The sequence below is a fragment of the Amblyomma maculatum genome, unplaced genomic scaffold (assembly GCF_055883805.1).
Source record: "Amblyomma maculatum isolate TAMU_Amacu unplaced genomic scaffold, ASM5588380v1 scaffold_13, whole genome shotgun sequence".
NCBI lineage: Eukaryota > Metazoa > Arthropoda > Arachnida > Ixodida > Ixodidae > Amblyomma > Amblyomma maculatum.
The window spans coordinates 35,397,145-35,541,323 of NW_028146738.1; the positions used below are offsets into that span (position 1 = coordinate 35,397,145).

The 144,179-nt window shown below is 45.7% G+C and overlaps 1 protein-coding gene across 1 annotated transcript; it reads left to right on the plus strand.

Annotated features, from left to right (window-relative positions):
* Positions 1–20,418: 20,418 nt before the first annotated feature.
* LOC146172557 (nose resistant to fluoxetine protein 6-like) lies at positions 20,419–106,236 on the plus strand. The gene is made up of 15 exons (XM_084585802.1): positions 20,419–20,611; positions 41,600–41,811; positions 47,916–48,027; positions 52,726–52,810; positions 60,213–60,295; positions 61,688–61,867; positions 62,560–62,653; positions 64,769–64,855; positions 68,857–69,025; positions 74,521–74,603; positions 74,680–74,802; positions 76,826–76,946; positions 78,454–78,643; positions 92,047–92,189; positions 105,885–106,236. Exons 1-15 carry the CDS (start codon positions 20,419–20,421, stop codon positions 106,194–106,196), a joined length of 2,187 nt encoding a protein of 728 aa, XP_084441928.1. The 3' UTR covers positions 106,197–106,236.
* The last annotated feature ends 37,943 nt before the right edge of the window (positions 106,237–144,179 follow it).

Sequence of the window (144,179 nt, forward strand, 5' to 3'; positions counted from 1 at the left end):
CACAAGAAAGATTAGGAATTCTGCATAGAGTTGATCAACGTGAAATGATATTGAGGCATGACAACATTTTAACAGAAACCTCCATTTACTTCTGCTATATAGAAAGAAACTATATATATGGGACCTATTCATAAAGGGTTATTTGGCATGGGAATTAAGGTATAGGATTTGTAGGATATAAGGTTGGTAGGATATGGAGACTGTACGAGGTAGTTGGCGTTCCTGTTTTCTGGAGAAGAATGCTGGCCCAGGCGGAAAAATGTTCGGATGCATAAAACAACGCAGTCAAAAAGAAAATAAGAATGATTGAATGAATGAATGAATTAGTTAATTAATGAATTAATGAAGCCTTTCTTTGAATAAAGAGATGGCTCTCGGCTGCTGTTTGGGTAACTAGAGAGTTAGGAGGGATGGAAGTGTAGCTTCTTCACGGTTCTTCAAGTTGTTTCTCGTTGCTTGCCATGCTGCCGATCTGCGCCAATAGCTCGCCAAATGTAACAGGTTTTTTGAGTTGAACCATTGTGTTGTCAGTCATGATTGTCGGCAATGGTGGCGTGGATATCTCAGAAGCATGCGCGAAGAACGTAAGGTGTGGATTATCTTTTCCCCGAGTGCGGCTGGGTTATCGCGCAGGAACAGCTCTGCCAGCAATGGTGCAATTTTCGTTTTTCCCAGCAGGCTTCGTATAATTCCCCACAGCTTTTTGAGGCCGGGTTCGCGGCCGAGCGTCGCTCAAAAGCTGCGTATGCATCTGTTTCGCGATGTTGTTGGTACTACTTGATGAGTCGAAATTGGCGCTTAAGGCTCATGAGATCACGGTGGCTTCCCATTTCATGCCACTCTAATATGGTAACGACTATACTATGCGAACCTTTTTTGTCTTGATTGAATGAGAAAACCTCCGAGGAACAATAACAAACAGTTCATGCCTCAAACATCTGGGCTGCATAATGCGCATTATGAGCTCCCTGAAACCCAGCAGTTCCCCACTATAACAATATAAAAATGCAGGGAGGCACACACAAGCATCGAGAAGCGGTAGCCAACTAGGTGGTTCTTCTAGGGCAGAATACACACCCCACATCTAAGCACACTGTTATCGGAACGGAGACTTCGATGGTCGTGATGGTTCAGCATGACGATCCATCATTTGTCTTTTTCATCAACCAGATAGCCCTCTCTTCGTAAGTTAATCATAAGGCACATCTCTGTTATTTTGAATGGGCAGAAAACGAATATTAAATTTCAATGTCCTTTATCGTCCGCTGCAATATGTCGCAGAATAAGCACGATCACAGCACTCAATAAAGCAGTGGTTGCTGGTGTGGTGTGTTGCGTGTTACACAGATGGAAATTCACCGGCCATGGCACAAACATCTGCTTCGCGTGAAGCCATGCCTTAAAAGAGGGCGGTGATGTGCGCAGTTGAAAAAGAATGGTGACGACTTGTGGGTATCGCAGTTATAAAAGTCTTTTTCTGGCGTAACTTCCCTTTTTCACACTTTCAATCCATTTGTCAAGTGCCATCGCCCTCTAAACACGCTTAATATTTTTCACCTTTTTGCTATGGATAACCAATACCCTCCAATAATATAAAACGTCGATATTTTACACGTATATCTCCGAAGATATTAATTACGGGCGCAATGCTTGGTGGTCTTAGAGTGTCTGTTCTTCTTTCTACATAACGCAGTTTCTGGCGCAATACCGCATGCGACAGTGCATGTTTTAGCTTGACATGCTGCCAGAGGAGCAGCGAAAGAAATATTTAATTTCCAATTACGCCTTTTGTATATGCAAATCCTCAAATAAATATCACTGCTGATATACAGCTATGGAGTTCGGGGGCAGCGAAGTGTTTCAATTCTTCTCGAGCATATTTGTCATGTTCCTGGAGAAAATCAATGTATTCCTTGCACATTAGCGTTACTGGCTCATCAGTTGCAGATATGTACCGGCAACACAAACTCGGACAAGCTGCAGCGATTGTCTATTGTAATTAACACATACGTTTACGGGAGCCCATGCAGAGGTCGATAACAAAAAATATGCTTTAAGTATTGTTCATTTATATAAATTTGCAAAATGCTGGGTTGTTTTTAACGCTTGATCCAATTGAATTAAGGACATCGCACCTGTATACCAAAATTTCCCTTTCTTAGCATACACAAACAAATCCTGATGTTATAGGAGAAGATCCAACCCCTGTATCATGCTACGCAGGGCTTATATTTCTGTCCATGGGAAAATATCCCTCTGATATTTATATCGCCTAAAATATATCCCACATGCTATATACAGGAGGTACAGGAGCCTGTTAAAGAGAACACAGGACCTATATGCATATCCTGTGCGTCCTCCTACTAGTCCTATATGCTTATTTATAGGTCGTTGATGTCTAAATTTAACTCCTATATTCTCCTATAATATATTATAGAAGACCTATAAACATGGCATATAGGTTTCTTCAATAGCGATACACTCCGCTGTAGCATCATGTAGCCTGCGAAAATTTTATAGCCTTTTGTAGCGCCATCTCAGTCTGCGATAGTGCGTCCCAGCCGGCTGTGTAGATTATGTCGAGCATAACAGCCATAGATGTATATTGCTGCGTATTTTAAGTAGGCTATAATTGCACTGCAGTAATTGTAGATTCCATGTATCGTAATTTAGTAATTGTCATTAAACTTAAATTTGCGCTGCAGTTTTAAGTAATATGTCACCGAATATCTTTTGTGCAGCATAACAGCACTCAGCTATATTTAATTCATAAATTATCGTTCTTAATTATTGTCATACAAAATTTAGCTTTATGTTGTAGCATCACGCCATATATTGCTGGATAGCTTATGTTGAAAATAATTCCCCTGGACTAATTCTAAGCTTCATATATGTAGCTTTAATTAGGGAACTGTGCACAAATATATTAGTTTATGCTATAGTATTAAGTCATATATCTTTGGAAAGAATACACTGAGCCCATTGTACAACACTAATTGTAGCATTTAGTTGATAACCGTTAGCATTCTGATTAGCAATCACCTTTTGGCTACATCATCATATATCGCTGGAAAGGTCGCTAGGAGTAGAATTTAAATATTATATGGCTGTAATACCTAACTAAATGCATCTTTATTCGCGGCTGACAGCTCAAACCGCAGGCCCACACACTGTGATCGCGCACGCTGCCAAGCGCATGCCGACCGCGCCGGGCCAGGCTCTTGGAATCAAATTAACAAACCGTGCTGACGCCAAAAGCATTATTTGCTGAAATAACAACAACGGCATCTAGAAATAAAATATCCGGGGAAAATATGGTTGTCTCACTCACCAGCAAAGGTACGAATGAATGCTCGCTCACTCTACGCTAGGGATTTACTCCGAGGACGGACAGGTCGAGCTGGCGGAATGCGTTTCTGCCAGGCTTCGTCTGGCTGGCGAGTGCAGAGTCCAGGCGATGCCTTCGAACACGCCGAGTTTCCCATGTCCGAAGTGCAGTCTTCTCCCAGCGTGCGCAGTCATGAAGAGGTCAGTGGAGTTCATGCTGCCTTGACACTGATGCCTTTTCTTGATACTTATTATGATAACCACAGCGCAGACCTCGTGTGATAGACGACTTTAATGAGAACGATTCCAATATGTCCCCAAAACACTAAACCACGCAAAAACCACGTAACTTCGAGCGTTAGCCTAGCCAACGCTCATTTAATCCTGCAAAAACACTCAAGAGAAGCAAAATAGTACCTATTTACAGCATGTAAGGTGACGTAAATGTCCCTTGTCGTTTTTTGAATTAAAAGATAGTATACCTCCATTAAAATAGCATGCATGAAAAGTGTGCTTAGCGCTTTTCTTTGAACCAAGATTTTCTGACTGGCAGCACCCTGTAGAACCAAAAACGCAATGAAATGCTCATTCGCGCTTGTCTATCGCTCAGACGGGGCTTTATGGGGACCAGCTGAAATTCCGCACCACAATGTGAGGGGCGCCGTCATCAAACGAAAGTGGAAAAATTGGCAGAGGGCTCACAGTCTACAAAAAGGCGTGACAGGATGATATCAGTGTTGATGACAAGCCGATGTTCCCACTCATGCATGATTTCGCACTCTCTTTGTTAACACTACTCGTTTCAAACGCCGCCATCAAACCAGAATCCAGGCAGCTATGCCAGTCTGACCCAATAAAAGAATCCTATCAAATAGAAAATTTGAAGAACTTATTGCAAACGCTCCTTCATGTAAAGTTTGGCCACACCAGGAATGGAGGCTAATTCTAAATGTTATAGACCCTGTCAATGATGATGATGATGATGATGATGAAAACTTTACTAAGGACTACAACAGGCAGATCGGGCCCCTAGTCCGAGACACGTGCTGTTCGCGAAAGCCATTGTCCGTGCTCTTTCTACGACGCCTCCTCGAGGCCCGAGCTGGAGAATGCCACCTCCCAGCCATATAATAGCTGAGGCCGAAGCTGGAGAATGCCACCTCCCAGGCTATATAATAGCTGATTTATATCAATACGGCTTTTTTCCCGACTATCCCATATCATATAGTGTAAAATTGCCTTCTTGCCAAAATATGTGATCCGCGCCAAAAAAGAGTCGACCGCAATGGCGTGAAGCGCAGCTTGGTTAATAGAAGACATAGCTTGTAGTCTTCAAAATGACACTCTTCTAATTTATTCAGGCACCTGGCAGGCCTCAGGAATGCTTGTCTTTCAAGGCGCAAAGGCAGTGATATCTACGAATATGTGGTCAACGGAGATGGGGAGCCTAAATCAGTAGGAAAGACATGGAAGTATTCCGGGGAAGAAAGGCTAGAGTTGTATCCTGTGCGCTCCCGTTTCCTTCAACTCCCTGGTAAACTGTCACTCATATCACCTCCTTCCATGCAGCTGACATTCTACAGGGATTCAAAACCTTGCAGGCTAGGGGCGTGATTCAGACACGCATATAGTTTTCATAAGCCGCCCGGGAACCTGTCACACAGTATTTCGGTGCGGATAGCATTGCGTCTAGTGGTATCGTCAAGGCTTCCATAGCCTGCGTTTCCCCATTACGAACAGAAGGCCCGCCCGCCCATTACCTGCATCTGGTGCACAACTGAGATTGCGAATATCCCCTCAACAGGAACCGCATCATCCACGAAGGAGGCTCCTTCTTTTTTTAAATGGGACTCGTTCCTTCCTTTGCTCCTCGCCATGCACCCGGCGTATCACCATGCTAAACCCAGTCAAGCATTTCATACCTGTTAGGCCCACCACCTTCTTTGGGCCAAGTGCTTCCACCTCGCAATCAGATCGTAATGTCTACGACATTACTCTCAGGATAGAAGATTTGGCTTGGTTGTGAAGCAAAAGCTTCATTTACCAAGCAGGAGCCAGTCATGGGCGAGCCAGGTGCGGCGCGAGGAGCCAGCTCCGCGCTCTTTGTTCTTCAGACGTGCAGCGCGCAGCATGTATAGTCGGTGGAGCTCACTTCTTGTTTGTGTTTTTCTTTTTGCAAACTAGCTTTTTCAGCTGCTGCTTCGCTTTTTCTTCGACTTCACACACATGCTGCTTCTCTTTCACGCACCTGGTAAACCGTTAATGCATCATCATCATCATCAGCCTGATTATACCCACTGCAGGGCGAAGGCCTCTCCCATATTTCTCCACTTAACCCGGTTCTGTGCTAGCTGCGTCCACTTGACACCTGAGAACTTCTTAATCTCATCCGCCCACCCAACTTTCTGCCGCCCCCTGCTACACTTTCCTTCCCTTGGAATCCAGTTTGTTACCCTCAGCGACCATCGGTTATCCTCTCTTCGCACTACATGTCCTGCCCATGTCCATTTCTTCTTCTTAATTTCCACTAGAATGTCTGCAACTTGAGTTATTTCTCTGACCCACACTGCACGCTTTCTATCTCTTAATGTTACCCCTACCATTTTTCGTTCCATAGCCCTCTGGGTTGTCCTCAACTTAAGTAGAACTCTCTTGGTTAGCCTCCACGTTTCAGCCCCATAGGTGATTACAGGCAAGATGCAACTGTTGTATACTTTCCTCTTGAGCGATACCGGTAAGCTGCTAGTCATAATCTGCGAGTGCTTGCCAAATGCGCTCCATCCCAATCTTATTCTTCTTGTTATTTCCTTTTCATGGTCCGGATCTGCGGTTACTACCTGTCCTAAGTAGACATATTCGCCTACTACTTCCAGTATTTCGCTACCTACTGTAAACTGCTGTTCCTTCCCGAGGCTGTTGAACATTACCTTAGTCTTCTGCATATTGATTTTCAAGAGAGAGAAAGAGAGAGAACAACTTTTATTTAAAATGCCTGCAGAATCGGTTAGGCTCCCTCCAAGCAGGGAGGACAAGCTTTTACCGTGACGCGGCCACTACGTCAGTCTCGTGCGTTGTGCTCCTTGAGGTCTTGTTACGTCCCTCGCTACTTCCGCGGGTTCGAGAGGGCCGCCGCCCCCTTCTTGAGGGTGCTGCCCCCCCTCTCCTCGGTTTCGCTCGGTCGCTGCCTCTCTAGAGCTGCCGAGACCTGCTGGACGGCCTTGAGTTGTGTCTCTTGATCACAGCTCCTCGTTGCAGCCTCTAGCTGCGGCGGGATCGTCGTCTTCTCGCTGGCTTCGCGCGGATTTACGCTACAGTCCCAAAGGATGTGAGCCGCGGTGGCTCTCTCCTTCGCGCACAGTCTACACATGTCGCTCGCGTGCACACTCGGACACATGTGCTTAGCTAGCACCGGGGTGAGCAGGGACCCCGTCTGTAACTGTCTGTATAACACTGCCTCCTTCCGAGTAAGCCCCGGGTGAGGTGGTGGCATAGTCTGTCTGTTCAGTCTGTACCATTTCACTATTTCGTTGAAGGTGGTCATCTTGTCCTTGGCACTGCGCCGCGACCAAGACTCCGAGTAGGCCGTGCTTGCAGCCGCGCGGTTGGTTAGTCCTCGCGCGGCCGAGTTGGCCGTCTCGTTGTGGTTCACGTTTCCACGTTCCTACACGTCACTGCCCATGTGGGCCGGAAACCACTTGATCACCACAGGACTTTTGCGTCCGATGTCTTCGGCCTTGCGCAGTATGCGCGCGGCCTCACTACATACCCTACCCTTGGCGTAGTTCTTCACTGCCGTTCTAGAGTCACACAACACTGTAGTGCATCCGGGGTCGGAAACGGCCAAGGCGATGGCCACCTCCTGCGCCCGGTGCGCTTCTCGAGTCCGGACGCTCACCGCGGTCTTCGTTGCCCCGACAACCACCCCCGCGTATGCGTTGGTGTTCCCTCGATACTCCGCCGCGTCCACGTAGGCGGCGCCTTCTTCTCTGGCGTGGAGGTCTACGAGAGCCCCGGCCCTCGCCAACCTCCGCTCCCTGTTGTGCTCGGGGTTCACGTTCTTCGGGATCGGGAAGACCCTGAGCTTTCTGTTGATGCTATCTGGTATAGGTACGTCTTTCTGCTGCTTGCCTTCCCTCGGTTCGAGGCCAAGGTCCCGCAGTATCTGTCTTCCGATTCTCGTTTCAGAGAGACGCTCGAGTTGCGCCGTTCTCTGTGTTTCGGCTATTTCGTCCGGCGTGTTGTGGACTCCCAGCGCCATGAATTTTTCGGTGCTCGTGCCCCCGAGGAGACCGAGTTCCGCCTTATACGCCTTGCGTATGGTGGCGTCTATCTTGTTACGTTCACTCAACCTCCAGTTGTGGAAGGCGGCCACGTACGTTATGTGGCTAACTGCGAAGGATTGAACGAGCCTAGTCAGGCTCTCCTCCTTCATCCCCGCTTTTCTGTTGGACACCCTCTTGATGAGTCTCATTGCCGCAGCCGCTTTGCCCGCGAGCTTGTTGACCGTTTCACCGTTGGCTCGGTTTCGCTGGATGAGCAGCCCGAGTACTCGAATCTTCTCGACCTCCGGTATTACTTGTCCTCCCGCCGTCTTGACCGTGATCTTGGGACGCTCGTACTTGACTTCCATATTCTTTCTTTTCCTGCCCGATCCTTTCGGGGGAATCACCAGCAGTTCTGACTTGGCCGGAGAGCAAACGAGTCCAGACCCGTCCAGCTGCTCCTCGATGGCGTTGACCGCTTCTTGCAGCATTGTCTCGATGTGTCTGTCGCTTCCTCCCGGTAACCATAGCGTAACGTCGTCGGCGTAGATGGTGTGCCGGACTCCCGCTACTCTTTCTAGCCGGGTGGCCACCCCGATCATCACGAGGTTGAAAAGTAGCGGGGAGATTACCGACCCCTGCGGAGTTCCGACGCTGCCCAGCTTCTTCTCTTCGAGCTGCAGGTCTCCCGCACAGATTTCGGTGGTCCGTTCCGTCAGGAAGTCTTTGATGTACTGGTATGTACTCCTGCCCATGTTTAGCCTGGATACTTGGGCCAGGATAGCCGAGTGCCTCACTTTATCAAAGGCGCTCTGCAAGTCCAGCCCGAGTACGGCTCTGTTGTCCTTGGTGCCCGTCGTATTGTCGATGATGTCGTTCTTCAGTAAGATCATGGCGTCTTGCGTCCCGAGTTTGTTCCGAAACCCGATGATGGAATTTGGGTAAGACTCCGATTCTAACAGGTAACGCTGCCACCTGTTCATGAGAACGTGCTCGAGGACCTTTCCCACGCACGAAGTGATAGAGATCGGCCTGAGGTTCTCTATGTTGGGCGGCCTGCCAGGCTTGGGGATGAGGATCGTCTTGGCTGCTTTCCATTGCTTGGGTAGCCTTCCTTTTTGCCAGCACTTGTTGTAGAAGTTAGTGAGCGTTTCGATGGCCGCTTCGTTGAGGTTCTTGAGCGCTCTGTTGGTCACTCGATCGGGACCCGCGGCAGACCTTCCATTGAGATCCTGCAGGGCAACTCTGACTTCCCAGGTCTGGATATCGCGATCTAGCGTCTCGTTCTCTTTGCCTTGGTAATCTGGGTGTCTTTCCGTGGGGGTGGTCGGCAGGTACTTGGCGTCCAAGCGCCGCTTGACCTCGTCTTCCCCGTGTTTGCAGATTGCCTTGTGTAGGATCTTGGCCAGGTTGTTGTGTTGGTGACCCTTGGTCTTGGTTTCGTCGAGGAGGTGCCGCAGCATGTTCCACGTCTTGCCCTTGTGCATCTGTCCGTCGGCTTCGTTGCAGGCCTCGTTCCACTGTTGGGTGCATAGCACCCTGCAGTGGACCTCGATCTGCCTGTTGAGCTCGGCGATCTTCTTCCTTAGATTTCGGTTGGTTCGTCGCTTCTGCCACCTCGCCTTTATGGACTGCTTGGCTTCTATCAGGTGGGCCAGCCGACTGTCCATCTTGTCTATTCGTTCGTCCGTCTCTAGCTCTTTGGTGGCTCCTTCCGTTATCTCAACGACGTTGGCGGCCCATTGCTCGATGTCCGTAATGTCCACTTGCACCGCGGATAGCGCCTTTCGAAAGGCGTCCCAGTCCGTAATGCGATGCTTCCTTATGCCGGTGTTGCCTTGGCCTTCGAACGGTACGACGACCTCCACGATGTAGTGATCGCTGCCCAGCTCTTGGCCCGTGTTTCTCCATTTCGCTTCTCTTGATCCTCCGTCAGTTTTGACGAAGGTAAGGTCCGGAGTTGTGTCTCTCGTAACAGATGTGCCGATCCTGGTGGGAAAGGCCGGATCCGTGATTAGGTTCAGTTCGACGTCGGTAGCGTCTTGCATCAGCTCTCTCCCCTTGACCGTCGTTCTGTGGTAGCCTCAGTCTTGGCTCGGAGCGTTAAAGTCTCCGCACACTACGAGCGTATTGCTCCCCGCGACTGAAGTTGCCTTGTGGAGCAGTACCTTGAATTTCTGTTGTCCGTGGGACGGATTGCTGTAGACGTTCACCAGGAAAGTGCTCTCCTTCCTCTTCTTGCCCGTGATTACTTCCACCGTGCAGTGTTCGATGGCGCTTCTGCCGATCATTTCGTGTTCCACGAAGGTGATCCCTTTCCTAACGAAGGTGCAGACCCCTCTGCCCTTGCCCTTGGACGTGTCCCTTTTGCTCGGCGGGCTGTCGTGCGATCGGTAGCCCGGCAGTCGCGGCGTCTCTTCGCTGTGTGTTTCTTGAATCATTATGACGTCTGGTTTCCTCGTTAGTTGCTGCAAGTGTTGCTGCAGCACCGCTCTCTTGCCGGTAAAGCCGTTGCAGTTCCAGTGCCAGACCAAGAGGTCTCTCACTGGTGGTGTGGATGTTGCTGTACGTGCTGTCCCGTCCATGATTGCTGCAGTTTGGCGATGATCTGTGCTTCCAAACCTTGTATTTATGCCTGTATCTGCGTCTGCAGCTGTGCTTGCGTTCGCGCCATCATGTTCTGGATCGTGCTCTGTATGTTCGTTGTCATCTGCTGAACCGTTTGCGTGAGCGCAGTAAGGCTTTCGTTGGTCACCTTGCTGATCGCCTCGAGACGGTCGAGTCTGTCGTCCTGTTTTTCGATTCTCTCCATTGTCTTTCGTTCCTTGGCGCCCTCTATGGCTCTCCTCTTGGGAGCCGGTCCCGCCGCTTTCGTGGCTCTCGGGTCCACCTCGACCTCTGGTTCGTCCTCGGTTATCTCTTCTTGTTTCTTCTCTTGTGCGGGCTTCGGCAGCAGCTGCTGCTTTTGCTGCATCGCAATTAATGTCGTTAGCTTCGCGTTGATTTCCTTGATGGTTGCGTCCTGTTTGGCGATTCTCTGCTTTAGCGTCTCGTTCTCGTCTCTTAGGGCTTTTATTACCACCCCGTTCTCTTCTTGAAACTTCTTCGTGGCGTTTTGCGCCGGTGGTTGTCTCTTCTCTGCCATGTTTGCCTTGACTGTTTCGGCCCAGGCGACTCTTTCCCCCGATTGCGACGGTCTGTGGCGGCTGGCGCTCCTGCCTCCCTTGCTGTTGTCCCTCTTGCGGCTGCTGTCGCGCTGCCTCGAATCTCCGCGGGGTCTCTCGGCAGACGGCTCTCGCAGCGGCGGAAAGCTTTTCGGATCCAGTTGTTGCTGCCTGGCTTTCATCTTGCGTTCCCATTGCCGTTTTTTGAGCACATACGGCATCTTGTACTTGTTCTTGCATTCCCTCTCGCCCGTTGGATGCTGTCCCCCGCAGAGCCTGCACTTGGGCTTGCATTCGCGTTTGTGATCCTCGCTGGGGTTCGCGATTCCGCAGCCGAAGCATACTCTGGTGTTAGGATGCGGGCATACGTCTCATCTATGGCCGATCTTGCCGCATTGCCTGCACACGTCAAAGTGCTTGCGGTAAAGCCCGCACCTGACTAATATCGAGCCATACTTGACGTAGTTCGGTACTTTTTCTCCTGCGAAGAGTACTATCACCGTGGTTGTATTGCCGATTCTGTGCGCCTCCATCGCTAGGGGGTTGCACGGGTTCACGATGTTTTCGGCTATCTCCTCCGGGGTGTCGTCTACGGCTATGCCTCGGATGACTCCCTTGACCGTGCCGTCCGGCGCCGTTCGGTAGGCGCTGACTTCGTATGTCCTGTATCCTATGTTAAGGGTTTTGACCTTAGAGTACAGCGTGGCACGCCTCTCGTCCGGGGTGCTGACCACGATGATGTTTTGCTGCGCGTTCGTGCAGATGGTGTCTGCTTTGGCTTTTTCCTTTGTTACTCGAGCCGCCGTCATGACGGCCGACATAATTATTGAAACCTCAGTTCTCGCTACGTTGAGACCTCCCCATGGTCTCATGACTATCTTAGTGTCTTCCTTCGGCATGTCCATCGGCATCCTCGCCGCTTTCGTTACCGAGGCTGCAACTCTCTTAGCAAAGCTGGCCCTAGTCTTGGGTCTAGACTGGCGAGTAATGGCGGTGGACTCACCGTTTTCCTTGCCGGCCATGATCTGCTTGACGCGCTTGCCGGAGGCCGACCTCTTGCGGTGTAATGTCCTCGCCTTGAACTTCAATGCACGTACGCCCGCCGAGACTGCCGATGCTCGGTGCTGACGTCATGTTGTCTTCCATCGACGTGGCCACTTCCATTTCGGACGCCATCTTGGTCGTACTCGTCGCCGGGTTAGGCCTAGCGGCCGGGCCCGTCGCCACCGGTGGCCGTACTCGTGGTAGGCCGACGTTAGGCTTAGAGAAAAGTCCGCACCGCACCAGAGAAAAGTCCTCGTAAATCGGGAATATCACGTATCGCTTCGTCAAAACTGGTACCGGTCGATGCCCCGCACCTTCGCGCACACTTTGGTACCAAATATATCGCGGTAACTGTAAATGAACACTGCGTTAATTGGCATAATAGAAGGGGCCGATGAGAAGCACGTCCCCTCCCGTCGGCGACCGCCTTGATTTTCAAGCCTACCTTTCTACTTTTTCTGTCTAGATCATCAATTATTATTTGCAGTTCATCCCCCGAGTTGCTTAGCAAGGCAATGTCATCAGCAAATCGCAGATTACTGAGGTATTCTCCATCTACCCTTACCCCTAATTGCTCCCATTCCAAGTCTCTGAATACTTCCTCTAAACAAGCTGTGAATAGCACTGGGGAGATTGTGTCTCCTTGCCTAACACCTTTCTTTATGGGAATTTTGTTGCTTTCTTTATGTAGAACTATGGTTGCTGTGCAGCCACTATATATATCTTCCAGCACTTTCACGTACTGCTCGTCTACCCCCTGATTTCGCAATGCCTGCATCACCGCCGAGGTTTCAACTGAGTCAAATGCTTTTTCGTAATCAATGAATGCTATGTATAAGGGCTGGTTATATTCCGAGCATTTTTCTATCACCTGATTGATGATATGGATATGATCGATAGTAGAGTATCGTTTCCGGAACCCTGCTTGATCCTTTGCTTGATTGCAGTCTAAGGTTGTCCTGATTCTATTAGCGATTACCTTAGTAAATACTTTATACGTAACAGACAGTAAGCTGATTGGTCTGTAATTTTTAAGGTCCTTAGAGTCCCCTTTCTTGTGAATGAGGATAATGTTTGCATTCATCCATGCTTCCGGTACCGCCGATGACACCAGGCACTGCGTATACAGGGTGGCCAGTTTTTCTAGCACGATATCCCCCCCGTCCTTCAGCAAATCTGTAGTTATCTGATCCTCTCCAGCTGATTTCCCCCTTTTCATAGTTTCTAGTGCTTTCTTGACCTCGTCCTTCGTCACTGGTGGAACGTCTGACTGTTTTTCCCTACTGCCAATTTCATTACGGTCCTGACTACTTTGGCTACTGTAGAGATCTGTATAGAACTCCTCGGCTACTTTGACTATCCTGTCCATATTAGTAATGACGTTGCCCGCCTTGTCCCTTATCGCATACATCTGGTTTTTGCCTATGCCCAATCTCTTCTTTACCGCTTTAAGGCTTCCCCCGTTCTTTACAGCATGCTCAATTTTCTCCATGTTATACTTCCTTATATCGGCCACCTTGCGCTTATTGATTAGCTTTGAATTCTCGGCCAATTCGATCTGGTCTGTTGGATTGGAAGCTTTCATACTTTGCCGTTTCTTAATCAAATCTTTCGTCTCCTTAGACAGCTTACCGGTATCCTTTCTAACTATCCTACCGCGTACTTCTACCGCGCACTCAGTAATAATATCTCTGAAATTATTGTTCCTTGCCTCTAGGGTAATGTCGCCATCCTCAGTTAGAGCTGAATACCTATTCTGTAGCGAGATCCTGAACTCTTCTGCCCTCCCCCTCACCGCTAATTCGTTGATGGGTTTCTTTCTTACTAATCTATTGCGTTCCTTCTTCAGATTTAGGCTAATTCGGGACCTCACCATCCTGTGGTCACTACATCGAACTTTCCCGATTACCTCTACATCCTGCACAATGGCGGGGGTTGAACACGTTATGAAGTCGATTTCATTTTTAGTCTTTCCGCTAGGACTTTTCCATGTCCATTTCCGGTTCTTCCGTTTGCTGAAGAAGGTATTCATGATTCGTAAGTTATTGCGCTCTGCAAACACAACTGGTAACTCCCCCCTGATATTCCTAGAACCAATGCCATAGTCGCCTACTGCCTTGTCTCCTGCCTGATTTTTCCCCACCTTGGCATTGAAGTCGCCCATTAGTACAGTATACTGCGTCTTTACTTTTCGCATTGCCGATTCTACATCTTCATAGAAGCTTTCAACTGCCTGGTCATCATAGCTACATGTAGGTGCATAGGCCTGTACAACCTTCAGTTTATAGCGCTTATTAGGCCTAATTACGATGCCTGCAACCATCTCATTAATACTATAGAATTCATCTATATTACCCGCTATATACTTATTGACAAGGAAACCTACTCCTAGTTGTCGCCTCTCTGGTAAACCTCGATAACACAGTACATGCCCATCCTTCAGTGCAGTATATGCCTCATTCGGCCTCCTAACCTCACTAAGCCCTATGACATCCCAGTTCATGCCCTCTAGTTCCTCTAACAGCACTGCTAAACTAGCTTCAGTAGCTAGGGTTCTAGCATTAAACGTTGCCAGGGTCAGTTTTCAATGGCGGCCTGTCCAGCGGAGCCAGGCTTTCTTAGCACCCCCTGCTGCGTCACAGGTCTGACCGCCGCCGTGGTCAGTTGTTCCGCAGCCGCTGGTGACTGAGGGCCGGGGTTTTATGGAGCTTATCATAGGAGGTTGCGGCCAATTACTGCACCTGGATGGCCAACTCCTGTTCTGGTGAGGGAGTGCGTTGCCGGAGGTGTTCACCGGCATCAGGTCGCACCCCAAACCTATATATGCAATTCAATCGACACGCGGATTTTTTTTTTGTCATCCGGTGGAGAATTGCGCGGCACCGGGATTTGAGCCCCGGCCCTCTTGCATGCGAGGCGGATGTTCTACCGCTACGCCACCGCTGCACCCTCCGCTGCAAATATCTCCGCAAATATACAATGCCTTACGCAATGACACACTTATTTCTAGTACCATGCCTACCTTCTCACGCTCCTGGCAAACCGTTAATGCACATACCTTTATATATCTACAATGCCTCACGCAATGCCACACTTATTTCCAGTACCATGCCTACCTTCTCCCTCCACCGCCACCTTTGGCTATCTCGTTTGCCTCCTGGAACTTCTTGTACCACTTTGACCGCTGAATCAAGAACTGATCAAGGGTTTAGGGAGAGCCTCCGTTCACCAGATCAGCGAACTTTTTGACAGGGGTAGTTGTCTTCCTTCTGCCAGCGAGATTATCACTGGCATGGTTTCAATGCGAGCAATCATAGTAAGCCATTGAAATAAAAATAAGCCACAAGAGAATGAACCAGTTTAAGCCATGCGCTGGGCAGGTATGGTTTACTCTTATTTTCTCTATTTCTTTTTTTTTCTTTCGGTTGCACACTTCTCTCCCCTTGTAATTTTTTTTACTTTTAATCATTTCCCCAAAAGCCCATGGCAACCACTCCACTGCAGCTGTGTTGCTTATCAGGTCACATTAAAATGCTTGTCCCCTTTCAGGAAATGCCTGCTAGCATCGAACCTGTTTTAGATGCTGACTCGTCATTTAACTCCCGTTGTTGTTTTCCCTGCTGCTGCTGCTGCTGCTGCTGCTGCTGCTGTTACTTTTTCAGGTGGCGGGTCCGCCGGCTCCAGGTTCATTGCAATTCATACATAAGGAAACATTCTTGCTCTCTTTCCGGTATTCTTCTCCACCAATCCCTTCCCATGTATTTCTCCTTCGGAAGCTAAAGCGCATTTAAACCTTGCCAGTGATGATTACTCTGCCTAGAGGAAGACAAGTCCCCTTGTCGAAACTTTAGCTTGTCTTGCGAAATGCGAACACTCGTAAACACTTCCTCAGTTGTGTTTCATGCTGAGTCACTCTCTTCCGTTCGTCCTACCTTTCCACCACGTAAGCCACCGTCACCCTAGAAAAGACTGCTGATATATCTTTGCTGCCAGCTGTACTGTTCCAAAGGAAAAATGATGGTCCCCTAATAAGGAAGCCAAAAGAAACTTTGCAGCACATGAGAAAATCACCCAGGCTTATTATGTTTGCAATTTTCGTAGTTTCGTTCTATGTGTCACAGGTGTCGTGTGTCGCATTGCCCTTTGCTGCGGCCGGATTAACGTGGTGCAGACAGGTAAACGCCTGAAAGGTTGCGCAAACATGGTGCGTCGCTAAGGTAAGGTCATTGTTCGATCCTGCCCCTCTACTGCGAAAAATGCAAAGATTGCGAGGGCGGGTGTGTGCCCAATATGGGTGCGACAGTTATCATCGGGCGCGCGAGACAAAGAGTGCATACAGATATACTGGAGGCATTGAACACAATCGCAGGAGGTTATGACTTGTGTTTCAATTCTTCATCGGGTTTCTTGCTGAAAAAAGAACGCAGCTCCCTCGGTATCTGATAGCCGATTTTGTAGCGCTTTCATGCAGTTTTCCCTTTTAGCATGTGCAGAGTAGTTCTAGTTGTTCTTGCTTTCTTCCATTCACTTATAGCACAGCTATGTCATGATGCGCTCTTGTCCGTGCCGCTCTTATTGGTGTGTCCCGTGTTTTATGTGTGCCGTTTTAATATGGGGGGGGGGGGACATTACGAACTGGCACAACTTTATACTTTAGCGGCAATACATACATATTAAATCCCATTGATCTGGCCAAGTCGCCGACAAAGTAATCTTAACTTCTTGAACATAGCTCAACATAAAATGGCGTCTTTATTTTATATATAAAAATCAAACGATGCTATTTTAGCATCTTTAATGCTGAAAGACGTCTTAAAAATATTTTAATTGCGTACTTCAGGTAGTGAAATTTTAGAGCCAAACAGCTAATTAAAAAACTGAAAAGTGAGGTCAGTGTTGACGTTGACTACCTCCACTTCCTAAGTACAATACTACACCTAGAATAAAAAACAATCTTCATTAGGTACCTCTAGTTAATCTCCCGTTTCATCATTCAGTTTTAATATGTACGTGCATGTCTTTGCGCGGGACAAGCGGGACTGGTCCTGTGAAAGCCAGTTTCTACTAAAATAGGACAAATGAACACCTGTTTAGTTCAAGACGCTACAGTTTAGGCTCAAAATCGGCAGCTTTAGTCAAGTTCACCAGGATTCGCGCTGGGATCGAATTGCAGCCATAGCAGCTTGCGCGAAGGCAAGCTTATCCCCTACAGCAGGTGCGCCCTTCATCATGAAGTGAACCCCTATTTGCGTTGAAGCTACGTCAGGTCGATACCTGTCATGTAAAGAAAATAAGTAATCGATTGCCATTTTAATTCCTCTGTCACAATTGTAAGTGGTTACAGCGGTAAATAACAGCCCCAGAAAAGTAAATGATAATACAGAAAAGTAATCGATTAGAATTGCGTTACTTTTCATTGAACCTTAGGGCCATCACACAAACTTGCTTAAACTGCGATAAACTGGGGAGGCTCTCTTGAACTTTTTTTACACGCCTTAAAATTTTAACGGCAGCTATTTCAGAAAATTGTCATCCCGGATTTCGCACCTTTCAGTGTGACGATATCATCCGCTATACTAAAAACTCATGTGCTAGTGATCCCAAAATAGAATGGAGCACAGACCTGTGGGAGCATCACTCTCAATAATCCAACCTGCTGATGAAGCGAATACCAAAGTGCCAAGCTGAATATGCGGGTGTACCACACCCACCCATGCTATGCACATGCGCATCAGTTTGCAGGGCGCGCTGCGAAAGGGAATTTTATTCGTTCGTGTACTTCGTTTTAATTTTGAGGCACTAGTATACAAATAAGCCACAAATGATAGGATTGTGTTATAAGACACGAATGTGTTATAGGCAGGTAGTAACCGCAGATCCGAACCATATAGAGGAAATAACAAGAAGAATAAGATTGGGATGTAGGGCATTTGGCAAGTACTCACAAATTATGACTAGCACCTTACCGGTATCACTAATGAGGAAAGCACATAACAGTTGCATCTTACCTGTACTCACCTATGGGGCTGAAACGTGGAGGCTAACCAAGAGAGTTTTACTTAAGTTGAGGACAACGCAGAGGGCTATGGAACGAAAAATGGTAGGGGTAACATTAAGAGATAGGAAGCGTGCAGGGTGGGTCAGAGAAATAACGCAACTTACCGACATTCTAGTGGAAATTAAGAAGACGAAATGGGCATGGGCAGGACATGTTGTGCGAAGAGAGGATAACCAATGGTCGCTGAGGGTAACAAACTGGATTACAATGAAAGGAAAGCTTAGCTGGGGGCGGCTGAAAGTTAGGTGGGCGGATGAGGTTAAGAAGTTCGCAGGGGTCAATTGGATGCAGCTAGCACAGAACCGGGTTAAGTGGAGAAATATGGGAGAGGCCTTCGCCCTGCAGTGGGTATAGTCAGGCTGATGATAATGATGATGCTGATTATAAGACACGAACACCTTCCTTACTAGCTCCTAATTGCGCAGTGCTTCCACAGCAGTTTCTACATCATCTAAAACCCGTCGCAGTGTCTCAGTGATTAGGGCGTTCGATTACTGAACACAAGGACGCGCGATCCAATCTCGGAAACGGCGGCCACTTTTCATTGCAGGTGACAAGGTGCCTGTTAGTGGGCGATACCAGTGCAAATTAAAACCGAAGTCGTTCTGAATTTCCGGAGTCCTCCACTTCGACGTTTCTTGGACCTATGTCGAAACGTTGGCTCGGCTTGCGAACTTGTGCTACCACTTACCCCTTGTTCAGTTCCTTTTCATATCGCATAGTGCGTGTTGCTTTTGGGCGTTAAACCCTGCAAACCAAACCAAACAACTTCTGTAAAGCGCCGTGCTTATTCTTTGCCACTGTCAAAACCCACTTGAGGTAAGGCCGTTAAAAAGTAAACAAAAATTGTGTACGCATTTTGTTTCCAACACAAGAGGCGGTTTCTGGTGCGGAAACATTACAGGGCCGGTTTAATGCATCGGCCAAACGCGGTTAAAGCTACTGGGGTGGTCCTACTGTAGACATTCATTTGCCCTTAGAGGTCATGCAACAGATGTCAGCAGAAGCTACTCTAAGCACATAAACTGCGGAAAACGCTACAAGCTAGACAGTCATGGACACCATCGCGTAGCTGAAAAACTTGACGCAGTGGCATAGTCACAGACACTTCGCCCTGTATGCCTTTCCGCATAGAAGTGTGTGTGTGTGTGTGTGTGTTTGTGTGTGGGTGGGTGGGTGGGTGTGTGTGTCTTACCTCGCGTGTGCTGTTAACTGCGCTGCTCTTATACAGATATGCAATACCAACTAGCCCGTCACATCACTCTTTTAATTGATAACTTGTAATAAATAAGTGGGGAAGAAGAACTAAATTAATCGAAGTGTTACCATTTAAAAAACATTTATTTTTCAAGCTTACTCAAAGCTGTAATTATTTACAAGTAATCAATTCCGTAAAACTATTATGCCTATACAGTAACTTTCTGCTAATGTCGGTAGGGATGAGGTATCATCCTCCCTTCTAACAGCTTTCGTCCACTATAACTTGCCTTCGTCAAGAGACTTATATAACATGATCTTGCATGCGATATAAGCATCGTATGCATCCTGCAATTACAGTAGTCTGTTTAACACTCAATCACCTTCGCTACTGCGTGCTTTCCGTAGTACGTGTTTCACATTTCAGACAGGCACTGCTTAAAAGCGTTTGCTCGGTGCTAACAGGATAACTTGCTCTTCTACTGCAGTGAACGCGCAGCTGGCTTACAGGAATGCGGGCAATTGCAAAATCTTATGAAACTCCTCCGCACGTCCTGTTTTCCTCTCATGAAAGGTATTGCAAGTTCAACGAGCTCACCGCGAATTCATAGCTGCCCGCCTGCTCTACACGGAATGGCCCAGCAAGAGTATAAAGAAACAGAAATGAGCTGGAATAATTTATTTATTAATGTGGAAGACTGTGCAAGAGCCTATTTTAGATAAACCCACTTTCCTAATATATGCGTCTGGCCTGCTGGTGATGTCAGGATTTCTTCGCCTGGCGAAGGCAAGGGTGATCCTTCTATATAGGTACTCCCTTTTGACTATAGGTGTATGGTGCAAGGCGACTGTGAATCTTTGAGTGCTCTTGGTGCAGTCCTGACGGCTTTGGTCTCCGACTAAAAAAATGAGGTACAGAAAATTTGCGATTCTCTGCCTAATATTTCACGGTGCACTCCTTGCCTTGGTACTTAGGGGCTATGCGCAAACGACGCCACCATTGTCTAGACTTGCTTACATCGTCACTGCGAAAACTGGTGTCACCGCCATGAATCAAAGCAGCAGTGATGAAATGTCTGCTTTAGAAACCGATTCAATATATCGTGAAACGACGCCTCTGTTGCCTCGATTCTTCTCCAACAAGCCACAGAACATTTTCCGCAGCGTACTTACACCTACAGTAGACGCAGGGAAGGCGACAGAAGCTGCTGTTGGTGTGACGGGCGAAGTCGAGGGGGATAGAGTTATGAAAAGTCCTCCGAGATCGACCAAGCCACCAAACTGGCAATCAGTGAGCGGCGAAACCACCAGGGAAGTAGCAACGAGCCGAACGAATTCTACCAAAGAGGCCCCTACAACAACGCAAATGGGGGCATCGAACTCTCGACAGGCCAAGATCACCCTAGACCATCTCCGGGCCTCGATAAAGCAGTTCATGATGAATTATGGCAGTGGATTCATGCACAAGTTACTACAAGCTGATATATCACCTGACTGCGGCATTGGATTACTCAAGTTTGCACGCGCCCTCCGGGAGCTTGAGCCATGGGCTTTAAGGCGTAAGTCTGAACAAACTGGTTGCTTCCTCAAATTTGAAATTCGCCGTTGCGTAGATATATACATTAGTAATTGTAGCAAGTGCTACTTCCAGAAGTCGGTAATATGTCCAATGTTAGATTAGCTTTGAATGATAATATATTGAATGCTATATAAAGTATTGAATGCTACACCGAATATTGAATGCTAGGTCAGGCAGCTCCTTAATTTAGGCACTTCTTACATTGGTTTTTATATGGCTTGTATAACAGGCAGTTTTGGAGGTTTTACTTGTTATTAATATCATAAAGTCTAACTGGTCATTCTTTGGCTTCTCGTGCATAATAAGACATCTTAACACCTGTAAAGCAATTGTTTTATATCCTGCTCAAATTTGCGCCTCCGCCACAAACCTTTAGAAAATAACAGTTAGGTAAAGATCTGCGTATTATAACCGTGGCACTGCGATTTACTTTTTATTGCTTATATATATATATATATATATATATATATATATATTAGCGATAAAAAGTAAATCGCAATGCCAAGGTATATATATATATATATATATATATATATATATATATATATATATATATATATATATATATATATATATATATATATATATATATTGTGCAAGGCAAACGTTTAATTTTTTTTTTATGTTTCTGTTGTTGGCATTGACAGAAATTAGTCTTATGGTGATTGTGGGGATAAAGAGCAAAAAATGCAAAGCGGAAGCTAAAACATATATACATATAATATATATATATATATATATATATATATATATATATATAACTTAAAGGTTTAAATTAGTCGGCACCATATGGACACCCCTCGGACGCGGCGGTGATCCATCCATTCAATATTCTCGGTTGGAAATTGATAGAAGCAATGTATTTAAATAATATCGATCCTCACGAAGGCCCTATATAACGGCTGTTTTCTTTTTTTTATACCTGGAGACATAATACTGGTTACCAGTATAAGCGCGGTATGAAATTGTTGAATATTTGTTGTTGTCTTTTCTCTATTGCTCAGCCTGCAAAGCAGCATAGATGGTGGTTTCATCATTTATAGCATTTGAGTAAATGGAAATTGTGATCAAGGGTATTACTTGAATTGGGAGGTTGCTCTGAAGATCATTTTTCGCTCGTCGTACGTAATGCACTGTAAATATCACTCTATCCGAACATCGTACCTGGAAACGCTAGTAGTATTTCTAGTGAAAACACACCCCACTGACTTTTTATGGGAGGCTTGACTTCTCGGTGCGGGTGCTGATCAAACGTTAAAAGGAGGAATTTACTACGCGTCGCAAGGTTAGACCAATCCCATTGCCAAATGTAGCGCTCTTGATGTCGCCACTTTAATCAACGTTACTAAGATAAAATAACGGTGCACCAGGGGCAGACGGCACCTCAGCCATCACACGCGACTTCGTCCTCCTACCCTGAGTTCCTCTCCACTTCATCCATCTAGTCTGTAAGAATAATGGTACTGCTTCCAACTCACCTTGAAGGCGACACTTGCAAACCGAGGTAAGGCATCGTCTGTCTACTACATCCTCTGCATCTAGGATATGTCCTGGGCGTTTTAAATAAGGCTGATGCTAAAATTTCTCAATCCGGTAAAGTCGCCCAAGCGGTGGAGGGTGCATAGCGGTAAGCGCCATTACCTGCGGGACTACAACACTGCTACCTGAAAGGTAATGCCAATCTTAAACAATATCGCCGTTTTGTGAATGCCAAATGCCGCAACCTCCTATGATAAGCTCCATAAAACCCCGGCCCTCAGTCACCAGCGGCTGCGGAACAACTGACCACGGCGGCGGTCAGACCTGTGACGCAGCAGGGGGTGCTAAGAAAGCCTGGCTCCGCTGGACAGGCCGCCATTGGAAACTGACCCTGGCAACGTTTAATGCTAGAACCCTAGCTAGTGAAGCTAGTTTAGCAGTGCTGTTAGAGGAACTAGAGGGCATGAATTGGGATGTCATAGGGCTTAGTGAGGTTAGGGGGCCGAATGAGGCATATACTGTACTGAAGGATGGGCATGTACTGTGTTATCGAGGCTTACCAGAGAGGCGACAACTAGGAGTAGGTTTCCTTGTCAATAAGTATATAGCGGGTAATATAGATGAATTCTATAGTATTAATGAGAGGGTTGCAGGCATCGTAATTAGGCTTAATAAGCGGTATAAACTGAAGGTTGTACAGGCCTATGCACCTACATGTAGTTATGATGACCAGGCAGTTGAAAGCTTCTATGAAGATGTAGAATCGGCAATGCGAAAAGTAAAGACGCAGTATACTGTACTAATGGGCGATTTCAATGCCAAGGTAGGGAAAAAATAGGCAGGAGACAAGGCAGTAGGTGACTATGGCATTGGTTCTAGGAATAGCAGGGGGGAGTTACTAGTTGAGTTTGCAGAGCGCAATAACTTACGAATCATGAATATCTTCTTCAGCAAACGGAAGAACCGGAAATGGACATGGAAAAGTCCTAACGGAGAAACTAAAAATGAAATCGACTTCATAATGTGTTCAACCCCCGCCATTATGCAAGATGTAGAGGTAATCGGGAAATTGCGATGCAGTGACCACAGGATGGTGAGGTCCCGAATTAGCCTAAATCTGAAGAAGGAACGCAACAGATTAGTAAGAAAGAAACCCATCAACGAATTAGCGGTGAGGGGGAGGGCAGAAGAGTTCAGGATTTGGCTACAGAATAGGTTTTCAGCTCTAACTGAGGATGGCGACATTACCCTAGAGGCAAGGAACAATAATTTCAGAGATATTATTACTGAGTGCGCGGTAGAAGTAGGGGGTAGGATAGTTAGAGAGGATACCGGTAAGCTGTCTAAGGAGACGAAAGATTTGATTAAGAAACGCCAGAGTGTGAAAGCTTCCAATGCAACAGATGAGATCGAATTGGCCGAGATATCAAAGCTAATCAATAAGCGCAAGGTGGCCGATATAAGGAAGTATAACATGGAGAAAATTGAGCATGCTGTAAAGAACGGGGGAAGCCTTAAAGCGGTAAAGAAGAAATTGGGCATAGGCAAAAACCAGATGTATGCGATAAGGGATAAGGCGGGCAACGTCATCACTAATATGGAAAAGATAGTGAAAGTAGCCGAGGAGTTCTATACAGATCTCTACAGTATTCAAAGTAGTCAGGACCGTAATGAGATTGGCGGTAGGGAAAAACAGTCAGACGTTCCACCAGTGACGAAGGATGAGGTCAAGAAAGCAATAGAAACTATGAAAAGGGGGAAATCAGCTGGAGAGGATCAGATAACTACAGATTTGCTGAAGGACGGGGGGGATATCGTGCTAGAAAAACTGGCCACCCTGTATACGCAGTGCCTGGTGTCATCGACGGTACCCGAACCATGGAAGAATGCAAACATTATCCTCATTCACAAGAAAGGCAACTCTAAGGACTTAGAAATTACAGACCAATCAGCTTACTGTCTGTTACGTATAAGGTATTTACTAAGGTAATCGCTAATAGAATCAGGACAACCTTAGACTGCAATCAAGCAAAAGATCAAGCAGGGTTTCGGAAACGGTACTCTACTATCGATCATATCCATACCATCAATCAGGTGATAGAAAAATGCTCGGAATATAACCAGCCCTTATACATAGCATTCATTGATTACGAAAAAGCATTCGACTCAGTTGAAACCTCGGCGGTGATGCAGGCATTGCGAAATCAGGGGGTAGACGAGCCGTACGTGAAAGTGCTGGAAGATATATATAGTGGCTGCACAGCAACCATAGTTCTGCATAAAGAAAGTAACAAAATTCCCATAAAGAAAGGTGTTAGGCAAGGAGACACAATCTCCCCAGTACTATTCACAGCTTGTTTAGAGGAAGTATTCAGAGACTTGGAATGGGAGCAGTTAGTGATAATTGTAGATGGAGAACACCTCAGTAATCTGCGATTTGCTGATGACATTGCCTTGCTAAGCAACTCGGGGGATGAACTGCAAATAATGATTGATGACCTAGACAGGAAAAGTAGAAAGGTAGGCTTGAAAATCAATATGCAGAAGACTAAGGTAATGTTCAACAGCCTCGGGAAGGAACAGCAGTTTACATTAGGTAGCGAAATACTGGAAGTAGTAGGCGAATATGTCTACTTAGGACAGATAGTAACCGCAGGTCCGGACCACGAAAAGGAAATAACAAGAAGAATACGATTGGGATGGAGCGCATTTGGCAAGCACTCGCAGATTATGACTAGCAGCTTACCGGTATCGCTCAAGAGGAAAGTATACAACAGTTGCATCTTGCCTGTACTCACCTATGGGGCTGAAACGTGGAGGCTAACCAAGAGAGTTCTACTTAAGTTGAGGACAACCCAGAGGGCTATGGAACGAAAAATGGTAGGGGTAACATTAAGAGATAGAAAGTGTGCAGAGTGCGTCAGAGAAATAACTCAAGTTACCGACATTCTAGTAGAAATTAAGAAGAAATGGACATGGGCAGGGCATGTAGTGCGAAGAGAGGATAACCGATGGTCGCTGAGGGTAACAAACTGGATTCCAAGGGAAGGAAAGCGTAGCAGGGGGCGGCAGAAAGTTAGGTGGGCGGATGAGAGTAAGAAGTTCGCAGGGGTCAAGTGGATGCAGCTAGCACAGAACCGGGTTAAGTGGAGAAATATGGGAGAGGCCTTTGCCCTGCAGTGGGTATAATCAGGCTGATGATGATGATGATGAAATGTCATCACATTATCAAGCAGTTGAATCCCTTGTCTAACGCGGCTGAAACCTTTTCCTGACGAGGGCTTGCGCAACCGAGCCTGTTTGATTTCAACCATCGCATCGTCTGCCATTATCTCAGACCTTGATCCTACTACCTTGGCGCCACATGCTGCGTACATTTAACTTTCTGTCCTCTGTCTGACTTAAGCATTTTTCAGGTAAGAAAATGCTAGCCTGTGGTAGAACCCTGGCACCTCTATATGGCTTTGCCTGGCAGCCGTTGCTTCCTCGGTGCACCTTGGCCGACCTAATTATAACGCTCCATATCAGCGTAATCAGTCCGATTCGCCAGTTTTTCATGAAAACTCAATTGCTTTATAGCCCCCATATCCTTCATCACTGCCGAATCCGATGACAGCCCACGAAATGGTCCCTATTTCAACTTATCTTTGCCATGCTGGCCTTTCTGGCTGTTTCCTGCCTATCTAGGCCATTTAAGCTTTACCTAGCTCAGTGTCAAATCACCGCCACAAGTCTTCTTCTCCATGGACGTTGCATCTTCCTTCCTAGACCCTAAGGGGTCTGAGACAGACACTATAGCATTCCAGGGTCTGTAGATGATGCTACAGTAGCAACACTACAAATTGTCGTTCAGCGCTGCACGTCTAGCTGAAATTGTTCACCTTTCTCGTCGATGACCTTCTCGTTTTTGCAATGAATGATACAGGCACGAAGGTCTGACCTACGCTGTAACCTCTTTCAGTAGTCTGTTCCCATCTCTCGCCTGAAGAAGGCCACGATCCTGTTCCCCTTCTTGCCTTTCTTGTCTCTTTTCGATACATTGACGATTTTGATGGGTACCCTTTGGCTCGTACTACCCATGTGGAAGATCTCATAGTCTCAGTAGATGCCGCTCTGCTTGACAGCCTATCTTATCCCGTGTCCGTATGGCATAATATCTAAAACATTCCGCAAGCACTGCGGAATCTACGGTGCAGAAATGCGAAAGCCGGAGCATTGCTGCTGCACATGGTACATCACGTCTGCTGTTACTAATTACAGCGTCCTTTTCATCGCTACTGTCATCCTCACGGCAATCAACTATATGATGCGCATTTCACTATATCAGGCATGGCGCAGTAGGATTAAGCGCTCTACTGGGGATTAAAAGGATGGAGGTTTGATTGTCAGTGGAGGTAGGATTTGTTCCTGATGACGTCATCAGGATGATTGACAAGTGAGAAAACAGCGCATTGACGCATAGATCCTATGCAAAGATCCCGCGCAAATTTTGCGCACAACTCTCGCGCACGGGATTTCGATCCATGAGCCTGGAAAGGCTTTCGCCTTAAAAAGAAGTACATGGCGTTTAACGTCCGAAATCAAGTAAGGCTATGAGGGACGCTGTAGGGGATGGTTCTAAAAATTTTGAGCAAATGCGGTACCTTTTTCTCATTTTTGTAGACCGGTAAATCTCCGTTCTGTGTCGGTGTCTTTCGTCTTTTTGTGCTCTTGGTAGCTTTCTGGTTTTCAATACATTTTTTTATTATTCAATGCGAAAACACTCGTATATACTGCGAATTCGACTATCTCTGTCGAGAAGAAAACAGGAACGCCTCAGCCGGAATCTGAAAACCTACGCATGAGTATGGTAGTGAGCCAAGCTGAGCTTAATTTTGGGACGGTAGCAAGAGATTGTTACCGTCACACAGCCAGAAAAACGAAAGTAGTTTCACCCAGAAGGTAGGTTTAATGAGCGATCGTACGTGGGCAAGGCAGCCGGGAGCTTCAGAGGGGAAGATGAAAAACGCAGTGGGGGGGGGGGAACTAGTGTCGCTAAGGCCAGCTCAAACGTCCGGAAATGCAGTCTGGCCGCTTGACGGTGCCACAAGATTGATTAGGGAAGCTGCATTACTCCCCCTCTTTGAAAGGGGCCGACCTCGGCGCTACGCGTTGCCGATCCGAGCAACAAGGAACATCGGTAGTGCCAGGTGGCTGGGGGAAACAGATACGAACAGCGGCTAACGCGCGTGATAAGGCTTGATTAGAGCAACGTGTACCACTTCGGTTGTTGGCCGTCGAAAGGCACGAACAATTCTCTGGGGAAGAAATTCATACTGTACTTCGCTGAGTTGGCGGACTATCTCATACGGGCCAAAGTATCAACGAAGCAGCTTTTTAGACTGGCCTCGGCATCCAGAACGAATTCATCAGTATACATGACTGTGGGGTTACCGCTATCAGGAAGCATCATTGCGTCGAGCAGTCATGGCTTCGCGGTCGTGGACTAAACGAAACGGAGTGAAGTGCGTCGTTTCATGCAACGCAGTATTATACGCGAAGGTGACATAGGGAAGTATTGCGTCCCAGTTTCGATGGCTCTCGTCGACATACATTGAAATCATATCAACGATTGTATTATTAAGTCGGTCGGTGAGTCCATTTGTTTGCGAGTGATAAGCGGTTGTTCCCCGGTGACTTGTGCCACTGAGTCGCATAACCTGATGTGTAAGCGCCGAGGTAAAAGCTGTTGCCCTGTCAGTTATAACGACTGTGTGTGCATCGTGACGAAGTATAATGCTCTGCATAAAAATGGTCGCAATTTCAGCAGCGGTTCTACGGGGAAAAGCTTTCGTTTCACAGTATCGGCTGAGATAGTCGGTAGCGACTAAAATGTACCGGTTACCGAGCGAGAACATCGGAAACGGGCTGATTAAATCCATGCCAACTTGTTGGAACGGACTTGTGGCGGCTCAATAGGCTGCAGTTGTACGTCCGGCTTAGCCAGCGGCGTCTTTCGACGTTGGCCCTCCTGGCAAGTTTTGACTTAGTGCTTGACCCCTGCACTGAGCATAGGCCAATAATAGTGAAATAAATAATATTGAATTCGTAATCGGATTAAATATTTTTGCCGTATGCATGCCAACGTACGGGAAAAACACAGGTGACCAGAAGAAGGGTCGTCGTGGGACGCTTGCAAGACTTCGTCGCGAAACGCTTTAGGTACCACGAGAGGGTTAACAGCTTCAATCGGCCTTCAAGCTTGAATCAGTTCGGCTTCAATCAGTTCAGCTTCAATCGGCCTTAACAGCTTCAATCAGTTCTTCTTGTACAGGATGCCGTCTCGTAAACAGAACAGACAGACCGTAGTTCAATGCCGTGCCTTTGTTATTGGGCCAAAGTGTCCGTGGAGATAGCGCCAAGAAAAAGAATCGTCTTTTTGAAGAGGTGCGCGGAACAGTATGCATCACTGTGCTTCTTGCCTGATTTATAAATGATGGTGACATCAAATTCTTGAAGTCGAAGGCTCCGGCATGCTAGGCGCTTTTAGGGATCTTTGAGGCTCGCCAACCAACAGAATGAGTGGTGATCGCTCACTACACTGAAAGGCTGGCCATACAAGTAATGGCGAAAATTTGCCACTGCCCACACAATAGCTAGATACAGCGGAAGAAGACATGATGCTTTTCGTGGCCATCAAGTTCTACGGAACTGACAGTTGGAGCAAGGTGGCTGAACTGGTGCCGGGCCGGTCAAACAACCAGTGCCGGGAGCACTACCTCAGCTTCTTTTCGTACGAAGTCGTCGTGGGGCCGTTCGCTCCGTGGGAGGACCATATGGCGGCGGTCGACAAGCACGGCCTAAAATGCTGGTCCCAGGTGGCCAAGGAGATGCCATGGAGGACGGCCAACTCCGTCATGGCTCGCTACAAGCGGCTGGTGCAGCTCATCGGCAAGGCCGAACTGACGGCGGCCGATGTGAAAAAGTACCACGTGGAACCTCCAGCGGTGGTGGCCCTGGGCCGGCGCGGGCAGACGTCAGCGATGGAGCGCCGAATGGATGTTTATCGGCGCGTCTGCCGCCTGCTCACCCCGTCACCGCAGAAGGAGGCAGCGTTGAAAATTGTTCAGGGCGAGGGTCATACCGTGGACCGGGAGGCCTGCATCCAGCTCTACCAGCGGATGCGTTATCAGTTCGAGAACGGCCGCCCCTCCGCGTTCGTTCCCACCCAGTGCAAGGCACTGAACAAGGCCATTGCCCAGTACGCCCAGTCTGAGAACTGGCCAGTCATGCCCAACATTGACGGCTACGAGCGCCAGGAATGGCAGGCCGTGACCAACGTCCTTCATGACTTGCATAGCCTGAAGAGGGCCCCCGCGGACCCAGATGTAGAGGAGGCCGGCACAGTTCCCGCACTTGAGGAGCATTTACGCGGGACCGCCCTCGTCGGGCCTGTAGACTTCCAGGCAGGGAGCAGCCGCCTACCTCCACTAATGCCACCAAATGAGACAACCTTGGCAACGTTTGGACGAATCGTGGATCGTTTTGAGGACGGAGAGCTGGGAAACTGTTGGTATTTCATGCAAGACTACACCTCCTATCCCGAACTGTCCGCTTTTAATATTGTATTGTAATTTGCATTGTAATATAATTGTAATTTAATAGTGTTTAATATTGTATTATTTACTTGTAATGATTTTTTTCCTCTTTTGTTTTAGCGATTTGTTGCGTTCTGTTCATGTTTCACATTTTTCAATGCTTTTATGTACTTTCCCACTCCCCTCTGTAATGCTTTGCCCTGAGGGTATAATCAATAAATAAATAAAAAATAAATACTCCTTTTCGGTAGTCGAGTTGTTCACCACGGACCGGGATAAGGTGTGGCTTGCGTATTCGATTACGCATTCAACCCCATCATGCCATTATACGATGCCCGCTCCAAGGCTGGCATTACTTTCATTTGTAAGCAATTCTGTGTCGTCTTGCTCGAGACCAAGTATAGGCGCACTTTGTAGATGAATTTGTAGCTACTCAAAGAACTGTTGTTGCTCTTGGTCCCAGCAGAACGGTTCGTTCTCTTTTGTGAGGCGAGTTAGGGGCTCAGCTATCCGCGAGTTCTTCACTAAATGCCGATAGTAGGCACAAAGACGCAGAAACGATGTACGCCGATGTCGGTTGGAATCGGTAAAGCAGCTACGGCGGCTATCATGCCGAGCTCTGGGCTGACGCCCTTGGCATTCACAATGTAGACCTAAAACTTCAGTACTTAGAAACTGAAATGGCTCTTTTCTGGATTAAGGAACAGACCAGCTGAACGAACGGCTTCGAAAATGGCGCCTCAGGTGTTCCCCGGAAATGTCGTAGACTATAACAATGTCATTCAGGTATACCAAGCAGGACTGCCATTCCAGGTCAGAAAGCACAGTGTCCATCATCCACTGGAAGGTCACAGGATCAGATCATAGGCCGAAAGGGAGCACCCTGAATTCGTACAAACCATTCGGGGTAATAAAGGCGGTCTTCTCCCGGTCACGTTCGTCCACCTCTATCTACAAATAACCACTGCTTAAAACGAGCGATGAGAAGTATTTGGCGTGGCGCAGATGATCTAGGGAGTCCTCAAAGCGCGGTAGAGGGTAAACGTCTTTTTTTGTAACTGTTTAAACGCCAGTAATCAACGCAGAACCGTATGGTCCCATCTTTCTTCGCCACTAGGACAACAGGCGACGGCCATAGGCTCGTTGACGGCTGGATACGTCATCGTGGAGCATTCCCTGATCTTGCTGGTAAATTGCATCCCTCTCCTTTCAACAGACTCAAGGCGACTGACATAATGTTCTCTGGTTTTCGTCGACTATTTTTCGATGCTTCGTGAGCGGTTTCTGTCTCACCCTGGAGGTCGTTGCAAAATAGTCCCAAAAAGAGCTGATAATGACCTCTAGCAGCGTATTTTGATTACGCAGGAGGTCCAGGTTGCGTCGGATTTAGGTGGAGTAGTCGACATTTTCAAATGACTTTGCGATTTCGGACCACGCGTACTGTCGCGCGCATTCCGCGAGTTCTTCAAAATACGCAATCGTTGTGTTGCTCGCCAAACATTCCGGTTCACAGCAGAAGTTCATCATAAAAAGTTTCGTTCGCCTGTCCTTCAGTTCAACTTGCGGCCCAGAAGCAGCGACATGTTGGTTTCGGCGACGCCACGAATTCCGGGGCTGCTATCGCACTCTACAGTAACATGCTGGCTCTTGACGCATCACAACGTGATCGTCACAAACTCGCAGCTTTAGCATGTGTTTCTGGGGTTCGGCACCAAGACTGCGGTGGGCAGCAAACGCACAGCGCCATACGCCCAGAGGAAATCCAAACAGAGTATCAAGTGTTTGGAGCACTCGGGGAGCTCAGCTATGCGTTTGGGGAAAGTTAAGCCTCGGATCTGCATTCGCAAGGTACAGACACGAATCGGTGTCGAAACATGGCCGCCAGTTGTCCGGATCTTCGGCCCAGTCCGAGGCATCAAAACCTTTCTGAGGGCCGTGGCTAGCCGGCGGCTCACTGCCGAAAAATCAGCGCCAGTGTCCACGAGTGCATTCACGTTACGGTTGCCGTCAATTACTGTAATTTCGGCGTAAATCAATTTTTCGCCGCTCGCCTTCGGTCGGCACGTCGCGGTAAATCGTCGAGTGGATGCTCTTGATTCTGTACAGCTGTGTCGGCCGTACCCCCGGAGGACGCCGTCTTTAGTTTCCTGCTGTGGGGACGTGCCTCTGCAGTGGCCAGAGGTCGACGGGCGGTTGGGTGAAAAGAATCTTCTTGGAGACAGGGATGGGGACTGCAATCGTTGTGCGGTCAGGGGCTGCACGTTAGCGGCCAGGTAGTGGTCAATCTCCTGCGGTCGCTTCCCGTAGCGCGGTCGACGTGCGTCGGGAGAAAAACCTATGAGATCCATTTGGCGGTAGGGGCAATCGCGCCGAACATGGCGGGGCCTTCCGCTGTGAAAGCACGATGGCCGGTTGTATAGCGTTCGCCACACGGGTGCTTTACGGATGGCGGTCCTGAATTCATGTTTTAGGACGGGTACAGCTGGGACTTGGTACTGCACAGGAATTAAAGTAGCAACAGGAGGAAAGGCTTGTGGCACTGGCGCAGGTTTTCGTAGCACATCGTTGTAAGTCATTATCTAGGGCTCCGGTTGCGAGATTACTGGCGATGGCTGCACCAGTCGTCGGATTTCATACCGAACCATGTCCGCTACTGCAGCAACGCTTGCCTGTGGAGCTTCGAAGTGCAGTTTCTGAAGCTCTTCACGCACAATGATCCACAAAAACTCTCGAAATTCCGCAGCGGGCAGAGGCGTAAGCGTGCAGTAATGAGTGGTTGGTACAGAAGCCAGTTACCGTACTACACGCCCCGCTCTTGCAAGGAACGGTCCGTACCCGCTGCCTCGTTTGTAGATTCCGCCACAGTTTTTGGAGTGTTGCGGACAAGTCCGGCAAACAACTGCTCGTTTACACCCCGCAATAAGTGGCGCACCTCCTTGGCCTCGGGCATAGCTGGATCAGCCCGGTTGAAGAGTCGCGTCATGTCTTCATTAAACGTGGCAACATTTTCATTCGGCCGTTGCGATCTGGAGTGCAGGGCAAGCTCAGCTTTCTCTTTCCGCTCGTATGTACAAAATGTCGCCAACAACTCTGGGCGAAAAGATTCCCATGGGGTAAAAGAAGCATCGTGATTCTCGTATCATGTTTTGGCCGAATCCAGCAATGAAAAATAGACGTTTTGTAGCTTGCACTCGCCGTCCCACTGGTAGTAAAACACACCAGTCTTCAATATCCTTGAACCAAATGTCACCATCAAACAGCCAGTATAACCAAAGTAGAATCATCTAGAAGGTAGGTTTAATGAGCGAACGTGTACGTGCAGGGCAAGGCAGCCGTGAGCTCGAGACGGGAGGACGAGGAACGCCGGGTTGCCTAGGATGGCTAAGGCCAGCTAACCCATCCAGTAATGCAGTCTGGCCACTTTATGGTGCCATAGGATTGATTAGGAATGCGGCAATATGAATGACAATACATAATATTGGAGACAAGGTATATCTAGCACATGCCATGGCCCACTCAAAACGTTACCTGAGAATTTGCCGAATTTGCCCGTTGACAGCTTTAGTTAGCATCTGATGAGAATCGGCATGCTGCATGCCTAAACATTGGTTAACACTTTCTCGACACTGCCTTGCCAACTACAAAAATTGACTTGGCAATATATACTCAGGATACCAAAAGGCCAGAACAAAAAACGAGGACAAACTAACAGAAAATAAGAGACCGGCGTTTTCCCGTCGTGTTATGTTCCTTTGCCCCTGTTTTTTATGCTGATCTTGTTATGTGATGGACCCTTATTGACTTTCGCTATTATGAGAATTGACGCGGTCTACCCCCAAAATAGATTGTTGAATACTGCAATTTTTGATGGCCCACCTGAAAACGCAGGTCGAAAGATCCTTACATGTGCATGGATATTCGCGACATTGAAGCGTACACACCATACCATATTGGTTGATGGAGTCAAACCATCTCTTTTTCTCCGCATCCGTTTTACTGCTGGATACAATTGTATCTCCCGGTCTTTTCACTTCAACGCATCAAACACGATATCATCCCACCATCTGTAACTGTAGCTGCGCTTGGCTACACAACCTTTCCAGATCATGCCCTTACGCCTATCATTCCTCTAATAACTCCCCCTCCCCCCCCCCCCCCTCTTTTTTCGCCAGTCGCTGCAAAGCCGGGCTGCGGCAAGAGTTAGATCTCACCAACTTTCCCCATGACATCATTCTTCCCCTCGGTGATTTCATCTCCTTGAGATAGCTCTCTTTCAACCCTCGCCAATTATGAACGCTATTCCCAGATAAATAACTTTTGTCGGCACTGGCTAGCGCACCGAAGTTTTTCAACTCTCATTTTGTTTTGTGTTCTTCAAGAATCCAATCTCACGGCTCTTTGTCTGCCACTGCTCTTCTGCTAGTTATTCCCAAAAAGCTACACTTATCAGACATTGGTGCTTCCCATGTTAACGGTCTGGTTTGAGACCATTGGTTTTGTCCTGTACTGCGCAGCATAGTCCGGTATAATATTGTCGGTTGTGAACGTCACCGGAAGAAGCTTGTAGCACTTGTTGGTATTTGGCAACCTATCTACGTCCACCTGAAAAAATGTTTCGTGTCGGGCTTGGCGCACTTACTACAATATCAATGTCTGGGTTAGGCTATAAATCACACATCAATAGCCACTGAGTTGCACTAGGGACGTTGCTGATTTTGTCCTGAAGAACTGTAGTTCATTGTAGCGCTCTTTGAAAATTGCATAAAGGCCATGGCTGTTATGCTACGTGCACATTTTATGACCTGCTCCATTCCAGTTACGTCCGCGATGCCGTTGACCAAGCTGCCTATGCGTGCCAAATGGCTCCTATGTGGCTAACGCCCTTGAAACTTCAGTGAAGTCAGTTTATGATTCCTAGCATCACCAAGCATTGTTCAATTCTGAGTCCATCGTTCTTACATGGTCTCGTTTTCTTATCTGGCCCAGAACATCTATATCGCCTTACAGTGACTATTGCCGTATGATGCGCTAAGTTAGGATCATCTACAAAACTGCTTCACTTGCGTCCTCACTCTCCTCCACTCGGCTTCTCTATGACTTTGTTCGCATTGTGCAAGCTGAAGGGATGCCATGTGGCCTATTTGTCGCTAGCATAATGACGACCTAGTGCCGATACTTTGGTTTATTTATTTCTTGTGCACCTCAAATTTCGAATTCCGCAATTTTTCCAAGCATTTGACCCCTGTAGAGCCGAGCATTAGGCCGAGGGAAAGCTTGTACCCATTGAAAACCGGTGAGTACCCGGCGGCAACAGGGATCGAACCCATGCCTCCTGAATGCGAGGCGGATGCTCTACCACAAGGCCACCACTTGTAATACGCTCTTATGCAATACCCTCCTTTGGAGGGCCTTTAGAGGTAACCTGAATAAATAAATAAAATGCCCCAAATAGGGGTATTACATGAGGGGAAATAAAAGGCATTATCAAATATCAATACAACAAAGACACTTGGGTTTAAAGAACAATCTTTTAGATTAGCTTTTTAAAATGAATATTACAGGTGTGGAATGCGACTTGGGCAGGCAGGCCATTCTAGTAGAATATTTTTGCAGGCGAGTTGGTTCATTGTCCCGTTTTGTCGCGCATTTTAGATTTTTAGGCCATTCCAGTCGGTTGCTGTTTGAACAAAAAAGAATGTTGGTGCGCGGTAGCACGCGCGTGAGGTGGATAAACTGTTTTTGGCGTGGGTGCGAAGGGAGATGTGATAAGCTGGTTTAATATTTGCGAGGGTTGAGTGATACAGTTTATGAAAGAGGCTAAATCTGTAGATTTGGCGCCGAGTCTCGAGGTCGGGTAGGTTAGTTTTAGATTTTAGGGCAGTGACACTAGAACGACAAAAGCAATCTGAAGGGATGAATCTAGCAGCGTGGTTCTGAACTGATTCAAGTGTTTCAAATAAATAAGAAATGTGAGGGTCCAAAACAGCGCATGAATATTCGAGCTTAGGACAATCTATTGTTATGTAGGCGAGAAACTTGACAGAAGAAGAAGCTAATAGTATAAACTACGTCGTAAGTAACAAAGTACACGGTTAGTTTCGTTAGCGATCGCTGTAATATGGGCGGTCCAAGAAAGGTGATGTGATACGTTAATTACAAGGTACTTTTTTTTTTCGAAACGTTTGCCACAAGGCATAAGTTGAGAAAGGGGGAATGGGATGCAGGAGATAGAAAGTGAAAAGAAGGAGTGAAGTCCAGTTGCGCTTATGTATTCGCAGAGGTTGGCAGTGTAGCGATTGTCCATTGTCCACTTCTCATAATCACAATCGTGATTCCACCGCAGGCCCACCTTCATGAGTATCCGTTGTCTAATGTGAGTCGTTGATGGACACGTCCACAACAAGTGACGCACATCGCAGACGTCAGGTGCAGTGTCACAGTGAGGGCACCTGTAAGCCACTGGCAGATCTTTATCCCGCCATCGATGTTGTATAGATGGGGTCAGAGCCGCCCCTGCCCGAATCCGACACACTGTTACCTCCTCCTGCCGAGTAAGACTACGGAGGAGAGGGTGCGAACACGGAGGAATGAGAGCACCTGTTGGCTGGCGCAGAACTTTAGAATCGGAAACGTGGGACAGGAACGGATCTGGAGGAAGAGGGGAAGGTGGTGGATTGCCTGATGTGTTTATGTGCTTCATAGCATCCGCTTGAATATTATGTGGATCGCGAGCATGGCAGTGAATCCAGTGTAGATGCACAGGACATGGGTACTTCGAACAGAGCAAATGAATGGACTGTGTTATTTCTAATGTGCGTCGAATGGCCTTAAGCTGTTTAAGGGCAGTGAGAGAGTCTGTGTAAAGATGAACTGCATTGAATGTAGGAATTGGCGGAAGGGAATATATGGCATTGTAACTGGCTTGAAGTTCCAGTGCCAGAGGGGTGCACGTATCTGCGGTATATGTCACGTGTGTGTTGAGATGCTGATGAGAGGGACTATACACAGAAGTAACTCCTCGCCCTGCAGTACGTGATGCATCGGTATATAATATGCACCCTTCAGGCAGATGTGCGAATGATACCGACTGGGAAGCAATGGGGCGATTGTCCGTGAGCTGGCAGTACGACCATGGAGGTAGTGTCTTTAAACGATGGAGTTGTAAAGACTGTTTGCGAGCTCTGTTTGCCATCCACTGATCAATGAGTTCACTGAGCGTATTTAGCTGGGCGTACTCCTGAAGTACTGGTATGGGTGTTAGGCGGGGAAGACATTTTATTGCACGCATAGCCACACGATTGATGGCCTCAAGGGAGTCCCACTGTCAGCGGGTGAGACGTTGAAAATGTGCCTGGTAGATTATACGCGGCTGGAGGACAGAGCGAACAAGCTGGCGGGCCGTGTGAGCACGCGCGCCGCCAGAGTGCATAGATATGCGACGAATCAGATCTAGAGTAGCGTGAGCGGTCTTACGGATGGCTGTCAGCCATGGGGTGCCAGTCCTAGAGGAATGAAGAAGACCAAGAATGCGAACGGTTTGTGCCTGAGGAATCGGGGCATTATCTATCATAAAATTTATAGTAGGAGCTTTTCGTAAGCCAGCTTTATTTCTAATGCGAATGAAACAGGATTTTGTATGCGAAAGAGTTAGACCCAAATGTGGGAGGCGAAATGTCAATACATCCAGCGCATGCTGGAGGGCCGCCTGATGGACAGACGTTTCTAAGTGACAGCACCATAAGGTTATATCATCGGCATACGCAAGCACGCGTATAGAAGGGATGGCCTCTAGGGCTCGAACAAGTGGAATGAAGGCCACATTAAATAATGTAGGGGCGAGAACGGAGCCCCGGGGCACTCCTATGTTTGGGCTTTCCATGGACAAAGGGCTTTCCAAGGGGCTTTCCATGGAAACGCACACTGAACGTTCTATTTGTTAGAAAGGCGTGAATGGAGAGAGGAAACCTGTGAGGGAGACTAAGAGTTTGTAGGGAGGCAAGAATGGCTGAGTGAAGGATGTTATCATATGCCTTTGTTAAATCTGTAGCGATCACAGTTCTAACAAGATGACTGTGCGGAGAGTGGTGAAGCACGTCAGCAGTCAAAGTAGCAAGACCGTCCTCCGTTCCTATTTGCTGGCGGAAGCCACTTTGGGATTCTGGATAACAATCACGGGATTCCAACCACAACGATAAGCGAGTGGCTAGAATATTTTCGTAAAGCTTGCTTATTGTTGGCGTCAGGTAAATTGGACGAAGGGCCGAGGGAGATACTGGAGGATGACCTGACTTCGGTATTGGAACAACAATAGAATGCTTCCACTCGTCTGGTATGACACCAGAATGCCACACGTCATTGAATGCATCACTACTTAAGGTACTTATATGAGGACATAGAAGAAAGAATGGCGCCTCAGATTACATCGTTCGGCGTTGGATAAAATGTCGATGATGAAAAGAAATTGACGACGTAATATTGATATTTTAAGGAACCTAACCTCGTTTTACATCAATATTGTATACGTAAAGAGTCAGTTTGGAGAGCAAAAACATCGACGTTATTTTTAATAGGCCGATAAATAACAGAGTCATCGGCAAATAGGCGAATGGTAAATGAAATGGCTGAAATGATGTCATTTATATGTTAGAAAGACTAGAGGACCGAGGACGGTGCCCTGAGGTACGCCTGAAAGCTCGGCAGACCAGGAAGAAACCATATTGTTAGCATGAACAAATTACTGTCGGTTAGTCACGAAATCCCAAATACATTAATAAACGTGGTATACAAGATTAAGGCGGGACAGTTTTAAAAATAACCTTTTGTGTGGAACTTTGTCGAAGATTGTTTTGAAGTGTAAAAGTATTGCGCCTACTGGAATGCTACTATCGAGACTAGAACTAAGATCATTTATGAATAATGCTGTGTCTCACAAGAGCGCCCTTTTCGAAATCCAGGTTGGTTCGGATGGAAAAGTTACAAAAAATTAGACATTTTACCACATTTGAGTGAATTATATGCTCCATTAGCTTTGAGCAAACGCAAGTAAGAGATCTAGGGCGGTAGTTACTGGATGACTGTGAAGGACCTTTTTTTTTTCGAGACTGGAATCAGCTTGCTTACCCTAATTTTGCGGGACCGAACCAGATGTAAGCGACTGCTGGAATATTAGCGACAAAATAATAATTGAGACTTGATTGGTGTTAATAAGTATTTTTTTTAATTAATTCCGTCCACCCCAGCAGATGAAGTAAGTTTCAATGATTCAATAATTTTAACAATACAAGATTGTTGAGAAATTATGGGAGGCATTAAAGGATGATCATGGCAAGGTCGTTGTAGGCTCATGAGTGAACCCAGAACAAAAAGTAGATTTCAACACCCGGGCAGCACCTTGGTCTGAAACAATATTTCCATCCAGGTCGAGCAGTGACAAGGGCATGGAATGTGTAGAATTAATAACTTTCCAATTTTTGTTTAGGCTTTTACGTCGCATGAACTGCAGGGTGAAGGAATAGAATGCTCGCTTTGTATTTTTGTCAAGGAAGAAATTGCTTTCTCTGCATCGTGATACATTTTTCAAGTCCTTGCACTACAATAATCATTCGCCACAGGAAATAATCGTGTGGTTTTTTTTTTTATGCGGTTGGCTTAAAGTGTCATTGAACCATAGGGATTATACGTTCTTGGTAACAGTGACTGTTGGTAAGTGATAATTAGTAAGTTTATGTATTTTATTTCTAAAAAGTGTCCAATTAGTGTCTATAGAGCGCTCATGAAAAGCAATTAAAAACCAGTCACAAAACTTAGTGCTTCGTTAATCCTGATATAATCGGCTCTGTCATACACGGTCAATATTTCTTTACCTTTCCTGGGCGGGGAATATGGCACTGGTATGTAGCACGAATCGTTACATGATCGCTGAGCATGGGGAGCTGGGAAACTGACAAGACGTTATCGGAGTGTGACGTGAGGATGATGTCAAGAATTATAGCAGAATTGGAAGTTTGCCTGGTGGGGAAATCAACCATTTGCTATAAACCATATGTTAAGCAAGAATTCTCAAATTCACTCTCGGAGCTATATTGTGATGCTGTTACCTTTGAGTCAATCCAGGTTATGTTGGGGAAGTTGAAGTCACCAAGTATTAATATCAGAGAATGGGGTTGTAACCTAGTTAGATTATTAAGTGCTTCGTGGAAATCTGCGAATGATGAGGTTTCGGCATCAGGTGGCCGATATAAGGCTGCAACCGACACGGGAGAGGAATGTCGCACCACAAGATTTAAAATAGCCTCAAATGGGCAAGGTGTGCCAAGTGTGGTGCACTGCGGACAGCTATGCGCGGGGATCAGAACACCACCACCACGTTTGCGAATACGTTCGCGCCGGAATATGGCAAAGTTATTAGAGCGAGGAGGTAGTTCAGAATTGGAAAGTGATGAATTCAACCAAGTTTCAGTTAATAAAACAATATTACTATCGGTGGTGTCAATAAGGCTGAATTGTAGTGTGTATTGTATTTTTTATTTTTCTGTGTGTGATTGTTACCTGGTATGCCCCTCCTGCTTGGGCCATAAGGCCTGCAGTATTTTGAAATAAATAAATATATAAATAAATAAATAAGTGAATCGCGGTTTGGGATGACGTATCTAATATTGGCATAAAGTAACAAAAGACATTTATGATGTAATTTCTGTCGCCTATTAGGAGATAGCTACGTTGGGCGTTTAATAACATACTGGGTAGTGCGATCAAAAATATTATGTCTAAACTTCCATTTACCGGGTTGAGTTTTGCCGAATGCAATGAGTTGTTTACGTGCGAGCCGAGTGTAAGGCGAAAAGCTTCGAAAATGCTTAAGTTAGTTGCTTTTAGGTTCCTGGCTCAAAACAGCACGTGCTCCCGATCATTAAAATTTCACAATGATCGGTCTTTTTGCTAGGTGAGGTGGCGCCTAATCCAGCGCGCTCACTCTCTCTGGGCTGCAAGTCGATTCCTAGTTCCATACTGCAGTGTAGTGCTGCAGTGATTTTTCGCAGCCTGTGCCTATGTTTAATTCACCGTCTCGTCGTGGCCAAAAAATAAAAGGTTGCAGCGGCGTGCTCTGTCCTCCTCGTCGTCAACTCTTTGCGATAGAGCATTTATATTGCTAGCACTCTGTTCGATGAGCATCTATACTTCTTTAATAGCTGATTTCACATGAGTAGAGCGGCGCAATCGGTTTCAAATTTACTGAGGCGTTCCTAATGTCTTCGAATGTCTTTTCATTTTGTGCTAGTTTTTCACGTAGTGATTTAACTTCACTCAATAAGGATGCGTGCCCATTTCAAATTTCACCAAGGGTGGCTAGTATGCCAGAGGGCACCTGAGCATGAGTTGAACGGGTGTTAGGACCTGGGTTCTCGTCGACGTCACCAGATATTTAAGCAAGCTCAAGCATAAACAGGCGTATTCATAGGCAACAGAAGCACAGCCAAAGCGGCGTAAGAAGTACACGGTGCGAACAAGGAGTACCTATTCGTTACCTGGACAAAACGCTGCAGTGGTGGTTGAAACTTGCGCATCGTCGCTGCGTTGCCGACCCCACTGAAGACGGCGCCGATGTCAGCGCGCCTTTTGACGAGCAGTAGCGATATGCTGGTCATTGAATGGTTTGACGATGACTTTGAACTCTCTTAGAACTTTGGTCAGACAGCCGTGCAAGACAGAGAGGAACTGTTGCCGCTGTTTCAGTTCTTTCTCGCCGATGTGCCGGCCCTGACGATCTTGCAATGTAAATATCTGTAAAGACATCATCCACGTAAAATACGCTGATAACAGTGTCGTACAATATTCGACACTTACTTTGGAACTAAAAGTAATGCTCCAGACAGCTGCACTAATTATATATCTCCGCAAATGATTCTACGCAGTGCTTGACGCCACGGCCAAGTATCCAACAGGAATTTTTCAGGGAACAATTGCAGACCTGGGCGCCTACGACGAGTGCATCGAGACCGTGGTAAGGGACAAGCAAGGCATCGAGAAAGTACGGGGCCAGTACTGCGATGTACACGTGTTGCCTGGTGAAGAGGTGGACCCCTTGTCCATCCTGTTGCCGGCCTTTTTGTTCACTCTCAAAAAGGTAAGCCCATGATTGCATATTGTAGCTTCGATGGCTCTGAAAATGGGCACCTCCATCACCTATTCGGAGAATCTTAAGCAGGCCTTTTTGAACGGACTCAGTTCTCATTATACTCTAGTCACTTGCGGCGTGGACAGTCTGGCGTTGGAAAGTATAACGGAACCAGGGATGCTTGACAACATGCAAGTGCGTTCGGAGAATTGTTGATTTCTTTCCTTCAATGCAATGCATCCAATGCGGCCGAAAATAGCCTTGATGAAAGTTTTAGACTATTCGCTCTAAAGTTTCCTTGCTGATTCCTTAACAAACAATAATCATTTCAAATCAGTCACGTACATGAGGAATAAAAGCTGACTAACCTTCTCCTAACTTTGCATGTGATTACCACCAAAAACTTTTCAGCCGCTTTCAGCTACCATACGTAAAGGCGTTTAGCAGAGCTCAGCACTGCTGAAAAAACGAAGAAAATGAATGTTTCGGCGCTATACTTCTAGGCATCAGCATTCCTTAGCAGCGATAGCTCTATGGCGGTTACTTTTCGGCGCTTAGCGCATTGATCCTTGGATTCACTGGAACGTCAAAGCACGATTCAGGCGGAAAAAATGCGTCTCAACGCCCCAATAGGCAACCAAAACGAAGGGTAGCTATAATATGCATTTTGTTACCCTGTAATTCACAAGAAACACCTGTTTTGCAGAGAGAACTACGAGAACCCATGCTGCTTACTGCAACAAAAGGTAAACTTTTCAGAAGCAGCTGATTTTTTTCAGATAGACCGAATCAAGTGTATGTCCAGTAATCCCGTAGGTTGTGTGGCTGTAACCCTGCCACTCATAAAAAAAATGAATTTCCTAAAAATCTCCATACAGGCAGTCAAAAGTGTAAATTACACGTAGGGGCATGAAGAAGCAGCATTCCCACTAATATCGGAGCGGCTAAAGGAAGAATCTGAGATGTGGCTCAGCTCTTTGCCTCGTGTGCGATGGCGTGTTAAAAACGGTGGATTTCTTTCCAGTGTTTGAATGAGTATTTTGTCACATGTCGTTGCGTCCCCTTTTTTCCTGAGATATTAGATCAGTATTTTGGGCCGGCACCTCAGTTTTTAACGCTATAGAGTTAACTGCTCTCTTGTGCAGAAAACCTGGCATCAGTGGTCAAAGTGAAGAATGACAAGCATCTCTTTGGAAGATGTCACTTCACACAAGACATGACGATCCGCCAACCTACTCTTGATAGTTTGGCGGGATATGAGAGGCCACCAGACCACATCACATGACCAAGCTCTCAAGAGCTGCCAACTGGAGCAGGTCATTTGAGAGGAGAGGGTGTAAGGTCAATCGAACCCTGAGATGCGTAGACTGAGTTTGTTCGAAATAAAATGAACAAGATCGTATGCCGCGAGGGAAATAAGGAGTTTTCATTTCAAAAGATAAGGCTGCCCTTTCGGACCCGGATCTTTACACTGCATGTTTTTTAGACGCCTCTTTTCAACCGTACGCAGTGCTTACCGCTGCATATGGTTACTTTGAAAAGCTCGCGTATAATGCCGACACCTTTATGGACATTCCCTTCATTTTTATTTGTTAATTTATGACGACTAAGCTAAATCAGGAATAACGTCTCTCTCCACCTGACCATCAACGCCTTTCCGACGAGTTCCACAGCGATGTCGAACACCTGTCCGCACCGACTGCAGCGCTTTTCGCGCGTTCTCACTATTTTTGTCGCCACTACATGTCCTACCGCCGGCACAGCTCACATTGATCGTCTGGCCTCTACGAACTCAGTGCTGCTACACACTTTGTACAACAGGGTTGAAGGTCACATCTTCATGAATATTTTTTGAAAACAGACGAGCTCACCACAAGAAGCCTTTAGGAGTAGTCGCTGAACTAGTAGCCGCTTAGTTTTTGTGATATGTGAATATGTATGTGAATATGGATATGTCAATTGAATATCTGAATTGAAGCTAGCGCTTTTCTGCGCTCAGATACTTTCTGAAGAATCGCCAACCACTCGTTATGTGACAGGCTATCAATAAGACCCTCGTCGTCACCTGCAGTGAACGTATCCTTGGCCGTATTCAGATATGTGGCGCAAAAAACACAAACACAAGAGAAGATACACAACACACGCGCACACTACCAACTGTAATTAGAATTTCAAAAACACTTCCTCTTCACCACGCCTCCTCTTCTACACTCAGGCACATTTCTTCTTCCTCTATGCCCGGGCAGGACGAGGCCAGAGGAAACTCTGGTGGAGGTCCGAAGCGATTCTGACGTGCAAATCGATCGTCCGATCCGGGTATAGCGGCGAAAGACCAATCGAACCATCTAGTAGCTGGTTCCCTCCGAAGTTTCCCTCAGGATAGCTGGCGCTCGATGGGAGAGCAGTCACACCTGGTAAAGCGAATGATTAGAGGCATTGGGGTCGAAACGTCCTCAACCTATTCTCAAACTTGCAATGGGTGTACGGGAGGCCTTCTGGGTTGAGGCCTCCCGTATCACGTATCACGTGCTTCGAGGCGTCATGGGAAGGAAGAAGAGGCTGGAGGGAAGAGGAAGAAACAGAAGCTACAGTGGTGTGTGCTGGGGTTCGTTGCGGACTCATAGCGCTTAGACTACCAATAAACACCCTCGTTACGTACTGTGTGCGTAGCAATATATATATATATATTGTTTGCCCTAGTATTGTTTCGTTCTGTAAAGTTGATTGATTAGTAAAGATTAAATACCTTACTTTGCAATTATTGGCTTGAGAGAAAAAGTAAGAATGCAGAGGTGTAGACCTCCTCAAAAATTGGCTAGCTACGTTGTTTCCATGAAACGTAAGGTGATACTTTTTCTAGCTGAAAACGACGCCTGGCGCAACAAAACAAATTCTCGTGACTATGGTATCCCTTTAAAGCCTCGAAACGCATACGAGATAACAAGACCCACTTTTCTGGTCCATGCTCTCTATGATAAAGCTGGTTGTAAGCATTTAGCGAATCATTTAAAATAGCACCTGGTCACCTGACAACACTTTTTGAAGGCCTATAAACGGGACGGCGTAAGTCGTAGCATGATATATACATATATTGTTACGTGGCGGCAAGCGATGACAACAGGAGTACAGAGGACAGTGAGAAGATTCTCGATGGTCGTGAGATGACGTTTAATGAATCTATGTGCGGGCCTAGCGCGCGCGCGCCTGCCCACGCCACTGCCCTCTTCTTCCTCCGTCTGTACATTGACCCGGGGCTACGGAGCGATTTTCCCGATCGTAGACGAGGAAGTTTACCGATGATGATTCCATAGATTGATGATGTACGTGTCTAGATGCTTGAAGAAGAGGAAGAAGTAAGAATAGAACGGCTTCTTGGTACAATGTCTTATGTGTAGGGGATCCACCTCTCCTGGAGCTGTCAACCATCCGTCACCAGAGTCCATGGGACTGATGGCTAGAGGTCACGTCGGGCAGCTTGGGCGAGGGTTGCGTGTTCGTGTCCATCGGTTCCTTCAGGTCTTTGGAGTCCTTCGTCTCGGTTCTGATTGGTCTGTCTGTTCTTATCTTCAGGTCCAGGCTGGGGGCTGGGCGATGGTAGCTGGTCAGGTCTGGGCTTGAAGGGCTGGGGCGAAGCTGTTCGGCAATGTCCCTGGGCCCTCGGTTGATGGTCTGGGCTTACAGATGGCGCCGATGCTCCAAGGCGAGGGTGGGGATGACGTACGCCGCACCTCTAGCCAAATGTTACGTAGCGGCAAGCGATGACAACAGGAGAACAGAGGACAGAGAGAAGATGCTCGATGGTCGTCAGATGGCGTTTAATGAATCTATGTGCGGGCCTAGCGCGCGTGCTCCTGCCCACGTCACTGCCCTCTTCCTCCTTCGTCCGTAACAATACATACAACACGTTAACTGGCCCAGGCTGTTCGCTCGACCAACTTTGATTTTGATTTACAAAATCGCGGGCAATTATCTTGCTAAGAACTTTATTTCTACTTGTATTTGGCGAAAAAATGTTTTCCACCGTGGCTGCCGTCTTACATGTGCAAGCTGTGGCAGGATCTAGACTCAGAACATTTGTAATGTATGTTTTTGGTGTATAACAATCAAAATATTTTCGTGCATATAAAATGCACTGCGCCTTTATTTTTCATCAAGCTAAACCCACTTTGCCCTATTTTGGTTTAAAAATAAACTTAGAAGAATGTACAAAAAGTTGAATTCTCGATATCTTTATCAAATGTTATGTTTTCATAGAACCTAGTTCAGCTATTTGGCAAGTTTTTCACAAGGCACAGAAAGCAATAAAAATATTCCTAAGAGCAGTGAAATTAAGAAATATGCCAACAAAATCTAAATTCGAAAAATATCTTTTTTTGAAGCATTTTCGCCGTCAGTTTCATAAGAAAGCGGGCTTGTATATCATATGAAAGGCACTAACTTGCTCAGTACCCTTCTAGGCCAGTTATTTCTGGAAATCTATTGAGGGTATCTCTTTTAAACTAGAAAATAATTTCGCAGCTTGAGTCCTTGCAGGCAACCATGGCTTTGGTCTGCGCTTGCTCTTCATTGCAGCACAATGTCACCCGACTGCAAATATACACAGGACCAGCGTTCTAGTGCATGATTACAATGGTGTGCTATGACAGCCATTTTTCCGGCATTAGTAGAAAGCTGTCACAAACCTTCGCCTTTACGGTAAACAGTGGCGCGGGATCCCCTTTACGGTTACCCGTCGTTCCTTTATAAGGATTAAGAACACATTTAAAAGTTAGGCCGGTCAACCTGTGAAGTACGTGTGTCGGTGTGTGATTGAGGAATAAGTTCAAACATGTCACTTTGTTTTACAAACAATTGAATATTTATACATAGTAGTCCAAATTACACGGAATTATAATAGAGTATAATAATAAAAGAAAAATTAAACGCTATGACACGATAGTGATAAAAGACTACTCGGTAAATGACAAGGAATACCGGACAATGAACAAAACACTGCGATAAAAAGAAGACTATAAATATAACAACGTAAGTATTCCAGATATAATAAGTATGGGGAAGGGTTACATAGCACACAAAGCGAAAAATAATACTAAGTCAGGTAAAGGTTAAAAAGGCGAAAAGAATGTTCAATTAAAGAACAGTCTGTGGAAAAAAGGGATTCTCACGGCTTTCTTGTTAGTTCAGGCGTCGAAGGCTAAGTTTCTCGGTAGCGGCTGCCGTGCAGATGAGGAGAAAGATGCGTCGATCGCAGGCCCAGTGAAACACAAGACGCTTTCCCAGAGCGGCCGCGAGAGAGGCCCGGAAGACTGAATCTTCCCAGAGAGCACTGGCGCGGGCATGCTGCGGTATGTCAATTTATGCTCTTGGCCGGCTGCGCAGTGTCCGCGTCAAAGACGCGTGGTCGCTGCCCCGCCGTCATGTCGAAGCCTGCTCAGAGGAGCGACCAGGTCCCGTGAGTTTCGCTCTATATCTGAGGCAGAAGATCCCGCAACTTCCACGCGTATAGGTGATGCAGCTTGCGACAAAAGCATATGGAACACAAGAATAAATATCACGTCACTTCGCTACCTACTGATATGCTGGGCCTTTCTCTCTTAAAGAATAAGTTTTTGTGCTAAAAGCTTATTCCGCCTGATATCTGAACGGAAGAGTTTGGGAAACACTCATGCTTAGCCGTTCCCTATCATAGGCGTAGCTAGTAATCTTCAGAAATTGCCTCGTGGACAGTGCTTGATATTTTCCAGGAAATCCCCTGATCAATAAAAATTCTAATGCGGTATTCTCTACCCTTTCACGTTAAGTAGTCGGCAAATGAGAATGAGAGATTGAAGACAGCTAGATTCAGTTCGCCTTGATGATTACGTAGAGTCTCAGCTACCACCTGTTCTACTTAGTGTAGGTGGTAGGAGAGGTCATCATCATTTATATTGTTCTTTAGGGTAGGTTGAGCTCGTTACCCCGCTCAGGACACCAACAAATATGCTTATTTTCTAAATGTTTGTGGAAACTATACCATTTATTGATAAATGTGTACCACTACTCATTAATATGTTAATTTTGCATTTTGCAGCTTCATTCGCCATATCCTTATGTGTCTTCTGCATTGGTTGCAGGCAGCAAGCTACCTGAACCATACAAGAAGCGGCGCCATGCCAGGTATCCGCTTTGGAGTGTGTACCATGGACGCGTGTGACGAAAGAGACATAGGAAACATCGCCCGCAGCAGTGAGTTGGAGCTCTGCATTAAACTGGGAAACGCTATCAGATAACCTTTGCACAAAAAATATTCAATTTATTTTGCTGACGTCCTGACATGACAGCTCCTACTAGATTTGGCGGCGTCAGTGCTCTCTCACGGTTGGTGATGGCGTAGCGGTAGAACATCCGCCTCGCATGCAAGAGGACCGGGATTCAAATCCAGGGGGTGCGCAATTCTCTACCGGATTTAAAAAAAAAATCCCCGTGTCGATGGAATCGCATAAGCAGGCTTGGAGTGCTACCTGATGCCGGTGAACACCTCCAGCAACGCAGTCTCTCACCAGAACAGTTGTTGGCCGCCCTGGTGCAGTAATTGGCCACAACCTCCTATGATAAGCTCCATAAAACCCCGGCCCTCAGTCACCAGCGGCTGCGGAACAACTGACCACGGCGGCGGTCAGATCTGTGACGCAGCAAGGGGTGCTGAAAATTGCTGGCTACGCTGGACAGGCCGCCATTGGAAACTGACCCTGGCAACGTTTAACGCTAGAACCCTAGCTAGTGAAGCTAGTTTAGGAGTGCTGTTAGAGGAACTAGAGGGTACGAAATGGGATATCTTAGGCTTAGTGAGGTTAGGAGGCCGAATGAGGCATATACTGTACACAAGGATGGCCATGTACTGTGTTATCGAGGTTTACCAGAGAGGCGACAACTAGGAGCAGGTTTCCTTGTCAATAAGTATATAGCAGGTAATATAGAGTAATTCTATAGTATTAATGAGAGGGTGGCAGGCATCGTAATTAGGCTTAATAAGAGGTATAAACTGAAGGTTGTACAGGCCTATGCACCTACTTGTAGTTATGATGACCAGGCAGTTGAAAGCTTCTATGAAGATGTAGAATCGGCAATGCGAAAAGTAAAGACGCAGTATACTGTACTAATGGGCGACTTCAATGCCAAGGTAGGGAGAAAACACGCAGGAGACAAGGCAGTAGGTGACTATGGCATTGGTTCTAGGAATAGCAGGGGGGAGTTACTAGTTGAGTTTGCAGAGCGCAATAACTTACGAATCATGAATACCTTCTTCAGCAAACGGAAGAACCGGAAATGGACATGGAAAAGTGCTAACGGAGAGACTAAAAATGAAATCGACCTCATAATGTGTTCAACCCCCGCCATTGTGCAGGATGTAGAGGTAATCGGGAAAGTGCGATGCAGTGACCACAGGATGGTGAGGTCCCGAATTTGGCTAAATCTGAAGACGGAACACAACAGATTAGTAAGAAAGAAACCCATCAACGAATTAGCGGTGAGGGGGAGGGCAGAAGAGTTCAGGATCTCGGTACAGAATAGGTTTTCAGCTCTAACTGAGGATGACGACATTACCCTAGAGGCAAGGAACAATAATTTCAGAGATATCATTACTGAGTGCGCGGTAGAAGTAGGCGGTAGGATAGTTGGAGAGGATACCGGTAAGCTGTCTAAGGAGACGAAAGATTTGATTAAGAAACGCCAGAGTATGAAAGCTTCCAATCCAACAGACCAGATCGAATTGGCCGAGATATCAAAGCTAATCAATAAGCGCAAGGTGGCCGATATAAGGAAGTATAACATGGACAAAATTGAGCATGCTGTAAGGAATGGGGGAAGCCTTAAAGCGGTAAAGAAGAAATTGGGCATAGGCAAAAACCAGATGTATGCGCTAAGGGACAAGGCGGGCAACGTCATCACTAATATGGACAAGATAGTCAAAGTAGCCGAGGAGTTTTATATAGATCTCTACAGTAGCCAAAGTAGTCAGGACCGTAATGAGATTGGCGGTAGGGAAAAAACAGTCAGACGTTCCACAAGTGACGAAGGACGAGGTCAAGAAAGCACTAGAAACTATGAAAAGAGGAAAATCAGTTGGAGAGGATCAGATAACTACAGATTTGCTAAAGGACGGGGGGGATATCGTGCTAGAAAAACTGGCCACCCTGTATACGCAGTGCTTGGTGTCATCGACGGTACCGGAACCATGGAAAAATGCAAACATTATCCTCAATCACAAGAAAGTGGACTCTAAAGACCTTAAAAATTACAGACCAATCAGCTTACTGTCTGTTACGTATAAGGAATTTACTAAGGTAATCGCTAATAGAATCAGGACAACCTTAGACTGCAATCAAGCATAGGATCAAGCAGGGTTTCGGAAACGGTACTCTACTATCGATCATATCCATACCATCAATCAGGTGATAGAAAAATGCTCGGAATATAACCAGCCCTTATACATAGCATTCATTGATTACGAAAAAGCATTTGACTCAGTTGAAACCTCGGCTGTGATACAGGCATTGCGAAATCAGGGGGTAGACGAGCCGTACGTGAAAGTGCTGGAAGATATATATAGTGGCTGCACAGCAACCATAGTTCTGCATAAAGAAAGTAACAAAATTGCCATAAAGAGAGGTGTTAGGCAAGGAGACACAATCTCCCCAGTACTATTCACAGCTTGTTTAGAGGAAGTATTCAGAGACTTGGAATGGGAGCAGTTAGGGATAAGGGTAGATGGAGAATACCTCAGTAATCTGCGGTTTGCTGATGACATTGCCTTGCTAAGCAACTCGGGGGATGAACTGCAAATAATGATTGATGACCTAGACAGTAAAAGTAGAAAGGTAGGCTTGAAAATCAATATGCAGAAGACTAAGGTAATGTTCAACAGCCTCGGGAAGGAACAGCAGTTTACACTAGGTAGCGAAATACTGGAAGTAGTAGGCGAATATGTTTACTTAGGACAGGTAGTAACCGCAGATCCGGACCATGAAAAGGAAATAACAAGAAGAATAAAATTGGGATGGAGCGCATTTGGCAAGCACTCGCAGATTATGACTAGCAGCTTACCGGCATCGCTCAAAAGGAAAGTATACAACAGTTGCATCTTGCCTGTACTCACCTATGGGGCTGAAACGTGGAGGCTAACCAAGAGAGTTCTACTTAAGTTGAGGACAACCCAGAGGGCTATGGAACGAAAAATGGTAGGGGTAACATTAAGAGATAGAAAGCGTGCAGAGTGGGTCAGAGAAATAACTCAAGTTACCGACATTCTAGTGGAAATTAAGAAGAAGAAATGGACATGGGCAGGACATGTAGTGCGAAGAGAGGATAACCGATGGTCTCTGAGGGTAACAAACTGGATTCCAAGGGAAGGAAAACGTAGCAGGGGGCGGCAGAAAGTTAGGTGGGCGGATGATATTAAGAAGTTCGCAGGGGTCAAGTGGATGCAGCTAGCACAGAACCGGGTTAAGTGGAGAAATATGGGAGAGGCCTTCGCCCTGCAGTGGGTATAATCAGGCTGATGATGATGATGATGATGTGGGAGAATTGAAGCAGCATAGAAGGAAGCTTGATAACAGTTTTGTATGCACCCCCTGTGTAGGTTTTTAGAGAAAATAAAAGAATTGCTTGATTTGCACACCTTGTTCTTTTTGAACGTGCGGAAATTACAGTGTGTGAAGGCGGAATCTATTGTGCTGATTCTCATGTTTTGTATTTCGTCTGTTTATAAGCGGAACATGCCAAATAAATGGTAGTTCTTAATACTGCGTTGTGTTGCGTTCATTTCTTCTTTTCCTTCGGCAAATTTGTTCTGTGGCCGTGTGCTCTTGTGTTGATTCTCTACCCCATTCCTGGCTTTGAGCTCTGATTTCTGATCTTTTAAAAGCATTGTGGTGTATTGGCCTTGTTCTACCAAACACGCAGTACTCAGACTCCTAGACTTTTTGACCATCTTACAGCTGAGATGCCTTTTCTTTGTCGGACGCTTTCAATGAGCGTCGCTGTGTATATTTAGGGTAAGTTGCGCAGAAACCTTATTTGCACGGTAATTCAAACTATGCGCCCATGCTGCCAGTGGTGTTTATGAGGGCGGCGGCTAATTCCATTGTTAAGAGGTTTTGGCGTTCTCACTGAACGAAATTGATTTGTTGGAATGGCACTTTACATGCGAGGTGTTTCATATCAGACAATGGACAGTTTTTAAAATACCTGTTTTAGTTAAGCGAGAACTTTCATCGGCATAGCCTTATCGATGGTAGTGGGCATCACCATACAGATAAGACGTGTTGTCAAGCGTCGCAATATTGGTTAGAAACATTTTGCTTTTGCAGTTGGTGTATTCATTCATCAAGGGTCTTCTAGAGAATGCCAACTATGAATGATATCAAATGTAGGATCTTCGCAGATGAATTTTTGCCACTGCTGCTAGAAGAATTCATTCTGGAGCCTTTTAAGAGTACCGGAGAGATATATTCACGGAAACTAGAACACGTGCACAAACCGTCAGTACTTCATAACAGTATGTGCGACACAGATTTATTAAGCTAACTTCACTAACATCTAAATATCGGGAATATGAAAAGTTCCTTGTCCTCGCAAGGCTCACCTCAGGTGCACAAATGCCATGCTGACTGTTTCCTTGCACAGGAGGGCAAACAGTCTGGGGATATGGTCCACCTTTAAGAGCCGCTATGTTAAAAAACGCTCATTCTGGCGCTCTACTCGTTTTGAATCCGCTGCCTAGAGCGCAGCGTCTTCCGCCCTCTTGTTGCGCATCCCCCGAGGAAACAAGTACGTGCGCTCATTAATTTCACAAATGACGTATCTTACTCTTAACGACATTATATGACTACAAAGCTACCATCTTGATCTATGCTCTACTTCGCTTTCATTTCGTACACGCAGTGGTGGGGACTGCCCTGAATATTACTGTCAAGGACTGCGTTACGAGCATTCACAGCGGCATAAACGGCACTCAGACCTCAATTATGTAAGTAAAATATAACGAATTACCTTCTGGATCATTGTCATGGATCTGATATCTTGTTGTGGGCCCAGGAGTTTTTGAAAAATACGGTGGGTGTAAACAATGAGGCCGGGCACTGGGTCAAACAGCAATTTTCCCGAACGCGTCTAAAGGAAAACAAAAGTCGCGTTTTATGCTGACCTTTATGCTCATTTTCAAATGTTAAAATCCCAAGCTCTGTTACGTAATAAGCGATGATAAAAGCTGAGCAATGTGACAAAAACATTCAGTATCAGTGCAATGGATTGTCTGGTCAGTGAAGAAGTCGACCGGTTGAAAAACCTCGCAAATAGACATTGTGGTTTTATTCTCCGAGAGAAAAACAGGCGATCAAAATTCGCTTGTTTTCCTCTCTAAAAAAGACATTCTATGGCCAGGAAGCTTCCTCTTCATGGCCTTATAGTACCAACAACACTATAAACAAGAAATCAGGGCTGCAGAACAGGAACTAAAATATTTCACAGTCGGCAATAATGTTTATTTTTATTTTGTTGTTGTTCTCTCGTTGTTCTCTCTCGTTGTTGTTCTCCGTCGCAGCGCCCGTAATTTGCAATATTTATTTATTCGAACGATCCTCCCTGAAATCCGCCGGATTTCTGGAGTTTCTCTAGCGCAAAGCCAAGCATCCGATTCCCAGCATAATATATATTCTAGATGCCTTATATAGTATGTCGCTTCAGATATTCCTGACCATTATCGTTGTAATTCTAGTATTATCAAGGCAAGGACCCAGGGCTCCTGCTCCGGAGGCCCCGGCACTTATAGTCGTTAATGCGGCTGAGTGTTAGTCTAGATGATTTTACTGACCCTAACCCTGGCTTATAATAAATAAAAGAGTACTGCGTGCTACGAGACAAGGGCTACAAGAGACAACAAGCGCTGATTCCCTACAGATTTTATTTTTAAATAAACACCATTTATAGCGCCAAGCGGAAATATCACAGACTATGCGTAGTTCAAAAACTTGCCTTCCTTTTTATACAGTTTGATTGTTCCCACACAAAAATTTACTGTGATCAGCTATAGAAAATACTTTATACGGTCGGCTATATATATTTGGCCCAAATATCTATAGCCGCTTCTATGGCTGTCTTTAGGTGTTTCTATAGTCGTTTCTATAGAAGTTTTTAACCTGTTCTATGTAATTATGGCTCCCTGTGTACGGCCGTCTTTAGCATTTTCTATGGTCTGGTATATACTGTTATGGTCAGCTATAGTAAATCCTTTGTATGGTCGGCTATAGATATTTGGCCCAATAAGCGATAACCTGCTATTGAAGTCTATAATCTATGCACTAATTCTGGAGTCCTAATGTATTGCAGTCTTTAGCAGGTTCTATGGTCAGCTAAAGAATATTCGCGCGTGCGTGCCCGCGTGTGTGTGTATATTTGCGGGCGAATGTTTGTGCATGCGCAAGTGTGCATGTGCATGTGTGTCATGTTCTGTATCTTCGGACTGGTTATTTTCAATTCGATGCCTAAATAACCGAAAACTGGCCAATCGCTAGTCCCCACATCTAAAATCCTCGTGGAACAGAGGTTTTCACCGCAGGCGTACTTTCATGCGGCGACAGTGCTCCCACCTGTTATACCGAGATTGTGATGCAATTTGTCCGTAAAGCATTGCGGTCGATGACATACGGTTTCTCGTTGCATACAGCACCCAACTCTTAATCATGCTAGAGAATAAGTCACACGAGGGATAGAAAAGTGCTCGGAATATAACCAGCCCTTATACATAACATTCATTGATTACGAAAAAACATTTGACTCAGTTGAAACCTCGGCGGTGATGCAGGCATTGCGAAACTAAGTGGTAGACGAGCCGTACGTGAAAGTGCTCGAAGATATATATAGTGGCTGCACAGCCACCACAGTTCTGCATAAAGAAAGTAAGAAAAGTCCCATAAAGAAAGGTGTTAGGCAAGGAGACACAATCTCCCCAGTACTATTTACAGCTTGCTTAGAGGAAGTATTCAGAGACTTGGAATGGGAGCAGTTAGGGATAAGGGTAGATGCAGAATACCTCGGTAATCTGCGAATTGCTGATGACATTGCTTTGCTAAGCAACTCGGGGGATGAGCTGCAAATAATGATTGATAACCTAGAAAGGAAAAGTAGAAAGGTTGGCTTGAAAATCAATATGCAGAAGACTACAGCCTCGGGAAGGAACAGCAGTTTACATTAACCGCAGATCCGGACCATGAAAAGGAAATAACAAATAGAATAAGATTGGGATGGAGCGCATTTGGCAAGCACTTGCAGATTATGACTAGCAGCTTAACGGAATCACTCAAGAGGAAAGTATACAACAGTTGCATATTGAGGCTAACCAAGAGGGTTCTACATAAGTTGAGGACAACCCAGAGGGCTATGGAACGAAAAATGATAGGGGTAACATTAAGAGATAGGAAGCATGCAGAGTGGGTCAGAGAAATAACTCATGTTATCAACATTCTTGGGGAAATTAAGAAGATGAAATGGGCTTAGACAGGACATGTAGTGCGAAGAGAGGGTAACCGATGGTCGCTTAGGGTAACAAACTAGATTCCAAGGGAAGGAAAGCTATGAACATATGGTTTTCTATAGTTAGCTAAAGAGATTTCGTATGATCCAGAAGCTCTAAACAGAGTGGTATAGAATTTTCTATAGCTGCCTATAGATATTTCAATGGCACTTTATAGCTGGCTATAAATGTCCATAAATATAGCTTACCATAAACTTTTCCATTGAAGCAAATAGACCATTTATGTATGGATTAGGTCACTAATACATTATACGCCTGTCTTTTTATTATACATAAGGCCTCGGCTAGGGCAGTTCAGTGGTTCAGTCGTGTCCGACTCTTCGTGACCCTATAGACCATGTCACGCCACGCTTTCCGGTCTCTCACTATCTTCCTAACATCACATAACTTCATCTGCAGCGCCTTGAGGATGCCATCTAACCATCGCGTTCGCTGCCTACCCTTTCTCCAGCGACCCTCAACCTTTCCCAACATCAAATCTTTCTCCAGCGACTCCTCTCTTCTCATCCGACGACCAATGTATCTGAGCTTTAAATTTAGAATTTGACCCTCCAATGAGCAGTCAGGGTTTACGGTCGACAATATCGATTGATTTGATATTTTGGCAGTCCAAGGAACTCTCAAGATTCTCCGCCAGCACCACAATTCAAACGCGTCAATTCTTCGGCGGTCAGCCTTCTTCACAGTCGAACTCTCGCAATCATACATCACAACTGGAAAGACCACAGCACGAGTTATACGGATCTTGGTTGACAGACTAATGTCTCTGCTCTTTACTAGGCGGTCAAGGCTAACCATGGCTCTCTTTCCCAGAAGCAGGCGTCTCCTAATTTCATGGCTGCAGTCTCCTTCCGGGGTAATCTTGGAGCCCAAGAAGAGAAAATCTCTCACAGCTTCCACTTCTTGTCCCTTGATGCTCCAGGACATCATAGGCAAGACGCCATGAATTTTGTCTTTTTAATGTTCAGTTTAAGCCCAAACTTCTCACTGTCTACTTGTACGCGCATCAATACCTGTGGTTGTTGATACGTTTTCCAGCAATCTTCACTCCAGCTGAAGACTCGTCCAGACCGGCCTTCCTCATGATGCACTCTGCATATAGGTTAAATAGGCAGGGCTACTGTATGCAGTCTTGCCTCACTCCTTTTTCAATTCGAAACCAATCAGTACGACCATGCTCAGTTCTGACTGTGGCCTCTTGCCCTTCATACAGGGTCCTGAGGTGATAGATGAGGTGAATTGGAACTCCCATCTCTTGGAGAGCTTGCCACAATCTGCTGTGATCTACGCAGTCAAACGCTTTCGCATAATCATAAAGCAGAAGTAGATAGGTTTCTGCATGAGGGCACATGCCAACTAATTATCTCCTCAAAATGTTTGTTTCTATAAGCGAAGAGCGGCAATTCTTATCGCGTGTAGCAACTGGGCATGTGCGGCAGTGCAGAGATAAAATCATCCAGGTTTTGGTTTCATCGAAAGCTGGATTTTTTTAAACCTTTTTTTCAAATATCGGCCCCTTTGAGAGATGTCCTCTCACAGGTGAAGATGATTTTGTACACCACACCAGTTGGAATCCCTCCCGAACAATGTGGCAATACGCCTCTCGCAGTCTGCCTTACTCTTCCCATCGAACATGACCCGTGATCACAATAAAGTCAACTTTACGGGGCTTGGAAAACAACGCACACAGCCCAGTGATTAGTTGCATTACTTAGTTTGCAGAAATCCATGTTGATATTGGGTAGAACTGCTTCCCTCAATTTTTTAACACGGTCACTATCCCTTCACGTCCTAGCTTTTAGATTATGCAGCAGCTTTTCTGCCAGACGAACACTGATTGACTAAGAAAATTAAGCCATCGTCATTCTAAGACCTGGTTACTGAGCATTTAAAGTAACAGGTGTGCGTAAGACAGACTAGTCACCCTGCAAGCAATGCTCTCCGATGACTCGTTTCGCAGTTTTAAATTGTGCCCCCACAAACGGCGAACAAGTCTTTCTGCAAGCGATGCGTGCACCCAGCACACCTATTTAGTGGTAATGTCATGCTGATAACTTAAAGATGTAGTTTGACATGGTCCAATATTTTGTGAGTAAAGGTTAAACTCTTCTCATGTTGTCTAAAAAGCGACACAACCCCTTCAACAGCTACGGTGCACTTAACATTGGCGGTGACTTTTAAAAAAACAAATCCTTAACAAACCTAAATATTTCAAAATTTTTCCCTTATCCAAAATGCACACCACTTCACGGTCATTGCTCGCCAGAGAGATCTCAGCCAGTGCGTCGCATGTATCGGTCAGGCTGGCTGATGTTTGAGAGATGTCTTAAAAAAACAAATGCTTTCGTTGAAACTAGAATCTAGACCGAAATTATCCCTTCACGGCAGTGTGCATGACCAAATTCTTCATGCGATAAGCCATTTTTGACTTTTCTGGCAGGATACATTGCTTTGAGGCGGTGCCTAGACCAGGTGGCAAGTGCGCTCGCCGAAATGTTTTTATAAAAAAGTAAAGTGAATATTATGTAAGTAACATATCAATGAAACTATCAAAATAAAGGCAGGTTTCTGGACTACGCGTAGTCCGTGATATTGTCACGTAGTGGTGACAATGCCGTTGGCACCAAGAGAAGACACAGGCTTGACGGTACAGAAATTAACTATTTATTGGGCTGACTTGCGCCCGCAAAAGAACTAAGCAACTCGGCGGCTGCGATAGCAACAAACGTGCTCGTCGATCGTCGAACAAAGAATGCCCGTCGCACTCGTCAACGCTCAATTTAAAGGCTGCACAGAACAATCTAGATAACGTCGCCACTGCTACAAGCACAAGCTGGAACATTGCAGAAAGACACACGAGTGGCCGGAATCTTCGAGACAGATCTCGTTGCATCTTGCGCTACAACGGAATTTGATAAAGGTGCGTCTCGCGACATCGAGCATTAACAAGCAAAAAATACAACCTGATACGTGATCCAGAATCAGAGTGATAAGGCCGCATGCCGGCGGCTGTTAAAAAACAACAAATACAGTTTTCAAGGCTTCGCGGCAATATGACGGCTGAATCTATATAAGGTATGTCTTCTTTCAAGCGTCCCGCTGCGGTGGTGCTGTGGTCGGGGCGCACGACAATGTATGCGCCTAAGAATGCGGGATCGAATCCCGGCCGCTACGGCTGCTTTTCGATGGAGACGCAAAAAAAGGCCCCTTCTACTGTACGATATCAGTGCACTGTAAAAAACCCCAGGTGGTCGAAATTTTCGGAGCCCTGCACTGCGGCGTCTCTCGTAGCCTGAGTCGCTTTTAGGCGTTAAACCCCATACTCTTTAACCACTTTGTACAAGTAAATATCTGTCGTGAGTCGTGCTCGTTGTGTTCCCTTCTGGCTATTTTCTCATTGTGAGTAGCACACTTTTATTTATCACGATTGACTAAGTCACCTAACCATGCACCTTCCTAAATCCGTCAGTTACAGCTAGAAACAGTTTCTGGCATTTTTGCAGCTCTCCTTTCATTGTTGTAGGTTGCAGCAATGCACTGCTATCGATTTTACTACAAATATTTAAACCTTGTTTTTGAACATCAACTTTTTCCGACACTTCGAGGGACCTCGAGTAGTAGCAGTTTTTAAAGCTGGAGAGCTTACTGCTCCCTGCAACTAGAGGTCCATTTTCCTTTTATCCTTTTTACTAAGATGCTCGAATAGTCTTCTATTCAAAGCGGCCATTTAGTTTCAAAACCCAGCAAATACAGCTATCAGCATGGCTTTCAAAAAGGCATAGCGTAAACGTTCCTTGACCGCTGAGAAGGTTGACAATATTTGTTGACTGCAGCAAGTGTTTCGTGTTTTGGACCACTGTATAAATCCCTAGTAAAAAGCTATTGAAGTATTATATTTCTAAGTGTGCTTGCAGGTGACTTGCTAGCTATCTTCAAAGTTGACAAAAGCCCCCTGCACTACGGCGGAGAAAACATTCTGCCCCTTAACTTAAGATGTTAGGTTTCCAGTGTATCGAACCTGCCAAGTTTATTATCTTATGCATCAATTACCTTTACAAAATTCTTAGCTGCTCCCAGTCATCGAAGACTGCTCATGGTCTAAAGACTTTTCATATGATCTCTTTGCCACATGACTGCAGATTCATTTTAGAGGATATGTGATTTGGGAAAGATTGGAGGTTGTAAGAAAAGTTGAATATGAATGTAAGACAAAGATCAAAGCTTTTGCCCCCAAGACCTAGGTAATTTAGTTTTCTTACACATTAAGCAATGAGCTTGCTCTGAAAGTCTGTGTTTTTCGCTACTGGACCTTCACATAGGATGCCAGGTTACATTTCTGACCCCCCGTTCAGAAGGGTAAGAGCAGGAGTTCCGCGTTTTTGGGGCGAGTGCAGGTTTGTAGTAGCACTATATGCCATGTTATCCTGCAATGAGCCCCTGTCGTGTCGAGAATTGAATAATGCTTCCGTTGCATAAAATTAGTTTTCCCTCATCTCTCCACAAACCTAAAAAAAATGAAGAAATGGTCGTGAATACTGCAACGGGCCGTGTGGCCTGCTTGTCTTGTCCTTGAGATGATTACAGGGCTGTTTAAGCGCTCAGTGACTAAGCGACGTTTAGAATAGACAGCAGTTGCAAGGCGTCGTCTTCCTCTTCATCTGTTTCCGTGTACAGACAAGTCGTATGCACCAAGCATGTTAAAATACACGTAGAGGGCCTGGATGGTCCATGCAACAATGGTCTCTGCGTTACATGCAACCTTTGGCACTAAGGCAATTGGTGCTAATGATGAGTGGGTATAACATCGATTCCCCGTCTGACAAGGTGCACGTTCTTTCAGAGCATTTTTGGTGGTCCTGGCTACTGTCATTGTTGTGGCAACTGCATTCGACATCTTCACTACAAGCATCGAAAAACTGGTTCGTTCAAGGTTTTGTGTACTTGGGTATGTGTAACCAACGTGCAATAATGTGTGCAAACGCATGATGTGTTTCGCTAAAATATGCCTCGAGGTTCATTATTTGATTATGAAATCAATTATCTAGAAAAGCACCAATATACTACTGAATAAAATATTGCGCATAAAACTTTCATATTGAAAAGAACCGTGTTTAAAATTGCGTTTGAAAAGTGCATGCTCATATATTAGCAGAACTTTCAAGCACAAGGCCTATTGTTGACTGAAATATGCTACCAGGACACAACCTCTTCAGTTACGACTGGGCTATGGGAATAAACGAGAGGCTCTAGAAGCGAGTCGGATATTCAGCCATTTGATGAACACATCAAATAGTGTATTTTCAAAATTTTAAACGCGATTATCTTATGTTGCGAAAAGATTTTGAATAATTTACACCATGAGAGAGTAACACTGGGAGTTTTTTGTGAATTTTAAAAAGCAGGGCTCACTTTGAGGCCTCACAGCATGCTGCCTCAGTTGGCCGGTGCAAAATAAGCGCTCCTTGCGAAGACGCGGTCAACATCTGCGACAGCATTTTTAAAGACCATACATGTGGGTTCTTGTACCGGGCGAGGCGGCAAAGTTCAAGTAGTTTTCCATGCTTCATACAGAGCTTACAATCTTATCTATTGAGATGTGACGTTGGTTTATTCACTGTCGTCAACGGTAAGCAATTGCAAGCAACATTCGAATACGTATGAAATCGCGGTCACAGGGACATCTCTGAATTTTTGCCTCTTGGATACCAGAAATTTGTTAAAGATTTCGCACTATACCAGCACCGTCACTATAGCTTAGTGGAATTGCACGATTGTTAGTTTTCTATGGGTACTGCTGCAAGTATATTCAGTTCTATCATTATGTTCGGTGCACAGGCTCATTCTATTATAAGATTCAGCTTATCTCGATTCGATCTTTACGGATTTTGAATTCGGCAGCAAAGCTGCGCTAATCCATGTTGTGTTTAAGAAAAATGTGCTGTTCGCAAACCCTCAGTCATGACCTATGCATGTGCAGCGTAGGAACCGATACCACTTGTTTGGTTTTGCAGAATTCGTTCTATCGCCTTCGCATTAACAAGGAGTTCTTTGTGCTAATAATCATTTGATATTTTTCTTCCCGATAACGCATTTACTAGTCTCATGCTTAGATGAGATTTCTTTTGCTTCTTCATGCTGGTACTCCTAGGCCCAGATGAACACGTGTCATTACATTGAAAATTCTGAACAAAACAAACGTATATTGGAGGAACATCAGTGTACGTAAAGAGGGGTGTCCTTTGGGCATTGACTTCTGCTTTGTGCGTTCTGCATGAACGCACAGAGAATGTGTTGTGTTTCTTTTTCTACTTCTAGGGGTTTTATACCATTGCGTGATGGCGTTTTCAGCAAGGGCGAACACAAGACTACTTCTGACCACCAACAAAGATAAGAACTCGGAAACTTCCTGCTACCAATTTATACACGGCGTCCGTTTCTTGAGCACATTCTGGATTTGCCTCGGACATTCCTACATTTTTCTGTCCGAAAACTTTTGTAAGCAATCTGACAACTCCTGATATGTGCTCGTTTTTCCCCGCTATGAAAAAACTGTCGGAGTAAGTTAACAGCAATATTGTTCAAATTTCATAAAATAGAATTGAAATGTTCTCATTTTTCCGGTGACTAGAATAGTTCGGAAAAGTACCTTTCAGAATCTCTTAACCTTGAGGATGGTGCAGCGAGTAAATGAACGCTTGCGACAGTCTTTGAATGCTATGCCTCGTCCTTTACTGCCGAGGCATCATTGCACTGGTTTGATTACGTGCCGAAAGCATCCGCCTTTACTTGCTGCGGCATAGAAACAATATGCAACTTGATCAAAAAGACAAAGAAAGTGAGCTTTGTGGATGACCTGCACACAGGATATAGGAATCCACTGCCATTGCTGAGTGCCCGAGCAGTCAGAGTTCTGTTGGCCAATCTTTCTGACAATGTTGAAGGAGCGCAGTCGCCACACTGCATATTGGAAGTCTGCTCCAACCTGTGTGATTTTGACACAATTGGCTTACAGCACGTAAGATACTTCTTTGTTCTAGTTGAACTCAACTTGCATGTATTCTTTTCTTGAAAAGTTAACATTGTGCAAACATTATGTTATGGAATTGGCTACCCAATGCAGCCTGCGAAAATGAACAACCGAGTATACTACGCAAAAAAAAAAACTCATGTGCATTTTTCTTTTCCAGCGAGACTCGCTAACGGCGCCATCTTGTTCAGGCGCTGGGAAAGCGTTATTATATCGGCAGCGTACATTGGCGTGGATACCTTTTTCTTTTTAAGGCAAGCTATGTTATTCTTCTACACTAAAGTAAAAAAACAAAAACAAAATATCACAGCATTGTCCATCTGACACACTAGAAAGCCGAGCTGCCGCAGAAGTTATTGCTCCATGATTTCAAGAAAGCAGTTATGAGCGTAACTTTAACGAGGGCTTCTATTCTTACTTCATCATCACCATCAGCCTGTGTACGCGCAAAGCACCGAAAGGCTTCTCCCATGCTTAGTTAGGTAAGCCAGTGCCGAGTCAGCTGCACCCATTTCACCCCTACAATCTTCCTGACCTCATCCACCAAATTAACTTTCTCATTCCGACTGCTGCGTTTTCCTTCGCTGGGAATTAGTGGGCTACACCTAGCGATCATCGGCTATCTGCCTTCGCGCTGCATTTCCTTACCTTGCTCATTCCGTCTTCGCAATTTCGACTAGAAGGCGGACTTGTATGTAACTTACTTGTAATTAATTACATTTCTGAGTAATTTTGTAATCAGTTGATTACTGTTAGCAAACTATAATTTTTCGAATAATTTTATTTTTGAGGGGGTAATTATTTGCTAGTTATCAATGCCTTCTGTGCAGAAAAGGCTACGGGCTTGAAGCGTCCGTGACGGTCTGATTGCGTCAATTGTTCTTCCCAACGATGGTGCGTATCACTGCCTGGAAAGTTGCGCTGTTCGCAGTCTTCGTTCTTTATGAAACTTCTGCGTGCATCTGTTGCAATTACTTGATTTAAGGCCAAATGGGTGTCAAGTCAAAGACAATGTCAGGAGTTCCATCAGATTTTAGTGGAAAAATTTACCCAGCCTTGCTATGCTTCCACAAAAAAAAGCCAGCTTGAAGTTCAAGAAAAAAAACAAACACCGACATGATTTTTTCTGCTTTTCGCCAGCTTACCTGCGGAGCCTTTTCACAGCACCCACAACGAAGCACGGCGCGTCAATATAAACTGGCGTCGAAGCGCTACACAGCTACAGGAGGGTGCGCTACCTGTTTGTACGGTTAACACTGCCCTACCATCTAGCTCTTACTTGCACAAAGTGCTATGCACATCGGCTCATATCTTAACAAGGAACCGTTGAAGAATCTGTGACAATTTCGAAAATCAAACCTTGTTCAAAATAAAGGCGTACAAAAATATTCAATCAAGCGCCACTAGTTTGCAGCTTGAGCCAGTTTGTGTTATGGCAATAAAGTTTGAAGAAAAGGAAGACAATTATATTCTTTTAGTGTTTATAGTAATTGCCGCTAATTTTCTAGGGATGATTGACCGTTGCATTATGCTACATTCCAGATGGAGCAGGTCTAATAGTAATTGATTGCTTATTTTCTAGAACGTCCATTAAACTCCTAGAATGCCATTAACAAGCGTTCGCCCTCTGTCCCACTCTGCTCGCTTCCTGTCTTTTAGTGTTACGCCTATCATCTGCGTTTTCACTGATGGCTGTGGCGTTATCAATTTAAGCTGAACGTTTTTCTTTAGCATCCTCGTTTCTGTCCTGCTAGTGAATACCGTTAAGATACAGTTTTATACAATTGTGTTTTGAGGGACACTGATAAACGGACGTTCATAATATGATAAGTTAAAATGCTGAAATTCTGGCATATATTAACATTCTAATGTATGATCTCTCTGTATATAATGTGGTCTAATAGAATTCAGTGAATGCTATTGCTCTAGCTGGTCATCAATGTTTTTCAAAGAGCGGCCGCACGCATTTCCAATGATCGTGATTCATGGCAAGTAAAATATGAATCAGGCCACGACCTGGTCAACACTACGCTGGTGCCACTTTACAAATGTGCTGTTTTCATTCAGTCGCATAGTGCATTACTGCCATCATAGTAAAAGCACATTATTTTGTAAGATAATGCTAAACACTAGTTTTGCTTTATCGATGACGGAACAAATTCGCAACACATTCCTTCATATTTATGCGCCTTTAGAGGTGCAGTTTGATTATATCAAAAGCGTGATTAAAAATGTCGCACCTTGCCGGCTTTTCGCATAAACAAATACAGAACATCCGCCTACCAAACTTCGATGAATTTTTTATCCTTCTTTATTGTGCAATAATCCAGTCAAAGAGTTAAAAAATAGCATAATGTGTTTTCTTCCAGCGGTTACCTGATCTACGATGCGCTGAACAAACAAACAAAGAACCGAGCTGTCGTCGGCGTTGTTGCTATATTCAGGCGATTTATAAGGTAAGCTACAGTTTCAGAAGAGGCATGAAATGAGCTGAGTAGAGCTACATGGAGAGTGTCCACGACATCGACAAAATTGTTTTTCAATATCTCTTAGAAAGTGTAAATGAACTAAACGGGCACGACAAGCTCCCTTAGCAATAGATTTTAACATATTTCGTTATTTTCATGTCATTCCCTTTTTTTCTACCTGCAAAAAGATGCTCCCCTCCGCCCATTTCACAACCCTACTTTCCTTAATTATTTCCACTAGATATCTGTAAAAAATATTAATGCAGAAATGTCTTGTTCTGAAAAAAACAACAACTATATTTTAGAAGTAATCATATTGCATTTGAATCGGTTTTGGCTAAGCGAAACGGAAGGAACACTTTTTTAACAAACTTCACATTCGATGCTTCACAGTGGTACTATATGGCTTGGAGGTATATGATGGCAACTGGCCGAATATTTCTGTTTAGATTGCGCGGATAAATACGTGGCTCTCGTTCATAAATAGGCTATACCTACAGTATCGAATGCATTAGTAAGAACCCTTAGGGAAATCTTCCAACGGGGAGCACAATTTGTAATAAGGAAGTGATTATTCATTGACCTCTTCCAAAGCGCAGTCATATGGCTACAAAGGAAAGCTATGCAGCTTTCTCAAAAACATCGTAGTTTAAGAAAAAAATCGTCCTGTCGGGCTATCAGCGTGCTGAGAGTTTTATCCGAGTTTATGCGACGCCAGGCTCTTAACGCATTTGGCAGTGAATACGTGAACGCAGCAGAGAAAAAAATGTCAAGATAAAATCACACAAGCACACACTGGGCGTGCTGCTCCCTCTTTAAAAGTTTTGGGGTCTGAGCAATAAAACCCTCCAGCACTGTTCATTGTTATCAGTGGGTACATTCCGACGTTCTTTCTTGCTCAGACAGCCTAGACGCTCTGCCCACCAGTACAGATCCCGGGCAGTGAGCCAATTTTAGTTAAAACCCAACAGTGTTATTACTTGTGATGTTCCTGTCGACGATGTCGTGCGCTAGACAATGACACAAGACGATACGACCTTAAAAACACGATCAGCGCGTCTGCCTGGGTTAGAATTTCCCAAAATCTGGCTTCGAGTGGGGTGATGCCGAGCTAGCACGGGATGGGAGACAGGGGGACTAATAGGGGACCGATGGAATTAAGAGCAGCTTGGTTAATAATCTGCTGTCTTTGTTTAGTGCTACCCAAGCAGCGCAAAGTCGGCTATGAAGTGGGAACCTTGGTGGGTCCGGGGTGGTAAAGTAAGCCAACCCCGGTGTGCTGGATGTGGGTACTGCAACGGGGGCCAACATAGGCCTGAAAAAGGCTGCTGACAAACGCCCCGATGGGCCCCAATTGGGAGCGATGCACGAAGCCCTTATGGGGCTGCCCACGTTCCCTCCGCATTTCCAAACGTGCACGTCATCCCCACTTTTCCCGATGGTCCTACTTCGAACAGGTTTGGGCAGCCGCTCTTGATGAAGGTTATTTTTTATTTCGGTCAGCCCCTGAGATAATGACATAGGGCTGATGCGGTTTTTACGGCAGCAAACCCCGCTTGGGCTTGTCCACTTTTTTTTCATAGGAGTCCGATGTAGATAATTGATGTGTAGCCCTAGTCCATGTTCTCCCGCTTAATATTTGCAGGCATAATTAGGCACTTATTTTATATGTCTTCCCTTTATAAAAAGGTACATGATATTTCATTATAATTTCATATGAATAATATAATCTAAATCACTTCATGTTCCCCCTTGTTGAGGCGGTAAATATGTGTATTCGGAACGATAATACTGAGAAAAGTAGCAGGCTGTCTAGGGTGACCACTGACAAAGGAAAAGTTATCAATTTGTATGTTCCAGTCTTGTAACGCAATTTGCATGAGCGCGAGAACGAAAGCCATGAAAATTTTCTGACTAAATATGCGGACAACGGACAACTGATAAACAGATCATCTATATTTGTAATTTAAGACAATTCATAATGCAAATAAAGGATGGAAAGAATGCGTGCATAATAGTTAGCAGACACTCTGGTATGCTGAGCCCTGCTACAGCCAATGTAAGGCCCTCAGCGGCATTGGTTCGGCAGCCCCATTCGGGCTAGTGCTATTTTTCGAAAATAAAGGCCATATTTAGGCTGCGTGAGCAAGCATTCTCTATAAAAATTTTATGAACATGCGGACGTGCGAGTTTCTATCCCCACCAATACCCACGTTAGGCATAACTGATTTTGTCTGAGTAGTCCCGTTGGGCTGTCTGTTGTTTTTGAACCTAGAGCCCACTTACTGTTGCATGTGTCTTCAAATTCTCCACGAGGGGCCGATATTGGTATCAAGCGGGTACGCCCGCCTTCTAGTCCCGATACGGCCGACGTGGGACCTACGGTGGTTAGGCTAAGGCAGTCTCACTTGGGCTTCTCAAGGGCTTGCCTAAATTGAGCTTTTATTCATATTGCACCTGCCCTCTAATAACCTACAGACACTAAGTAGGGCAGCATGTGGGTATGGCCACTTTTTGTCCTCCTATAGACGACGTATATTCCGCAAAGATTTAATGTGGGTGGCCCTATTACATATCTTTGAGGGCTTTCCCACAAACAGCCCACATTTAGGTTGTAGCTGCACTCAAATATCCCACAATGGACCCTTGTGGTCTGGATGCACGAATGTGTTCTGCTTTAGCGCATGTAACGCCGCTATGGGAACCATGCAGCTGGAACAGGGACAAGGCCAAATGGTGTTTGCACACTTGCTTCCCATCGAGGAGCGATGCAGATATTATAATTTCCCCAGCTCTACTTGTCTACATCGCACCCACTGGGGCCCAATATTCTGTGCTACTTGGTTAGGAATACGGCCACTTGCCGGTCCATATAGGGTTGTTAATGGTCTCCTGAGGTTAAAAAATGCCAACCACGCTGTGGTCGAACGTATGGATGATAAAATTCATAACTGCCTTATGTAACCTGTGAAGTACTGCCCCAGTATCTTGTTTTGATGTTGGATTAAATGATATAGAGATATGTAAAGCAATTTTATTAAAAGTAATGCTTGCACTAGCTGCCGGAGTAGACTCCCACGAAGCTAGGCGTTTGTACCAACATTGTGGTGAAAGAAATGCGTGATTCAAGAAGCTTTTCCTGCTGTTCCTGTGCTGACCAATCTCCCAACGTCATGAATTTTACGGCGAATACACTTGACTACAACGCATATACACTAAGCCCCAATGCTCGTTCTTTCCTCTAGCCTCCGCGGCTTTCCCTTGAATACTTAAATTGTCCGGAGCCCACTGCTACACTGGAAGATTTGCTGTTTCCTTGCTCCCCTTTCCTTAAATAACCGTCTTAACCATGCCCCTACCCCTCATTTTACGTGCATGCCTAACCACTTACCAGATACAGGTTACCTTAGTTTTGGTGACCCTATCTAATGGCTTATAGAACTTTAATAATATGTGCGAGTAATATTGTTTCGCTCCCCGCCCTTCTGTCTCTCTCTCCACAACGTTTGCTATCTCCAGTAACTTGGACGACTGCAGCAACAAAACGTGCTGCCAGTGCCTCTACGCTAACATATTTTTGAGAGGGCAATGTAACATGTGTTTCCGTGGATCCCGGCTTAAATATACACTGGCCAAATCAACTCGGAGCTTTCTTTGTGGTGAAGTACAAAAGTCAAGTATTAGGTCTTACGGCATTTAAATAAATAGGAGCACCACACATCTTTTCTAAGAAAGTAAGAAAGGCAGCTTAGTTAATGAAAAATGTTCAGGCAAGTACACTCTGTATTCCCCACGATATGGAATTATGAATAACACGGCCATAAGAAGAAGGGTTCGAGGGTACTGATCTTCGTAAGGATGCTGATCTTATTTTGCCTCTGTTGCCTACTACGTTCCGGATTATCCGTGTCTTCAAGTTGATAATGTGCAGGAGCTGGCCCGATGCATGTTCACAGCTTTTAACAAAATTTACCGTCTTCTCCTTGCAGGACTACAATTCCGCCCTTCTTCATGATCATGTGTATGCACCTGCTGCCTCTCATAGCATCAGGACCGAACTCAAAAGAATTTTACGACAGATTCTACACTGAAGTACGAGTCCACTGGTGGCACCTGCTCCTCCAGATTCGTAACTGGAAAATGGAGGATGTCCAGACGGTGAGCCCTGATCTTGCCGGAAAGCTTGATGTCGACCTTTGATGCCTAAAAACAGTAACACATCGTAAATTAAAATAAACTAAAGATAAATTTTGTTCATTGCACTTTAAGGTCTGTATGCTCGCATATATTACCATACATACCACACCGAGGTCGCAACATACCATACCAAGGTCGACTATACCGAGACGACAGAATAGTTACACACATAAAAATTGGCAGCAAGTTCAGTACTGCGTAACGCTCTGTTGAGCTAGGACTGGTAAAGTATTTTCGTGTTCTTGCATTTCACCGTTGCACAAACGCGACTTTGGCATCCGGCTCACAGTATGTGAAGCGCGCTCTGAAGACAACGCTATTCTATCCCTGTGCTGGTGGGTACTACCCCGAAAGCGTAGGGGTCAATATTTCTTAAAAGCCGGCGTTGATGGCCTCCAGCGTTCATTTGAAAACATGGGATAGATAAATCGCATGAGACAGAAGGCACGAGCATGAGATGAGATAAAATTACTTCATCCGCCAATCGGTCGTTGGTATCGCCCACGTCCCGTACCTTTTCTCCACGATAATAAGACCATGGGTGAGCGCAATTTGTGCCTCGCTCCTGATGGGCATTTCTTTGCCATCAGGTAGTATAAGCGATCCAGTCGCCTCCCCTGTCCTGACCTCGTCTCCTGCTCCCCTTTCTACCTTACACTTTCGCCTTTCCATCTTTTGCTGCTGCTTCCTTCATTCTAAAGTTCATCCCCCTACTCTACTCTTCATTCTCGTCATGCTTTTCCGACATTTCATTCACTTGCAACAATCTTCTTTTTCACGGTTGTCACCCGTTGCCTTCATTACCATCACACTCAGATTTCGAATTTTTTAGCCGTGATCATAACCTCCTCCTTCAATGCTAGCAACCCTGTTGTTTCTTCCCCTAGAAGCCGCCCTCTCGTGGCGTAGTTTACTCTCGAAACCCCTGAACCAACTAAGCCGCCAGTAGAATCACGCCCTCTAGTCTATGCTCGAAAGGCGGGAAAGGATTTCAACCCTCTTGGCTGTTAACCGTGGCAGGTGGGATTTGGCGCTGCATTTTTCCCCTCAAAGCCTTCCACAGTTGGCAGGCGGCTTGTTTCGCTAACTGCAAAGGCAACTACCATGTCGACGACTACGCCGGCGACGTTCAACACAAAAACGGGTGCTTCAGAGCTCCAGCCAAAATTTTGCGTCAGGACGCGTAGGAGTGTTTAGGGTAGTCTGAATGTCTAGGATTTTGAAAGGCTAGATAGAAGAAATCGTAGTGTTACTCCAAGCAAGAATCGAACACGTGAGATGACAGTGAAATGAGCGTGTGTTGTTGAATTCAGCCCCGCCTCGTGAGTATGGATACTTTGTTTCAAGAGCAAAACTGACAATAAAGTGTGTTCGTGATAATAAGAAATCACGAAGGAAAAAACACGCTATCATTAAGGTCAACTGTTCTTTATAAAGGCGGGGGTGAAGTTTAATTTAGACGATTTTTTGCGGTTTAATGTTCATCTTTTCTGGTCTATAGTAGCGCATCATGGTTAATGAGTTAACGAAGCAATTATTCCAAATCATGACAGCAGCAGATAGTCGGCTGGTAAAGACTGAATTTGGCATTTCACATTCCACAAGCTGCACAGAGCCCTCTTCACAGCCATTCACATTGTGTAAAGAAAACGGTAGGGTGTGTTGGTTCCACAGCTTCGCACTGTAAAAGACGAAACCTCAAAATAAAAGATCCATCATTTGGCCGTCTACGACTTTTAACTGCATTCCTCCTGGCACTGAAAATGCAAAATATGAAACCTCTAGGATGGGCATAGACGTTTTGCTCTCATTGCTTTCCAAATTAACGAGACAAAATACATGGGCCTCCATGAGTCCTCTGCCTTTACCCCTCTTCTACTGTTTGGATAGAGAAATTGCATATTAACGAGGCCTAAATACATGAAAAATCTTCTACACAAAAACTGTCCAAATTCGAGTCAGCGTAGGTCCTTAAAGAGGCGATCAAAGGGGTTATTTGATGTATGGCAGTTCTATACATCTGTGAATAATATACAAGTCTGTAATTCTACTCTGAACGCTTTAGTGCCTCGCGAACGGCACATATTACAAAAACACTATCCAAATCGGAATCAGGAAACTCCTCCTACAGAAAGCAACCGCCATATTGAAATGCTCATGTGATGTCACAAAAGTATAGACGGCGGAGCGGCGTCAGCAATACAGGCTGGAATACCATAGGAGATTACTCTTTTTCTTTCGCGGACGACTGATGCTGCATCAGGAACGACTGTCGTCCCTTATGCAGTAGTGCTTGATGAACATGTTACTGCACAAGAACGAAGTAGAATAACGCTTGTTTTCTCCTCCTCCTTCGGCAGAGTTAGGGCATGGTCACAGTCAGTGTGCTGCTCTGTTTGGTTCGTTAGCTCATCAACACACTGATCTCGCATTACAGCAGCGACGACGCCAGCCAGACCCACGTTAGCCTATCGTCGTAGTGTGAGATGTTGGCCCCGCGACGCCGACGAAACTGATCGGCGGAAGGTCGCTCGATATGTTTTATTCAGGAAGGACACCAACCGAAGACTTGGCACCCGATGAGTTAACGGCCTGAACAAATACGCTTATCTGTAGCTTTACAATGATAAAAATAAGAAAACAAGCAGTTAGACTTTATAAATTCCCACTCCTCATCAGCAATGACCTTGGCCAGAAATGTTAGTCCGCGTGGAACTGCGAACACGTTCCGCGGCGAGTAAGACAAGAGCGAGTCTTTGGGGCTCGAGTCTAATTTCGGCAATTAAAGAACGCACATTCGCATTCCTTAGTTGTTGTACTTTGCCATTGAGAGTAGTTGTGACAATAGTGATCCCAAATCGACGACTGCTTACATAACAAAAGCGTGCACGTTGAGCGGAAAGCATCAATGTGACCCCGTCTGACGAGCAAAACTTTGGGCAACCGGCAGATGCCGGCGTCGCTTGTGGGTACACGGCACTGGTAGGAAACGTAGCTTCCTCGGCGTTTCTTCCAGCGCTGCTGAAGTTTGAAAAGAAATAAAGGTGCAATTGGTGCAAAAAGATGAGAAATTGTTTGGTTATTCTAGCTGAGCTTTCAGTTTATGCCGTGAGAACGAGGAGTTTACATCTACGTATATACAAAAGCTATGTAAACATACAGGCTGCGGTGGCAGTCGGAATACGCGAATAGGCGCATTTCTACGGTAGAACTCGCACATTACATAATAAATGGTGTATGTGTATGTTGAAGCACTCACGAGCCATTTGCTGGACACGCACAGCAAGATCGCAAGGTTAGGCTCGGGAGCCTGTCGCAGTCGCGCGCGCGTGCCTGCGGGGGAAGCGAACCGAGACGGCGGCAGCCTGGAGACGGTTGTTTATTGCGGGCAGTGAAGGGCATTGAGATCACTTTGAGTTTTGTGATGGGACTTAAGCAGCGGCGGCGCATGATGTGCGCTAGCCTTGGCCAGACTGAACGCAGTTTTGGAAAACGTCTTTTCCAGCCCAATATAATTAGGTTTGTCAAACACGCATATATAACAGCGTCTCAGGAGGCACCGAATCGTTCAAACGTTTTTTCTTCTCTAATATCGCAAGGTGTGATCTCGTGTGCATATCTGAGTTTTCTCTCAGATTTGGGACCGAAAGAGCGGCGGCCAGTAGTTCAGCAATCAGCAACTCTACGCTAACCACTGCCAACTTTCGCGGGGCGCACAGCGAAAGGAAATGTTATAGGTGCCGTTTTTTATATGCGAGAACACTTGTTTGCTAAAACAATGTTACTTTCATAGCATAAAAATATTATGCTTCCGATTGTGTTCTTAAATAATACCGCATCACTCTATTGACTTTGACCCGAAAAAAGTCCAGTTTTCCAAGGATAACAAAGGTCGCATATTAAGTGAAGGCTTTTGAAAGAAAAGAAAAAAGGCAATATGTGTTAAGTTCTTTTTGGTAAAGAAAAAAATGTTATCTGCCACCATCCACGCCGTGCATCCAAGTACCTCAGTGCAGCTGATACCACGAATAGCAAACTATCTGGGGATGATATGCCGTTTTGACGTCGGCGGCGAATGGTTGCCAAACCAGTAAGCTGCTGTCGAAATAATAAAAACAAAATTAATTAAAAATATCTACTGCACCAAATGAGCTGAAATTTGTAGGAAATAGAAATTCACATGTGTTGAAGGCAATGCAAAAATCAATTTATTTTTAAATGTTAGCTGGAATGACTCTTTTAATACGAAGTGCGACTGCTGTTATGTGGAATGGGCCTTCATTTCGATGCGGCAGCGTTAAATACCGTGTTCTCCGGAACATCCGGCGTTAGTTTGGAAGCATCGGCGTTACGAGCGAAAAATCACGATAATGCATATAACCGGTGATATTCGCACGTGATGTGGTCAGGCACTGGACGATAAGCGATTTGTGTGAGGTCACGAGATTTCACGAAAAGGCAGTTTGGAAATTCATTATCACGCTCCGGGACACTAGGTTAGCCGACTGAGACACGCTAGTGCTATAGGCCACTCTTGCACGTTGGCGTGGTTTTGATTAATGCAGGATTTATCTCTTTAGGGGGAGGGTTTTCATATAACGTGATAGCTTACAACTTTATGCTCACGGGAGTGTGAGCTAATACACATACACATTAAGGCATTATTATTCAATTGTGTGGTTATATAGACGTATTCGAAAAAGAATCCTCGCGGGGAATCGCAGACGGAAGCCTCTAACGTTGTCGTGTCACAATGCACTTAAGATCGCACTTTAACGGCCGCCCGATGTTTAAGGTGAACAGTAGGAGTGACAAGAGAAATAGGGGACTGTAACATCTACATCATCAAAAACCTTAAGGGGCCTATAGGCAAAAGCCTGATCTTGTGCTCGGACATAAACACATTGATCGCTATAAAGCTCAAGAATAAAAAAAACGTACATAAACTGCATATAAGGAAGAGCATTAATGGACTTACATTAGCGCAATGCTAGGAGATTTTCATTTATGAACTTCCGCGTGAAGTTGTTTATTTCTCTATGCAATACAGACGGCTCACCTGAAAGAAGCATAACCTTCGATCGTAGAGTTTCTTTGGGCACCGCGTCAATGGCATAAGTGCGGTTGCATGCATGTGCGTGTTTAAGTGGTACTAAGCCGGTTCGTGCCAGCCATGCTATAACACATGAATGCCCACGAGACGACTTTAAAAGCAAACCTGAAATATCAACGCTTTGCCGGTTGATTACGTCCTTGCTCTACGGTCATGAGTGCCGGGGAAGAGAAAGTTTCGCCACGATAGCACACGGGACAAAAATGGCCGAAATGACATGTAGCAATAGTTTTATATGTTTCTCATTACTTGAAATGCGGAATTGACAAGGTGTATATGTTATTGCATTTCATCCGAATCAATCCAACTGATCAGCGCTAAATGTTTTGTTTCTTTCTCACAGTCGACCATGATGCACTTGTGGTATCTTTCTGCCGATTACCAGCTTTTCGTTATTTCAGTCATCGTGATCCAGATTTTTGGAGGGTAAGTCTACTAGTTATTTTAAAGCTTTAGGATTGTAGTGGCATTCGACTCCGTAACTTTCCTTCTCCTTGCGTAGGAAGAAATGGGGCGTCGCTGCCGTCTTCTCGACAATGTCACTAGCCTGTTGCGGCGCTTCCATTTGGCAGCTGCACGGAAGCCTCGTGATGCCGTTCATTGTGAGCAACCACCCATCATTCGAGTAAGACGGCCGTACGTGGTAGATTTCCTTACAACGAGTATTCTGCATCCTTGCAGCTTTCATTACAGGTTGTTCCTGTGTCAGACTAACCTGACATATTCGATCTTTATTATATGCGCCGTTCGTGCGAGTAAGTCGGCGTGTGATATCTTCACAAACTTTTCGTGGCACAGGGGATATCTCCTAAAAATAATGAATGAGGTCAATTTTTTCAACTCTTTTTAATGCAAATGCATTAACAGGCTATGTTGGTGCCAGAAGTATCCGCAAAAAATGTATCGCCAGAAGTTCGGGTCATGTAATTCATGTTTCATGTGAGTCATGGATCATGAGACGAAAAGTGCTGAGTCATGACACGGGTAAGTAGATGTTGAAAGGCGGCGACGAGGAGCCAGTAACGTTGTCGCCCAACGCTAATGGTCTCGCATTCTAACAATGCAGTTTTCTGAAATGACCTCTTAGCTACGCTTTTTGCGTAAGCTCTACACTGCTCCAGGTTTCGAGCAGTCGCATACACCCGGCGGACGCCACGCTTGACTGAGCTGCAGCTGCCTCGACACCGGAACCGCGCGTAAGGGAAGGGAGGAAGGGGAAAGTGTTAGCACTAGAGCGAAAGCTGACGCACCGCTCTCTCCCGTGCTCTCACGCTTCGCACTCCTGGCATTCCCCGGATCGCCCTCTCTCACCGTATTTGATGCAAGCAAGGTCAGACGTTGCATGCGCGCGTCGAAATCCAGGCACGTGCGCCAAAGCGATGGTCGGGACGCACCACTCAGGGTCCAAGGGGCGGACGGCCGTCGCCGAGGGTATGGAATTGCGCTGTAATAAAATTGAACGAGTAAAACTGCGCGAAAAAGACGGGACGTAAGAAGCACACAGGCACAAACAAGGCGCAGACTTCCAACTAGTTTTATTCACGAAACAGCTGGCTTATATAGCCTCTCAACAAAACAAAAACACTATCGAGAAAAACGCTCGGCAGTTACAACAGCACATTGTAGCAGAATCAGAGCGACTGTGGAACCCGGACATGCCTTTCCAGATACTCTATCTCTTGTTTTGATAGTGATACTGACGGTGAACTGATGCAGACATCACCTTTTTTTGGCGATTACGAAGGCCTTGATGACCTCCCTTTAAGTTTTGTCCCCGTCAGTATCACTATCAAGACAGAAGATAGAGTATCTAGAAGGTCATGTTCGGGTTCCACAGTCGCTTTGATTCTGCTATAATGTGCTGTTGTAACTGTCGAGCGTTTTTCTCGAGGTTGTGTTTGTTTTGTTGAGAGGCTATATAAGCCAGCTGTTTCGTGAATAAAACTAGTTGGAAGTCTGCGCCTTGTTTGCGCCTGTGTGTTTCTTACGTTCCGTCTTTTTCGCGCAGTTTTACTCGTTAAATTATTATGAACCAACTAGCCCTTCAGAGTGTATTACTTCTGTAATAAAATACGCCATAAAAGACGATCGCTATCAGGAGTGAAAGTGGAAAGAGAGAAATAGGAGTTCGCGTCGGGGTAAACCAGTTGCTATGCAGTCTTACAAGGAGAAGCATCGGCGATGCTACACTACATGCCGAACCTTAAGCCCAATATTGCAGTATTGCTTGCGCAACTTACCAGGTTTGACCAGAACTAAACTACTTCCATTTTGTTTTACTTTGCGACCAATAAATGAATACTTCCGTATTTGAGGAAGGCATATCCTTACTACTTTCACAGTAAGGACAACTTTTAGGTAAATTCTCACGCCGATTCATATGCTGTAGAAAATTCACAGGGGCATTTAGGAATAAAGCCATCCCTTTGCTAAACTCCGCATTACTAAATTTCATAACTGATATATTTTGCCCGGAGTACCATTTCCTTGTAAAATGTGTAAGGTGTCGCTGCATAACATAAGCGTGTCAAGAAAAGCGACGGGTAGTTTTAGATGCAATTTCGCCCAGTGGCTTTTGTTGGCATGGTCATGGTATAGGTTTACGTCTCCCCAAGTATCGTTTATTTGTGCTCTTTGTTCTTTCGCAGAGCTGTTTTGAACACTTCGATTTACTTCTACCCCCGCCCCTACTATCACGCCGTCTGCTTCTTCTTCGGGTGTATTACATTCATCCTCGTGGACAAGTACCGTAAAGCTGAGATCTCAAAGGCAAGTAGCCACGCTTGCATGCTTCTTCTTTACCTGTACTTCACATGACACAGTAAACGAGCTCACGCCTGACTAGGTACGCTTTTCATATTGTAAGAGGTATAAATGGAAATTTGGCTTTATTGTGTTGTACGTAATTGTCAAACTCTTCAATCAGACCTCCACCGGCTAGACATTTTTGATTTCGCAATCCACTTCTCTCTTTAATCCTCTGTGCTCCATGTTCCACTCTTTCAGCTGAGGCTAGACGGGGCGAATGCCTGGACCCCCTGGAACCTTACAAAGGGCATCACCCACTATGCAGGCACATTCATTTGTACGCGCAGCGTCTTGCATTTCCCCCGCAAAAAGTATACCGCAATATTAAGAGTTATTTAAGAACAACACACTTGTGATGTTTATTTTACTGATGTCTGAGCCTCCCAAAAATATCAGCCGGACCTAAGCGTGAAAGTATTAAGGACGCAAGACACTTAGTTCTGCTTTCGAGACATTATGGTACCTCCCCATGGATTTCAAAATGAGGCACGCTTCAGGACTCAAGTAAACCGGTTGGGGTATGTACCCAGAAGAAAGTCACGATAGAAATGGAAGATTGCGGATCGTGCAACATTATAACTCTCTATTCCCTAACGCCGTACAACCGGAAGTCAGACCTCACATATCGCCTGTCTGTCTTCTGAAATCTGTAGGCTGCTCATGGATCTTTCAGCCCCCTCTCAGCAGCTCCTCAGCATGAAAGAAGAACGTCATAAACGTTAACACAAAGAATACTCTGTCTCCGCTTTAGTACTCACATCAAGTGAACGTATGCAAGAACTGCGCTAGTCGAACTAACTGCACTTTCTTCAGTAATTGGATACGTACTTTTCTTTGCGTCAGCAAGAACTAGTTCTAGCAGTGAGAACCGACGTTGATATGGGCTTACATTTTAAAGTTCTAAAGAAAACGTAGCCGTTGCTGCCTCTAGCTAGCGGCATAACATGACTAAAGATATACGTAAATCCACCTCCTACAGTGTGATTCTCTCGCAAATGTGATTTGTACACACGACTACGAACACAGGCGTTTACACGATGTCTGCCGTGTATTTTAATCGAGTGCAGAGATGTGTGCGCAATGCAGCGGTGCGTTCTCGCCACTGTTTTTCTCGTAAGAGGGCTGTAGCATACAGAAATGCTAGTTAAGACCTGTGCGCACTTTCAGACTGACCAAGCAGTCAGCGTATAATGAATGTCTGCACAGCGCAATGAAGTTAAGTGTTCAGAAAGCATTAGACCGCAGTCAATACACAATAAATACTTACCACTTTGTTTCTTTGTATCTTTGTATTCAAGTACCTATGTGTACGTTGTCGAAAAACTTAGTAGGCGTGTAGATGTAGAGCATGGCTGTTCTGGCGCATTCAAGACGAGTCATATTTTTCGTTTAGCATAATGTAATAATCTTAGATACCTTCCGCTGAGTTCCGTAATGACGGCTGTCGACATGTTTCTTTTTATTACAGAGTGTGCAGGCTACGCTTTGGGGCGTCGCCTTGTCCTGCGGGCTCTACTGCATATTCATGAAGATTGATTGGCAACGCTCTGACGACATTCCACCAATTGCAAAGCGGATGTTCTTCACCTTCATCGACCGGATACTTTGGACCGCGTTCCTCGTATGGTTCGCATTCGCCTGTATAACCGGCCGAGGAGGTAAAGGAGAAACTGATATTTATAGAAAAATGTGCCCCTGTTAGGAGTGTTATATGAGGACGTGATGTGGTGTACTACAGTCTAGGACTTGATGTGGAAGACAGATAAACTTTCGTCTAAAATCATTACACTCATTTTAGACTCATATACATATATACAAATTTACAATTGCAGCGTTATTTACTCATGCGTTGTTCTTCCTTATATCTCCATGTGTACTCTCGGCTCGAGAATACGTGGTAGTTCCAATCAGCAAGTCTTGATATTAGTGGTTGGTCGTTGTGAAAATGTTGCTATTTAAGACTACTGACGAGTGCTGATGTTTGGTTCACGTAAGAAAACAAAGCAGTTTTTTCGTTATTGGCGGAAGATTTGGTAGATCTTTGTTGTCTCTTGTGAATACCTGAAGGACCTCACTATCGGCAATTGCATGATGGAAAAGATGGAATGAAGGAAGCCAGAAAGGGGGGGGGGGATTGAGATAATATTCTGCACTACGCTCAAACAATTTTGTACGAAACAAACACAAAGCATTTGCATGAAACAACGTCAAAAAATTATGCGTAAAGAAATAGAAAGCGCTCGAAGTCATCCAGGCAGGAATGTAATCGGAAAACAGAATTTATGACTAACAATGCAGAGAATAAAAGATATGAACGAATGAAGGAATCAGCACATAAGAAACTCAGCACTATATATTTCACTACTTATAATTAGAAAAATTGAAGTAGAGCGATTTCATAATTTTATTGAAATTGATCAAGTTTTAAGCATGATTTGAACATTACCGGGAAGGCCGTTCCTATTTATTTCTCTTCTGAGAGAACAAAGCTAATTATTTTGCATTTTCATGAGGGATGGTATCCCTGGTGGTGTTTAAAATGAACTGCAAACAAATTAGTGGCTTCCGAGGTTGGTTGTTACTGACAGTAAAACAGAATTATATTGCCTCATTTTAGGCTGTGCTCCTCAAAGGCAGATTTAGATCTGTTCTTTACTTCTCTTGTATTATCTTTAGTCCGACTACACCAACCAGCATTGCAAAGGGCTCTGTCATACACATCTAATTACCCCAACTAGTGCCCTCTGCATCTACATGAGTCCACTAAACTTCCTAATCTCATCCGGCCACCTTCCTTTCTGCCTCCAACGCTTTTATTTGTTTTGTCTTGCTCGTACCTTCAAGATCAAACCTTACAGAGACGATTGAAAGTCGCTTCAGTAAAAGCTTGAAAAGAATAAGTAGATAACCAGCTTGCAATGAAACAAGAAACAATACAAGAGGAACAGGCTCTTAAGTACGTCTACTACTACGTCTACAACCCAGCGTAAAACACTCCTACACAAGGAATCAGTGATCAACAGTTGACACCGAGGATTAGAAGACAGATAATCGTACGATTGTTGCCACTGAAGAGGCCAAATGGTTCTTGCGTCTACCGCCGTAGGAGTATATGTGACTTGAAATAAAATCAGATGTGTGCACGTGATCGAGTTTTGTGGATTATATTCTGTTATGGTGAGCAACTCTCCGGGAAATTTTGTGGTAAAATATCTTTTGAAAGATGCACAGAGGCGCTTTGCTTGCAAAATGTTACTAAATGAGGTTTGTCTAGGTTTGATTTCATGGCATAATCACTGGCAGTGTGATAAAGACTTGCTCAAAGAAAACAGGTTGATTTCATTCTGAACAATTTCTACCTAATTGGTAAGGACTAAAACAACCGGGACCTATGTTGACAATGGGTATTTCAGTTGCGAGAAGGTTGGCAGCTTTGTAAAGACGCTGTTTCGTATTGTACGGGCAGTATGAATTGCATTTGAAGTACCTGAACATGCTATAATTTTTCATCGTACATGCATTACAGCCCTTGCCTGAATGCTGTACTCCCAATTTCCTGTTATATTGCCCCACAAATATGCCTGACTGTATAGTATTTAAACTATCTTACCACGTGAAAGACCAGTCACTGTGGATATAAATCCCTGCTTTAACAAAGTTGGGAGAATACGCCTGCATGTGCTGGCGGTAGCATGTTTCACTCGCAATCAAGGTCCTCGTTTCGATTCGCATTTCTTGCCACCTCCTCTCCTGCCAACAACTCCGGCAAAGCAAGGAAGCCTATGCCTCCACATTTTTTCCTATCATTAGTGGCAGGTGTACTGAGGAGAAGCTGCTTTGCGTGACGTAAAGATTACATGTTTTCATATTTTTGTAAATCATCTTGTGTAGGACAGAATTGTCAAGTTATTTTTTATTTTACGCCTGTAACGAATCACCAGTCATAAATTATGGAATTTTGACTACCCTCGGCGATGCCGGTATAACTGGGTTGTAAGGAGGGCAGGCGTCAAGTCCTCCCCGAATAACATATAATCTGTCGGACTAGTTAATTGAGATCCTTTTGTATCAACAGTGCGCGCACAATCAGAAAAAGAGAAGGAGTTAGAATTTCAGCGCTTTGTCCTATCGCCTTCTTTTTTCCTGATGGTGTGCGCGCTCCTGATGCACGTGGAAAAGCCTTTCCTGACCAAAATATGGTGGTGTCCTTCACCCCTTTGTAAAATTGTGTATAAATGGGACATTAGGCGTGCAAGAAACATCCAAGGGAGAGTAAATGCGATGGTACAAAGACAGAATATAAACTATCGTCATTGCTTTCTTTTGGATAGGTAGAGCGTTTGAAGATTCGCTTGGATAGTTATTCCCCCAAGTTAGGTAACAATAATACATCTGGCACACAAGCAGCAACTTAAACAAGAGTATTTTTGCGGCTCTTGGTGGAAGTTACCTTTGGCGTCGAGAGGACTTGCCACCCATTGAACCTTTAAAGATGTTAAATCGATACCCTTGTTCAAAAGACCTTTTTGTTTGCAAACCAATCGCAGAAGATTTTGAAAGCTGACAGCACTCATTTTCGTAAAATGGCCCAAGTAATTATGGTATCACGGCTCGAAATGTAACCTCTAGGATAGAAGAGCATAGTTTTGGTTTAGAAAACTGATCAAGAGTGCATTATGACTGGACCATTACAAATATATATATATATATATATATATACATATATATATATATATATATATATATATCATCATCAGCCTGACTATATATATATATAAAGGAAAGAAGCGAACAGTCGGCGAGGCCAAGAAAAGCGTTGGGGATTGTACTTTTATGTCTTTTTTTAATGTGTACTTGGATAATCACAGAAATTAGTAATGTAATCTGATTAGGGGAAAGATAATTAAACACGAAGTAGAAGAATAAACAAGTGCCGATGGTGGGAACCAAACCCACGACCTCCGAATATAGCGTCCGGTGCTCTTCCAACTGAGCTACATCGGCCGCTGTCCCCCCCCCCCCCCCCCCCCCCCTGCTACTTTCTTGGGTATTTATGTTGTCTGTATACGAACCTTGAGAGTGTTCACCTTCATGTATTATAACGAGCACCCTCATTTTCCCTTAATTGATCTGCTTGTAGCTTACGGGGGTCTCGGTTCTGGCAGTCTTGAAGCCATAGGTAGCGTAAGAGGGTACTGGCACAACTTTCGCCCTCGCTCTTGATCACGTTCTACGTGACGCTGGCGGTAACAAAGGACGTTCTACGTCCGCCGCTATGGCTTAGGGTGGCGCTGGTGAACACTCTCAAGGTTCGTATACAGACAACATAAATACCCAAGCAAGTAGCAGGAGGGACAGCGGCCTATGTAGCTCAGTTGGAAGAGCACCGGTCGCGATATTCGGAGGTCATGGGTTCGGTTCCCTCCATCGGCACGTTGTTTTTTCTTCTACTTTGTGTTTAATTATCTTTCCCCTAATCAGATTACATTACTCATTTCTGTGATTATCCAAGCAAACATTAAAAAAAAAGTCATAAAAGTATCATCCCCAACGCTTTACTTGGCCTCGCCGACTGTTGGCTTCTTACCTTCATGTATTATAACGAGCACTCTCATTTCCCCTTAATATATATATTGTTACGAAGCGGCAAGCCGATGAAGACAGGAGACAGAACATGACCGATGACGATGGTAGATGACGTTTAATGCATGTTCGCGGCGGGCCTAGCGCGAGCGCTCCTGCCCGCGCCACTGCCCGCTTCTTCTTCCTTGTCGTCCGTAACATGACCCGGGGCCACCGAGCGATCGTCCCGATCGTGGACGAGGAAGTTTAGCGATGTTAATGATTTTATGGGGTGATGATGGGCGTGTCTGGATGCTTGAGAAGAAGAGGAAGAAGGAAGAATAGAACGGCTTGCCGGTACGATGTCTGATGCGTGGGTGATCCGCCTCCCTTGGAGCTGTCAACCATCCGTCACCAGAGTCCATGGGACCGATGGCTCGAGGTCACGTCGGGCAGCTTGTGGACGGGGGTTGCGTGTTCGTGTCCATCGGCTCCTTTGGGTCATTCGGGTCTTTCGGGTCCTTCATCTCGGTTCTGATTGGTCTGTTCTCCTTGTCTTCAGGTCCGGGCTGGGGGATGGGCGGTGGTAGTTGTTCAGGTCTGGGCTTGAAGGGCTGGGGCGAAGCTGCTCGGCGATGTCCCTGGGCCCTCGGTGATGGTCCTGGCTTGAAGATGGCCTCGATGCTCCAAGGAGAAGATGAGGATGTCGTACGCCGCACCTCCAACCAAATGTTACGAAGCGGCAATCCGATGAAGACAGGAGACAGAACATGACCGATGACGATGGTAGATGACGTTTAATGTATGTTCGCGGCGGGCCTAGCGCGAGCGCTCCTGCCCGCGCCACTGCCCGTTTCTTCTTCCTTGTCGTCCGTAACAATATATACATATATATGAGTTTAAAATGAATATAATGATTTTAGACGGTTCGGTAGTGTATGGTTAGCTTCTTCCATAAGCTGAGGAGCCTCATTAGCTGCCAAGAATAAACTGGCGTGATCTGAATAGTTGACGAAAAATTGTTGGTATTAACGATGATGACATAATTTACGTATATTGAACAAAAAAAGGTCAGTAATCTCCGTTGGGAGAAAGCGAAAGGATTAGTGCTGTCGCGACGTCGTTGACTCCAAATCTACAGCTTTCTGCATCCACTTACCCACACCGCTAAGATCGAAACGCCCCACTTCGACCTCTGAAGCACAACTCGACGATGTGTAATTTTCGGTACCAGACTTCGGCGTCTCGAGGCATTCAGGACACATTGTGGTGCAGCCGTCCCACTGTTTGTTTCTGCGAATTCATCGAAATATTGACGTCAGTGGATGTGGACGCCACATGCTTTACGCAGGAGGTCATGTGGCCCATGATTTAGGACTTACGCCTGACAATGTCTCACAGACGTCATTAAACCACTGACGTCTACCTGGAGTCAGGAGCAATGTTTTGAAATGTTTGTTCACATTATTCTTTTTATTTTCTTACTGTCGCGTTTGTAGTTTCCCTCAGCGCCCTACGACATCCTCACGCTGGACAAGAAGAATTACTAAACCATACTTAGCGCGCTGGGGCTAGGAATCTGAACGATAGTGGCTCCACTCCTGTCGATGACACGATTTTGTTTGTACTGAAGTGTCGATGCGAAGGAAACTTTTTGGTAACAGTGTCTGGCCGTACTTTCTGGTCACACAAATCATGAAGCAAGATGACGTCACTTGTTCATGACGTCGCGAAAGCAACATCTGCCGATGTATTTTGTGCACCCTTCCGGTGCCAATATAGGCTAGTAAGGCTTTCGTCTAAATATGGGCCCGAGGATGCTACCTTGCGTGCTGCAAAGTAGCACTGAGACATTTTAGAGCGCACCTCTTTGGCGCCCGTCCCTGCGTTTCCCGTCGTCGTCTCCATCGCCGTTGTCCCTCGTAACCAGCTCCGCAGCCGGGGCAGCGCGCGCTCCTGCCGCCCCTATACGCCGCTGAGTGTACCCCCCCCCCCCGCATTTTCCAGCGTGGGGGCAACGCTGTTTTCCGGTTGCCGAGGCGCCGGGTTGGCATCAGCGGATCACGGTGCGTACATCCCAAGCCCAAACCCCGAGCCACGTTGCATTGACTCGCTAGCGGCTTCAGCGGAATCAGTCAGTCGCTGCTATCTCTTCGCCGCGCAACGTTCCTATGGGCCCACGAGCTGCCTTCCGCGACCTCCCGATAAACTAGTTGCTCTCTTCGCTCCTTCTCTAATGCCACCCCTGTGCGGCGGCAATTAATGCGCTGGATCGGTGGCAGCGGATATCGATATATGCACCGCCCGAGCCGAAATGTATACCTCAATCTATCGAAAGGCTGAAACAGCTGATGAGTTGCGCTCAAAGTTTGCATTAGGAAGTAACGTAACCATCGGCAAGTTTTTTGATGTACCGGAAAACGAGGCGTTCACATAAAATTATTGCTTTCGACTGGAAAGGTAGGAGCTTATGAGCCTTTACGCATGACTTCTTATACTGTACCTATGAAATTTCTTTATTGATAATAATGTCCTGGTGTATGCAGTCAAACATATTCTTACAGCTCAAAAGTAAAAGGAGTGCTAACTTTTCCGCTCGAAATAACTTCATTCGGCTAGGGAAGCTGTTTTCGTTGAAAAACATTTCCCGAAAGCATGCTGCGCACTTTTGATAATATTGTGCTTTTCAACATAATAACTAGGTTAAATTTTTTCAAATACGTGCGTTTAGCCTCCGCGTTAAAAATCTTTATAATGTCCGATGACCAGCTAGCCCAAGAGTTAGCCCTTTTAAAATACCTATATCTTCCTGGACCATCTTATCTTGCTCGCACAAGAACATGTCATATTGCTTGTTTAATGTCTAAGAAAGCGCGCTTGAAAATGACAACTAAATTTGATTTTAAATTTGAGTCTGAACTTTACTACGCCACGTTTTAGAATTCTTTGAAATTAAAAGTTTTTACGTGACGCTCGTCACAAAACAACGCATGCTGCGGTCATGTGCTTTATCCTGCGACCTCAGCACGCCAAGTGTGAGTATTTTTCAATGCAAAGCGCATCCTTTAAAAGCTGCATTCCACAGTTGTCGCGGTGTCATTGCGTAGAAAGTATGCTGCTGTATGGAGATAGCAAACTAATGAAAAACTGCAGTTGACAGTCGTTAAGAATTCGGTGGCATGCTACTCTGCATAGGAATGGGAATTAGGGAACGAATCACGGATGAGGAGGACAAAACAACTTTATTTATTTAGCCAGCGAGGGGGTGGGGGGGGGGGGGCAGTCCAGGGTCCCGTTGGCAGTGGCTGCAGTATCAGCGCGGCGAGCCAGCCATTACTGGCGCTACGGGCAGGGGTCCTGCAGGGCGGCCTCCCAATCTTTCATGCAGGTGTGGGGGAGAGGGATTAAAAAAGAGGTAATTTGGCACGCCCAAACCATGTGTTAGAGCGTAGCCTGCTCACAGCAACGTGGACAGTCAGGGGAATAAAGCGAGGGGTACCAGAGGGTTAGGAGAAATGGTGTAATAAAGGTATTAGTTTGCAGGCGGCGGTAAGTTTCTGCTTCTTGAGTAGACAGGGTGGGAGAAAGGGGAGGTAATGTACGGCGAGATAGACTGTAGTGTTCAAGCAGATCTGTGTATGTAAGGATCGGCGAGGCATACGTGTTATCCGGGAGAGGGGAGGCTCCGGGAAGGAGCGCGTAAGCGTGTCGATCGGTAGCTTCATTGCCGGGCGTCGACTGGTGTCCCAGAATCCAGATCACACTGATCTTTTTCGGAGGGTTAGCCGCGAGGATTCGGCGGCTCGCGGCACCGATGCGTCCGCCAAAATAGTTGCGGCAGGCCATGCGGGAATATGACATAATGGTAGCTTGTGCATTAGTGGCGGCGGCCATAGCGATGGCTGCTTCTTCGGCAATACTCGGTTCGGTGGTGCGAAGAGAGGCATAGTTGAGGACAGTACCCGCTGGAGGTGCCACGGTAATGACCATGTGTCCGTTAATAGCGCCAGCAGCGTCTACGTACAGAGTATTCGGTTTGCTGTCCCATATTCGAGAGAGGTGAGTGGATCTTGTCTGTCGGCGGTGGTCTTGGTGATATTATGCATGCATGTGCTTGGGGAGAAGATTGACGGTAATGGCTCGGCCCATATTCTGTGGCAGATCTTCGCGGATTTGAGTGGTATAGGGCGGGGCAAAATTGAAAGATTGAAAGACATGACTTCCAGTGGACGAGGCCGCTAAGCGGACAAGTTGCGTCAGGCGATGTGCTTCATGCAACTCTTCAATGGTGTTATGAATGCCAAGTTGGAGTAAGCGGTCAGTAGACGTACATTGGTGAAGCCCCAGGGCTGTCTTGACCGCTTTTCTGACAAGAGTGTTCAACCGATTGAGTTCCTGCTTACGAAGCGAAAGGTATGACGTGCCCTAGGTAATGCAGGCAATAATGAATGCGTTGACCAGCTGCAGTGCGTCTCGCTCCCTAATGCTGTAGTTTCGATGTTTAACTCGTTGAAGCATTCGTATAATTTGATCGATAGTGTTGACTAAATGATTGAGAGCAGAGGAATGGAAGAGGCCGATGATCTTGATCTCCGGCTTCACTTCTATCATCTGGCCGTCCAGGATGACCTCAATTGGCGAGGTGGCACTGTGAGCGGGAGTTGCCGGCGGTCAATAATACGAATTTTTGATTTCTGAGGGGCACAGGCAAGACCACGAGAAGCGTCATAGGCACTGACCAGGTCTGTCGCCGCTTGAAGGTTGTCTTGAATTTCGCCTTCATTACCATGGGCAGTCAAATGGTCACATCGTCCGCGTAGATGGCGTGTCGAACTCCCGGAAGGGTGTTGAGCTTATTGGGAAGGTCCTTCATAATGAGGTTTAGTCACGGACATATAGCTCTGTGGAAAATTGAAATAAAGTAGGCGGAGAAAATGGTGGCTTATGAATGCGTACGAAGGGTGCATCGTCGAGCAATGTTAAGACATGAAATTGTGAAATGCATAGTCTGACAAATTTCTTACAAATCTCAGATTGCAAAAATGTCTCAGGTTAGCATGCAAGGTGAAATTGGAGCTTTTCAAGCTTTTCTATGTCAATTAAATCCATAAAAAGGTTCTGTGCTTGTCTCTGCTACCTAGGACAGGCTAAGGCATCCAAAACACTGCCCACATTTAGAGACACTGGGAAGAGCTTGTCCATGCCACGTTCACAGTGCTCACGTTAGTCAGCACATGCAGGACACTGAAACAAGCTGTGTTCTACAGTTTCACTCGCGCCGCAGTTGCCACATTTCGGAATGTTCGTTTTCCCGAATCGGTATTACAAGCTGTTGGTGAATGGGTAGTTCAGGCAAAGTTGGGCCTGGGGATAGAGTTTTGAGATCTCAGCTGTAGGTCGACTGAGTGAAGAAATTCGTAGTGATGTATTGCCAAGCTGCAGAGTCGATACTTTTCTTTAGAAGCGAATCTTTCAGCCAGATTGGGGGCGTCCGAGATTGTGAATGATGTCCGTGTTTATCTCTCAAGTAGGCGGCCTTTACTGGCGACCAACACGGTCTGCTGTGTACAATAGAACTCCTGCTGAAGCACACCTATGGATGACGCGTTGAAGTTAATGAGGCCATTAGGAGCTATTTACTTAAGCTACAAAACATGAGTGAACACTCGATATTTTAAAGAAGAGTCGTGTTCACAAGACGAAATTTTTTCTACTTCCTTCAATGATCCCGGAGTTGCCACAGATAAAAAATAATGCTTTTATTCTCCGTCCTCAACTAAACACACCCTGGTACACACAAAAAGACAATAAAAAACGGCCACGACGGTAGAAGCCCCAATGAGAGGGCGTTCCAAGAAAGGTCAGTTGACATCAGAAAGAACGGTCACCTGGAGGAAGGTACTGGCCAGAGGCGCGCCGTGCACAGCGGCCCTAATAGGTTGGGAGTGGTTTGCTAGGCGTAATTAAAAAATACTGCTAACTTATAGAACGAAATCGAAGTTTCAAAATAAGAATTTCAGGTTCAAGAACAGCCCTCTATCTCATCCTTTAAGCTGGTGAATTATATTATTATCATAAATAACTTTTCACGCTATCATTGATGACATTGGCTTACACATAAACGGAAGTAAAGTTTTGTTGCTTCTTTTCCCCTTCAGGGGTTGGAGGTTGCAGCTAGGATCTAATCGAACGTGCAGACCCTCAAGGGGGCGTATATGTTGGCCGATAATGTTGGAAGGTGGAGCCCAAGAGGCCCATTAGCGTCAAAATGGTAAAACAAAAGCGAGCTCGTGATGTTGAGTATTCTATTCTAGTTCGCTTTGTGAGACTGCAGATTATATCACTTCCCAGGTAGCACAGAATGTGGGGCCCCAGTAGGTCCGTTGTAGGCAAATGGGGCTGGGGCAACCGTCATAAAACCTGCATTGGTCCCCGATGGGGCAAAAGTGGGCAAGCCCCATTTGGGCTTGCCCCTGCTCCTCCTGCATGGGTCCCATAGCGGCGTTTCTTGGGCTAATGCAAAGCACATTCCTGCATCCAGACCACAAGGGTCCCTTGCCAAATATTTGAGGGCAATCCAACGTAAATGTGGGCTTTTTATGGGAAAGCCCTCATAGATCCGAAATGAGGCCGCCCCCATTAAATCTCCGTGGGACCAACATCGGCCGTAGTGGGGCAAGAAAACGGACATAACCACATGCTGCCCCAATCGGCCCCTTGTAGGCTACTTGAGGGTAGGTGAAATATGAATAAGGGCTCAATTTGGGCAAGCCCTCGTGAAGCCCAAATGAGGCAGCCTTAGCTAAACCGCTTTAGGTCCCACATAGGCTGTAATGGGGCTGGAAAGCGGCCGTGCCCGCGTGGTACCAAAATCGGTTCTTTGTGGGGACTTTGAAGGCCCGTGCAACAGCAGGTGGGCTCTAGGTTCAAAAGCAACGTCCAGCCCAATTGGGGCTGCCCACATAAAACTGCTTTATATCCCACATGGGCCGTAATGGGGCTGGAAGGCGGGAGGGCCCGCATGATACCAAAATTGGTCCTTTGTGGGGAATTGGCAGGCACGTGGGCTTTTGGTTCAGAACCAATACCCAACCCATTGGGGCTGCCCACACAAAACCGCTTTAGGTCCCACATCGGCCGTAATGGGGCTAGAAGGCGTGCGTGCAATTGCGTAATAATTGTGTTCAACCTTTATTTGCATTAGATGTTGCCCTAAATTACTATTATAGATGATTTGTATAACAGTTGTTACCTTGTTTAGTCGATTAGAAATTTACATGGCTTTAATTCTCGCGCTCATGCAAATTGCGCTACAAATACTAAAACGAACTGATTGCTAACTGTTGCCTCTTAAGTGGTTGCTTTGGACAGCCTGCAACTCGCACCACAATATTACTGTTCAGAACACACATCTCCATAGCCTGAACAAGATGCACATGAAGTCATTTCGGCTAGATGAATGTTATGAATTATTGTAAAATTTAATATTATGGCTGTTTAGAAAGTGCAGGCATGTATAAAATAATTACTTAATTATGTGCATAAATATTGATTGGGAAAACTTGGACTAGGGCTTTCCATCAATTTCCTGCGTCGAACCCCTATGAGAATAATGTGGGCAAGCACAAGTGCGGCTGGCGCTATAGAACCCGCATCGGTCTGAGGGGCTAACTGAAATTTAAAAAAATTGTTCCTCCAAAGCGGCTGCCCAAATCGGTCCAAAGTAAGACCATCGCGGGGAGTTGGCGGGATGTGCCCTTTTGACAATACCGGAAAAATGTGGGCAGCCCCGCAAGGGCTGCCTGCATCGGCCCCTAGTGGGGCCCATTGCGGCTTTGTCGACCGCCCCCTTCGGGCCTACGTCGGCCCCACTTGCAGCACCCACATTGAGCCCACCGGGGCTGTCCTGCATTGCCTACATCGGGCCCACCGGGGCCCACCCTTCATAGCCCACTTTGTGCTACCTGGGTTGCAACGGTGCAATTTTTTAGAATGTATCCAACTGCATAAAACAGCTATTGTTGATCGCATGTTCATGTGTAGGTGAGGCAGGCAATGAGCTATATATTATGTTCTGAACACTGTTTGATAACGCTTACTTCTTTCGCTTGGCATTTGCGAGCAGTCCTCAAAATAAGCCTTAAGCAAGCTGTTATGCCATTGTCGACACGATGGCTAATGAAGGTCTTCCCGATTCATGTCCTTCCCAAGAATCAAGCACACGCTCACGCACGCACGCACGCCAGCGCGCGCACACACACACAGTCAATCTCAAAACTGAATGTGCAGAATTGTGCCCGAATTGTGCCGTAAAAGCACAAGGTACTTGTGTAAGCCGTTTCATTTGCCGCTTTGCACTTGAGCAGGATGCACTGCGCAGAAAAGCTGACGACAATGAACTTAGCTGCGGCGGTTAGGGGGAAGTGAGTACGCTCCAAGCAAAACATGCCTGCGCACATCAGGACATGAGAACCAAACCTCAAAACTTCTGTAAGGATGGAAATGATGCCAAATGTTGGGAGCGCTTTGGTCCGAGGCCATGGCAGGTCGCATCAACCTCGGCGCTTGCTGCTTTCTGGCAGTGAACAGACACAGGCACGGATGTGTAGCTGACATTGAAGCGTTCGTAATCTGATATCACTCCCACCGCGATGGTGCTCTGGTTAGGATTCTCGACGGCTGTGCCCAAGTAGGCGCAATCGAATCCCGGCCGTGGAGGCCGTCCTTTGATTGAGGCAAAAAGCATAGGAGCCTGTGTGCTGTGTGATGTGAGCGCACGTAAAGGAACCCGTGGTGGTCGAAATTTCCGGAGCCCTCCACTACGGCGTCTTTCATAGCCTGAGGTTTCGTGGGACAACCCTCTTAACCAAACCAAAGCAGACTGATGTCACAAGCGTATTTTTGGCAACTTCGCCAAAATAATATAAGAAAGCAGCTTTCTTATCTCATTTGACAGCTTACATTATTTGCCTTCCCTTACTTTCTCTGCCATCATAAGGAGCTAAGCTGAGTGAAAAACAGCTATAACAAAAGAAAGATGATTTTCCAAAGTGCATGCGGAGCGTTTTCTAATATATTTGCAATAGCGATTTCGTGTGGTCACCAACTTGTCTAACCCGATAAGGTGTTGTGCCCAACTGTTACGCGTACATATTTTCATGTTACAAAAATATTCAGTTTTATTATTTCATATGAAAGCTCGGACAAAGCAAAGCCAAAAATATTTTCCCGCAGGCCATTTGTCGGCTCTCTTTTTTTTTTGCGACATGAATTCGCTGTCCGTGATTATCGATTTTGGGAAAGCTGAAGTTTCAAGCAGTTTTTTTCCCGGAATACCTCGAATATGGATACCCTGTGTCGCAGTTCGCTAATACTGGAGTGTAATATGCAGCAGACGCCATATCTTTAAAGCAGAACTTAGAAATGCGAGATTTAATGTTCTTTTTTCATACTCTTGTCAGTGCGGATTACATTGCTTTTCACCATATACCGACTGCAGGATTTCTAAACCAGTTACTTTCGTGGAGCGCATTCACACCACTGGCCCGGCTTTCCTTTGGCTTTTATCTCATCCACGTGCCCTTCTACTTCCTGTCAAAGAACCTTGCCAGAGAACGCATCTTCTACTCTCACTACACACTGGTAAGTGTTCCTGATGTTTCTCGTTAACGTGTGGGACATAACTTCGAGGTAACATTCCATAACTGAGGCGGTAATATCAATCTTTTGTTAAGCGTTTAAAATAGATTATGATATCATCATTCTCTTATATGGTCCTTTGTTTTTATGACGATAGAATCGCCATTCACAATGCCTCATGAATAATTAACCTCTACTGCTTCCTCAGTTATATTGAGTTTAGTTGCATTCTACTGAGTCATGAGTTTTTCATGTAATCTTATTAGGAGGAATCTGACGTTCTAGATTATAGAACAATAAATTGAGGCATTTTAGTACGTTATATTTCTCCTATGAAATCATCGAAGAATACGAAAAACAGCACTAATATTAGGCATCTGTACTCATAGGGCAAACGTATATTCCGTTTCATTGGAGGGAAATTAGTGTACAAAAAGCCAAAAAGAATCTAACGCTCTTCTCATAGTTATTACGAAAAATTATGTAAAGTAAAGACCATCAATAGTATCATGGTAGTATTACTTAAGGAACGGCCATTTGGTGTATAACCTCATGTGGTCAAGGTGTAGAACAGCAGAGAAAGTGGAGTCAGAGATACAATAAAATCAAACCCATTATCATAAGGAGGTGCCATTCTAAAATAAGCAACGTCTTTTGCCGTGCTCTTGGAAGCATTGGAATCTATATCATGCATCCTTTCTAAATTCTATCTCTAGCCACTCATCTTTGATGCTCAGAAAGCGAGAACCTGAGAAAAGGAGAAAAACATCCCGAGCTATGCTCCTCTGTTCTTATGTATCACGCCGTCACGACAATAAATGCGGTAGTTGCTTGTTTGGTTTTACTCGCAAATAATATCCGCTCATTTACGCCAGCGAAACAACGTTCTTTGTACAAAGGCAGTAGGTACACCCTTTGTCAAAAGACCATAGCGAAAATGTTTGTTAGTTTTTGTTTGTAAGCGGTTTACTGGCATTGCTGCAGGCGACAAGGAATTGGTACCCGAGTCGAAGGAGGGGCAGAATAAAAAATATTGCCTTCAGCAGATTTCGAAGTGGAGATGCATTTTGAGTCATGCTGCGCGGCCCATGAGAAACCCCCTCAGGAGGAGGAGGAAGATGAGGAGGAAAGGCAGGGAGGTTAACCGGCAAACGAAACGGTTTGCTACCCTGCACTGGGGGAGAGGGGTAGGTGAGTATAAAAGTTGTGGGTGAGAGAAGGATTGGTGAAGACAGTACAGTCACATCACATCACGTCACAGTCATATCATGTAACATAAAAAATCGTAGCCTTTCGATCACTCCTGTGCTTTTCATAAAGCGGAGCAGTGCCTGGGAGGCCTTCACCACAGACGATCGCTGTGGCCAGGGACCTAGGATCTCAATTTAAGTCAGTGGGCGTCCATCTAGACGCTCCAGCGCACGGCATAGACACTGTCTTTCCTCGCTGTATATGGGGCACTCACAAAGAATGTGGCCTATAGTCTCGTCGCACCGCGCAGTTTGTACATGCAGGGCTATTTGCCATACCTATCACAAAAGAATAAGAGTTTGTGAATGCTGCACCAACCCACAGGCGGCACAGCAAAGTTCCTTCACATCTAAACTAATCTAAACTTGTGACAAAACGATGTACCATATAAAATGCACCACTGTTAAGTGAACGGCGCCAACGGCACGAAAGCCGTTGCATAGAATACATCATGTCCACCTCTTGCAAGAACCTGAAGTGATGCAATTTAATACTTCACATCTCTGAGTCGCTGAGCGCTGTATCCTATAATTCAAGGAAATGTCGCAACCTGGAACACAAACGAAGGCCCACCTCCAAGAGCTCCAAAAACGTGCAACCCTTCTTCCATCCTGAACTATACGCGTGGACAGAGAAAAAAGAGAGTTGTATTAATTGATGCACAAATTTCAGGAGTATTAAATGCCAACTGCACAAAAACATATATTCACGTAGTTTAAACCAACGACTAAATAAAATAGTGCATTGTTAGATTCAACCTAATAATATATCTATGACTAATAATGCAGTTTTTTAAATAAAATATTATTCAGTTAAAATGATTCATTTCTGGGTGTAGGTGCATTATAATAATTTTCAGAAGCAGGTAAGCTACAGTCGAATCATATATATTTCTTCGAGCCAACGTTTCTCCTACGGTATAGGTTACCTGACCTACATTTTAACACTTACTTGTGACGGCTTAGCTCTCGATCAAGCCAGTGCAATTGGTATTAGTACTGTAGTCACCTGCCTTTTTCATTGTAATTAAATACAACTATTTTGCAAGAGAAGTTTGTTATTTTATCGACTGTTTCTCTGGGGCCGTCAAATCTTCAGTGAAAATACTGCTACGAGGCGCAGTATCAAGACGACGACGACGTGCTGGTATGGTGTTGTGAAGACGAAGGCGCTCTAGCTAAGCTGGGTTCGTTCTGTTGGTGTGTGCGTCTAACCGTGAACTAGCTTTTACCGCTGTGTACGTTTCCTTAACACTATGGTAGCAAAGCCCAAGCTACAAAAGAGGCAGCAATAATTAAAGTCCAGTTCATTATACATCTCCCTTGTGTTGTTTAGATAATGGGCAGAAATAATGCTTCGATAGCTTGTGATTCCTCGAATCAAGGTTCATTTGTCGCTATATTAGACGATCTGAGGGAAAAAATATTACCTAATATAGAATAGCCGAACTCAGCAACCGGCGTTAGTTGTAATTGGAGATTGTTACTATTAATTGTTTCAGCTCCATTTATTCCTGTGTGCATGGCCCCGATTAAAAAAAGACTGATGCGCCCCAACAGCCTCTCCCGGCTGATTCATTAACCTAGCTTAGGTTAGTTAAATAGCTAATCTGTGAAGCTGACTCACTGCTCACAGACTTTAAAGAAGCATTGGTGTAGGCTTGTTTCCACGATCGGAAGAGTCTTGGCTGAGCTCAATTCCAACGAGTACATTTGCTTTCAAGCTGCAGGCGCTCGCGGATAGTGTAAAGCAGCTACCGATTGCACGATTTCATTGGGGCAGTCGGTCTCCTAAGGTTTCTTTCATCTATTAACCTCCGTTTACTTTCTTTGCCTCGCTACTTCGATTAGTGCTCCAAAGTGTGCTTCTATCTGGCTCTGGAGCAGCACGTGCGTTAGAATTTTTCTTTATATCACTCAGCGCTCATTTTGTTGCGGAAAATTACAGAATGTAAACCTCTCTGACCTCATGTTGGACACGTAAAAGACGCCATCATCACGAAGGTAAACCCCGAAAAACTTTCCCAAAACTAAAAAGAAAGAAAGTTACCTTACTTCTCGGCGGACACCTCAAACACGTAGTCAAAGTAGAGACGTGCCGAAGAACAAATTAGATTTCTTTGGCACTGCGCTGCCGTCCTGCAGCTTTTCATGATCCCCTCCAACTTCCAACATTAAACCGGCTGTCATCTTTAGTTTTCCTTTTAGCTTCTTTTATTTATGTTGCCTTTCATCGGTGCCCTGAGACGAATTTAAGCAACTGGACAGCTATAACGGCTCGCTCGGAAAAAAAGCCCTTTATTACAAATTTACACAACAGGTGCACGTTGATAGAACATTCAGAAATGTATTGGTTAGGTGCATAGTTCCATGATTTTAATTTTTTGACTTGATTTGGAGCCATTTTTTTTCCTTTTTCTTTCATTGTGCAGCCACGTTCAGAAAGTAACTTTTAGATAAGCTATCCCGCGTAGCACACAATACGGGACCATCCTAGGGCCTGTTGGGCAATTTGGGCTGGGCCAACAACAATAACACTCATGAGGGACCCCTTTAGGAAACAAACTTACAAGCCCAAAAAGGGCCTCCTTGTGTTTCCCATTCGGACACCATATAGGCGTGGCAAGGGCTAACTGAGTACATTTTCTCACAACTTGCCCTCAATGGTCCCTCTTGGGGAATTACATGGACTATGCCAAACAAATTTTGGCTTTATGTAGAAAAAGCCTGGCCTAACCTAAGTGTGGCTGCCACGCAAAAGCCCAATAGGTCTCGCATGGGCCATGGCGGGTCTAAAAACGGGCATGCCCGCACGTTGCCTATGTGGGACCATTGAGGAGTACTCGAGGGAAGGCCGAGTGGTACGGTGGGCTTCATGCAAAAAACCTCTGGGCTGCCCACTAAAAACATCTGTAGTTTCCGCATGGCCTTTAGCGGTGCTGGAAAGTTGTCATACCCGCTTCTGGCCACATGGGTCTCTTGCGGGGCGCTTTATGGGAGATAGAATGCAAATGAGCGCCAAAAGTAAATAGAAGGTGGCCTAGCCGAAATTGGGCTGCCCACTAAACAGCCGAATAGGTCCCTCATGGGTCGCGGTCAGGCTGAAAATCAGGCATACCCACATGCTGTCCACACGGGCCTCTTTCGGGGTACTTTTCGGGTAAATGCAACATATATCCGTATTATATGCGGCAAAATAAGAGGAGCCCAATTGGGGCTGCGCATGGAGGGCTGCAGTTCGCCCCAAATTGACCGTATGCGGGCTTCCCACCCGAGACTTCTGCATCCTATCTTTAGGGTGCCATTTCATTTATGTAAATCATATTGTCACCAACACACGTAGCAAGCAGCACAACAACCGAGCTGGCCCTTTTTAATCAAGCCGAACTCGAGAAAGACGAGGATGAATAGGTCCCTCATGGGTCGCGGTCAGGCTGAAAATCAGGCACACCCACATGCTGTCCACACGGGCCTCTTTCGGGGTACTTTTCGGGTAAATACAACATATATCCGTATTATATGCGGCAAAATAAGAAGAGCCCAATTGGGGCTGCCCATGGAGGGCTGCAATTCGCCCCAAATTGACCGTATGCGGGCTTCCCACCCGAGTCTTCTGCATCCTATCTTTAGGGTGCCATTTCATTTATGTAAATCATATTGTCACCAACACATGTAGCAAGCAGCACAACAACCGAGCTGGCCCTTTTTAATCAAGCGGAACTCGAGAAAGACGAGGATGACGCTTAGCCACGTGCCAAGACATTCGGCCACTTGGTGGCGCCAGAAGATGGTCAGCGGTGTGGCATTGCTCCCCTTCCAAGGGGCATCGACCCGATGCCGCAAGCGTAGGGGAACAGTCGAAAAGCGGGGCAAGTTATACGGGAAAGTATCTGGCTCTGGTTTGGACCCTGAAATGGTTTAACGATTGTAATATGGCTTCATTCTGGCAACGTGAACGATTTCAGATTTCGGCTGCCGAGAGGAGCGTACAGTGCCTTGTGGTAGCACCTCGTAGTTCACCGCGCTGAGGCGGCGGAGCACCTCGTAAGGTCCAAAGTATCGCCGCAGAAGCTTTTCAGAGCGCCCTCGCAACCGTATTGGGCTCCATACCCATACTTGGTCGCCGGGCGTATAAGTCACCTCTCGGTGTCGCAGGTTGTAGCGCTGGGCGTCGTGTACTTGTTGGTGCCGAATTCGCTGTCGGGCGAGCTGGCGTGCAGCTTCTGCGTCACGAATAAATTGGTCAGCCCCCACGACAGTGGAGGGAGCAGAATCTAGAAGAAGCATGGCATCCAGCATAGTCAAGGGTTCGCGTCCATGAATCAAATGAAATGGAGTAAAGCGTGTTGTTTCCTGGAGTGCAGTGTTGTATGCGAACGTGATGTACGGCAGAATTCGGTCCCAGTTCCCATGATCGTCGTCTACATACATAGAAATCACATCGGCAATTTTTTGTTAAGCCGCTCAGTCACTCCATTAGTTTGAGGATGATAGGCTGTTGTCTTGCGGTGGGTGGTGCCACTGAGTCGAAGTACCTCACTCGTGAGTGCCGACGTAAACGAGGTTCCTCTGTCAGTTAAGACGACTGTTGGCGCACCATGCCGGAGTACAATGTTGAGAATGAAGAAATGCGCAACTTCATCTGCGGTACCACGGGGAATGGTCTTGGTCTCACAGTAGCGGCTAAGGTGGTCAGTGGCAACCGCTATATACCTGTTACACATGCAGGACTTCGGAAATGGGCCCAGTAAGTCCATGCCGACCTATTGAAATGGGAATTTCGGGGGATCTATAGGCTGTAAGAGCCCAGCTGGTTTAATGGGTGGTGTTTTCCGCCGCTGGCACTCACGGCAGGTACAGACGTAGCGGTGCACAACGGCAGCTAGCCTGGGCCAGTAGTATATTCGGCGAATCCGTGCCAATGTGCGAGAAAACCCGAGATGGCCGGAAGAAAGGTCATCGTGGCACGCACGAAGAACTTCGTCATGCAGCGTTGTGGGTACTACAAGCAGATAAGCAGTTTCTTTTGGACCGTAGTTCTTCTTGTAGAGCACACAGTCCGCGCCTGAAGAGCTGAGGAGGAGATGACACGGTTCCATCGAGGTATTCAATGAGAGGCAAAAGTTCAGAGTCAGCCCGATGCTTTCGGGATAAGGTGGACGTCGCGATAACTCCGAGGAAAACGGAATCGTCGTCGGAGCCGTCCGCGTGGCAGGGAGTAGGGGTGCGGGACAGACAGTCAGCATCACTGTGTTCCTTGCCGGACTTGTGCACGATTGTAACGTCAAATTCTTGCAACCGAAGGCTCCATCGAGCAAGCCGACCCGATGGATCTTTTAGGTTTGCCAGCCAACACAGAGAGTGATGGTCGCTCACGACACGAAACGGACGACCGTACAAATACGGACGAAATTTCATGACTGCCCACACAACAGCGAGGCGCTCCTTTTCGGTAGTTGAATAATTAACTTCGGAACGGGACAAAGTGCGACTGGCGTAAGCAATGACACGTTCTGCACCGCCCTGCCACTGAACAAGGACCGCACCGAGGCCAACGTTACTGGCATCCGTGTGCAGTTCCGTGTCGGCCTCTTCGTTGAAGTGGCCAAGTATTGGCGTACATTGGAGACGGGACTTGAGTTCCGTGAAAGCGTTTTCCTGGTCGGGGCCCCAAAAGAACGGCTCGGCGTCTTTTGTCAGGCGAGTCAGAGGCTCAGCGATCTTGGAGAAATTGTTAACAAAGCGACGATAGTACGCGCAGAGGCCGAGAAATCGACGCAAGCTTCGTTTATCCGCTGGTTTGGGGAATGAAGAGACAGCGGCCGTCTTCTCTGGGTCTGGGCTAACACCTCGAGCGCTGACAATGTGGCCGAGAAATTTCAGCTCGTTAAAAGCAAAGTGGCATTTTTCGGGTTTTAGAGAGAGACCGGCAGATCAGATGGCCTCGAAGACAGCGCGCAAACGTTTCAGGTGCTCGTCGAACGTGTCCGAGAAAATCACAACGTCGTCGAGATATACGAGGCATGACTGCCACTTCAGACCAGAGAGTACAGTGTCCATCATTCGCTGAAATGTGGCAGGGGCCGAACACAGGCCAAACGGGAGCACTTTAAATTCATACAAACCGTCCGGCGTAATAAAAGCGGTCTTCTCACGGTCTCGCTCGTCAACCTCTATTTGCCAATATCCACTGCGGAGGTCAAGGGACGAAAAGTAAGTGGCATGGCGAAGGCGATCGAGGGAATCGTCTATGCGTGGCAGGGGGTACACATCCTTTTTCGTGACGTTGTTGAGGTGTCTGTAATCCACGCAAAACCTCAAGGTTCCATCCTTCTTTGCGACGAGGACAACAGGCGAAGACCAGGGGCTCGTCGACGGTTGGATAACGTCGTCCTGGAGCATTTCTGTTACTTGGTGGCGGATGGCATCACGTTGTTTTGAAGACACCCGGTAAGGACGCTGACATAGTGGACGTTGGTCATCGGCAACTATAATTCGGTGCTTCGTTAGTGGCGTCTGTCGGACCTTGGAGGTTGATGCAAAACAATCTCGGAACGAATTGACAAGATTCTATATGCAGCGTTTCTCACTGAGCAAGAGGTGCGGGTTCACATCAGTCTGAATGGCTGTAGGCGTCGCATTGTCGGGGTCTGACGTGTTGGATAAAGCGTACTGGCCTGTACATTCTCCAAGTTCTTTAAAATAAGCGACCGTCGTGTTCACCGTCAAATGTTGGGGTTCACATGTGAAGTTTGTCACTAGCACGTTGGCTTGGCCACGGACAAGTTCGACAAGGCCTCGAGGTACACAAACTTGTCGAGTTAGAAGCAGTGACATGTTAGCTTCAGCAATGCTACACGTGCCGGTGCTGTGATCACATTCGACTGTGACGAACTTGCTCGCACGCGGAGGGATCGTTATGTGGTCGTCACAGACGCGCAACATCGTTTTCCGGAAGTCCGTGTTGCTATCGACGGCTCGCTTGGTTGAAAACGATACCATCAGCTGCTCCTGAAGGTCTATAACAGCACCATACTCTTGAAGAAAATCCATGCCGAGAATCAGATCTTTGCAGCACTCTTGTAATACGGCAAATGTGCCAGTGAAAGTAAAACCGCAGATCTCTATGCGGCAAGTGCACATGCCAATCGGTGTCATTACATGACCACCGGCGGTACGCATCATTGGCCCAGACCAAGGCGTCAGAACCTTATGGAGTGCCGTGGCTAGCTGGCTGCTCATGACGGAGAAATCGGCGCCGGTATCCACAAGTGCGGTCACATCACAACTGTCGGCGGTTACAAAAATTTCTCCGGAAACAATGCGTTCGCAGCACGTCGGTAAGTTCATCGGATCGGGTCGTCGCCGCTCGGGCCGTCGCGTCAAATCGTCGGGTGGAGGCTTTTTAATCTGAAACGTAGCGGCGGCCCCACCCCCGGAGGTCGCCGTGTTTAGTTTTCTCGGTGAGGGGACGTGCGTCTGAATTTCCCAGAGGAAGAGTACCGACTGGGCGAAACAAAACGCTTCGGAGATGTCGATCGCGACCGCCGTTGTGGTGACGTTGGCTGCATCTCGTTAGCAGCCAGGTACTCCTCAATCTCCTGGAGTCTTCGCCATAGCGGGGTCGAGGCGCGTTTGGTGGAAATCCTCTCAAGCCTATTATCCGGTATGGGCAATTGCGAAGAATGTGACCAGGTTCGCCGCAGTGATAACAGAGCGGCCGTTTGTTGGGCGTGCGCCACAAGTGCGCCTTGCTGATAGCGGGACGCTGGTATTGCTGTGGCTCGGCGGGGCGCATGTAGCGAGGCGGTGGTCCGACAACGGGACGGAATGGATTTGGCTCGGGAGCCGGTCGACGTAAGACATCACTATAAGTCATGATGCATGGCTCCGCTTGTGGTGCTGGTGGTGGTGGTGGTGGTGGCTACACCGCTCGCCGAATTTCATCACGGATGACGTCCACGGTAGAATAATTCTTTGCAGAGGGAGTATTCATGTGGAGGTTTTGCAGCTCCTCGCGGACAATGCTCCTCACAAGCTCCCGCAATGACTCGTCCCTGGCTGCTGGCACGGACGCGCAGCAGGGTTTGGCCGCTACGCTTGCCTGGCGGCCGTATTGGGTACTCCGTTCCTGCAGGGAACGTTCCATGCTGGTAGCTTCTCTCGCGAAATCTGCGACAGTTCTTGGGGGGTTGCGAATGAGGCCAGCGAACAACTGCTCCTTCACCACGCGCATGAGGTGCCGTACCTTCGTTGCCTCAGGCATGGTAGGGTCGGCCCGATTGAAAAGCCGCGTCATGTCCTCGACAAACATGGCCACACTCTCATTTGACTGTTGAGACCTTGAACGAATTGCAATCTCTGCATTTTCTTTGCGCGCACTCGAGCTGAATGTTGTAACTCACGGCGAAAGGCTGCCCAGTTGACAAAGGACGCCTCATGGTTCTCGAACCACGTCTTGGCCGAGTCTTGCAGCGCGAAGTACACATTCATTAGCTTCCGCTCGTCGTCCCATTGGTTAAATGCAGCCACACGGTCAAAACTGGCCAACCAGTCTTCCACATCCTCTAACCGGTCACCATGAAATGATGGGGGTGATCGCGGTGCGAGAAGGACGAACGGTGGGGTGTTGCTGGAAGGCTGGATTGTCTGGCTGCTCGTCGTGGACGTCATGGTTCGTAGCGAGGTGGACAGCGGTTCAAACTCAGGTTGGAGGCCTCGCAGGCGACGGCTGGCTTTATGGACAGGAGTCGCGTCCACGCGTTGATGAGCAGCGTCACTGACGTCTTCGGGGGCAACGTACGTGGGATCATACCCAGCACCTCCACCAAATGTCACCAACACACCAAATGTCCCCAACAAGCAGCACAACACCCGAGCTGGCCCTTTTTAATCAAGCGAGAACTCGAGAGAGACGAGGATGACGCTTAGCCACGTGCCAAGACATTCGGCCACTTGGTGGCGCCAGAAGATGGTCAGTGGTGTGGCAATATTATATGCGCTGCTAATTGCCTCTTCTAGAGGTTTCACATAACTGTTCTAAGCACGATCATGATATTGCTAATACTATCATTTTTATTCTGGCGACTATGTTAATATGCAGCACTGGCAGAAAATATGCACCAGTAACTGTTCCGCTTTACGGATATGTACTGAGCTACTTTGCAATCTTCCCTGCGCCATACACAGCTCTGAAAACAATTTTCAGGCCAAAATTTATGGGGAATAGTGAGCCAGCCTACGTTATTATAGTGGTAATAAATTTCTGTTATGTAGATGAGTATAGAATGCTGGGTAAAGAAATAGGGCTCATTGTTTTACACCTAATGGTTAATAGAATTTGGGAGCCCCAAAAATGCCAGGGTCAACTAATGAGGGCAACACGTGGGCCAGCCCCAATCAGGCTGGCCTTCGAAAGCCCGCGCTGGTACAGTTCGGGTGCTGCAGGGATTAACCGACATAAAAATTACAGCCTTGGTAATGGGGAGCCACCTGCCTGTGGAAATCTATAGGGCCCATTAGTGATTTTGGTATGTTGCCCACATTCGGCTATCTGGCCCAAATGCGGGCAGCCCTATTTCAACTGCCCACACGCATACGAATTGGGACTGATCGTGGTAAAATTGGGTAGCACACACGAGGCCCCTCGGAGAAAGAATCACAAATCCCGCATGATGCCCGTATGGGCTGCCCTCATGGGCCCAGCGTGAGCCCTCACATCATAGCCCACTTTGTGATACTTGGGATGCGTTCTACCTAAGAGAGAAATCGGAAGATTAAAAACTTTGCAAAGACAATAGCTACAATACCTCGTGTCCAATGATTATGCCTCAAATCAACGAAACTGTGCTAAGCATAGCTTTAAGAGCGGAGGATCAATGCTTCTAAACTCACATCATCGGTCTTATTCATAGACAATGAAGAACAATTACAGCTAGCGCTGCTTAGTCTGAAAACAACGTTTGCTTAAATAGGCCTGAAAACGTCTCCTCTAAAACTGAACCTGTCAGCATTGGTGGTAAAAATCGAATCAGATCTTAAATTGTGATGTTCCTCCATATCGAGCCAGATTCCACGCAATCCAAATATGTAATAGGTTTACCTAACTGTAACAGATGCGATTGGTGTTTTCGCAAATTACAACAGCATAACCGCCCAAGCAACGCACAGCGCATCGCCCGTTCTAAGAGTAACTGAGAGCCACAAGCTCCTGTCCATCCCCCACGATATTGAGCTGACCCATTAGTATAATCAATAATCATTAGGCTCAATAATTAATAAACATCTTCACCACCGCCACCACTCTACGAAATTTGGAGGAGTAAGGTCAACAGGCTTGTTATCACAGCCTATAGCCCGATAGCTGCTGCTCGTGGGAAACGTCTAATACAGTGCTTGCAGATATGCATTCTCGCGACATCGATCATCTCGAACGCCTGCGCATGGTTACTCAAAGAGGCATCACTGGACTCCAACAACTCCAAGGTTTACGTTCAAACTCCCTGCAATTTGCCTACTTTTTTGCGCTTTCTATAGCAAGCGGATAGCGGCTCGATGTTCAGTTGTCACTCAGCACATTAATAGCATTGTGCGGCTTGTGAAATTGCTCATGTCTGATTTCCCATTGTTTAAGGAATAGAAATATCTTAAACAACCATCCTGGCATCTTGGTATGATTGAACTGAGTATTATATCCCGCTTTTCACCAGTTCTTGGCCCTGTACTCATTCTGTCATAAAAGCAGCCATACAGAACGAGCATAACACAAAACTTTTAGTGTGTTTTGTCTAGCCGTTTCCTACTGCATTTCTTCGTTTCTAAGTGATCAAACACTACTATTTATTATCTGTCTTTTACTTTATATCTGTCACTATCGGCTGTGCTTAGCCTTGATGTCTTTAGGTTAAATACATTACGCACTAATGTTTATAGTAATAAAATATACCATTTTATTTCTGAGAATTTTTTTACATAGGCTGATTTAAGCGATACTCCGTCATTTTGTTTCTTTTACAAAGTGTCTTTGTTTACATTACACAGTTTTGCATAAGTTACACATCTCCCTCCTCAGGTTAACGCTTCCCTAAACCATTACATATAGTGTTCAGAATGTGATTCCAACGAGGGAAAATTTAGGATGAGATTTTAAAGTAACATTATACGCCCATACAGCAGCCTGGTGTAGAACATGCTGCACCACTGAACAAAAGCTATTGCTTTAAATAATTAGTTGCTGCTGGAAAAGAAATCTAGGCAATGCCTAACCGCATTAATCATGACCTATGATCATCCTTTTCTCTTGACCACTCGTTTCACCTTCTTACTGCCTGCATTCAAAACCGGCACCGATCCAGTGACTAACTTCTGAATCTCACTTCGTTTCGCACAGTCGCGCATACTGTTTTTCTTCAAGTTACTTTGTCTTAGTTTCCTTGTTTTGCACCTTTTCATTTATATAAAATGCTTTAGGCGTGGCAAAGTTTTATTGGTCTGGGACCGCTCTTTCTTTCTTTTATATATTGATATTTTCAATTATTTAAGCAACAACAAATGAAAAGGAAGAAAGAGATGAAGGCAATTGCCCTATCGTCGTTATCAGCAGAGCGATTTTGCATTTTAAAAGCTAAACGTCAGTGAGGACTCAGAGCAGTTTCTATAGCTAAAACCGCTTGTAGTGACATCCTGTTCCCTGTCAATAAGCGGCCACTTTTGATAAGTTTCGACACTTTTAGTCGCTTCATAATTCACATCACTCAAATTCAGTCTTTCTGGGGCACGCTTTAAATGTGAGCGAGCTATGTGATGGTTTAAGATACTGTTACGGAAATGTTAATGGGCATTGTTTGCACTACCTATGCGCTGCAAAATTTATTCCTGAAGTTTTTCCTATGCTTGCGGCTGTAGTTAAAACTGTCAGAGAAAACCAATGGGCTGCGTCTTTGACATTACGTTTGAGAGAGTTGTGAAATATTTGTAAGATAACTTTACAAACATACTCGCATCAACAGGAACGGCTTATGCTTCCGATACAACGAAAAGGTTAGCTTCTGCAATCTGTTCTCAGTTAAAAACGAGTGATTTTATCTCCCATAGAAAGCCGCTGGAGTGCGGTTTTGAATGATAAGCAACTGTTGAACGATACTTCAAATAACATACTAATGCAATGGTCTAGGCTCCATGTTCGTAACAGTGAATTTGATATTTGCCCTTTGCTGATGACGAGTAATTAAGACTAGGAAACCCATTAACACTGTTCCTGAAAGTAAATATGAAAACGTTGCAGCCCTGTCGAGGGAGGATCTGCAGAAACATTGAATGTTGTGCTGCTGTTTTACTATATATGAAACAATAGCACTCAGAAACACTTGCCCTGAAGTTGCTCAATTTTTCTAGGTATGTTTCCATGTGTGAAGGAGAGTCTGTTTTTTTACCATTCCTTTTCGTCCAGGTATCCAAGTGCTTCTCCGTATTGGTCTGGAGCTACATCCTCAGCTATTTCCTGTTCATCGCCTGTGAGGCACCAGTGGGCAGGCTGGACAAGCTGGCGTTTAAGCGCGAGGCCCAAAATGGCCTTTCACCAAATAGCTCAGCGCAGAGTGGAGGGAAGTTACAGAACGATACCATCGAAGATGCACACAACCCTGCCGCAAGGGCCGCGCAAGGTGAAAAGAAAAATGGCTGTGTGCAGAAAGACTGTTGCTCTCTTGGTAAAGGCACGTACTTCGACGGACGCTGTACCACCGCACATTGCCATCTTTGACGCTAGCAGAGTTGACAGTACCATTAGGTACCAAGTCATGAGGCACATTTTTCTTTGATTACTGCTTTGGAGAGAACATCTGCTGGAAGGTTCTGTGTGAGGAAGACAAAATACGGTAGGAAAAGAAGTACCGGGAGGATCGGGAAAATATTGACTTCACTCATTGTTTAAACGATGACCCGTGTTCTTAATTGATGCTGAAAGCATAGTCTGAGAAGGTGATTTTGCTCGAGCATCCGGCATCTTTCAGCGGAGGATGTCTCCTTTTTTTCATCGCCGTTTAATGCGTACACGGAGTTCACTAGAGAAGTATCGCGCGGTAGATCAACAAATTGATTGCATCTGGGTATCTGTTATCAGTAATTAGCGAGGTTTCCCACAAAGAAATAAAATATGTGAACTCTAACATAAGGCCGTTCAAAGCTTTGATAAATATGATGACAAGGAAGTTAATGTAAACGTATATCAGCAGAAATCACCTCATTACCTAAATAATGTGGGCCATCTTTATGGCATTGGGCTTGTTTTATGTGCTCATTTAAACTTTTCCAGATTGTGGCTCCATGGGCAGCAGAAAAGTTTATTTCTCACTCAATATTATCTCTTTGATATGTGTTTTTAGTCAACAATTATGGCACGTGCCCTTAATGTGCGCGGCTGGGCATAAGTTTCTTTCATTGGGTGAAGGTTTATCTCACTCAGCCGGGCCGTCGCATTAATGTCCATCTGAATGAATGTTTGAGGGCTTTTTTCTTGCACCCCATAATCGCACATTGGTATGCATTTCAGGAACTTCAATGAAGGAAACAATAGGTGAAAGACAAGGCTACCATAGGCTGTTTTAACTTACTGACACGTTTTTCCGCCATCAGGATCATTTATCCTTGTAAGACAAGGAGGCTTATTAAACAGGCTTATTTAAAAAAAAGGTTAATATGGCATCATCCATGCCTACTCTCCCACTTGCAAGCGGGGAGTTGGATGTATATGGGCTAAACATTGAAATATGACGTCAGTGTCATTAACATGCTTATAGCTCGCGCTGGTGCTCTTTTGTGTGGTCCGCTGTTTTTTTTTTCTGTATATGCTGCTACTGCTTGTCCTAATAAAATTACATGTGTGCCGTACGTGGTTAGTCGTTGTCTTTGTTATAGCCCAGGGGCATTGATTCATTAATGAGCCAGCGCCAACACAACCAACATGCTGCTTTACTTCAGGAAAGTAACGTCTGTCAGCATTTACCCTCGACGGAGAATGGTAAGTCAGAAAAAAGATACAGCTGGCGTAGCGAAAAGGGGGAGGGAAGGTAAGAGTCTAAGCCACTTTTGTCATGGTAACTGGCGCATAAGCTTGAATGGCGCCGGGTCGACTATCAAACGGCGGGTCGCCCGTCGCGGTTGCCACTGTAGCACTTCTACTTTTCTTGAAGCGAGTAGAACCCCATACTTAGCAAGGCGCATTCGGAAAAGTGGTCCGAACAACCCCCGGCGGAAAGACATATCTTTTTCATGGAACATGCAAACGTAGAACGTCAATAATATATTCATATTGTGGCAGCATGAAGTTTGCCGAAGGGCTGCTTGCAGACAGTAGTGTACGTTCCACATTAGTGGCCTGTGAATTCTTGAAGTATTGAGTTGGCATTTTTGAAAGAGCTCTTCTTTCGGCACACCGAACGGCACCGCTTTCTTGCGCGATTTGCAGCCTCTTTTGTAGCTCGGTACAAACAGCTACTATGTCGTCGGCTTGTAGTCGCTCCTCTAGAATGCCAATTAGCACTAAGATCTTTCGGTAGAAGGAGTCAGGTTTAGGCAACTAGCTCTCTGACAACAACTCCAAGGGCAGATTTTAAATTTCCAAAGAAAACTGGGTTACACTACGCCACCCATTGCAAATCGTGCTGCAAAACGAGCCAGCCATAACTATAAATAAAGAAAAGCTTTAAAAGACATTCACTGGAAGCTGTGTTATGAGCAGATGAAGACTGAAATAGAAATCAATGTGGACATGTGTTCGCCAGTTATGAGAACGGTGCATCTGCAAAATGTATTTCACGTACGTCACATATTTGTTTTTTCTTCACATCAATGTATTTATTCTTTTTTTACCATTGCAGTAGCAAGACTGGTTACGTGAGAATCCCTATCACAGTGCTGCGCAGAAGAAAAGAGACTACGCTATCCGCTGCGATTGCTATTTTTCTGTACAAAAATACTCATCTGACAAAAGTACTTGTGGAAGCAGACAAACATATGGGGGTACCCTATGCAGATCTTGTAAACAGCGGCCGTACCGTCAGGAAATGCTGGAATGCATTTTTGTCAACTAGCGTGGTCTCTCAACTTTTGCGCAGCTCTGTACGCGTACACTGCTTCCGAAAGGCAGTAAGCACACAGAAATTTTATGCTAATAAATTTGACAGTGTAGCATTCCTTGCTATATATATCATCAAATGTTTTTGTTGCAGTTGTTGATTTTAACCTTTAAGTTAGCTTTTCTTTACTTTCTTGACGTTTTTTCAGAAAGTTCTCGGAGTTAGATTTGTTTCACAAGATTTATCAAGGTAACCGATAATTTTATATCTATCTGAAAGGCCGTTTACGCACTTATGGTGCTGTATAAGTCAGCATCGTACAAATATTTCATTTAACAAATTTGTTTCCAAGAGTTTTAGTCGGCTGTTTTAACTCCTCTGTCGTGACAGGCTTAAAGTAAAAAAAAAAAAATATTTACACTTTTACAATCTGGATTTTTAAAAGCAAAAAAATACTGATTTTGCGACCTTCTTTCTATTCTCAAAACTTTCACTATTTGTAAGTATTAAAGGCACACTTTCGGAGCATTTTTTAAACTTCTTTCTTGATAGCTTGGAACTGAAAGCTTTTTTTTTTTTTTTTTTGGGGGGGGGGGACTCTTTTGGGAGTCTAAGTAAATATTATGCATGTGTATGGAAGAGCATTTGAACAGCTACACTTCATTATATGTTATGCCATGTTGGTAAAGTTTTTATATATAAGAAGTGTTTTGTGGGACTCTTCAGATCACTTAGTTCTCCACGATCCCGCAAGAGTTAAGCCGACTGAAGGGCTGCTGTTAGAAGCATTTCCAGGGATATAAAAAACTGTAGTAAAGGTTCAGTGATTTATTCATGAGGCAACATTAAGAGTTTCATAGCCTGTACAACCGTAAAGCCGTCCCATTTTAATCCAAACATACTTGTTTGTAGATCCTGAACCTACATTCAATTTAAACTTCATTTGCTACTGCCTTCGTTGGATACGATCTCCCAGAGTTGGGGTGTCAGATTTAAGCTTCTCCCGGAAGAAAAGGGGCCATAACAGATGTTGTCTCGAGGGTCCTTCTTGAATCGCAGTTCATACATATTTCTGATATTTCGACTGGGATCATGTGGCTAATCAGGAGTGGGTGTAGGAGTGTCCTCGTTTCGAGGTCGCCAGGCGTTGGCCTGCCTGCAATTTAGAATAGGGGCTGGCGTAGCGGCCACTCGTCTACATTATTGATAGTGTCGTAGCTTTTGCTGTAAGATTTCGTACTTCACGCTTCCCGCTCAAAGTCCACCTTCTCTACCTCTGGCTTGGTGCTAGAACCCGCCTGCCAAGGCATGGGAGAATTTGGTGCCGGGAACGCTAGTGTGCGCCTGAGTCCAAATCAGTTGTACTGTTCGCAAGATTGCACATTGGTATAAAATTTCATTCACCTAGGGAAGGGGGGGGGGGGGGCGGGGGCAATCAACTCACGAATGTAATTTTTGTAGCACTCTTGCTGTTTCAAACCACCAAACTCGTCTTCGTCTACTAGAGCTACAGCCGCTTCTTAAGCTATCTACGGTGATCTAGTTTTTAGAGTGACCCGCTCGTTACTGCTGCCATAAAGGTGCTTGTTCTTCCGGCAGCATCGACAAAGCTATTTCATCTGGCAGCAGGCGTGCAAATGTCTTACTGAGCATTTGAGTTCAGTTCTCGACTTCCCCTATGGGGTTCCGGATGCACGTTGTTTTGCGGCAGTGTTATCCATAGCCTTGCCCGTAAAGCCCTGACTCTGCTTTAGGCTGGGTGCCTCCACAAGTATCTTCTATCTCGAGCTATACTTTTCGAGTAGTGATTTTAAGAATGTCAATATTCTATGCCACACAACATCTTCTGCCGCGTCACTATAAGAGTTTGCTTAAGGAACACGGATGATATATATCCCGACTGTTTTTCAATCTCCTTCATGAAAACTACATTCAAGTCAATTTGAAGTCCAAACTCAAGATATAAGTTAAAAACCTAAAACACTTCATTTTGCAAAGCCCAACCTAACCTGCCGGGATGAAATCTTACTTTATACTCACTAGTACTTTCTTTGTCTTTCTTTTTTCCCTCTGTTTGTGCGGTACTTTTGTTTTCGTACTTTCTTTTTCTTTCTTTTTATTTGTCTTGTATTCCTGGTCAGTCATCTCCTACAAAATTGTGTTTTGTTGATATGTATCGTAAATAGCACCTCGATTCCTTTATCTATCATGCTGCATATCTCTACCTGTACATATAAAATATCAGACTAACCTAAACTGTCTTTATATTGGGCCAAGAACAACAAGTCTCATGTTGTATTTGAAGGGTCTGCCTCATTGTGAAGTTGTAGCCGAATTTTGAGCAATATATATTATGACTATTATTATAAATAATTTTATTAAAAGTCCTCTGAAACTCGCCGCGTCGATGGCGGTACAGAAACTATTATCGCCTTCGTTTTCAGTAAGTGGAAGCGGCGAATGTAGGTTCCAAGATAGGCCACCCATTTCCACAAGAATTGTAGACTTTATCACAGTTTGCACGTGTACTGTACATATCCTGCGGAAGGGGTACATGGATTTTATATTTGTTTTCCCTAGTGAAGCGTTCGATACCCCAGATTTCAATGAAGTCGGCTCTTTTTCTGTAAGCATAAGGCAACCAGCCATTCATAGACAACCTTCAGTTAGCGCCCACTTTATTCTGAAATCTTCATGACTCGGTGCATGAGCTATAGCAAACAAGTAAGCGGAAATTAAGGGGCTGCTGTGAGGTACATACGATGAGCGCCTACAGCCACAGACACCAAGAGAAGTGTATGACATTTTTAGTGCTGTTGACCAATTGCCATGGAGGCCATTGATTACAAAGAATAGGAATCAAAAACTAGTGCTTCAGGTGGATTCTGAAGCCGCAACACTGGATTTCGCCTCCGGTGCCCTACCAATATGTAGCTTAGGTTATACATTTTCAGTCTTCTACTATCCGTTGTAGGTATTTCTGTTGTGTGTGACCTATAAATGAGTGTTCACCGGCGCCGCACTGCTTGGTAGCGGCCGACGCACTGGCGTTTTACCGCGACCTCTCCGCATCACGTGATTGTAGAACAGCGCGAGGCGCCGCGGAGCAGCAAACACCACCCAGACTACTACAAAGCCTGTGTGTGTGTGCGTATGCGTCCGTGCGTAGGTGCGTGCGTTTGTGTGTGTGTGTGTGTGTGTGTGTGTGTGTGTGTGTGTGTGTGTGTGTGTGTGTGTGTGTGTGTGTGTGTGTGTGTGTGTGTGTGTGTGTGTGTGTGTGTGTGTGTGTGTGTGTGTGTGTGTGTGTGTGTGTGTGTGTGTGTGTGTGTGTGTGTGTGTGTGTGTGTGTGTGTGTGTGTGTGTGTGTGTGTGTGTGTGTGTGTGTGTGTGTGTGTGTGTGTGTGTGTGTGTGTGTGTGTGTGTGTGTGTGTGTGTGTGTGTGTGTGTGTGTGTGTGTGTGTGTGTGTGTGTGTGTGTGTGTGTGTGTGTGTGTGTGTGTGTGTGTGTGTGTGTGTGTGTGTGTGTGTGTGTGTGTGTGTGTGTGTGTGTGTGTGTGTGTGTGTGTGTGTGTGTGTGTGTGTGTGTGTGTGTGTGTGTGTGTGTGTGTGTGTGTGTGTGTGTGTGTGTGTGTGTGTGTGTGTGTGTGTGTGTGTGTGTGTGTGTGTGTGTGTGTGTGTGTGTGTGTGTGTGTGTGTGTGTGTGTGTGTGTGTGTGTGTGTGTGTGTGTGTGTGTGTGTGTGTGTGTGTGTGTGTGTGTGTGTGTGTGTGTGTGTGTGTGTGTGTGTGTGTGTGTGTGTGTGTGTGTGTGTGTGTGTGTGTGTGTGTGTGTGTGTGTGTGTGTGTGTGTGTGTGTGTGTGTGTGTGTGTGTGTGTGTGTGTGTGTGTGTGTGTGTGTGTGTGTGTGTGTGTGTGTGTGTGTGTGTGTGTGTGTGTGTGTGTGTGTGTGTGTGTGTGTGTGTGTGTGTGTGTGTGTGTGTGTGTGTGTGTGTGTGTGTGTGTGTGTGTGTGTGTGTGTGTGTGTGTGTGTGTGTGTGTGTGTGTGTGTGTGTGTGTGTGTGTGTGTGTGTGTGTGTGTGTGTGTGTGTGTGTGTGTGTGTGTGTGTGTGTGTGTGTGTGTGTGTGTGTGTGTGTGTGTGTGTGTGTGTGTGTGTGTGTGTGTGTGTGTGTGTGTGTGTGTGTGTGTGTGTGTGTGTGTGTGTGTGTGTGTGTGTGTGTGTGTGTGTGTGTGTGTGTGTGTGTGTGTGTGTGTGTGTGTGTGTGTGTGTGTGTGTGTGTGTGTGTGTGTGTGTGTGTGTGTGTGTGTGTGTGTGTGTGTGTGTGTGTGTGTGTGTGTGTGTGTGTGTGTGTGTGTGTGTGTGTGTGTGTGTGTGTGTGTGTGTGTGTGTGTGTGTGTGTGTGTGTGTGTGTGTGTGTGTGTGTGTGTGTGTGTGTGTGTGTGTGTGTGTGTGTGTGTGTGTGTGTGTGTGTGTGTGTGTGTGTGTGTGTGTGTGTGTGTGTGTGTGTGTGTGTGTGTGTGTGTGTGTGTGTGTGTGTGTGTGTGTGTGTGTGTGTGTGTGTGTGTGTGTGTGTGTGTGTGTGTGTGTGAACAACTTTAATTTCCACCAGAATGGAGGCCCCCTATTCCCCGCCCCCGGCACGCAGGCCTAGGGGACGGGGGCCGGGACCTCCGCGATTAGAGGCAGGCAAAGAGGTTTTGGCCTTGCGGCCTCTTCCACCAGGCGGATGGCTTGCTTCAGAAGAGTTGGGTCCTCGCTCCGCGAAAGGGTTTCCCAGGCTTCTCTACTAAGTATTTTTGTCTTAGCCCCTGGGGAGCTAGCGCAATCCCAAATTACATGGTTGAGAGTCCCTTTCTCCCCACATTGCTTACATTTATCGCGCTGTCTTTCATCTGTTTGGACGTGATAGGCCCAGACCGGGTGGATGTAATTTCTGCCTGCCGACGCCGCCATGCGGTCGCCTCTTTGTTGCTCAGACGCTTATTCGGTGGTGGTACCAGCTTGCTGCTTTGTCTATAATTTTCGACTATTTGTGTGTAATTTAATTGACGTTCGTCCATGTTCTGGCAATCAGGCGGCTCCACGGTTACCCAGAAGTAGAGATCTCGGTCTAACTCGTGTGCCGCCTTGTTGCCAGGAACAGACGCGTGCACTGGAGTCCATATTATTCTTTCTTTTCTATTCAGCTGCTTTCCGGTCAGGATTCTCACCGATTCTGGTGCGATCCTGCCCTTTGTGTAATTGTAGATGGCTGTTTTGTTGTCACTAATTATGAATTTTGCTTTCGTTCCTACGCAAGCGAGCGCTGTCGCAATTTATTGAGATGTTTCGTAGTCGTGGCTTCTGATAATGGCTGCCAATACAGGGGCGCCTCGGCCGTCGACAAGGCCTGTGTAATGTTATGTGACGTCATTACAGTGAGATCACCCTGAAAGTCAGCTTCACCCTACGCATTTGCGTTTCTTTTTATTCTACGCTGCTCTTGGAGCTACCTCTGTCACACTTGAAATTTGTAGTTCTAGCGATGCAGAGTGTTATAGTTTATTTACCTGTGAATATCTAATATTGCCAGTCATTTGAAATATATGAGAAGTTTAATACAATCCACCTGGCATTTGTTTCAATAGCAGAAGTGAAGTTGTCAGGAAATTTTCACCTTGATTTAGAATTAATGGAATCAACATTAAGACAGGTGCGAACTTTCCTCTCAGAGTACATTTATTGATAGATGGATAAACAAAGATTAAGATGGTGGGCAGAGATATTACTCAGAACATTGTTCTATTTGCTTACTTTGCAATGAGGAAGAGCAATAAGAAGATTAAAAGGGGGAAGAGAGGTGAGGAACAACGTAACAATTTGTCACTTAAGCCAATAGCAGTAACAAAACAGTGCCTTGTTTTTAGGGAATTCGGACCAAGGATCTTATTCTCTCTCACAAGGCGAGGATCGATGCGGTTTAGAGCACTACACAGCCTTTGTCTTTCGCTCAAAAAAAGCAATGAACTCCCACAAGAGGTGATCGATCGTCTCTTCCCAGCTACATCTTTCACAAAGAGTTGTAGACGGCACAGCAGTGTTCCTTCGCGACGCGCTATGTTTTGTGGAAGGCGAAGATGCAGTCCAGGGACTAATATAATAATAACAATATTAATAATAATTCTAATGCCGAGGCGACAGCTGCAAAATTCTTCCTTGTTCTTCGCTGAAATTGTGAGCTCCATTGCCAAAAAGCGGAGGCCACATGCTGCGTCAACTCTCGATACAGGAATAATTCAAGTCCGTAGGGGTGTGCAGAACGGGCAGCCTCGTCCTCGTCCGCCTGGGGACTTCTTGTGATGCAAGAGTGTTCTGGCAAGCCACTGAAAAATGATATCAGGACATTGATAACACTCGGTTTAGCTTGTCTTGAATACTAAGTCGCTTTCACGAAAGTGCTGGTCGCAAAAAAAAAAAAAGCTGAATAAGGTGGGATCACCGATTTCCATCAATACGTAAATATGAAGAACAAAGCTGCATAAGGGGGGATCAGTGATTGCCATCAATATAATAAAGCAGCGATCAGCTAACTCGGCTTTAAAGCAGTCATTTACTACGGCAAATACGACCACGTGGCCACTAGCGAAGTAAACTTGTTTCCATAAAGAAAATAATTTAGGTTTCAAAACATTTTTGTGCCGCACTGAAAACAGGGCGAATGCTAGTCGATTATAAATAAGTAGCTGTGTCTTCCGAATTGTGTGCTCGATATGAGTACGCCTACGCATTAATAAATCATGCTAAATCAGACAGTGGTGAATAGCAGCACGAGTATCAGGAAGCGAACCAGAACGCTTTCTTTCCATAGGGCACTTCATCGGTGTGAAGTCTTTCCGGGGCAGAGCCTTTGTCCACGCTGCATTTTGAGCCGACGTAAACATGTACACGTGCGCTCTGGATCCATTGGCGTAGTTAGAGCGACAGTTTGGGTCACAACAACATCTAAGCATTGTAGGTACCTTACTCGGAAGCACCTATGCAGCACGGGTTAGGAACACAGCAAACATAGGTAGAAAACAAGCACACTCAGGCTGAGTTCCAGTTCGCCTTGCTTGCGTACGCTTGCGCTTGGCGTCGCTGATCCATCCTCAGACCTCACTGCCTTGCCGTAAAACTGTGGAGAGGGGCACTTGCGAGGCCTTCTCTAAGTCTAGGGGGTGTTGGCCCAGCTCTCGGTCTATACCACGAGACAGTTAGGCAACGTGGTGCAACGGTGACACGCCAACGGCTTGAAAACCTAGCGCAGTGTAGCTTTCGCTACAATATATAATTTAAATATTGCTCATTTATTTCAATTTAAAAAACGCTAGGTTGCTTTTGAACTCTTGAGCACATTTAGCTGGAACATCGCACCCGTATATCAAAATTTGCCTTTGCAAACTTGCACAAAGAAGTCCTAATGGTATAGGAACCAATACAACCATTTTATCATAATAAAGAGGACCTACATCTCCGCCATGAGAAAATACAGGACCTATTCACTCATACGATATCTACAAAATATATCTCATATGCTATATACATGAGTTACAGGAATCTGCTAAGGAGAACCCGGGAGCTATATGCACATTCTGTGTGGCCTCCTACCAGTCCTGCATGCTTCTCTAGGGATGATTTATGCCCCACATCGGTTCCTGCATACTCCCACATTTTTTCTTAAAGGACCTATAAAAATCGTATGAAGATGCCTTTGATTCCTAGTACCATGTAATAAGTAAATACTTGCTCCTCGTACAAGGCCTTTCAATATTCATTTTAAACCAGTTGCCAACCTTGTTGCCTTTTGATATTTTTTTAAATACCATGCCTGGTTCTTTACTACAAAGTTTTAAATGCGCTGAAATTGTAATGAGTCAAAGTATTCTACTGCACTTGCGGCCACGCAGGAATAGTATCGCTTGTAGAAAATACAAGATGTATTTTAACCCAGTGACACTGATCTAGAAGTCTGCTCTCATTGCTCGCACTCTTAGTACGTTGGACGGCAGAGTTTTGCCCATGACACTACACGGATCTTCGAAGCGGCACAGCGTCCTTCATCGCAGATATTATCGTCTCCTGAAGCCAGCGCAGTTTTGTCACAGTTCCCTCGTAAAAGAGCATGAAAGGATTGTGTGCTCCAGTTGCGCTGAGCGTTTTGTAATAAGTGTTTAGGAAAGCAACGTTCTTTAAATCAGAAGCTAAGGGTTAACGAATGCAGGTTGCAAGTATAAAGCACAAATAAGCGATTCAAAGAAAAAGTGATGTCTACTTTCCTTTTCAGCGAGAACTTTGAACATGTTTACTCTCTCGGAGCGATGGGAAATCGTAATTGTTTCAGCAGGCTACCTCTCTGGGGACACCTTTTGCTTCTTAAGGCAAGCCAAATATTTCGCACTGACATAAAAGTTAAACTACTTCGCCTGCGCCTGTTTGTAGTGCTAAAAAGCGGGTATTTTAGATTAGGTGACCGACGCAACAAGACAAACTTGAACGAACCCTTTAATTCATTTACGTTATTACTCTATTTACGTTTTACGTGCGGTAGCTTTCTGAGAGTAGCTGCAAGCAAGTAACTTAGGAACCGAGCCCTCATTAGGCCGGCGCTACCCTGGTGCATTCGCAGCAATGTGCAGTTTTCATTCAGACGCACCTTGAAGCTTTTAATGAAAGAGAAAAAAATAAATATTTTAGATAATAAGACGTTTTACTCATTATCGCTGAAATTTATACCTCATGCTCATCGTGTTAAGTGTATTCTTTCCAGGACAGGTTTGATTATTCTAAAAGACAAGTTCAAAGTATGGAGCATTGCCTCTGCTTCTTGTTAATTCAGCACTTGCACATACCGTAGCGTTGAGTCCTTCAGTGATTGTTGAGGGATGTTACCAAATCAAAAATGGCAACGACCGATCACATGTGATTTGTTGCAGTGGGTACCTGCTCTACTATGCGATAAACAAGCAGAACAAAAACCGGACTGTCGTTGCAGTTGTTGCACTCTTCAGACGACTGATTAGGTAAGCTCCCTGTCTAGTCTCACCTCGTCTTCAAACAATGCACGTGCGAGACAATAGGAAGCAGAGTTACAATCATCTGATCGTTTTTATTGCGCGTTTCTTTCATTGTAGCTACCAAATTGACGTCCCCGCTAGAGTTTTTACTGCATGGTTTTAAGAAAAGACACGAGATGCGGTTTGAACGTTCTATTCAATATGGCGAGGCTGTGTATGTTGTTCTAGTCGCGAGCTTATTTCCCGACTTCTTTACATTTCTCTTATAGTATCGCTTAGTTAAGCAATTACACAATGTCTCTCCTTTCTCACACAAGAAAGCACCATATTTTTTCATTCCCCGTTCATAGTTTCATATTACTTGTACCAATGATTCAGACAAGAAACTGTGCCCGTAATAGGACATGACGAAAAACATGTCGCTTTCCGATATATTGCTCCCCTCGGTAAAGGTTTTTAGTTCTTCTGAATTAGATAATGGCAAAAATTTTCTGTAGATCATTTTATGATTTACGTCATACATCAGGGTTAAGTGCGTTTTGTAGAGTTGCAGAGGGGTAAGACAACAGCCAATGCATTTTTTTCTACCAAGTTATCTGACAAATGCTTCCTTCTAGAAAATTTCATGAAAGCCAGCAAAGTAATCAAAACCGTAAGAGTGAACATCTGCTACAGTAGTGAAACGCTGTTACTTATTTCCAATGAGCGAAACGTGCTTGCTCCCTGCCCGCCTCGAATTGAGCGGACGACGCTTCAGTGAATATAGTCATAAAAGTGCATTAACACTTTTTGCCGGAACATTGCAAATGCATGCCAGGATTTGTTGCCACTTCGCAGGGCGCTAATATGTGGCTATAGCAAAGAAAAATCAAAAGATAAGGGCCACAATTGAACACACGTATTTCAAGGTAGATTCCCTTGTTAACAAAGAGCTTTTATTGGGGCTGTCCGCCTTTACTTGGGTGCAGATACACCACTGTCCCGCCCCTCAGTCTCGGTCTTACTAGATACATTATTTGGCTAATTTGCTGGGCACTTTTTCTCTTTTTCGAGAACCTTGGCAAAAAACTAACGTTTCTTTACAGTCACTGACATACTAAGATTGAATAAGATGGCTATAAATTGCAACAAACGAGCCGAAAGCATGGAGGCGAAAATTTGCCCAAAATCAGAGATATCCTTCCCTCCTACTGGCCAAAAGCAGGACCCCGCCTGACCATTTGCTTTTGCTAACACGCACATTTTTGATTGCAAATATTGATTCGACAAAATATTTGTTTTGTTTTTTTGTCGGCCTTTGTAAAATGGAAACATTCCATTGGTGTTGTGTCGTTTTCGACACTATTTCTACTGCACTCTATTCACACGCCCCGTAATTGGTCAGCGTACGCGGTGCCGGTTCGCGCCATGTCACGTCGCAGGGGTGAATACCAATTGAACAGCATGAAATTAGAGGTGAAAATTACCTTGTCTTAGCAAAAGCAGGCGATGTTCGTGTTTTGTTGACAAGCCCAGGATGCGAATACTTCCTGTGATCGAATTCATGAGTTCGATTCTGCGTGCAATACACGGCCATCACCTGGCTTGGAAATCTGCCAGTAGCATAACTGTCACTCGTCGATGTATTTTTACAGTTATGGTATACTTTGTCACTGACACATGCAGCCATGTGAAACCCAGAATGAAATGAACCAATATCAGATTAAAAACAACCCGCGAAGTTGCGCTTTCCATGTCGTATTAACTCCAACAGAGAAAGTTCGTACGCAGATCCTCAAGTTCAGCTCCTATATCCATTTTTCGCTGAAATGATAGGTCGGTGCACAAACGTGCAAATAAAAACAGCGTTCTTCGAATGAGTAAGCTTAGTAATGACACATGCCACCCTCTGTGCCTGCAAAGCGTTCGGCTTACCTGCTCAATGCAGCGCACCGGCATAGAATCACAGGATGCTTACAGCTCTCATGGCGACTAAGTGAAACACCGTCAGCTCTCCCTTAAATGAATATATCGCATTCGGTGGTTCTTTTTATGCATTGTTTAGCACACTGGCGCTCAGCCATAAATGTGTTGGATCCCCTGCGGACCAGTGGTAATGGGCGAGGCTCCTTCAGACCAAGGGCGCGGGGGGGGGGGGGGGAGGGGTCGATCTTGTAGTGCGATATTGGAGCAGTTACTCGAACGAAGTTTGGGCTATGTCAAGACTATAGACTGGCCTCTAAAAGACACGCAGATGATAAGCCAGCGCGCCACGGCCTGCTGAGGAGGGTTGGAAAGGGGGCGCGTTGGCGCCTGTACTCATGCCACTAGAAATGGTATTCATTACGCTAGAAGCGATTTTACTTTTCGCAAGTGGGCGCGCCACTCACTCATTGGAAACCCGAGGCACTTTTCATTGCAGGTCAATCCAGCAGTGCCGCCAGAGCTCCAGTTTCACCAATTCAGGCGTCAAAAACATCTGTAGATCCTTTCTCTCTCTCTCGCTTCGGCGCGCGCTCTTTGTTTCAGCACTCGTCTCTCGTTTCTTTTGCTTTGATAAACTGAAGTGGGCTCTCAACCTACGTGCTTTTAGCCTTACAAAACTTTGTCCAGCCGGCCCAGAGCTATCGTGCAACCTTTGTTTTTATGTGGTGGCATGGGTTTCGTGGACCCCGAAAATCGCTTCAGCGACCCGATGGCGTCTGCGTGCTCTCATTTGATAAACGCTGGTATAGCACCTGTACAGCCTATGAAGGTTACGCTGACATGTTCCTTATCAGTAACATTTGTTCCAGTAGTGTACACGTTCCAAGAAAATTCCCGTGGGTGGCGCTCTCTGCACCTGTCATTAACATTCTATTCGTCCAGAGTTTTTTGGCCTGGTGACATCACACAATCCCATATCCGACAAATCTGGGCTAAGCAAACTTGAATGACCTAGCGACGTCATCATGCTGTTCACCAATCACCACGTTTCGTTGCCGAGTTCGCAGGTGCTGTGGCAGGCCGGAGTTTGGAAGCAAAATGGCAGAGCGCTCGTTGTTCTGCGGAGTCTGTGGGATCACGAGACCACATGACATGGCAATGTCGACACGTGTTCTCGTAGGACAGGAGATACTGTAGGTCTGTGGTGTTATCCAGAGAGTCGCTGCTTCAGCCAGGTAGCATCACAAAGTGCCTACTAGAAAAGAACAGCATGCTGTTCAAAGGGAAACGAAACATCATCAAGCAGAACCGAACCACTGCCGTTTGGTTTGCGAGAGAGGCGCATTGCTTTTATATTCTGAAGGGGCTGTTGTTGGTACTATATTTTAGAGGCATTTTGCTGGTGCTTCTGTCCATGGAGTCGCCAACAGCCACACATACAATACTGTACCAACACTTTATCAAATTAAGAGCTCTAATTAGCCCTAATAAGCAACACCCCTTGATGGCAGTAGAACTCAAGTCAGCTACTTGGGAATACTGGGAAGCACTACTACTTAGCCCTTCTTATTGTACTATTAATTAGTGGTAGTAATAAGAAACATTAACTATCCTGTAATTAAAATCGGTATTCAAGAACTATGCAGATCTTATATGAGCCAATACTATCACAACAACTCATAGGGATGTTTCAGCCTCCCGAAAAATCGTTAAGGAAATCTGCTATTTCATATTTCTCATTATTTACGAAAACAGATGAGGAAACGACGCCGAAGCAGAGAAGTCATAAAACGGGTTCGGTCATATATTCATTGTTGCGAAAAAAGTGGCACATTGAACATTCATTGTAGCTTATTTTTCTGTGTGTTGTCATAGGGTTTCTACGATAATTTTTTGGTTCTCCCAGTATGTGAGAAAAATATTATTTTCTATAGTACGCCCTGTAGTTTAAAACCGTGAAATACAATAGAATCTTAGTGGAGGCTTCCTCTTCGCTTTGCTCCAATACAGATGTCGCTTCAAAAATTAAAATTGTAAATTTTAGGGAAACAATAGTTTTCTCGAAGCACTATATGGTTTAAGCGCTTCTTATTTTTGTGTATTTTTCTTAGAGAATTTGTATAAATTGCGTTTTGTGGTTTTTTGACTGCCTATAAACTCGTTCAACACATTCTGTAGAGCTGTAGATTTAGTATGAGGCTTGTGAGTGAAAATAAAAGGGAGAAGGGGGAGGACAGGGTCTGAAGCCAGACACGCATGTCTACACGCAGCAGACCGCCTGCTGGATTAGTAAACGTGATTGTCTGGATTAGAATTATATTTGGAAGCTACTTAGCTAATTCCTAAAAAAAATTGTAACTAGAAAACACTTGCTCTTCTAAATCGTGATGACCACACGGTTAATACGACACGTCTGTGAACCCACTTTTCACATGACCGATTGTTGCAAAGTGCTAGCACACTGACATGGCTAGCCTTCGTGCTGCGACAGTTTTCAAAGTGCTGCACCTACGCTCCATTTCGCTGTAAAGTGGAGGCGATCGACATATGGACAAAGGCAGTAAGAGATTTCCTCTTCCCTTAAACTGAAATTCCAGAAGGAGTATAAGTACCTAGTGCACCTCCTGCAGTCAAGCTTTTCTCGCTTTCGAGCTCATATTTTTGATAACAAGCCTCAACTTTGCAAGCGCTGTGCTAATTATTATCTGGTTTTCAAGTGTGGCAAGAATTTATTCACGTGATGAATCTTTGTTGGCACCCAGGTGTCCGAGTGCTTCTCCGTATGGATCTGGTGCTACATCCTGAGCTTCGTTATGTTCATCGCCTGTGAGGCCCCGCTGGGAAGGCTGGACAAGCTGGCGTTTATGCGCGGCCCCCGAAAAAGCCTTGCGCAGCCTAGCTTCACAAAGAACGAAGTGAAGTCAGACAGTAGCACCGAAGGTGCACATAAATGGGCAGTAAGTGCCGCCGTAGGCGAAACTTCCAAGGGACATCTCAAGGAAGAATGTTTTGATCATCTTTGATACTGCAAGCGCTAGTAACCTCGCTCAGCACAAAACGATGAAGCGTGTTCCTTTCCTAGAGTTATCCTTTGGAAGTGACAAGTTCATTGCACCTTTACTGGGGAAGTCCTTGTCCAGAAAAACACACAGAGGGAAGTAGGAAAATATAGAGGCAACAACAAGTAGCAGCTTTGTATAGTCTATTTCTTATATGATACACCGAAATTCTGTACGATGCTGAAGGCAGCTGTTTTCTCTGAAGATAATTTTGCTCGAATATTGTAAATTTACACCTATTAAAAGCATTTCCTTTGATCCCATGTTGACTTTTTGCGTCTGAAACGGACTCATGCCTTAGTGCGACGTGCAACGTTTGCATTTTCCCGTCAAGGTCCATTTGTTGCTGGAAACCTAACATCGACGCGGTGACATCGTGCGGCCAATACTATTTAGGCGGATATCTAACCCCAATGCAAGGCACCGACACTTTAGCAACAATAAACTGCAAGCAACCTTCTATCTGCTACTGCAGCTATCAAAAAACAATATTTTTGAGCCGCAAGAGTAAATGAGACATATTTGGATACTCTCAAGCGTGAATTAACAAAATACTAGATCTGAACGAAGTCTTGTGAAAGCTTTCAGTGGGTAGAAGGTGACACATCGGTAATCATCAATATGGAGCGGCATTGTGTGGCTTTTGCTGACATAAAAAAAAAAAATAACATCCGCCACATTTTGCATCCATTCCGGATCTGTCATCTCATATACTTAGCTTCTCCATGTAGTCACAGAAATTTCACAGAATAGCCGCTCCCTAAAATCACCACCTGGGTTACTTCGTGCAGTCTACGCTTCTCAGCGAAGTAAGAAAAGAAGCGATACTATGACAACGCTCAGCGGACTGAGGCCTGGCAAGCAAAGTGTCGCCTTCAGAGCTGCCGTATAATCCAAACGGAGGTATAAATGAAGCTGGAGTGAGAAGACGTTTTTCCTAGTAACATCTTAAGTAATTTTGAAGCTCTTTTTTTACAACTCATGTTTTTTGACTGTCAAATCACTCAACGAAGTTCGGCCTGCATTTTCATGATCTGGGGCCTGCCACAAGCTAAGCTTTTCTAGAGGTGCAGAAGGTTAAGGGTTAAGACTGCTGTGTTCAGGAGTGTCTGACACAAAACGAATGCGTTATATAGATAAGCCTTATTCATTGCGTGCCTGCGTACAGCATATTTGGTTTGTATGCTTGCAATATTGTGTGCTGTCTTGTCTCAATACCAGTTGTGTGCCCTTTTCCATTACGGGTATAGAATAAAGGGGAATGAACATTAGGGCGTCATTCTTTTTTTTATTGAAGCTGGGTCCTTTCTTTGTCGACGCCGCCAAATATACGTGGTGTCAAAATGTGTTGCGAACCACGTCCACAGTTCTCGTTGTTAAGAAGCATAAAATTTGTGAATACATTACGCGAGTCGCACATCTCCTCAAATAGTAAGCAGCGGCAAGTTTTTAAACAAAACACATTTACCTCAGTTACTCACAAGTGGTACAAGAAGCTTCAACAAATGCTGGGAACCTTGCTTTAATGCTAGCTAAGCGCAGCAGACACTAACACGTTGGAAGATTGTGTCTTCTTTGGCAAGGACGAGCGCCAGCAATTATGAAAATAATCGCCAAAATCGCCACTTCACTCACGGCTGTAATAATTCTAAAGTCGCAAGGTCGCTGCCTGCAGCAGTAGGCACATTTTAAAGTACCGAGGCCTCCGCAGTATTATTGCATGCATTTTGCCTCCGATGTCATGACAAGACCCTAGGGATTGTAACGCCCATCCATACTATACCTGAATCCGTGGAAAAAATGAATAAATGAGCGATTGAATCTATTCTTCAGCAGTAGGGCCGATAGTAGGAAAAATGATTGCTCTTCTGTACGAGTCACTTTGACGCTTGCGGCTTCGTCTCCCCGTGGTGAACCACTTGATGAAATGGCCACACTACAGCTGAGTACTGTAAGCAGACATAGCGCCTTGCTTCAGGTAAGGCGCATTCAGTAGAGAATAAAGTAAGCTTTCAAAAACCCCCTTGCTTCGCTAGCTTTCTTTGAGCATCCTTCATTGGTTATAGGTTCGAAATGGACGTTGCATTCACTTCCTTATAAACACCGCAGCCACACTCCATGGTACCAGAATTTTTATTAGATAAACGTGAACGATATTTTTTTTTTATTTCAAGCCTTGTGTAACCTGCTAGGCCAGCGCATTTGTTTAGCCATGGCCTGTGCCGTGGTCGTAGAACGTTACAGAAATAAGTCGATGGCCGCCGGCCTCTAGCTCCGCGGCCTAAGCTTTTAAGGCATACAACGAGCATGCCCCTTTCCCCCTATGGGGCATATTGAGCATACATGGGTGCTAATGTTTCTATTTTTACACGCTGTTTAGGGCTTCGTGTTGCAGCTGGTGTCGTCGCAGTCAGCGTTTCTGGTCATGAGCTAGTAATCCTGGTTAGTCACCAGGGCCATGACTTCACTGCTTTTCCTTGCGCTGGAATTTCATACACCACACAACGCTCACGTTATATGTCGCATTGCTTGGGGAATTAAAGGAATTAAAACTTTTTATGTATTGCTAAAACATGGCAGCTGCGTTTCTCAAGGGATATAAATTTATCCTTAAATTGGTTCTGCTTCATGAAAAAGTTTAATTTACCGGCGCGATTTGAACCCATAACGTTCCATTTGCTCGCAAGAAACTAAATGAACCCATTGTCCTCAGTCCTACCTCTAACCGCTTCACGTTTAAGATAGGCAGCCGTGTGCGTAATGTTTGGTTAAAGATTAGAAAAGTTTTTACAGCTGCATCGTGATATAGCAATTGCGTCTGAGATGACGGCTGCAGAGTTCCGACTGTCTGTCAAGTAATGATGGTACGTTCAAAAACGTAACGAAAAGAAAACACTTTACTGCGTGTAGCAGCGTCATATGCCAGATCGCCCAGGTTTGCTACTCCTGCATTAATTAAGGAGCAGCGCACAAGGAACAAAAATAGGCACGAAGAAGAGACAAGCCTGTGTTCCTTCTTCATGTCTCTGTGTATTCCCGGTGTACCTGTACTGAATTGTTGGCGAATCAACTACCTCAGCCTCCCGCTTTACTATTCGCTGCATTATTCAACTGAAATGCGTGAAAACAGCTCGTCATTGGCACATTACTACGAGTATGGGGGCACTGATGTGCATTAGCCGTGTGTGTTGCACCCATCTGCTTGCTTCTGTCAAGTTTCTTTGCATTTCCCTGTACTGTGAGGGACGTCCAGTTATACTTTGACTTTCTGACGAAGTAATTCTAAAAAATATACCCTCGCATTAGTTATTTGCGCTGCTACGGCAAACCTTTACTACTAGCACACTGCTCGATGACATCAAAGATTTGCGACTTGTGTGGAGAAGAGGAGGGGGACATTCAAGGGCGGTACTGGTCTCATCTGTTACCGAAAAATAGCTGTGAGTTCGCATGCATTATCTTTTTCTCGCAGCTTACGCCATGTACTCATGCTTCACAGAGCGCAAATTTAAGCCATGGCTATCTTTCACTGGGTAGGTTGATGGCGGCGCTACTGAGAAGCAATATTTCAGAGGCCGGGCAGACGACAGCCTGCCTGCGAGCAGCATCGATTGTGGCTGGAATGTTTAGTAGTTTTTGCCAGCACTAAGTCCAGTCTTTAAAGCAATGGGTGATAATTGGTACGATATTGTATATGCCTGAATCACTCTACGAAAAGCAGTCTAACTCATCGCTCATTTTCAAAACGAATGTGAGGTATTGAATCATGCAGTACGGCTCCATTAGTGATCACTGGATCAGAGAAAGTGAGTGCGATAATACCTTTCCACACGGGGCTCCTACAGAAATAAGATGCTTTTCATTGAGGAGTCGGGTGTCGCGTGTAGCAGGTGGTGGTTGAAATCAAATGCTGTGCACATGACCTTCCCGCACTCAACGCCTCCTAAACCGTCATTATGCTGATAGCCAGCGATGAAGAGGAAACAACCAGAGGTAAGTAGATTAAAATTTGCTTCCCTAACACTACAGTAAGAAGCAACCTCCAACCAAATTAATTTAGGCTGTAGAATGTAAACGCCGCTTCTGGCGATGCGGCCACTTGAATAGATAACGAGGCAAGAAGGAAATATGGACTACCAGTAACTTTAGGTCTCCCTGCTAATCAATGCATCGTTGTTCGAGGAAATATATGCCAGTTACATCAAGATGCGTGAGTTCAAAATGGCCTGAAAATTCTTGCGAATTCTCCCTGTGGGGTAATGTGACTGCATTCCAGGTAGCATTCAGTTCTGGCCTCACAGATCACAGATACAGAGCCCTCTTATAATAATTTCCAAGTGGAGAATTTGGATAATATTTCTATACCTTTCTTTTGCCAGCGCAGTCTTTCATTTCGCAGCAACGGCTGGCAACTGCCACATGTGCAGCTTAACAGCAACGTATGATTCAGTTATACATTCCCTTATAACCCGAAATCAGTATAGGTCTTACTGTTCGCCGGTCTGTGGAAGGGTGACACCCCTGCTTTAGCCCAGAATTGTCAGGGTCTTAAGAGAACGTACGATCGTTCTCGTTGAATCTAAATGTTGAATTCTTGCTGTTTCCGTCTGGTTGCACCGTAGGCGAATTACTAATTTCCTATGTTGCCACCAGTATGGTGTCGTGGAAGCAGTTCACATTAGCACACTTCGGCAGAGGGTCAGCGCCCTCATGCTGCTCGATTGCTAAACTTGGTCGTCTAATGTGACGTACCTCAAAACAGCTTTCTCTGCGCCCTGCGCGGAAGTTTCTGTTTCAAGTTAAGTTTACTGTTTACTTAAATTTATTGCAGATTCCTTGCACAACTTGTTAAGTCAGCCTTCCTGCACACCCCTTTTAAATGGGCGTTTGCTGGGCAGTAGGGGCATAGGTTGTGTGCAGAGCAGAATACTTGAATGTTATGCTTTATATTACGCACATTATTAACGAGCAGTATTTCTTTGCAATTGCAGCGTTGAAGGATGAATAGTTCCTGGGAAGTAGTGGCTTGGCGGAGGCCCTCTTGACAACTTAATCGCGATAGCAACACAATCCAAAATGTAGAAATGAGTGCGGCATTGTTATGGCAACAGGTGTCTCCAGCATGCCCTGATGAACAGCTGTTCACTTTGCAGAGGAGCTGACTTCCAGAGTTTTGCAAAGAGTGAATTGCTTGCATGTATAAAAAAATAAAATCATGTAATTTGCCCCGAGCCTCCAGCGATATACACAGCATTCATTTCAGTACGCTCGAAAGATCGCCGGAGTAGCCTTTTAACACTCCACGCACACTGCGTCGGATTTATCCCGGCTCCCAGCTCTTGTCAACCACAGCTTCCAAACCCTTCTTTACGTCTTTCCTGCAAACATGACAGAAAGCAGCAACCAGGAGAAAAACAAGGAAGAGACCGCGACTTAAGGTGGCTTCTGTCAGCTCAGGAAAAATTATGGAAAGGAATACTTAATAGTCAATGGCACAATGGCCAGCATTGTCGGCAAGGCAACGCGGAAGACAGAAAGTGTTTAAAGGAGATGGGTGGGTTCTGAAATTCTGAAAGGAGCGCTAATTATGATATACGGTATCAAGGTCGTCCGACAGCGGTCGTGTAAAGAGGAAAGCGACGCAATGAAATTAAGAGGGCCAGGTGGCGTTTGTGTGGAGAAGAAAATTTGGTGGTGGCAGGAAGAATTATTTCAACTTCTCCTCTTGAGGAGTGTTGGAGGACAGGATAGAGAAATAAACCGGGGTGGTATAAAACCGAAAGAAAAACAAATTCACGAACTTTATGCAGTAGTCGGGAGCGACGGCCTCAACAGCGCATGAGGGATAAAAGTAAATATGTGAATATTTGAACTCGTTTTACAGAAGCATAAAAGTAAGGGCGTTGACAGACAAGTCCTCGTCATCTTTCAAGTAGACTGGCTAAGAAACTCCAACCTCCATACAGTGCATAGAGTACCTCCATACGAAGACGCTATGAAACAAAGAGACCAGTCCGGATGAGGTATGTGCTATCTGCTCCGCTTAAAGAGGTGACAAAGATTAGAACTTATGTAACCCATGCAGAACAAGCGCAATTTTGGCATTTTGAATGGCTGTGTTTAAAACAAGGTTTAGTCTTCTTCACTTGTGATAGTTCTAAAAGGTGCTATTGTTTTCAAGGAAGCAAGTAGAAGCATGGTATGGCCTACCAAGATTGGTATTGTGCATTGAAAAACTTTATGAGTGATGATATACAAACAGGAAAAAATTCCACTCCTTGGTATTCCCTGCAATGAGACATACATGTATCAGTATGCATACGAATATTGCGAGATCCAAAGTTTTAATATTTCCTGGTGGGCTATGAAACGCACATCAGTAAGAAGAGTCACAAGCGTCTTTACACCGCCAGTGCTTAATATTTCGAAACAATGATGAAAGGAGCAAGCAAGCAAATAATAGAAACTGCGAAAAGTTTTAGCGAAAGTACAAATCAGTTTCAATCTGCTTCATACGATGTCATTTTCCTTCAAGACTTCAAGAGCACTGTTTCGATCTCTGTCTGTTTCATAGATCTCTGCAGAAAGTTGCCAAACTACAGATCCGAGTTAGACTCGACCATCGGCACTGCAAGCTGAGAAGCTTAGCTGATCATACTTTCAACTAATATGGCACCTGGGCAGACTCTCTCTCTCCGTACTCGAATCCTAATTCAACTTTCAACCTATCATTTTGTAACGAAAACGTTTGCGCTGCCTTTGAATACCGGAAAAACGCTATAGCAAGTCGAAGAGCAAAAGCGACGAGGCATACTGCACGCGCTGCCAAGAACTGAATAAAAAAAAGGATTCGGCATCAGGCAGCGCAAGTTAACCCGCAAAAATGCCGACGCGTCGTACAGCCAGGAAAAGGTGGGTGCTGATACACCAGTATTACCGAAAGCAGCCAGACTACCACGCACACTGCTCACCTGCCAGCATATATTGTCAGGGAAAGGTCACGTTCAGCGGCTCAACGACCTCACTCGCAACTGAAAGGATTCCAACGCCTTTGAGCCTCCCCAGATATGCACCGCCCTTGTCGTAATGGATTTCATTATTACACCTCCTTTGGACAATGAGAAATAGGCTAGACTATTCCTTTTAATATGAATTCTGTTTAGGTGACTAGACCATTTATTCTGAGGAAAATATAAAAATTGTAGTTAGTTTTAAAATAGTTGCAGTTATTTTCACACATAATATAGTTTGGGACATACATATGGAATCAATTTTGAGGAAGATATCTCGTGTAGTTGGTATAATAGTGCGGCTGAGAGCTCTATTAGCCTACAGAATAAAGGTTAATTCTTGTTTATAGCACCCTCTTTTTTTGATATGCTATATTATTGTTTGCTCGGTTGGGGTACCACATCACGTACGAATCTAGAGAAGATACATATATTTCAGAAAAAAATTGTTCGAGCCCTATTCAACTCACCTTACAATACCCACTCATTAGACTTATTTTGGAAAGCACATATAATACCTGTATAGCTACAAGTTAGGTCAAGCTTTTAAACAGGACGTAAAAGAAAATTTAAAGTTTCTTCATGAATTATCTAATCTTACCAGGAACATATATTCTTAAGTCACAAAATGCACAAAACAGTGGAAGGTAGTCACTTCGCTAGCTAATTATTCTACACAAAAATTATCAGACACATAGCCAACACCTTTAAAATGTTTTCAAAATCCGGTCTTGATTTTCATACATGTCATGAACGAGCATTACCTGAACTTTTTGTTAATTATGCTTTCCTAAATAGCTAAGCACCAATTTTCAGGTGAATTGTCTGTCTTGATGACTTTATTTTTTGCGTATTTTTCGCATAAAGTCAAGTGCTAAGTACGTCTGCTTCCTTTTCGATCGTTGCTTGCCTCGTAATAGTGGCTGCGGGCTCTACCAAGTCGCTTTCTTGTAAAGCGACTTTTGCCCGCAGTCCCCTCCATAATTGATGGAAATATAGCAATTATTATTATTGTTATTCAAGGCAAGAAATCGCAAAATTTGTTTCTCAAGGAACTTTAACAGTCATCAATATGTGCCAAGGAACCCCTTTCACCGTCACAATCAAGTGCTGTCATTCGTGCAACAGCAGCGGCTCTGTTTTTGTCATCTAGTGGTTTTGTAAGCATCTTTTTGACATTAATTTTTTATTGAACGCCTGCATCTCACTCATACTGAGGCTTCCAAATCGGGAACGAACGTTCCATCCTGTTCCATCGTGGCAGGGCGCGGGGGGGGGGGGGGGGGGGGGGGGGGGCGAGCTGTCAAGTGGGAGCTCTAATACCTCACGAAAGCAGCCGTGGAACCCCTGGCTTCTGCGGAACTTGCTTCAGAACGTCTGATTTATAGGAGACTTTATTTGAGATCAATTTGCAAGAAGGGCGTAAATGGTCATTAGCATCCCCCTAAGCGCAGCCATACCACTACAAATAAGCTATATGCAGCCTTCACCAAAACTTCGGTTTCGAATTTTTCTGTGAACGAAACATTTGTCTCACACACAGTTCAAACTTGAGATCGTCACCGGTTTGGTGCAGCCATTTCACCAACTATAGGTAATCAACTCTCTTTAAGCAAGAAGTTTCTTTTAAATCTGTATATTTCGTTTCGTATCCCTGGCTTGTGTGAATGTTAAAGAGTAGTAATTCTTTTCCTATGGATGTCGGCATTTCTCGATCTCTTGTTTTCTTTTTGTGTGTGACAAGGAAAGCGTGAGCTCATGAAAACTAAAGTGGCGGCTATCAGCGACTTTCCCAAGCCGACAAATAAAACGGACGTACGATCTTTCCTCGGTATGACTGGTGCTACAGCGTCACATCCCTTATTATTCAGAAGAAGCCAGTCCACTCACAGATAGTCTGCGGAAGCAGGAGGCTGACATTGTCAACTGGGTGCGAGCCCGAGAGGAATCATTTGAAAGTTGAAGAAAGCTTCGACTTAGAGGTCAGTGTTGGTCTCGCCCGATTTTTCTCGACCCTTCAACTTCCACTGCGGTGTCAGCAACCGCGGCCTAGGTGCCGTATTTTCCCAGATTGACAAAAACAACGAGGAGCATTTTGTGCTCTACTCAGTCGGAAACTGACACTGCGAGAGGAAGGGTACAGAACGTCTGAAAAAAATGCCAATGCATGGTATAGGTCATTCAGAAGCTCTCTTGCTACATCCAAGGTAAAAAATTCGCAGTTGAGACCGATAATTGTCCTTTGTCCTGGCTGAAGCAAGTGTCGGGCAACAATGGCCGACTCCTGAGATGGAACCTCATACTGCAGGAGCATAACGTCGACGTACAATACAAAAAGGGAAGCGAGAACGGAAATACAGATAGCTTCAGCAGAGGTTTCTAAGCTACGAGGCCGTTTAAAAAAAGCCTCTCAGAACTCTTGTTCAGTTTTGTGTCGAATTTTTTTCTATGTGTTGCCGAAGCCGAATACTTGGGCGGTGAGGACCAGCACGGGGCAAAGTTTCATAGACGATGTCTGGCAGTCATTCGTCGCTTGGGCACCACCGACCAGGGGTTTCCGCGAATGTGTGCGTGCGAAGCGAGCGCGAGTGTTGTGCTTTGTGTTCGCCTTCTCCCGACCCTGCATCTGGGGTCGCTGCCTCGACAAAGGGCTTAATCCGGGGGAGGAATCTGTTACGTTCCGAGTAGCTGGAGGCTATGAACACTCGAACTCTTGGACATTGTGCTGCGAGCGTGCTAGCAGACCCTCCGCGCCACAGGGTGCAAGCGAGGGCGCGGTCCTCTCATTAGGAAGGAAAGCGTCCTGCTCAGACTTGACATGTTTATGAGGGTCGCGAAGAGCGACCATCACCTTCCCGTCTCCCTGCGTTGGAACTCTGGGGTGGCCCCGCCTCGACCACCCACGGACTATCACTTCCTGGAACTGCGACTGAGTCACGTGACCACGATGTGCGGAGTGCGGCCAGCAGCTGGGAAGAAGGGTCTTCCTCCGGCAACGGAAGAGAACGGCTGCTCGGGGAGCTCGCTACCTCCTTAGGGGCCTGGGCCCCTCTTATTTTCTTTTGAGTCGCAATTGTATAAATAAAGACCCGTTTAAAATCTTCACGGAGTCCGCAGCCCGTACCTTGAACAATACATCCGAGGTAAGCGCACGAATCAGCGTTTAGCCCTTCTTCTAAGGCGATGGTTGACGGGTGTGAACCGCGACTGAGTATAGAGAGCTTATTCACGTGACGTCATACGACTCTCCTGATAACCAATGCACGCAATGCGCAATGGCACAGAGAGAGAAAGAAAAAAAGCGTGTACAGCGTTTGCAGATGCCGTACAGGGGGTTAAATCCGAGCTGTAGATGCACTTCTGTACAAGGGCACAGGGTGCATGGATGGGGGCGCACAGAGCGTCGCGGTTTAGGTTGTCCGACGAGCGACCATTGCGCTGGTGGAGTCGGCTTACTTGAATCTCCCATCTCCCGCCAGATCGACTCCGCAAGGAAAAATTGCGGCATAACGCGGACTTCAGGAATGTGAACAGCAGAGCTCACACTATAAAAATCGCTGAATGCCTCTACACTTAAGGCGAAGCTTGAACGCCCCCTAATTCAAATAAAAAGCCATGTATAACCATGCCTAACATAGCTTTCGCTCGTATCACTAGGTTCCATGCTGTGCTCAAACACCCCAAAAATGTTGAAACTTTTCCCCGGCGCCGCCGACACAACGGAAACTTTCGGATCAACATCGAGTGTGATGAACACGGTTTTCATTACGGTTTGGCTAATCGGACTTGCGGCCCATGCTTTCAGTTGCTTCGTGCGCGAGTTGACGAAGCAGAACACCTTTCACTTTATGCGCCGTACCCCATTTTCATCTTTTCGCCGCCGTTCTAGGCATACGTATAGCTAGGAAAAAACTAATTGGTGCGCTGCCATATTCGCCAGCGAGTCGGCGGCACACAGCATTTTGGCACGATGGTGTGCTGCGAAAGGTGCCAGCGGACGGTGCGAAGCTGGCGCAGAAATATAATACGCTAACGCTTTAATGTGGGATGTCAATAGACTAGACATTGTACCTGTTCTATACGTGTAGAAAGAAGTGGTACTGAAGATGTGGGAGGGGGGGGGGGGGAGGGGGAGGATGAGCCTATAACTCACGGAACCCACTAAAGAACCTCTCAAAACTCCTGGACTTCACGGCATCCATTTTCAGGTTCCCTGCATGTCTGCTGCGTCCCTCTGCGTTTATAAGCGCAAGAATATTGGTGCCACATCTCTGGTGTTGTTTTTAGTATCCAGAATCAGTTTATAGGTTTTTGAAATTGTCCAGTTCCTGATTTCATTTTACGTTCTTACAGTTAAAAGTGCTTCTTCTAAGTGAATATGGTTGAATAATGGTTGAGAATATCTGAAAACGTGTAAATATTATGTGTTTATACTAAAACTCGCGTTTTACTCAATTTGCGCATGCTGAATATATAGACAGAAAATATCCGATTATGACAACGTTCCTTTTTCCGTGGATATTCCATTCAAGTGGGGATAATAAAATGTGGCAGATAATATAATGTTAAATATTCGAAAAGTCGAAGATAAAATGGATTTAGCGGTTCGGTTTGGGAATATATGTCACGGAATCAGTGTCAGTGGTAGTTATTAGAAGTACATTTCAATTTTACCATTCGAGTTCATTCCAGTTTGCTCCCAGCCTCATTTGAAACGGTTTAAACATGCTTGAAACGTTACAAACGGAGTGACATAGAGAGCGGCGAAAAGAAAACTGCAGGAGGAGTGCTGGCGATGTCTTCGGCAATCCCTGAAGCCACGAGATGGCGGCAGAGGGCTTTATATCCGCCTTCGGTAGCGAGACAGTCGACCTCAGAACGAGTTCTCTTGTTGAGAGCAGCTCATGCCTGATACTAGATCAATGGGGGCGTGGGACCGACTTTAAAGAGGTATACCGTTAGGTGAATGTGCTGTTCGGCTGCATGGTTGGTTACGGCGTATTCATAATATTTAAAACCGAGAAAAAACTCAGGAAAAATGCAGAGATCGCTTCGCCCGTCGTCTCCTCTGAATTTGTCCTGTTTTTTTGCACCTTTGAAAATGAAGAAGGTATTGCGTTGAGGAAAAAAATACAAACAATACTGCAAAAAGTGCATCACTTCGTTTTTTTATTTTGGAGAAGTGTAAGGGTTCACTCTGAAGGTGATTGTTATGATCTGTATATGCATGCTGACGCGATTAACGATGAAGGCATGACTCTACTTTTTCAGCTTTCAGGATTCATGCTATGCTGAGACCTCAAAACCGCATCGCTGCCGTCAACAGATGCCCAAGAATGCTAACTTTGGTGAGCGCTCTATCAGTATCGCAGACATGTCTGGTGGCACAACACAGCACGTTGTACATGGTAGAACGGTTTCATACCGATTATAATGTTTTAATCTTTCAGAATGCATTTTAGTAGCAGTTTGCGACGTTGTCTAGATTGTTATGAGTCACCTTTAAATTGAGCGTTGACGAGTGTGACGGGCATTCTTTGTTCGACGATCGACCAGCACGTTTGTTGCTATCGCCGCCGCCGAGTTGCTCAGTTCTTTTGCGGGCGCAAGTCAGCCCAAACGTTTCTTCAGTGCAATCAACGACTCTTCATTTGTGTCAACGACCTTCTCACCACCACGTGACATCTGGGGGAGGTGCTGCCTTTGATCCTTCAAGCGAAGTTACCAGCCGTGTTCCTGTTACCCTGGAGGACCAGCCAGCAAGCTACCGAACAAGTCGCTGGCTTCAAGGGCTCTAACCTGAACACGGTCTGCTGCTGGACCCCATTCTATCTCGGAAGGCATCGACGATGACAATGGCCCAGCCTAAGAGAACTGGTTGTTTTTTCCAACCCCGTGAGCACCCCTGCTCCCGTGGACGACCGGACGAAGATGCAGAAGACTGGATGGACCTTTTCGACCGTGTGGCTGGAACAACACTGCGAAACTCAGGAGGTCTACTTTGTTCTTCAAGGACATGCCCGAGTTTGGTTCGAAAATCACGAGACTTCTCTCAAGGATTGGGAGATCTTCAGAGCACAGTTTTTGATGGCCTTTGGAAGTTCTGTCCGAAAAGAAAGAGCTCATGCCCTCTTCCAATCAAGACTTCAGTTCCCTAACGAGCCTGTCCTGGCTTACGTTGAGGAGATGAAGCGCCTCTTTCGCTGCGCCGACCCTAACATGAACGAAGGTGAGAGAGTCAAATTTTAATGCGAGGCGTTAAAGAGTCGCTTTTTGCAGGCCTTGCGGCCTGCAAAATTCCGCCAAGAACTGTGGCGGAATTTAAAATGGTAGCGTCTACCATCGAGAAGACGGACAACCGGATGCGCCATTACGAGCGACCACTTCCACCGCACTATTGAAGCCACTCCCGAGCGCATCTACAAGCGGAGAGAACCTTCGGGACCTCATCCGGGAGATCGTGCGAGAGGAGCTCCGCCGATTGCTGCCATCATCGCAACAACGTTCCCAGGTGGCGACGCTCGCGGACGTCGTCCGTGAGGAAGTCCAGCAGGCGCTGGGCGTTCCTGAAGCGATGGCTGCGACAGTTCCAGCAGAAGAGGCAACAGCGATGAACTACGCTGCTGCATTACATCGCCTTGCGCCCCTACGTGATGACTTTCCAAGCTTTCGCCGCTACTGTCCTGTCCCCGAAAGCCGCCCCTTGGCCCCCACCCGCCTAGTGTACCAACGATCTCCAAGCCCGAGGAAATGCGACTCCTGGAGGACATCTACCAGCCGACCGCTCTGCTTCCATTGTGGTGAGGCAGGACACATCCTCCGTCACTGCCCGTACACGCGGATCGGCCTCCGTGGTTTCACTGTCGACGCCCCACGACCCCGTCCTGGCGAGCGACCCCAGGAAATCAACGACTTCCTGCGAAGCGGAGAGCACTCGTCGCCAAGGCGTCTGTCATGCTCCCCATCGCCGTACAATGCCCGATTTGCGTCGCCGGGCCGCGGTTACGTGCAAGGACAGTCTCCTAGCCCCCGTAGGGGAAACTAAAGGCAGCAACCTTTGGAGGTGGGGTTGCTCAACGGCGAAAAGACGAACATCCTCCGCCGCCGATGATCACTAACGACGACGCAGCCATTTCACCGCCGCTCCACACGACGGCATCCACGTAACACGACCAGAGTGCAAGCCGACACCGCCGCCCAGCGAAGTAACAACTATGACCTGAAGAAACGACGGAGCGGAAATCGGACACCAAGGCCTACGTGCAATGCGAGGACGCGAATAAGCGACCCTGAAGTTTATGCCGACGGTCGCAAAGGTACTGCCCTAGTAGACACTGCCGCTGACTATTCAGTCGTCAGTGGACCATTAGTCTCTCAGCTCAGGAAGGTTACCACCGCTTGGGATGGCCCACTGATTCGCACCGCAGGTGGGAACTTGATTACTCCATCGGGACGATTCACTGCAAGAATAACCGTAAATGGGCGTATTTACCTCACCAGTTTTGTGGTCTTGCAGCAGTGATCCCGAGACATGATTTTAGGCATGGACTTCCTAAATGAACATAAAGCTATCATTGACCTCCGATGCAAGCTCATCAAGCTCTCTGCAGACAAAGCCATACCTGCTACGACAACCTCAATGCAACACGTCGCTGTAAACGTCCTCGACGGAGATTTGACCATGCCGCCCCGATCAAGCGTCGCAGTCAGAGTGGGTAGGGCAAACATCAAAACCGCTGAAGGCACCATCGAAGGAAATGTCAAATTGCTCTTGGAACGAGGTGTCGGCATCGCAAGAGGCATCGCGAAATTCCGGAGAGGACAAAATCAGCTGCTGGCTACAAACTTCTCCGAAGAATACCGGTATCTCCACAAGGGCACGAAGATCGCTTTCCTCGAAGAATTAGCGGACCTCAAAACGTATTCGCCCTCCACGACTAACCACTGGAAGACGCGCCGGACCAATTCCAACAGCCCACATTTGACATCAACCCGGAATTGACGCACAGCAGGAAAGACCAGATTCACAGTCTTCTTCGAAGCAGGGAGTGCTTCTCGTCATCATTGAAAGTACGACAAACACCACTGGCCAAGCAGGGCATTATAACAGACAAACACGCCCGACCTCTGCGCCAAAGCCCCTATCTTGCATCGCCGCGAGAGCGCCAGGCCATACGCGATTAAGTTCTGGAAATGCTGCGTGATGACGTAATACAGTCAATTACTCGACGACCGAGAAGGCGTGATTCTCGATCATCTGGGCCGCTTCTAAGTTTTGTCCATATCTATACGGCCGACCATTCAAGGTGGTAAGCGACCATCACGCGCTCTGCTGGCTGGCTAATTTGAAAGATCCTTCCGGCCGACTTGCCAGTTGGAGCCTACGACTTCAAGAATTTGACTTGACTATAAGTCGGGCCGGAAGCATTCCGACGCAGAATACTTATCACGCGCTCCCGTCGACGCTCCCCCGAAGGACGATGACGACGACGCCTTTTTGGGACCGGTAAGTGCAAGCAGTTTCGCCGAACAACAGCGATCAGACCCTGAGCTGAAAGCGCTAGCCCATTACTTAGAAGGAAAAATCGCTTCCGCTCCTGGTGTGTTCAGGCGAGATTTCTCTTCGTTCGCGTTAAGCAATGGCCTCCTCGTGAAGAACTTCACCCCCATCAGGACCGCACAACTTCTTGTAGTGCCTAAAAACCTCCGGCAGGAAATTCTGCAGGCGTTGCATGATGGAGCCCACAGCAGGCCATCTCGGATTTGCGCGCACGTTGTGTCGAATCCAGGAGAAGTGCTACTGGCCGCGACTGCCTGCCAAAGTTGCCCACTACGTGAAGACTTGTCGTGAATGCCAACGACGCAAGACGCCGCCGATGAGACCAGCAGGACTACTAAATCCGATTCCGCCCCCAATCCTGCCCTTTCAACAAATTGGGATGGATCTCCTCGGCCCCTTTCCATCTTAGTTTATGGGTAACAAGTGGATCATCGTAGCCACTGACTACCTTACCCATTACGCCGAAGCAAAAGCACTACCCAATGGCACAGCGGCAGAAGTCGCCAAATTGTTTGTCGAACCAATTCTCTTGCGACATGGTGCCCCAGAAGTGCTCATCACGGACAGGGGAACGGCATTTACGGCAGAGTTGACGCTAGCCATCCTGGAATACAGTCATACAAGCCATTGACAAACAACTGCGTACCATCCCCATATCAATGGCCTTACGGGGCGCCTGAACAAAACGATCGCCGACATGGTGGCCATGTACGTCGACGCTGAACACAAGACCTGGGACGCCATCTTGCCGTACGTGATCTTCGCATATAACACGGTAGTCCAGGAGACGACCGACCAGAGCGACCCCGTTCAAGCTTGTGTACGGCAGGGAGCCCACGACGACGCTCGACGCAATCCTGCCGCACGTGACCAACGCGGACAACCTTGACGTCGCCGCCTACCTGCAGCGTGCAGAGGAAGCCCGACGACTCGCACGGCTGCGTATTAAAGACTAACAGCGCACCGACAGCCGACAATACAACTTACGATGACGCAACGCAGAATACAATCCAGGAGACCAAGTGTGGGTTTGGACTACAATTCGTCGTCGAGGACTAAGTGAAAAGTTATTGCGTCGATAATTTAGGCCGTACAAAATGATTCGCTGCATCAGACGACTGGACTATGAAGTCATTGCCGACGGAACGCCAGCATCACAACGGCGACGCGCAAGCTCAGAAATTTTACATGTACGAAATTACGCGCGTTAAAGAAGCTGTGGTGTTTAAACTTTGTGGTGTTTATGTTTAAGTTGCTTTGTTTTGGAAAATCGAGGCGATGTTTTTTTTAAGGGGGGAGTAATGCCGCGAAACCCTCAAAACTGTATTTGTTGTTTTTAACAGCCGCCGGCATGCGGCCTTATCACTCTGATTCTGGATCGCTTATCAGTTTTGTATCCAGTGTTTGTTCATGCTCGTTGTCGCGATACCACGCGTTATCATTTTCTTTGTCGCGAATGATGCGCCGAGATCTGTATCGATGATTCCGATCACTTGCGTATGTTTCTACAATGTTACAGGTTTTACTAGTAGCAGTTTGCGACGTTATCTAGATTGTTCTGAGCCGCCTTTAAATTGAGCGTTGACGAGTGTGACGGGCATTCTTTATTCGACGATCGACGAGCAGGTTTGTTGCTATCGCCACCGTCCAGTTGCTTAGTTCTTTTGCGGGCGCAAGTCAGCGCAATAAAGAGTTTCTTCAGTGCAATCAACGACTCTTCATTTGCGTCAACAACCTTGTCAGCACCACGCAACAATATTGCAAAAATTGAAGCGGTGTTCAACACTTGATCGCCCTTTACCTGGAGAATAGATTACTTAAAAACATGATGTCCTATGTTTCACGAAGCAGATTCACCCCGTATTTTGTTACAAACACTAGCTTTATTGATATCAATTACACTTCGTAAATCGATCATAGATTTCATTTAGGTAGAGAAGGGTATAGTCGTGCAAATTAGATTTAATGTGCGTTCCGGCTATTAATAGAGATAACATGGCAGATAAAAATCATTGGTCACACATTCCTATAACGATAACCTTTAATTATCCATGTGACTTCTCACAGTGAATATATGCAGACGACGAGGATGCGATATTGGGGAGATCGGACGCCAAAAAGTTGCAATTGTCAATCTTATAAAGAACATCATAGCTTTGAACACGTAGTAAAGCTTTACGGCCTACTTTGGGATATCTAAATTATTTAACAATATGCATCACAATGCGAAATTTAGTTCATATTTGCATTCTGTTAAACCTTACTTCAGTCTATTATTTCTAAATAACCCACTTTATTGGCACCTCCTGAATTACCACGCAAGCAATCTTTGGATTCTACCAGCTTGCTCACAATTCAACTAGGTGCAATTCTGACTATTGTTGGCAAACTGCATCCAATGATTTTTATGCCTACTATTCCTTTTCTTCTAGGGTAGGGTAGAAGAAAAGGAATAATAAGCATAAAAAAATCAATGAATGCAGTTTGCCAACAAAAGGCAGAATTACCCTAGAAGCAATGAACAATAATTTCAGAGATATCATTACTGAGTGCGCTGTAGAAGTAGGCGGTAGGATAGTTAGAGAGGATACCGGTAAGCTGTCTAAGGAGACGAAAGATTTGATTAAGAAACGCCAGAGTATGAAAGCTTCCAATCCAACAGACCAGATCGAATTGGCCGAGATATCAAAGCGAATCAATTAGCGCAAAATGGCCGATATAAGGAAGTATAACATGGACAAAATTGAGCATGCTGTAAAGAACGGGGGAAGCATTAAAGCAGTAAAGAAGAAATTGGGCATAGGCAAAAACCAGATGTATGCGATAAGGGACAAGGCGGGCAACGTCATCACGAATATGGAGAAGATAGTCAAAGTAGCCGAGGAGTTCTAAACAGATCTCTACAGTACCCAAAGTAGTTAGGACCATAATGAGATTGACTTTAGGGAAAAACAGTCAGACGTTCCACAAGTGACGAAGGACGAGGTCAAGAAAGCTTTAGAAACTATGAAAAGGGGGAAATTAGCTGGAAGATCAGATAACTAGAGATTTGTTGAAGGACGAAGGGGATATCATGCTAGAAAAACTGGCCACCCTTTATACGCAGTGCCTAGTGTCATCGACGGTACCGGTACCATGGAAGAATGGCAACATTATCCTCATTCATAAGAAAGGGGACTCTAAGGACTTTAAACTTTACAGACCAATCAGCTTACTGTCTGTTATGTATAAGGTATTTACTAAGGTAATCGCTAATAGAATCAGGACAACCTTAGACTGCAATCAGGCAAAGGATCAAGCAGGTTTTCGGAAACGGAACTCTGCTATCGATCATATCCATACCATCAACGAGGTGGTAGAAAAATGCTCAGAATATAACCAGCCCTTATACATAGCATTCATTGATTACGAAAAAGCATTTGACTAAATTGAAACATCGGCGGTGATGCAGGCATTGCGAAATCAGGGGGTAGACGAGCCGTACGTGAAAGTGCTGGAAGATATATATAGTGGCTGCACAGCAACCATAGTTCTGCATAAAGAAACAAAAAATCAATAAAGAAAGGAGTTAGGCAAGGAGACACAATCTCCCCAGTACTATTCACAGCTTGCTTAGAGGAAGTATTCAGAGACTTGGAATGGGAGCAGTTAGGGATAAGGGTAGATGGAGAAAATCTCAGTAATCTGCAATTTGCTGATGACATTGCCTTGCTAAGCAACTCGGTGGATGGACTGCAAATAATGATTGGTGACGTGGACAGGAAAAGTAGAAAGGTAGGCTTGAAAACCAATATGCAGAAGACTAAGGTAATGTTCAACAGCCTCGGGAAGCAACAGCAGTATGCATTACGTAGCGAAGTACTGGAAGTAATAAGCGAATATGTCTGCTTAGGACAGGTTGTAACCGCAGATCCGGACCATGAAAATGAAATCACAAGAAGAATAAGATTGGGATGGAGCGCATTTGGCAAGCACTCGCAGATTATGACTAGCAGCTTACCGGTATCGCTCATGAGGAAAGTGTACAACAGTTGCATCTCACCTGTACTCACCTATGGGGCTGAAACGTGGAGGCTAGCCAAGAGGGTTCTACTTAAGTTGAGGACAACTCAGAGGGCTATGGAACGAAAAGTGGTAGGGGTAACATTAAGAGATAGAAAGCGTGCAGAGTGGGTCAGAGAAATAACTCAAGTTACCGACATTCTAGTAGAAATTAAGAAGAAATAGACATGGGCAGGACATGTAGTGCGAAGAGAGGATAACCGATGGTCGCTGAGGGTTACAAACTGGATTCCAAGGGAAGGAAAGCGTAGCAGGGTGCGACAGAAAGTTAGGTCGGCGGATGAGGTTAAGAAGTTCGCAAGGGTCAAGTGGATGCAGCTAGCACAGAACCGGGTTAATTGGTGAAATATGGGAGAGGCCTTCGCCCTGCAGTGGGTATAGTCAGGCTGATGATGATGACGATTCCTTTTTTTATGCTTGGATTTCGTTCTCCCTTGCTCCCTCTCAATAAGGTTGCGCTTAATTTTCCTTTTCTTGTAATTTTGTTCACCGTGAACCTCTAGTCACAATTTTACTTTTTGCTTGACTAAGTTGTGGTTGGGAGTGTTATCATTATGGTTGAGAGCGTTTCGTATTATATTTTTACGCTAGGGTGAACCATTAATTTTTTAACTGCTTCAGGTTTTCCTAGCCCAGTGTTTATCTGTTGGACCTTTTTGTGCATATAATTGTTATTTATGACTTATTCAAACCCGGCCAGCTTAAAGCATAAATGGGTCAGCTGGCCGCGTTTCAATTGCACTTCAGAGGTAAAAACTGAGAGTACCGCACGGGCTGCATTGAAGAAATACAAAAGCCTGTGCGTTGCGGCGGCGCACGGTACATCGCGCCCCTCTTGTATAGCTTTTGCTAGCAGCGCCAGAGCTCGTGCCGCACAGTAGACATTTCTATTCCTTGGAGCGCATTTCTTCAGTGCTCTTGTAAATGTGGGATTCGACGGCCCGTTGTTTCTGTCGCGTGGCGTTTTCATTGCCACGTGACATTCTAATTAAACTTGACTGTTACTTGACCTTGTCACGTGATACTCCCAGAGCCCCGAGAAATTGTAATGTAACTTGAGTGTCACATGACCCTATAACGTAGCTGTCACGTGGCACGTGCACGTATCAGCCTGACGTCCCTATCACGTTAAGTCAAGTGATGCTCTCATAGTAACGCGACATTTGCGACTCAGGACTGCGTTTTTTTGACCCACAAGTCATTATTATGACTGATGACTTATGATTAAACGCAAACCCTTAACTACGTCTTTAGTCATGACTCTGATAATGACTCATCAATTAAACTACAATGACTCGCGCGGCCATGACAGTGAAATGACAGTGTTTATGTACCACATCTAATACACATTTAGACATGACTACTAATCCCTCATCTGTAGGCATCATATCACGCGTTACAGTTTGCTTCCACTTTTTCCTGACAAGTATAGCCTAGTAAGGCTCTCGCCTTAGCAGCAATTCACAAAACTTGCGTGCTTCATTTTCCTGCTCTGGCGCCTCGTAATCCCTTCAACCTCGTGATCCCTGCGAGGATACAGGCCAAACTACAGAATAGTAGTCACGGCAGAACTCCAAGGCAGTGAAGCGAGAGAGGCCCAGGAATCCAAGGTTCTTTAATTAAGAATAACTAATGTGTCGGGCACGCGAACACGCTCGAAACAATCAAAGTACCAGTCCACCAGCTAGAAAGAATCATTAGGCGCAGAATCACCAAAATGAAAGAACACGACATCTTCCAAATCATTAACGGCTTCGTACAAGGTATATTTATATACGTACTCTCCCGCCTCAGTCTACTCATTAACGAGGTCGGGATGGTTAACACTGTGATCAGAAAGTTCTATAAAACAACTCTAGTCCTCTCTAGTTACGCAACCAACGAGAAGGGTCTTGCACTCGGAATTCTCAACCCGTTTCAGAACTCATATGAGCCTAAATGAGAATGGAAGTTCACAGGTTCTCCCCACCGTATAAGAATAGCCATCCTACACAGATTGGGCATCTAATGGGAAACGATGGTGGGTTCCTCAAAGCCAGCACCAG

Excerpts from the sequence above, each read along its gene's own strand:
- LOC146172557 (XM_084585802.1), top strand. The coding sequence starts at position 20,419 with ATGGGGGCATCGAACTCTCGACAGGCCAAGATCACCCTAGACCATCTC. Across the intron at positions 69,026-74,520 it reads AAATGGAGGATGTCCAGACG|TCGACCATGATGCACTTGTG; the intron begins GTGAGCCCTGAT and ends TCTTTCTCACAG. Across the intron at positions 74,604-74,679 it reads GTGATCCAGATTTTTGGAGG|GAAGAAATGGGGCGTCGCTG; the intron begins GTAAGTCTACTA and ends CTCCTTGCGTAG.